Genomic DNA, 144,179 nt, shown 5'->3' with positions numbered 1-144,179 from the left:
TGCTGGCTATTCCTAATCACTCTCCTGTTGTTCTTGAGGTAGACGTAGAGTCCCTCAGGACTTGTTTCATAATTTTCCCAGGAACTGGGTTGAGTCTGACCATCTGGTCTTTCTCCAGATTCTCCTCTCTGCCTTTTTTTTTTAATTTTTTGAAGGCAGACTTCACATCAGGCATCGATCGACAGATCAAACACAGACCTGGTTGAAGCTGACGGATGTACAAAGCAGCCTTCAAGTACAATAAAAGCAGCAAGTGAAGATCCCTGTGCAGCAGGACAGCTACTGCAGAAGCCACCACACACGGCATCACGGCGAGCATTGCGCAGCCTGGAAAACACAGCCCAGCAAAGCCCCAAATTCTGCTTGTGGGGGACAACACAGGACAGTCATAGCTAATGGCTGCAATGAAAATTGCAGAACTTTTGCAGTTTGACCAGTAAATAATCCATGGTGTTACAGTCTGTTTTTGAAACAATTGAGAAAATCACTATATTGGGTTCCTCGGGTTGAAGAACAACGGTTAGTCCCCTGATGTTTTTCCATTTCTGCTGGTACTTGTTAGTCCCTTTAATTGCATGTGTATTGCAGAGCGAATGAGAGGCACAAATTTGGATATGAGAATCTGGTCCAGTTCAAGCTCTTCTGATGTGGCTGTTTCAACAAAGGCAGTATCAGGGCAGATGGAAAATATTGTGGTATTTCTGGAGGTACAAGGGAATTCTTTGTATTTCCTGAATGCAAACAGTATTTCTACTTGGTAATAGCTGTTCTGGAACTGATTGCCTTTCATTCATTGTCTTTTTATATCCCAGACACAGAAAACCTATATTTTTCAATTGATTTTGCATCTTTTCTTGATACAGCTATATACAGCACCCTAAAAGCTTTCACCTAACTGGGTAATTATATTTTGTTTTCAAGACAGAAATGTTTTAAATTTCCTGTAATATTAAATGGCTCCCAAAGACACATTGAATATTGACCAAAAGTGTGACCAGGGTATGATGGGCTACATGACTGTCAAAACAAAACTCCCAGAGCACAGAGCACCCCTAGGAAATTGGGCATCTCAGGATTCCTGACAGCAGGAGCTGAGAGTCGAGGCAGCATCTACCCTGCCTTGATTGCCCTCGGGCACCTTGCCACACTGACCTTGGCAGATAGCCACTCTGAACTGAATGCATATATTTGTCTTTTAAGATGAAGTTTTGTTAGCCTTTTATTCTCTGTGCAGATCCTAAAGTTATGAAAAAAACTGCTAAAAACTGTGGTTCCTCATCAGCAAGATGAGGAAAAATTCTTACCCTTTTGCAAAGCCTGAGGTGCTGATTCTCTCAGGACATGGTAGACCTGAGGGTGTCTTCAAAAACCTTAAAAAGCTATCTGATCCTGCCAACAGTGATCTGCAAAGCTATGAAGCCCTCTCTGCTTTTCAGGTTTCTGATGCAAGTGCCTTGCGTAATACCGCAGGCTTCCAGGTATGGGAACCATAGCCAGCCCATAAACCTGAGTGCATATCTTATCCACCTTGAGGCCAAAATAACCTGACCTTTAGATGATCTTCAGTGGATGATGAATAATGTATTGCATCTCCCAGAAGGCTGATTTCTGCCCCTACGATAACTGACAGTTTTCCTGGCATCAACCAGCCGTGCCAGCTTGTATATTTTGAAAAAATGTTCTGGGGTTATTGAGGGGGAAAACCTGTAAGGCAGAGGACAGACTGTTTCAAAAAGTCAAAAACTATTGCAACCACCAAATGGGAGTGACTTTTGGGGCATGGTGGCTGCAATGTTGGAATTCTCCTGAGCACAATAAAATCTATCAAAGAAGAAACATCAGGGCTGGAGAGAGACAGCAGAAACTGAGAGCTAGGAGAGAACTTCCAAGGAGTTAATTGGTGCTGCATTGGTGTTTGTGGGTAAGCAGATCTGTAAGTAAGGACATATATTTGTGAGATCACGTAGAAATTCCCAGAGGAGCTCTCTTTGCTGGCCAAGCCTGTGCCGACACACATACTACCTGCTATGAAAGATAATTATATGTCACTCATTACAGAAAAGGCATTACAGGATAAAAATCCAAGTCCTTTGGTTCAAAGAAATCTCCAGTACTGCTTCAGCCTATCTGCCTGTCATCTCCAGCTGTTTCTCACCGGGCTGGGGCTGTCCCCAGGAGCCATGGTGCCCCCAGGATCCACTGGGTCATGGCAAAAACATCTCCTCATGAAGGAACTCCCTACAGGTTGTGGACCAGAACCGCCCACATGCAAGAAAAGGCTTGTCTCCCTCTGCTCTCCCTTATCCTGGGGTTGCCATTAAAAAGGCCCAGAAACAGCAGCCTCATGTCATGAGTCACAGAAGTGACTTTTAATTCTCAGAGGGAATTTTTGAAGTGATTTAATGCTTAGAAGTTTACACCTGTTCGGGGATGGGTAAAACTCCCTGCTTTTGTGCTTTCAAAAATGTGCCATGCCAATTAGCTGCAGATGTGTTTGTAGGGTAAGAAGGATGCTACCAGAGTTTCCCCTGCTTTTCTTGGCTAGACCATTTCCTGGGAGCAGGCCCTGCAAAACATCTGAGCCCTCACTCTCATGAACGTTTTGGTGGCCAAAATGGGCTGCACTTCTTTCTGATGTGGTTTTTGGGCAGTGTGGCCCTTTGATGCTCTGTCTTGCTCCCCTTGCCATCCTTCTCAGTACTCACCAGTGCTTCACTGGGCTGGCTGCCTGTTTGCTGTAGCTGGATGCTTGCAGCAAGGTTGGGGTTGTTTTAAATGCTTTTAATAGTCATGTGGCCACTACTAAATAAAAATACACTTCTTAAACGAAAATATATATTCAGACACAGCACATGCCTTAGCTTGTGGGGAGCTGCTAAGTTTCAGGGAATCACATTTTCTGCCAGCATAACTTCACTGGAGTGAACGCAACACCTTCTCCTAAAAAAGCCTGTGTGCAGGGGGATTGCATCCATCGGCAGGATTGGAACTACTTGGAAATAAGAGCACAGACTTCTTTTATAACATAGTAAAAAGTGTGCTTCTGTATGACTTATTATATGTTCGTTATGTTCAAGTTGACACCACTTGCATTCCTTATGTGCTTTTCTCAATTACAATCTTAAACACTTGTATAATTTTAAGCACCTGGAGAGTTTGGCTGGCTTCGTTGGATGCTGCTTCTGATGCCAGGGTTATGCTGCAGTATATCCTACAGCCTCACCAGGTAAAACTACTGGTTTTGATTCAAGCATGTTTTGTCTGTTATTTCTCTTGAGGTTTTATCTTTTGAGGTGATTCTCTGGACTAAACATTGCTCCAAGGTCTTCTCCATGCTTTTGGAAGATAACATCCATCCTGTTGGGACTTGCTGTTTAAACCGTGTGGCAATGAAGGGCCATTTGACTCGCCAGCCTGCCTTAGGCCTGCTGTGATCCTTCAACAGCTTAGTTGACAAAGCAGGAGCTGTGGCTTCCAGGGTCTGTGCTGCTCTGCAGAGACACTGGATTCTTAACTGGAGGAAAGCAGGGATACGTGAGATGGGAATTCAGTGTCCTGGAACTGAGGGCAGTGGGCTGAAGAACCTCCGGAAATATGGCTCTGAGTATAGCCAGCCATTACAGGAGAAGGTTGCTGAATGTGGCTCCCCCTCTTCCTCTGACCAGTGGGTCGGTGCTCACCCCTCCCTGAGGTCAGGGTAGGCTCCCATTGCTCCCCTGCAGGCTGCATCCATCCACCTGGCTGAGCTCAGTCATGGACAAAGCTCACTCCTGGGGAGGGGTGAGGTGGACATGAAACCTTGCTCAGCCTTTCTTCAGCCAGAATCTCCTATCACAAGGAAAGATGACAAATTGTTTGTTAAATTATTTAAGATACTACTGACTGGTTATGAATTATTAAAGTGTTTATTACTTACCATTTGGATGGCAACTCAGAGCAGAAAATCACAAGCCTTTCAAGAAACCTGAGGCCAGACATAGCATGCCAGACATGCTGGGGACTCGGGGGTGAGCCGAGGTGGTGGGCGCAGCAGCATCTGGTGTGAGAAAAGGCACGGCTGGAGCCTGGAGCGTGCCACAGCCTGCACTGCTGCAGATGGCTTTGCCACTGGTGCTGCAGTCTCACAACCTCCTGCCACTCCTCCCAGTCCTATTTTTATTTCGTATTTGCATGATGGCAGTGCTGTACAATGTGCCATATAACTTAAAACAGAGACAGTCCTTGTCCCAGTGGTTTTCTCCCTATTACTGCAATTTTCTTATTAATGAAACTATCTTTAGGTAGGAGAGGACATCACTAAAGCAAGAATATGCTAGTTCTCATCAGCAAGTGTATATGTTTGTTTATGGTTTCGCTCTGTTAAAGATATTTGAAATTTTTTATACCGGCCTTTTTTCCCCCTCCTTTTCACCTCCCTCGCGTTTGGGTTTTTTTGCTTTCTGTTTTAATTTTCCCTTTTCTTGAAACTGTAACCATGTGCTGATCATTAGGACTTCTGTTCAATGCATACTTACCCTTTGTGGTCACCATTCACGAATCCGGAGGTTACTGATCAAAGAAAGAGTGTACCTTATCTTCCAATGTTATTTTGAGGAAGACAAAGCAAGGAGATAAGCATAGTTTGGACATGCAGCTCTGCTTAACAATACCTCCACATCAGAGTCAGGATTGGGCATGTGGTTAAAATACAACTAGTTGGAGCAAAAATTCTGCTACTGGGTTCTGACCACATAACATGGCTGCTAAAAAATGACATTACCCTTTGGGCTGAGTGAGATGAGTTTGATTTGCAGACATAGATATATCATGGCATCCAGAATCCACAGGGTAGCCAGAGATTGCTGGAATTCTCTGAAATTGTTTGTGAAAACAGTCAGCTGAATATGTTTGTCCTTGAAATGCACTGTTTCTTATTTAGTATCGTGTGTTCATTTTTCCTCCCTTGCAAACATTTCAGTCATTCAGCCCAGGAACTGATTAAACCACCCAGTAAACACAGTACAGATGTCAAAGTGAAAAATTCACAAGCTATTCATAACAAGCCATCTGCTGAAAATAATTTGTCTAAATTATTTGGGGAAAATTTACGAAGTAATGAAAATGCTCAGAGATATTTGGGAAGATTCTAATTACCAAAAATCAAGAGAAGGCCTAATGATATGTTTTGGATACAACTGAAATCTTTACAGCTCATTGCCGGATTTGGGATAATAAATGCTCTCTGGCCTGCCATGCTAAGTACTGTCTGCTCAGATTTGAAGCACATAAACCTGTTTCACATTCATGATTACCCTACAGGAACGTGCAGTTTGGGCATAGTCCGTGGTCTTACTTATATTCCTTGGACAATAAATGGCTGAAACTCTCACTCAGGCTATATTTGGACTATATTGGAAATCCAACCTTCAGAAACTCAAGCCATCCAAACAATAAAAAGAAAAGTCATACCAACCTTTGCAGACCTTGCTCAAGTGAAGGCATACCTAACCTTAAACAATTTTTCATGACTGTTTCTTTGGTTGTTCAAACTGCTTCTGTTGTGCATTATTCTGGTTTTCAGAGCTCCTGCTGAGTCCCGAAGATGGGCTCTTTCATCTGCCATTGGCTCCAGGAGCATCTCTTCTTTGCCTTTTTCCATTCTCTGCATTTCTTCTTTGCCTTAGTTTACACACCAGTGCTTTGACAGGCACCTGAGCTGGCTAAAGTGTTTTTTGTGTGTGAAATTTGGATTTGGGCCCCTGGGAGTTGTATTTGCTGGTAGATCAGAGATCTCACCTTTAAACCACAAGCAATTTCCTGAAGAAGGCTTAAAGTGAAATAAAAAAGAAGGGGAAAAGATTAGTATCTTCAGGGGACATTTTCCAGCACATCACTTAAATCCGCCTCCCCAGCCTACAGGCTGAGTAAAGGTTAATCCTACAGCATCTAAAATCCCATACAATCCACACTCCCTCAATGTACACATTTCCAGGAGGAATTCCTCTGACTGAGCATACTTGGCAGCCACACAGAAAAGTATCTCAGATCTTAATGGCCACAAGTCAGTGGATATCTAGGTCCATCAATCTTCAGTGGATATAAAAGTCACACTGGGACATAGATGCTGGGCACATGCGGGATGGGGGCTTTCTTTGTGAGGGAACCATGTGCACTAAGAAGAAAGACCTCTTCTAAAGCCCAGACCAAGAAGTAATTGTCAAAGCCTTCGCTCTGGGATTAATGAGACTAGGGTCAAACAGATAGGTAGGTACTTAATGAATTTTTCAGTAGATGTTACATCTGAAGTGTGTGTTTACTGAATTATTCCCATGTCCTGTTTCTTCTTTTCTTTGGAAACTGTCAGTATAAATATTCTAAACAGACTGAAAAGTATGTGAGTACAGCTGGTTGCTGAACTTCACCAGTGAACGCGGGGAAATTTGTTTTATGTTTGCAGTCAGAACTCGTTTTCCATTTTTAAGTGACTTCCAATATTGAACTCCCAATTAGGTACTTTTAAATAGAGATGAGCTAATGCATTGTCCAGCTGCTCTTGCCACTATCCTGTGTTCATCGATAGTTGCCCATCTGGTCTTTACCAGCTTAAAAATAAACATCCTCTAGTAAAATGAAAACATGCTCATTTAGAGTATTATCCTGATGCTACACAATTCAGTGTTTTCCATCTAAAAGTTCATTGCATTCTATAAAAAAAACATGAAAAAAACGCAGTAGCTTGTCTTACCAGAGGGACAAACTGAACTCATCGTATGAAAATATGCCATAAAATGTTGCTGCCAAATAAAGAGCTTCAAAACTGGCATTAGCTTTCTCTTTATCTTTTGCCTTTTATTAGTGTGGTCTAACACCCAGATCCACGAAGTTATTTGACTGTCAGACTCTCATTGATTACAACAGGAGTAAAGCTCCTAGGCGTATTATAAAAGTTTGGTCTGAGGGTCTCCAGCCTTACACTGCGCGTAACCCGTGAGCTTCGGCACATGGTTTCTCTTAGCCTGGCCAGCTTTGACTAGTGCCGTAGACTGCATTTCCGATGGGAAAACGATGGGAAAACGGGGACCACGGCTGCAGATCTTCGGGCAGAGCCTCCCGTACGTTTCCCCGGCGGTGGGGCTGGGTGAGCAGGTCAGCGACCTCAGAGAGCTCGGGCTTGTTCCGGAGGCAGAAACCAGAGACACGAACCGAAAGCACACCGTGTGGTCCCGGCGATGCTCCCGGGCGGCGCGGCGGTCTCGTCGGGAACATCTCCCTGCAGCGCCAGTGACCCCCGAGCGGAGGGGCCGCTTTTGTCCCCATCGCGGCGGGTTTGCCGGCCGAGGCGGGGGTGGCGGGGCCGGAGGGGGGTCCCAGCAGCGGCTGCCGGCAGCTCATCCCCCGGCCCCGGAGCTCGGCGGGGTTCGCGGGGCAAGAGCGGCACCCAGCGGCATCCAGAGCCCCGCGCCGCAGGCTGCGGGACAGCGCCGGGAGCACCGCGGGATGGTGGGGTTTGTGTGTGACCGGGGGCCTGCGAGAGAGGGGCACAAACTTCTTAGCAGGGCCTGTTGTGATAGGACAAGGGGTAATGGTTTTAAACAGAAAGAGGGCCGATTTAGATTGAATATAAGAAAGAAGTAAGTTTTTTGCGGGTGGTGAGACACTGGCACAGGTGGCCCAGAATGGTCGTGGATGCTCCATCCCAGGAAACATTCAGGGTCAGGTTGGACACGGCTCTGAACAACCTGATCTAGTTGAAGATGTCCCTGATCACTGCAGGGGGTGTTGGAACTAGATGATCTCAGAAGGTTCTTTCCATCCCAAACAATTCTGTGATAGTAGGTTTTTGTGATTCTATGATTCTATGACTCCCAGCCCTGGGAAGGCCCTGAAAACTGGCTGGGGTTTTTTTGTGTGGGTTTTTTGTGTGTGTTTTTTCTTTGTTTATTTGTTTGTTTTTAATAAAACACACACACACACACACACACGCACACACAGACTGGCAGAAGCCTGAGGAAGCCAGAGGGAAGGTCTGGGCTTGCTGCTGCTATGCTGAGGGCAGGGTGGGAAAGGGACCTACAGCCTTTGGGACCTTTCTCTTGCTGTTACAAATATCAGGGAGCATGGTTTCTCCACGCAATAGTTTTGTCCTGAGGGAATCCTCCCAAGAGGGAGCCAGTGGTGCTTCAGGGCTGGATTGCATGAGGCAAATCGCAGCTTTCACTGCCAAAGAGAGAAATGGAAGAGGAGATGAAAATCTGTCAGACTTAACTCCAATCCCAGTCAGTGGCATTTCAGTGGAATTGCTGTGGGTTGGGAGTACTGCACTTAAGAACAGATTTTTTTGGCAAAAATAATTTAATCCACTGCTTTAGAGTAAGAAACATCACACTCATCATGCCTAGCATGGTCTGCATGCTTGTGTGAACCAGCCCCAAAGACCACAGCAAGCACAGGTAGTGTCTGCAGTCATGGGAGCCCGTGGACCACCAAGCACAGCCAGGAGAGAGGAAAGTGAAGAGCTGGAGCCAGCCCCTCCCTCACCTTGCTCCTCTGGGTCTCATCCAGAAACAGTACCAGGCTCTGCCAAGTTTTGCTCCAGCTGAATTCCTAATGCAAGTGAATCTTAACTCTACCCCTGTCTAGGGTGTTGAACATTTCTGTCTTTGTAAGAAGAAACTGTTGATAAGGATGATCCAACTGTGGGTTTGGAAACATGATAAATAAATGGTGCTCAAATGGCTGCACTTCAGTTGAAGTGATGTTTGGTGGAAAACAAAATATTAAGAAAAAAACTGTATTCATTATTGCTTTTAATCTTTTTAGCAGTATTGCAGACTGGGCAGACAATCTACTTTTCTTGTGGTGTAAAAGAATCCTCCTAAATGAATAAAATATGGGATATGTCAGAGCTCAGCTTAAAAACTAGAAAAAAAGAGGAAAGAAAAAACCAGAAAGAACACAGGCAAGTCCCCGTCTCAGCTCTCATTGCCATCTGAGAATCCGTGGTTGGGATCCTATGAAAGAACAACCCCTGGTGGGACAAGAATTAAAATTAGAAGAAGAAGAAAAAAACCTGAAATACAAAGTGACCCACGAAACCTAGCCCAGAAAGAAGAAGGGCCACTAGAGGAAATGAAGTTAAGGATATGTTTGGAGGGAGTTTGTTTTCTCAAAGCCTTCCGTTTCACTGCAGCTGATTTAAAGCGAGGGTTGTGTTTCAGCAGCAGCAGTTGTAGGAGTGCAAGAGGGGATCCTGCTGCCTTGGCACACCCCACACAGAGTTGTTTCTGAGATTGGGCTCAGAAGCTGTCCATGGGACTAGACCTGGAGGAAAAGCTGCCTTTTCCCTCCAGGGGACCAAGTGATGCTGCAGAGGGGCATAAAAGGTGTCCCTCAGCCTGGCTGCAGACAAACATGTGAGTTTGTTGCCCAGCAGTTTTCTCCACTTGCAGAAATGGTCAGCAGTGATGCAGACCTGTGCCCACCAACACAGGGATTTGAGCAGTGCAAGAACTGAACCAGATTTTGTATGCTAAGGAACCAGTGCCATGCCATCAACCCTTTCACATGGTAAATGCCTATTTGCTTATTTTATTTACTTCTTTACCCCTAACAGGAGCACTTTTCATCTCATAGTGCTTCTCCAAATGGCCCACATATGTGCTGTTCTCCACCTTTGGGCATGGTCTGGATGCCCATCACAGACCTGCTCTCCTCGGGGCAATCCCCCTCCACCCAGTGAAGCCTTGCTCCTCAACATTCTCGTTAAGCACAAAACATTTCTATTCTGTCCCCACACTGAGAAATTCTATGGGGACCATGACATAAACAAATGACCCCTGGAGATTTTGTAGCTCTTTGCTGGGTCAGGAAGCGTGAATTGGTGGTCCTGCACTGGCAGGTGGATGAAGTTATGATGGTGCCCACTGCTCCAACTTTCCCAGTTGATGGCAGGAGCAACCACCTTTGTCTCCCACAGGCCCAGTTTCCAGCCCTCCTCAGGGGTGTCATGGGGGTCCATGATGTCCAGCGATGTCAGCTGGACGTTGTTGACACTGTTAGCCAAACACATTTCAAGGGATAGTTTAAATAATAGATAAATTATGGGTAAGTTTCTGCTTAGCAAAGATCTTTACACTGGAAATATTTGTACTAACCATGTCTGAAAATAGTGGTGTGGACAGGGAAAAATAAATTACGCTGTCAAAAGCCGAGCTGAGTAAATGCTGCAGCGGGGATGTTTCAAGTTCATTAGCTCTTTACAAAGCCATACTTATACTGATTCGAATAGAAAAATATCTCCAGTGAAAGGGTGCAAATCTGCCATCATGGTCCAGGGACTGGAGAGCCTGGTAGTCCCTTGCCGCAGTGCAGGTGCCTGGGTGCTGAGCTGCACTTCGGAACACAACGTCTAACTGCACGTCATGGCTCAGGACACTTTATTGCTTTCTGTCAACACCACAGCACCGAGCTGGGAAGTAATATGTGCTTCTAGTGATGTGATCCCTCAGACGGCATTTTAAATCAAACTTCTGTCTGTGGGGAGGCATGAAAGATCCCGTGACACCATTTTTATTTCAGGAAGAATAAAGGCATTCATCTCCGCAACATTGGATAGATTCACTGCCTTATCCCAGTGGGGCATCCTCACATAAACAGCTGAATTAAACTGCAGTCTGGAATAGTAGTCAGTGGTAGGAAACTCAGGGACTAATTTTGCTTCTTCACTGAAACTATCTGTGTTTTATCGCTCTGAAGGAGGGTGGCCAGCAGTTTGTGCTATGACTTCCAAATAACGGTACCATTTTTCGTTGGACTGCAGGGTCATTTTCTTTTGAATGCTGATGGCTGGTATTTACAGTTTCAAGCCCATTCGAGGCCAGGAGTGTGAGAAGAAAATCAAAAGCAAGTTCCAACCCCTATTTTCAAGGAATCTGGCTGGAGGTTGATTTGCAGTTTAAAATCTTTAAAATGCAGTTTTAGTTCTAAAAGAACAATGATTGCACCAAGACAGCCAAAAGACAAACGGTGATAACATTTTTAATACCAATGGGGACAGCTGATTTGAATTAAGGTTTTTCTCTCAAGGGGGAGACAGCAGCCCTTATAAGGGCTACGACTCTGCCATGGTGGAGCTTTTCATGACCATCCGTAGTCACAACCTTCCTGAATGCCATGTAAGCTTTGAAAACACTATCCCAGTTTTACAGATTTGGGACTATGGTCCAAGACTTGGCCTGGGACCACTCCCTGCTGAGAGCACTCAGCAATCCTGCAGTTGAGCCAGTACCGTAACTCGTGGGAATCACTCCCATGCCGTTCTTGCCTTCTTTGCCCTACACCAGTGTCCTCCAGGCTGGATGTCACCCCCTGCCCCTTGAGCTAATGAGAGCCCTTAGATGGATGTTCATGCACTGGTGAACACCAGCCCAGCCTTCATTTGAGTGAGGGCAGAAGAAACAGAAAGCTTCTGCAGTCTTTGGGCTGAATTCATTCTCCAAGCAGCAGAAAATAAGGAGAAAAAAAATCAGGGTGAGGGGTAGAAAGCAAAGTCAGTGCAGGATAGAGATATGTATACTCACCACAGTTTATGGTGTACTTAAATAACATAGCAAGGATTTTAAAAATTCAGTCTTGATTCTTTTATTTTAAAAGTAGGTAGCACTTGTGAATATACAGCTGGATGAGTTAATCATTTGGTGTTATTTTTAGCCCTTTTTTGTGCATTTTGAAAGTTGCTTCAGCCTCAGTAGGTCTAACAACCCAAGAGGCCAGGGAAATGCCTTTTCCTTGTATCTTTTCTCCTTTTTACATTTTGCATTGGTCTGATTTTTTGTGGGGTCAGTTTGTATTACTGTTGGTTTGGATCCGGGTGTGTGCATCACTGGATTGTAAAGATGCAAAGCTGCAAAGGCACAATTCACACAACATCACTGCTTTGTAAAGCATACATTTAAGAACCACTTTGAGTCTTTTCATCTCACCTTTTCACAGATTCAACAATTTTCTTTGTCATTGACAGCAACTGGGGATAAAATCACTATGTGAAATGCTTACAAAAGGACCTGCCTGCCCTTTGCAGAGTTTCCAATACAGCATCTGACTGCCAGCAAGTCGGACTACCTGGGTAAGGGGAGAACTCTGCTCCATGTAACCTCTTCTCCCTCCTCCCAAGCAACGCTACTGGAGAGACACAGAAGTTTAGCATCTCCCTCCTAGCACCACGGATATTTATACGACGTATTCCCTCTCCTTTTTTCCAGAAAGCCACATCCCTCTCTCCCCATGACTAGGAGCAGAAATCCAACCCTGGGGCATCCATCCTGCAGAAACTGCACCTTGCCAGAGACAAGTACTGCAGATGGCTGCAGCTGCTCAAGCCAACTGGGACGGCAGCCGCCGGCCCCCACACAGCAGCCCCGCGGCTCAGGTGTCCTCAGGAAGGAGAGAATTAGTGAGGACTTTAATGCTGGATTAGGCTGCCCCAGGTTTTCTCTTTTTCTCCTACCACCAGCTCAGCCCGTGGAAGCGGGTGGTCTCCGGTGTGGGTTACAGCCTGGGACTGCCCCTCGACGTGGCATGTCCTCTCCCTGACCCACAGCCCTGCTTCGTCCTGGGGTGTCCTGAGGGCACAGGGATGGGAGCTGCCAGAGTTACAACTTACAACTCACCCTGTCCTCTGCTGTGTAAAGCCTGCAGCTGAAATGGAGCATTTTGCAAAGGGCTTGTCTCCTCTCTGTCTTATTCAAAACCCATACACCAGAACATGGGTGGAGCCCCCTGCATAGACAAAATGTTCTCCCCTGTGTTTTAGGCATTCCCTTTCTCTACAAAACCTTAGGAATATTCCACCAAGCTGCAGAGAAATCTCTAGCCATCACAGCAGACTTTAATGGCCCTTAAGTCCTGGAGGACCGAGCAACCCAGTGCTGTGGCCTTGCTCACACTGCAGGGAGGAACTCACCATTCCCCCTGTGGTCAGAGCTGCAACCATTAATGTAACTACTGGGAAACTGGAGTTGACATGACTTGTTGAGTGGTAGTTGGTAAGCTTCCTGGCTGAATTTGGACAGCCTGCCGGGCTGCCCTTCCACAGCAGTCATGTGGAAAGCCGTGGAGAAATCAGGCTATTGCAATAACGCCATTTTTCTGAAAAGCCAGTTCTGTGGCTGAATGAGCTCATGTGGGTTCAGGACAAAAATCCCATAGTCATGCAACACAGAAATAAGAATTAAAAAAGATCTCATATGTGATTTTTCCCTGGGACTTAGAGATTTGCCAAAACCACTGTGTGCTGAAAACCAAGAGGAGATCACTTTGCATTTATCCAGTTTCTCATCTTTCCTTGAACATCTGCTACTCGTTGTTGCTAGAGGGAGGTTTAGGATGAGGATACACACCAGATTTGACCTACTGTCATAATTCTTGTACTTTCTGCTATGTAGTGTTCATTTTTTAACCCCAGTTGACTTTGAACAGCTCAGCCAGGCTCATCTGCCACTCTTCTTGGGAGCTGCTTTTTGCTTTCTGAGAATGCCCAGCTGAGTCGTTCTGATAGTTCATCAGTATTTCCCAAAGGGTAATTAAAAAGCTTTTGTTAAAATATGTCAGGTCTGTTTTGCTGGAGTGAACACATCTTGGAGGCAATAATTTGTTACAAATATTCCATATCAAAAAGCCAGAGCATGATGACCCTGCTTTGGCTCTCAATTCTAGCAGAGATGCCAGGTCCTGAGGAATTGTATCTCGAAAGAGCAGGTTCATCCACTGTTTTTTGGTCTCAGGTAACCAGTGCTGTCCTCTCATTGAGGGATTAGCAGCATAATTGACAAACCAGGAGGAATCCAACTGGTGACTGCTCTTTGTAGACACAACCTTGGAACACAAACCTCTGGCCCCAGGGATTTGCTTTTCATTTGCTGCTTTACAAGTGCAAACAGTTCAGTAGGGAAACTGCACTCAGGCTGATGGCTGCTGACCCTCCTCCTGCTCGAAGTGTGAGGCAGCAGGAGCCTGAAAATCATGGTTGTAATATATCAAGTGACTAAACTCCATCTGCCACAGCAAGAACCATGCTTCATGCTGCACCACTTGGCTGATGGTATATGAAGTTTCTCAAGCAGAGCTGAAGCAAAACTCACACTTTGTGAAGCTGGTGGAGCTTAAGAAGTTAATGCAAAAATGCCACAAGTAATCACTCTTTTTCACAAGAAATGTTTTGAAGTAAGCCCAATTAATCAACCATTTTACAAAATGCAGGTCAGGATGGTGCGGGTGCATTAAACCTGTGATCTCACAATATTACCTCACCTCCACTGGGTCATGTAGGATGTTTTGGAGATGGTGGCCCACGAACACCCTTTCAGACTGTGAGCAAGGGTACCTGCTGCCTGGAGACACTTTACAGGTTTGAAGATACCAATGGCCATGAATTTTCTTGTGCTCAACCAGGAGTTTCAAGAGCTGATGCAACACCTTATGTCTTCAGGTATTGGCATTTGGCACCACTGGCCAGGCTGACACAGTCTCCTACAAAAACTTTTTCATCAGTTTGCATGAGATTCCCATCTGGGACAAGGAAACTTTCTACTATAAGAACTGGGTTTTAATCTTGTTTGTTTGTTTGTTTGTTTAAGCAGCTCTTTGATTTATTTGCTCATCTAAAGTGTTTTTACGATCCTGAGGCAAATCCCACCTCAGATGACAGATCCTGGTATTGCAGATGAAGCAAATAACCAGTAAAATGACATGCACCAGGTTTCCCACACATCATTACAGAGGAAGCCATGTTTCCAGAATAGATTTACAATGTACAGAAGCAGAAAAATGCAGAAATAATGAACATTTTAAAGAAGAGAATGTGCCTGTTTATTTCTTCTGATGTAAAGAAAAAGCAATATTATTCTGAACGTGCTCTTTCAGAGTGATTTTCTAGTATTAACATTATGGATTTAAAAAAAGTATCCACTATATTGTTGATATATAAAATATTATATTTATATTGATCTATTGATCTATTGTATCAATGTAATAAAAGCATTTAGTTGAAAAGCAGAACAAATCAATCCCATGCCCATCAGCTACAAATTCAGTTCTAACTTGTCAGCTTCTACACTGTTTTTAATTCTTATTTTCTACTGCCTCTTCTAATACGAGATAATTTTTATGTACTTACTTTCATGATCAACTATGCAGCACTTCCTTCAGTTTTGCACAATGTCAGGAGAGGATGGAAGCAGTTGTGTAGGATGCAAAAGTGGAGCCAAGGTCTTGTTGAGGGTGAAATGGGTTTGTGTAGGGGGGTTGAGACCTGGCAGGAGCAAGTGAAAGGGGAAATTCGACAAGACCCCCGTGCATCCATCCAGGACATTAGCTGATGGCAGGACAGCTTGTGCAAAGTGTGTGCACAGAGCTACTTGTGGCTCCTGGAAAACACTAGTTTTTTGTGTGACCACCACCACCTCTCTCTGTGCCACGGTTAAATGGCTGGTGGCTGGGTGGACTGGTATAGAGACAACTGGCTTTGAAATCCTCCACTGTGCTTTATAAGGAAGGATCCCAGGGATGCAGGATGCAGGAGGAGGGTTGAGGTGCGGGCAAGCTAGAAGGAAGCACTGGGAAAAGGACAGTGAGAACTTTATAGGATAAAAGCAGGGGACAAGGACAAAGTGAGGGCACAGCAAAATGCTAAAGTGCTATATTTCAGGCAATTAGAATAATCATTCACATCTCAGAAATGCCACAGTTTTATTTAATATGTCATTATTTTTGGCCTTTTGCTCCCAGACCTGGAGAGGAGGGAGCAGCTGCAAGGCATCCCCAAAACTCCAGATACCCCCCTCTCCCCTCTGCAGAATAAATGTGTTATTGGAGCTTTGCTTGCAGCATTTGCACTTCACCAGCTCCTGCATCTGCAGGCACTGGCCAGGACATGAAGCAGATTTTGTCTGCCCCTGGGATGCTCTGAGCTGAAAGCACATAAGGATTGGTTTTGCTGCACTATCATATTTTTCTGCTGCAATAAAAATCAAACCATTGAGTAAAATGCTCCCAATAGGAAGCACGAAAATGTGCAAATGGAAAACACAGGAAAGGCTTTTGTTACTGTGATAGTCCTGTACATGCTGGTGAATGATGAAATATAGTGACTTCTGCAACATTCATAAATGCAGACTCCCAAGGCAGGCTGGCAGAGGCAGAGGATGGTCTATGGGACACTTTGGTTGAACACAGAGGGTGGCCTGTGTGATCCTCAGTGCACCAAAAGGAAAGAGAAGGCAAAGCATGAGTCCTGACTCATACCTGCACAGAGCACATACACACTAAAATATTCCCTAAAGTTTTCAGATGTTATTTGATCAGGGGAAAAGCAAAGGAGGATGGAAGGATTTCTCACCAGTTGGGAAAAGTGAGACCATAATTGCAAAGACATGAAGGCATCCTCTGCCTTCCCCGCTCCAGGTTCTGAGTTCCCAGCATGAAATGCGCTGCATCATTCTATTGTGATTTGAACAATCAGACAGAGGAGCACAGCCATGTGGGTTAGCCACGGAAAATCCACACTTGTGGGCTCATGAAAGGAAAACTCTGGGTGCCTCCCTGCACTCACTTGGTATGGAGTGGGGCCCGAGCACCCCAAAATCAATGTGGCTCTGGCAGGACCCCCAGTGGAGCAGGTTGGCCCCTTGAGGCAACTGCAGCAAGGAGCCAGGGATGGAGCCCTGGGCGCCCACCACTGCTTTTCTCCAGGCAAGGAAGGAGCCGAGTGCAGGCGGCAGGAAGGCGGACGAGGATGGATAAAAAGGAAGAACCCCCTGATCAGAGGCCACAGCTGATGGCCATGCCCAGGGTGTGCGCCCTGGCTGCCTCTGGTCCGGAAACGCCGTCGTGAGGCCCAGCGAGGGCGAGCTACGCGAGGAGAAAAGCAGCCCCAGAGCATGTCTAAGGTCATGACACTTGACCTTTTCATTTCTTTTCGTTTTTGAAACCTGATTACGTCTATTTTTAGGCCCGTGCTTGGGGAAGGAGGGGGGCAGGGGTGGCCTGACCCTGCCTGATGGCGCAGCTCCGCTGTATTCCCTACTCTGTGCCTGTGCCTGTTTGTACATTGCAGCAATGGCCCCATGTGTCCAAGCACACTTGGAATCACTGGGTGGGTTTGGTACCAGGGTGCTTTCACCACCCCAAATCTCCTGCAGAATGAGGTCCGCCCCATCTGGACGAGGAACATGTGCTACAGCTGGTTTGGACAGGAAGCCAAGCTCAGCAGTGAGCAGCTTCCAAGGGCATTCGCACTGGGGGGCCAGGGAAGACAAGGTTTGGTGCAAAGGAGAGTGGCTGCTTGTCCGTTCTGAATTGGGATAACCCTGTGGATGCTGTTGGTGAGTGATGGGTTACCAGGAAGGTGCAGGAGTGGAGGAGGGACTTGGGCATGTCAGAGGCAGAACAAAGAAATTACCAATTTTGAGAATGAGTATTGTAATCCAGTGTAGACTCCGGATTTTTCTATTTAAGACAGGCAAAATCACAGTTGAAGAAACAAGGAAAAGGGGATGAAATAATCATGGGTGATGATAGCAAAGCTGGCTCCCAATACTACAGTCCCTTCACCAAGCATAATGTCTATTTTATTTTACCATTTTAGGTTATCTGAGCAATAAGAAAATAACAAAAAAGCCCCATAACCTTCTGGGAGACTGTTTTGCCAGACAGATGCTGATTTTCTCCCACTCCAGCTACCCAACTTCCAGAAGTGCAGCGGGGGAAAGCCAGGAGCTGAGCAAAACCTGTAGTGTAGGAGGTGTCCCCAGATGGGGCTGGGCTCTCCCTCTCTCCCCAGGACCTGGTGAGTGGGTGTTACTTCACCCAGTGTAAGTTTTGCATCCTGCCTTTCCCACAGCTCCGGCCAAAAGCAAATTCATTCTCCCTCTTTCTCTCTGCCTCTCTCTCTCTCTTTCTCTCTCCCTCTCTCTCTTTTGTTTTAAAGCAAAGGTTATTCTGCCCATCCAAGGCCTGACTTCTTTCACATCACCCATGCAGCAGCATCTCACAAACACATTCAACAAAATAAAATATTGGGGGTCTCTATGCCAATATGATATTTACACATTATTTCATATACCAAACACACACACACGTGCACACACACACACACACACACACACACACACAGAGCGCTTTCTGCTTTGTGTTTTTTCTTTAAAAGGCCCAGGGTATGGTCAACCAATTCTCTTGGCTGCTTAGCAACAGGCAATTGAGCCTGCCTATCAATTCTCAGTTTATAATAACCTGAGGCAGACCTAGATTTTTGTTTTCCCTTGAGCTTTTGTCTTCCCTTCCCTCTATAATAAATACCAGAAATGTAGGGGCAGCATGTGTCAGAAATCCCCCAGTGGAATATCTTTCATCGTGCTGGCGGGGCTGCTTCTCTAGCAGGATAGAACTCTAGGTCCCACACACCCTACTCTCCTTTGTTAAAACATTTGAGAGATTCATTCTGCATTAGACCACACCTTGCAGTAGACTTATCTTTAAAGTAGATAAGTTAAAAATAGAAATTTTCTATTTTATATTAAAAAGAAGACCCAAAGAGTTCACCTCGACAGACAGACTGAATGCAACCCTGAAGACACCCTGAATGTCCTTGAATGTGCTATAAAAAAAGATAGAATATAATTAATTTTACTGGCTAATACATCACTAAACAGCACATCCTGCACTGCAACTCAAGGGGCTGGAGCTGAGGGGCCTGGCCATGCTCTTGGGGGGAAATGGCAGTGACAGCGCATGGAGAGGTTGGGAGCACAGTGCTGTGCCTTAGCGAGCACCAAGGAGCTGCTGCCTCCCGTTGGAGGAGGGCAGCGTGTGTCGATGATGAAGAGGTGGGTATTCAGCCCATCCTGAGAGGTGCTCAATGGGCAGTGGGCAGGGCACGGTGGGGTCTCTGTGGCCAGCTTTGCTGTAACAGCACGCTTCCTCTGAAACACTTCTGTTCTCCACTGCAGCACCATAGGGATGCTGCTTGCTGACCATTACTGCCCTTACCCTGGAAGGAAAAGCAACCTGTAAGGCCTGGAGATAAGGCAAACCTATGGAGATAAGAAGTGAGCAAATGGGAGAAGCCTGCTCACTCACCTCCGGCCCCAAGCAGCCTCATCCATAGAGCTTAGGGCAGCCTCAGGCTGGAATGGTCTTTTTAGATTGGAGCCCTCCGTACCAGGTTGACCACAATTCTCATAGTTATCCTGTATCAAATCTAAGCATTTCCATTATAAGAAGCATTTCCAGGAGACTGACATGTTTTTTACAAGCAGGTGAGCAGGAGTAGCCCGGCCACCCCACATGTCCTGGATCACTCTGGCAAGGGATTGGCATCCCTGGTGCTGGTCCACAGCCTCCAGACTCACCACACCTCTCCTGTTCACAGAGCGTGGTGCAAAGCTGCCACCTGCAGCCCTCCTGCCCACAGGTGTGCTGTGCTCCCCACCCTCCACTGTAGGTATGTCACAGGACCAAGTGCTGTTTCACCCCCAAGCTCATGACATGAAGGATGGTCAGAAACCACCAGCAAGGCCTTTGCTTTCTTGTTCTTTCTTTGCGGATCAGCGGGTTCTTGAAATGCTAGTTCATGCTGATTCCGGAGATGGCACAGATGATGGGGATGGAGAATCCAATAGCATGCATGTGTCTCCTCTCATAAGGACCAGACATTAGAACATTCCCCTTACAGCATGACAGGAGGTCATGCCGGGGAAGGAGAACAGGGGGTCCCCATGGTCCCAGCGCAGCCTGTCTGCTCACACCCCTTCACTCTGGGCTAGAGCCTGTGGGATTGTTCTGAGCTGCTGTTTCACATAATACCATCACTCATCTTTTGTTTGCTGGAAATTTAGCAGAGGATCCAGCTTTTTAAAAGCAGAGCATCTGGAAACGAAACATAGGCAGGGTATACATGGGGATGGGCATAGGTGTTCACCTAAGCAGAACTGAAGTTAATGGAAGCAGCATGTCAATGGGAATGCGAGTGGCCAGGACCTTTCTCCGAGAGGAATCCGACAGGAAAGCCACATTTCTGCACTGTGAAAATGCAGTCAGGTGACTGTCAAGGTTACCAACACCAGCACCTGCCTTCACAGAGCGAGTTTTCTGGTGTGAAGTTTGTGGTACAGTAATCTCTTCAGACCTTTTTTACAGAGGGAGGGAAAAGTCACATTGCTTTTGTTGAAAGTTCAGTTATAACTGTGCTGAAGAATGGACCAATCTATCTTTTCCCTGCATACCTTCTCCTATGCTCTGCCCTCCTATTAGGACAGTAAAATTACAGGCCAAAACAAGCTCTACCTTTCAAGAAAAGATGTTAAGGGAAATAAACATTTTTCACAAAATCTGTGCTTTTGATCTGTTCATAGCAGGAACTAAAAAAATCTACAGAGAAATTCAGGACACTTCATGCACTATTGTTCAAACAGTGATTTCTGGATGCAAAGGATCCAACAGGGATTACAGAAATATTGAACTCCATTGCAATCCTTCAGGAAAGGGGAAATATTTTAAAACACATCAGCTGTGGTGTAAATGTGAAATCACTGAAGCTACACAAGGGCTTGTCATCACAAAAGTGACAGCATTATAAGTGTACATTTAGGTTACAGCAACTCTGGTGCAATTCTCCAGGGGAAACTCACTTCTGCAACAGGTAATACATTTTTAAAAGTTTATTTATGGCTAAGAGTGTATGTTTAAGAAAACAGAAGAACAAAAAAGGAAACAAAATACTGGAACAAATATTAAGACAAGGTTACACTGTTTTAACACCCTGAATTCAACTCTCGCTTTCTGACATTTTCCCAGATACACCCTTCCTATAGACTCTTGTACATTTATGTAGCTGTACATCTGGTGCACAAGGTGGAATGAGACCCTTTCCCACAGTGAGGATACAGCACTGGCAGAATTTGAGGAAAACAGCTTTGCTTTAACAAAAAACAATCAGCAACAACTACAAAGCCCAAACCAGAATAACACTGAAGATAGAAGAAACTTAACTGGGAGTGCAAACTGCTGAGAAAATGGCTCCAGTGTACAAGAAAATTATCCATACTGACACTGTATGTGTTAAACTATTTATTATGCTCATGCATATGGTGATATACGAAAATTCTTGTTGGCAAAATGTCCATTCAAAATTAAATGTTGCTTTAGCCTCACTACCAAGATTTTTGTGGTACCAAGTCACATTTGTAATAAACTTTATTAAATAAGATAAAATATTACACAGTTCAAACAGAGAAATCCAACAGGGAATTCATGTCCATTTTTGTTAAACTAAGTAGCAGAGCTTTGTTGTTGGCATTAGAACAGCTCTGAGCTTTGCTGGAGATACGTTCTAGAAAATCTCCCTGTAGTTCCTAATGAATAATTGAAGACAATATATAACTGAGATGCTTGTTTGCAAGCTCCAGAGCTAGATCCTAGAGGACCATTATATTAACTTTTAATAACGTATGCTGTGGTTAAAGTTATAGGACACAAAATTTCACCCTAAATATGCTCATCCTATAAAGAATAATCCCAAGATTATACCCCGGCTAGCAGGAGGTGTACAATGACTAATAAAGCAGAAAGGGAAACATTAGCAAAGCTTACAGCTTCTCCAAGTTATTTTTCAGATATCCTCTATTTATGCCTCTTACCTACATATTCCATGACTCTAACAGTGCACCACGATGACAATGCTCAAATTCTCCAGTGCAGTTCTCCTTGTTTTCACAGTCCCCTTTCCACCCCCCAGAAGCTAGGAACTGAGCAAGTCTTTCAAGTGTGTGGGGTCTGGGCAAGATCCTACCCATTTTAATTATTTATCATATGTGATCAGTGAGGATGCAATTTCTGCTCATGCCTCAGGGTGATGCTGAAAATGTTTCACAAATTTTTTATCCAAGAAGAATTCAGCACAATAAGTTGTCTGCAAAATAAATTTGTAGAGAACGAAGTAATCATTAGGAAATCCAGCCCATTTAAGTGATTGCTAACTGCACCTAGGCTTCCATTAATCACCACGTAATTGTGTTTCACCTAATATTAACTCTGTCTTCAAGAAAGGCTGGTTTATCTTTGGAATAAATGAACATAATAAAAGAAGGGAACAATGAAGGAATGACAAAACCAGCATAAACTTTAAACTAAAAAAGAACAGAGGAGTTACCAAATATCCCATGGCATGGGTGACTCAGTATTTGTATAGAATCTCTGCAGTCTACCACTGAGATAAGCAGCATGTGAGAACATATTGGAATGCAGGCAGAGTACACTTTGTAATGCTGTGGTGGAGCATGAGGGTTTAAGACACAGTGTGACAGTATGTACCCAGTGAAGCTTTTATTTTGACAGAAGCAGAAAGCAGTTCTGGAAACCCTGGTTTGTAATTTCTTGGTAAACTTTGTCACTATTGCAGCCAAAGGTCCATGCTCACTCAATGTGGAGTAGCCTTTGCCCATTGGCACTAGTACTTGAAATGACAAACAGAGGAGAGGAAGGAGGAAGACAGATGTACTCAACACCCAATCCTTCCACACTCTCTTCTTAGCCACTTTCAAACACAAGACATTTAGAATAAACTTGCCTATGATTTGTACCTACCAAGTCCAACCCGACGAACTAAAATGCAGGACACACGTACTTAGTCAGAACAGCAGTTCTCTTCTTTGAAAGAAATTTCTAGTGCCAACCAGATATACAGATGTACCACACTCACTTTACAGGCTTATACAGCTTTACTTGGGTGAGGGAGTATTTTTTCACAAGAGATTTTGCAAATAAAGACATAATTAAATTTCTCTTCTAAGAGAGACCTGTGAGCTGAGAAGGTCTCTTAGGACTTCTTGAAGACATCTGAAGATACCTATAATTGCAGTAAGGTCTCTATGGTTTCAAAGGGCTGCTACCCAGCTAGGGATATGCTACTAAATTATAACTAGAAATCTCAGCTAGCACCTGCTCTTTAGATCTGCCATCAGTGCCAGTCATGATAAACTGCATTAGAAAGGAGGTGGACAAAAACCCTAATTGTCAAGCTGGAGCAATCCTAAACCTGATTGTTCCTTTTCCTCATTTTTAAACCGGAGCATAAATTGTAGGTGAAATGTGGTTCCTGCCAGAAGATTACAGTTTACAGGTTCTATACCCAGTAAAGATGGAAAGAATCGTACAGTAGCGAAGAAGATACATATATATATATATATAAATATATATAAACGTGTGTATATGTAATCATTTTTTTTAAAGTCCTGACTTCAGCCAGGAGGGGTTTAGACCTTCAGGGCCCTTTGTCCCACCCCCTTTTCACCATCTCAAAATGAAGACAGGGAATCTTGAGCTCCAGCAGAGATTTCTGGCTAAAACCAGAACACACATATACTCCTCAATTTACAGTACAACTTATTTTCCCTCCAAAGTCTGTCATGCCAGGACAACAAAGACCTGAGCAATGAAAAAACATTTGCAACTGTACAGAGTTTTAAATTCTGATTCATTAATTTGATTTTTCTTTTTTGAGGTAATACAGAGTGCAAGAGACCCAGGTATTCCAGGCATCATACAAATACTGATCAAGACAAGATTTCCTGTTGCTAAAACCTTTGTGAACTGGTTAGTCACATCTAGATTAACACTTTGTGACCTTTACAGAAAGGTCTTGCAAGCTCAAAGATTAAACAGAGAGGAATGTGCATCTGATCATGCAATACACTAACGGCCCTATGTTTAAATATCACCTGGCTAGAGGGATTGTCCATTTTGAAGACAGTGGCATCATCCTCCAAGAATCTTATTTGAAATGTGCAAAACCACAGCAGAAAATTGGCTCAAAGAACCATAAGGCTCAAAAAACTCTGTCAGCACTGCTACAAACCCCCAGGGAGCACTTTTATTTGTTTTGTGGTATGTTGGTTTGGGTTTTTTTCTCCTTTATTTTTTTGTTTGGTTGCTTTTTGTTCATTTGTTTTTGTTTTTAAGTGAGCAGGGCTACTCAAGACCACTCCACCGGAGAGGTTGCTGTGATAAGATGTCCTCCCCTGGGGCTGCATAGGCAGTCTTGATGAAGACAACAGTGACTCACCCTCCACAGGTCTGCTTCTCAGAGACAGTATCACCTTCTCACATCCCTGCTAGCAGGGTCAGCCCCAAATCATACAGTCTCTGAACAATGCCCTAGCTGCCAGTTGGTGAGAAAAATCAAAGTTAGATGTAGTGCTCCTTGTTAAGTACATTCTAGCAATTTTAATCAGCTGTAAAATTGAGGGATTTGCATTTATTCAATTTTTTTTAGCAATGTGTAGAAGTTACCACTCAGTCTCCATGGACTGTCTGAAATAAATGCGAGCTAAAAACAGCAGTTACCTATGACCTTGGATTATAACATATTCAAAAACTCAGTCTATGGCTGTGACCCAGTGACTCAATGAACTTGAAACATCCCACTAAAAAAAAAAAAAAATCTGAGAGTAAGTTCCCAGGAGCATGACAAACGGATGGGTAAAATAACGTGTGGGTTGGACAGAGCACTATCAAGGAAATGCCTTGATCTTGAACTGTGGCTGCCAGATCACAGAGCGGTCTTGAGGGAGGACATCAGGTTCTCATCCGAGCACTGCTTTTAGTAAATGGTCCCAGAATATCCCATTACAGAGAGAGGGTACACACACCAACCACAGGCATTAGCTGACTGCTCAACTATGTCCCTGCAACATATAAAAATCAAATGACAAAGCAGATGATGAAAGAGAAACAATCAAAAAGAAATTAAAGCTGACTGGTGTCTTAAGCTACAGTAAATTGCCTTGTATTCTCCTGTGCAGCTAGGTAGGGATGTTGGTACTAAATAAGAAGAAAATTAACCCTGCTCTTTTTATCTAACCTCAATGTTAAAACACCGTTTCATGTTGTCATTGCAGCCGTTATATTTGGCACAAACCTTGGCTGCTCCCACTTTTCTGAAATCTTATTCCCTGTTAAAATCAAAGAGAAGTTTAGAAGAGGTTAAGCAGCTCAATTTCAGGCATGTTGGGAGGGTCTGTTGTTAGCACAGTCCACAGCAGAGATGGGGTGAATTTAAGACCTGTGGTTTTTTTGGTAAACACGGTAGGAAAAGCAAAAGAGTTAAAAATCATTTAAACTTGCTATAATACAGAGTCAAAACAACAGCCAAAGGCTATGGAAACAGATCAGAGAAAAGACACTTTTAGAATATAAAAGTTGTCACGAAAATACTAAATTTCAGCTCTATTAAATAAAACATATTCTAAAGGGTTTTTGTTTTAAAGACATCGTTGAGATCATAATCAATCAGTCTGGCTACTTAGACACAGCGCCCATCGGAGCATTTAGCAAAAATGAAGCACTAAATTATTCAGCATTTAAGCAATCGTGTAAAGAATATGTAGCTGAAAAGGACAAACTGCAAAACAAGATTATTTTTCCATTCCTTCAGTATATACTGTAGTTTTACCTGGGCCTTCCAGAGAGATATCTAAACAATTTTTCCATGCACAGAATCGAGATCTCAGCTTTTAATCTTGTATTTTTAAGTCAAATTACTCTAGTATTTATATGCAACTGAAAAGGATGATCTTCCTGTCTAACTTCTTAAATTAATGTTTCCACTGTATTTACAGCTATGTTTTTTCCTTCTCAGTTAGGCTTTAAAAAACAATCAAACAAAAAACCCCAAACAACCAACCCTCTCTCCCTCCCTCAAAACAACAACAAAACAATCAATCAAACCCAAACCAAAATCAAACAAAAACCCCCAAACAACCCTGCCCTTCTCTATTACAAATCTGCATAACGTTAAGCTTATAAATATTAGGTTAGTCTCATCTTTGTATACATGTACTATACGCAGACAGTACATGCATATGTCCAAGGAGTCACAGAGATAACCTTCTTCAGAAAAATACTATATATTCTCAGAAAGACAGAAATTACTAAGTTCAAAAATTTCAGTTTCCTCAGAAAGATTTTTTTAGCTGTAACGTACAAAACTAGATGAGATTTACATTCTCCATGAAGAGTTCTGATGGATTTTAGATATGCTTTAAAAAATTAGCTCTAATCTTCTAGAAGACTTTCCCTTTTTAAGTCTTCCTCAAGATTCATTATCAAGATTTTGAATGTCTTACAAAACATGAATACAAGCCAATTAGTTCTGGAGACTGTATCACAGCAGCTAATAGCCACAAGAACAAGGACAAAATGGACCTTATTGCATGCAATTGCATGCAATTTTCATATACAGCTGTTAAAACCCAGAGAGGAGCCTGTAACACTGACATTCATACAGAACTGACACTGTAAAATGTTGTGCCAACACCTGACAAGATGGAAAATGCTGTTTGTCAGTGACTGCATCTCAAGGTCACAGTATTAAACAGCATCAAAATAACTTGTTAAGGTGATAAATTTTGTCTCAAGCCCCCACCTCTTTTATTGTAGCATTGAATCTGGCATTGAATTTCCTTCTGGCAGCTGCATGAAAATACTAAACCACTCTCATGGGCTGAATGACACGATCTGGGCATCAGGGTTTACTGACTCATGACAGATGACCAACACACATTTCAAGTCTTTGATCACTGGCAGAGTTTCTTACTTATCTTTCAAATCACAGAATGACTTTTTAAATCACAGAACATTCTCAGTTGGAAGGGACCCACAACGATCATCAAGTCCAACCCGTAAGTGAATGGCCCCTACGGGAATTAACCCACAACCTTGGCATTATTAGCACTGTGCTCTAACCCCTTAGCTAATCTCGGGCATGTTTGCTGCAAATTTCTAAACAGTAGATAACCTCAAATCTAAGCCAAACAATAATCAAGACATCAACTCTACCTAATTATATTAGGATTTGTTTTCAAAGAGGACACTTTTTGAAACTTAATGCCAAGCATGTTTTTAGTTGTTGGTCGCAAGCAGGAATATTGTACTGAAAAAAAACTGCAGTAGATGTTAGTATTCATTCAAATGCAGTTCTGTAATGAGGCGATAGCAAAGTCTGTTGAACAGAATTGGAGGCATTCTGCGCTGCTTAAAAACACAACAGTTTCAAATCATCACCCATTTCCACCCTGCCATTGTGACAAAAGATTTTCAGAGTTCTATTACCTCTTTTTTCTCCGCCATCATATTAACGTGTCAGAAAGGAAAATGTAACTCTGACAGATTTAACCCATATATTTACCTAAATGGATAATTGTTACTCTTGTGACAGTCGTCAAAATAAGTCAAACATGCCAAAATAAATACCTACAACATGTGCCTTAAATTTACTTCCCCCCCTGTTTTCCTAAGTATGTTAAATAGAGAGGCCTATATGGTTATAAAGGGAACTCAACCATTCTGCAGCAAAATGGACTTACAGAAAGTGCACTATAAAATAACACTGCTAAGTTCTAGACCTTGCATTGCTGAATTACTGACTTATGCTCAACTTTAATTCTTTTACTGCTCAACTTCTGAGCAGTTTTAGAGATTTTTATAATGTATCTCCTTCAGAACTCAGGAAAACTGAACCTAACAGAAGAACGAAAGCCCACCCCCCCATGGCACCTGAGCCAACCACCTTCCTGGTGGAAGAGTGGCAGGACTGGAGCCCTGGTTTATTGCACAAGAACCGAGACCCCGGCCCAGAGGTAACCATCAGGAGAGCAAGCTGCCACACTATCCTTGGAGTGCCGACACATTTTGCTACTTCCCCTTAGAAGGAATGGTGACAATCTGCAGGTGTATCCCAGACTAGAAGTGTGTAACAGCAACTACTTTCACTGCTTTTACACTTAAGCTCAGTCCCATTTTCCCTTGCCAACCCTTGCCTACACCAACCCCGTTCCAGGTCAGGGTCTCCATTGCCCCAGTTACTTACATGGAAACATCTCATGCTCTATTTCATTAAGGCTCTTTAGAGCTTATGTCTCCTCCTCCTCCAGCCAGTTCCAGTCATCTTTTCTGCACCGCAAAGAGGTGTAGTCACTGCTTTCTGTGACATTAGCGTCATTATCCTTCCAGGATTCCATCGGGCTCTCAGTTGCATCCACCCACCTTCCCTCAGACTTTTTATCATCTCCTCTACAATCAAACTGGACCACTGCTTATTGCCTCAAGATCTGTAAGGGGTCATTCAACTCAAGCAAGAAAAAACTCCACTACATTCACTTTTTATTGCCAATGACACCCTGCTTTCAAAGAGCTATTACAGGGAATATTGCTGGGCTACAACTGATAGGGCTGGCTCACTTGCTTAGCACAGGGGACATGGACAGGATCATCAATGATAGATGGAGCGAGGGAGGTAATGTGCAATGGAAGTTAACTACTTAGAAGAAACTATCAACTGACCTTCAAAACCTACACAAGGAATTGCCAGTAATATCCCTGAATTAAAGGCCTGAAAAAGTCACAGCTTCTGCCTCAATGTTTTAAAACACACATTTGAAATCACAGTGAGAATTTTTGTTTTAAGTTTGACAACATATCAAACAACTTGACACTGGGTCTTTTAACAGGAGAAAACAGAGAACCACAACAATTTCCCTGCTCAATACAAATAAAAAGACAAGGCAAGTAAGCATTTGACAATTCCTCTTTTTTTTTTTTTTGCCGGTTATGATGAATTAAAGTGCAGAAATGTTAAGCAGTTGGTGTTTCTCAAAAGATATTTTGTAAAGTAGTAATCCAAATACCAAAATGCATCTTGGCATGTATTACAATGAAAAAGTGTTGACATACATTCACACTTTAGTTCATGTTTTTTTTTCAAAGAATAAAGTACCAGTAAAGATCCATTTGCCGTACTGCAAACTCCTTGTTCTTATTGAGAAATACTTACTCTTGCAGACAGTCCCACACAAATCAATGCTTCCTTTCCTTAGATGTCACATTAAAGTACTCAGGTTTTAAGTGTTGTGAATGGGATTTGCAATCTGTTATAGTGTAAGTAAAGAGGATTGTCTGTATTTATGGAGCAAATGCTGGAAAACAAAGAGAGAATGACATCTGCTTTAAAGTAACTGCAGACAGTACAACTGGTGTATTTTGGAATTCTAAGGCAATACTGTTGGACCAGCATATGAAACTCTGCTGTAGAGACCCAGTTAATGTATTGTTTTCTTCGTCAAAGTAGAAATATTCTGTTGTTTTTCCCTTGCTTTTTTGTTTTTTTCCTAATTCAATAATAAGCAGCAGTATGAAATGCCAACGTTGCCAGAAGACAAATTATGTACTGAACTTCTGCATTCAGCGAATCCCTTAAGATAACATATAATGTCTGCTTTGAATAGCACACTCTTTAAGTTGATCTATCTGGCAACATTCATGTATATCAAAAATACACATGCACATTTTTGCAGACTCACAATTTAATGTATTTTCAGAATTCACTACAAAAATGCAGTTTCACAACTGTTAACGTACATTGAACTTCTACAGTAGTATAGATGATGTACAAATGTCTTTTTCAGAACTACTAATACTGTGCATTGTGCAAATTGTCTAGGACTCCACTCCTTCTTGAGCAGCAGCTGGAAGAAAATTTGTATGTTGAATACTGATATCAAAATACAGATTTAAATAATTTACTCTTAAAAACATTCATATTTATAACCTCTTACAGAAAATAAACAATTCATCTGATTATCAGATATGTCTCTCAGTTTTTCCAGTTCCAAGGTATACACAGGTCTCCATCCTGCAGCACAGAGTAGAAATGTGAAATGCAAAGGTGCATGCCTTGTAGGTATGGCAGCGATTCTTCCAGCAGCCGCTTACAACAATCTATCATCTGGGCACTGGAAACACTCGGCTCCTTATACAGCCGGTCCAAAGAGAATTTTTCAGTGGAAGTATCAATTAGCTCTTTTTCTGTAATCATCATCCTAGCAAATGAAGGCAACACACAGTGACAAAGTTAGAACTTAGCATCTTAAAAAAAACCCAAAAACCAAACCACCTTGAAGTAAGCATTTCAATATATACTGCATATATATTAAAATCGGAAATAATGAAATAAGTAGGTTATATGCATGTAAACAAAGGTATCAATTCATGTACAGTTGGTACAGCTGAGATTTTTGTGCAGGTTGATACCTGTGTCTACTCAGAGGTCAGACTGAACATTCTCCCATGACTATGGGCAAAAGCATGCCCAGGGAGTCACATTTGAAAGCCTGCTCCATGACATCTTTTTGCTCACTAAGTAACAGGGAAAAATATCAAAATAAAATCCTATAAAGCTCCATTTTTAATGTAAGGGATGCAAGTACTTAAATAATATTGAAAGTGTAAGTTTGAAGTATAAGATCATGTTCATAATTATTCTCATTTTCATAATTACACCAGTACTCTGTATGTCATCAAAAACAACAGTTGATAGGTACAGTCAATTGATGCACATTAAATGTGTTAGTGACTTCCTAAAAGCAGAATTATGTGGATCCACTTGGACCTTATGATCTTAAAGGTCAATTCTAAGAATATTGAATTCATAGCTTGCAGATGATTTTTTCCTTTCACCCCAGAGTGATAAGACACCATGGCAAACTCAAACTATTCAGAAATAAAGTTAATGTGTAGAGTTAATTAAGTCACTGGAGCCATGACTGATCAACTAATGCAGACAGTTCAGGCTTTCTAAACTAACTGACAAACAACTAGAAGTAATGATTCTGTAGTTGTCTCAATATTTTTAGTTTAGATTTTTTTTTGCTGCTGTCACATTGTAATTAACATTAATAGAAGTTGTTGCTTTTCTTATCCAATTAAAGGTATCTTCCTTTAAAAAAAACCCCACCTCCCCTTTGGAGAAGTAATTGTAAAAAAATTACGCAATTTTGTCTTGTAAGCAAAGATCTTTTATATCTGAATGAAGTTTCTACAAGGTGAAGGAGGGTATTTTCTAACAACTGTGTGTGTTCACTGAATGCTGTCATTCTTCACTTAGTAAAGCTGATGGTTAAAGTTCTATTTTATAAACAGAAGATTTTTTCCACCAGAAAAGTATGAATATGTTCTTCAAAGTTCTCCTCCTCCTCCAAATAAAAAACATGACATGCAAAGATTTTAATGAGCTAAATGTATCAAGTCACATGAACACTTACTCCTCCTTTCTTTTCAGATTCTCTCTTGCTTCCTGTGCTTTGGCAAAAATAAACCATTGAAGAGCTGCTGGATCGCAGACCGTTGGGATCATAAAGTGTCCAAATTCATGTAAGCTTGGTGCATATCTGTCACTTATGAAACATGATGGAAGTAAAGAACAAGGTATAATTTTTTAAATGCAAGTATTTCCATTAATTACTTTAAGCATGAATTCTGAAGATAAAAGAATATAAATTAATCACTATCAGAATAATTGGTAAAAAACTAATCAAGTTTGGTTCATGAGACTACAGAAACATAATACATAATTCTTTTTTAAAACTACATTTCAAAATCAACTGACAACAATACTTAAAAAATATGAACAGCAGCACGACAGCACAAAACTTTTGATTTACCCCAGCACAATACTGAAAAATAAAGACAGAACTTTGAGTCCAACTTGAATGAAATTAAGTAGGATTTTCTTCAGTCTGATTCCTTCTTAACCCACAAAATGCACTTAAAACCTTCAGAAACAAAGCGACTTTGACATAATGAAAATCCGAGATTATATTACTTTTCTTCTTAGTGAAAGCAATAATCAGGGTACAAAAAAAAAAACCCAAAAAAAGAGTAAAAGCTCTGAAAGAAATAAACCTTTCCTGCAAATACCTTACCTTTCCAGAATCATTTGCAAACCTCGCAGACTGCGAGGATGAAAAGGCAGTCTACTGTCACGTAATTTATTATAGAAAGAGTTCAGAGTCTCGTAGTACTCTTCTAGAGTCAACAAAGGTTGCAGTTCTTCAATATATATTACTTGTATGCCTCCCAGAAGTTCACTTATCCGATCTTCCAAGAACAGCAGCCTTTTTTGAAGCTTATAATAATTTGGCAGTCTCTCAAAAATCTGTGCACACACACAAAACACATCTCCTATGTCACAGAGCATAAAACTAATTTTAATAAATTAAAAAAATAACAAGAAACTATAAAAGAGACACTTAACAATACAAATATGGAACTCAAGGGGAAAAAAATAAAATCAAAGAATACCAAAATTGAGAAATATCAAATATATACATTTTGGGACTAAGATTGTAAGTATTTTTCATATTTATACTATAAAGGCACCACTATACATACAGAAATTAACAGTTCCAGGTAAAAAAATATATAATCTGAAGCCAAAATAAAACATTTATCACCACACTTACAACGGTAGAGCTATTCCTCATACAATAGTCACTACTACTCACCATCTACCCTGTTATTACATTATAATGTAGTTTTCCATACAAAAAAAAATGCTGCTGCTGGAACAAGTCAAGTGATTTCAGAACAACCTCTTTAGAAACCCAGGAGAGTAGCAGAATCAGAACAGCTTTTGGCACAACAAAATTTATTGGTTCAGAATTTGCATTTGTTATGGAGAAAAATGGCAAAACTCCTCTAAATATTGTACTTCTGATGAAGCATTCTAGAGACTGACTTGGACAATATCCTACTGCTTCCTTCTTCTAGTAATTAGTAACAAAAAGTAGTAGCACTTAGGACTATTTTCTAAAATGGGGTAGAATTGGACAATTATGTCCTCTAAAACCAAAGTGGCTAATCGACCTGATCAAGATTTTCACTTGATTTTTCTATGTAACATTTCACATGATCTTCAGTGCATTTTAAAATAAAAAGCCTTTGATTTCAGGTTCAAATTTATACCTCTCTTTTGTACCATCACTACAACTAACTACACACATTATCCCATCGGCATGGCATTTTGTGTAGATATATGACCTCCTCTGAAAAGTTAGGAAGACCTCCTTGGCAAAGTTAGAAAGAGCATTTATCTTTTCAAGGAAGATAAGAGTTTATTTTAGTATTCATCAGAACATGTAAGTTCTTAGTAAATCATTCACACTAACAAACCGCGGTTTGTTTTCTCTCTCAGTGAAACATATATAGGCGAAAATTCAACAACCAGAGAAAGAAGATTGAGTGTCAAGTTTTCATATTATTCACTGACTGGACTATAGAAATAGAATCTTCTCATATTCTAGCAGGGTGAAATTTCCTAGTATGAAATTCCACCAATTATCTCCTTTAGAAGTATTTTTTGATAGAACTATCAATAATATTTCAGCAACCAAGATTAAAGAAAAATTACTTAAGTGACATGTTGATATCACTACCAATTTAATTTTTGGTTCTTTGCATATAATACTTTATCATTTAGAATGCCAGAAAGCTTATCAACTGAACGTTACACAAGCAGCAGCAGAGCTGGCATAGTCACTAAAGATAAATTTCTGCAACATCCACATTAGCTGCCTAAAAGAACAAAATGGACTGATGGGGTTGGTTAGTAGTCATTGGCTGAAATCATCAGTTCACAACTCCCTTTAAATTTCATATTTATGAAAAATCTGAATAAAATTCATTAGTTCTTCACGGAAATGAGCTCTTTATGGATCACTAAATATTCTGCCAGTGCTTGCTGCACAGACCGGAACGGTGCATAACAAATTAGTTTTCTTTGTATCTAATCAGGAGTAGTACTGACTTGTTAATGAAAGCAGCAGTAAACATCTGACAAAGACTGTTGTTAGTAACAGCACACAGAGGATTAAATTTAGAATGCAGTGTACACAGTGATGCTAAACATAATAGCTAAGTGTTTGCTTTAAATTACTCATCAGTTATCTGCACCTATTAATATTTTTGTTATAGTTTAAAAAAGGATGTCATAACAAAAGGCATTATCATTTACTTTGAAATCCTCTTACTTTGGTCCAGTGATGGTGAACATCCATGGTCCCCAGCATTATGTGACCTGCTGCACTCATACCCGAGCGGTCTGTAAACACCACTGTGCGCCCTAGAGATTGAACAAAGCTCTTTATTAATTTGAGTTACTGCAATAATTCTCACAGTGTATTTCTGCAGCACAAATGCACATGAGTAGATGCTTTTGTTATTCTCAAAGTTTGAGAGAGACTCTTGAAAAGTCTAGTTTCACAATTTTTTTCCATACAAACCTGACTTAGCATTTGCCTTCTCCCTGTTTGAACTTGATAGTTTTTTAGGTACTTGGATTTTTTTCTTATGACTACTTTTAAAATAAGAGAAAATCTCAGCAGACAGCATATTTAAAGAATCTGTACAAACAACGCATACAGTAGGAAACACGTTATATGTTTAAAGTATACATAAGTAAGGTAAATGTTGGTCAAAGAACTATTAACACAGCCATTCAACACCATTTTCACAGAACTCTCTGCAACATGCAAGCTGTAATAATTTTCATTTCACATTAGGTTTTCACTCCTTTTTTAAAGAAAAAATAGAGACAACATAAAAGGATAATTCCGTGTGTATTTTTAGGGTGATAAATCAATTTTGAGTCTGAGTATGGTTTTTTAAGTGAAGTACAAAGATCCTTAAGAATTCTTTAGGGTAAGAGCACAGGCAACTAACTATTTATCAAAATAAGCTTCCACAAAAGTCTTCAGTGTGATGTATTAACCTACAAGACAAGGCTTAAAGAGAAGCTCTTTGTCTCAGCAATCAGTTTTCCAAAATCCCAAAGAAAGAGCAGCACTGACTTTAAGGTATCTAGTCCATTCTTGTACCCTAAGGCAAGATCAACAGTACCTGTATAATTACTGACAGGTATTTGTGTATTATTACAGATTTTCAAAGATGAAGACTACAACTGGTTCACAAGACAGACTTTTTTAGCACTTTAAATCCTTAGCGTGCTTAGGAAGAGAAACTAATTTGAAACCTGATACAATTTAAAACTACTACTTATTGTCCTACCCACTGTCTTTTGACAAAGGATTAGGTGCACCCTCAAATGAAAGCATCTCAAAACTGACTATCTGCAGACAGGCATAAAATGTGGAATTACAATTAGAGGAAACAGCTACTGCCACAGGTCAAACAACTGTATGAGAGGAATGGTAGGTCAGGTTTACAGAATATTTTAGTTTTTCTTGAGAAAATAAAGACTTTAATATAGTTATTTTATGGAACGCACATGAGAAGAGAAAACAAATACAATTTTAAAGGTATTCTTGTAAGTCCTCCTTATACTGACTCTTTAGAGAGCTCCTCACATTTTTGTCTTGAATCTACCATGGGTAACAGTCTATTGCTACCTCCGCCCTTTCAGAGGTTCAGACTAGATTTTTGACCTTCATTGTTAATATTAAGTCTGGTACCTTCAACTCACTCTGCATTTATTAAGAAGTAAACTAGAAGCTGCGTGTAGCGAATACACTGTAAGGCAAGACCACCTTAAAAAATACCCAGTAGCTTAAAAGTTCTCACCAGCTTTTCAGTAAGCCTGACAAGTTTGTTTTTGCAGTTACGAAAGGTATTTATGAAAAGAACAAAAGCTCTGTTGTCACAGAAGACCCATGCTCATCTCTAGATAAATTCTATATTAGGATATATGAAACCAGCAACAGAAATACCTTTAACATTCTTTAATACTTCAGGTCGCTGTTGGACTAAGCGAGCTAGACTGTGCAGCTGGCTACAGCGGTGAGCAATACCCCAGCTTCTCTGCCACCTAAATAAAAATACAATTGAAAGCATTTAATTCTCAATATCATAAAAAAAAAAAATCACAGAAGTTGAGATGCAGCCTTATAAAACAAATAAAATAGCACTTCAACAGTAATAAAAGCAAGTGCTACTGAAAAGCTGTCCATGTCATATGTTATTTGAACAATTAAAAAGCCTAAATAAATTTCACAGTGTTTCTTAAAGTGAGGCCAAAAAAACCAAAGAAAACCAATGACAGATATAAGAAAATCAAATACAAAATCTGGTAGACAGAACAGAACTTGTAAATTTCTCCCCCAATTAGAAGGGGGTTAGCAAGAAAACAGTGACAGACAACTCCGTATTTGGCTCAGTCATGGAGCATGCAGTTTATTTGTACACTGTGTAATGTTCGTCCAGAGGAGCAAATACAGTATCTAAGGTTGTTTTTTCTTTTTTCCGACTTCCTAGCCCAAAACATTACTATAATTCCAGTGGAAAGTTGCTATGTATTATCTCTATTTTAAGTGGAGTAATTTTTGTTAAACGATACAGGAGCCAGGTGTTACCTGGGTGACTTTAATATACGCAGTTTTGACATCTTTTCCATCACAGACAGATCAGATTTCTAACTAAATTGCAAAAACATTTAAATTGTGAAGTTGTCCCAGTGTATTGAAAAAATACACCCTTTCACAGAGTTGATATAAAACTCTCAAAGTAGGAAATAACTATTCCCTTATTGTACTGGGTCTGTCTGGAATTGAGTTAATTTTCTTCACAGTGCCCATCTTTTGCATTTTTATTAAAACAGTGATCATAACACACCAATATTTTGTGCAGTGCTGGCACAGTGTCCAGGTCTTCACTTCTTCTTCCCTATCTGCCCCCCAGCATCAGCAAGTAGGCGGGGGTGGGCAAGATGCTGAGAGGGGACAAAATCATGACAGGTGACTCCAACTAACCAAAGGGTTATTCCAGACCATATGTTGTGTTCAGCAATAAATGCACAGGGAACAGAGAAGGAAGGGGGGGATCCTCGTGATTACGGTGTTTGTCTTCTCAAGCAAGCATTACACATACTGAGGCCCTGCCTCCCATAATGGGTTAAACACCTGCCTCTGACAGGGGAACAGTTAATTCATTCCTCCTTTTGCTTTGCTTGAACTCACAGCTTTGCTTCACTATTAAAACTTCTACTTTAATCCACAGATTTTCTTGGTTTTACTCTTCCTTTTCTCTTTCTCCCATCCCACTCTGGGTGTATCAAGTGGCTGTGTGGGGACTTAGCTGCTGGCTGGGGTCAACCCAGATTATCTCATTTGGGGAAATTTAACTAGCAAAACCTCACTCTTTGGGATGCAGGAAATGGCACTAAGCCACAGCACTTGTGAGGCAATTTAATCTAATCCAAGTAATTCAAACAACTACTTACTGTTACCTAGCAATATCACTTTGCTTTCAGTAGCACCAGACGGGAATGTAAAAAGGTGGCATGTCTTCAGCTGTCCTAAACTTATACATGGAATAAAGCCAATGACCCAGTTATTTTTCAGACCTCTGTGAACACTGGCAATATCACAAGTAACAGTTCCCTATTAAGATACTGGTTTGTCAGATTTCCAACACGCACATTCTTTTCTGAATTACAACAATATATAACTCATGGAAGGTGAATAACTCTGCATGGAACACAATAGTTTTAGTGAATTTTAAAAGCATAAACTGTAAGAAAATTAGATATAAGCAATGAATAAAATCAAATGCACATGTTTAACACTGAAGACTGTTTCAGAATCTTAAAAACCCTCACCACAGCACAGTTGCAGAGGATTAGAAATTGTGTTCAAAAAAACTGGCTTCAGCTTAAAAGAAGCCAGGGCCTTTTACAGGGTGAAAGGACAAAAGCATGATTTCAGAGGCTCCAACTCTCTCTTTCCTTTTTTTAAAAACAGAACTTAACAGACTGGCCTGTGAAATAATCCCCCAAAGTTAATTTTTCCATTGGTGAATGCCTTCACTGCCATTTTCCCATACCGAATATCACACTTCAGAACATTCTCAGTCAAAGGCACAAAATTTAAAAAGGGATCGCAAATTATTTTCTGAAAATATTCTGAAGAATCAAGATCTCCAACTGTACTCTGCCCTTCTAAGGAAACATAGCTCCTACTCTGGAGAGTGGGAAACAAAGCACTAGAAGGAACATTTTTATTAAACATTCACACAATATGTACAATGTGCAAAGTTGCATCTCACTGCCAGTCTAGTTATCTTTGTAGATATTAACCTGAATTCAGGAAGAGCAATTTTAACCAGCAAAACACCACCCAAACTAACACATGCACAGGTTCTATTTCTAGTTACGTGTTTGCCTTGACCGGAGCCTACATTTTTAGTTACAAATACGAGATCTCTTGGAGCAGATTTTAACAGGAAACTTTTGTCCCAAAAGAATTCTTCTACAAAAAATATTCAATGCAGTAACACTTTTTCATATATGAAATATAGCTTTTTTGCCGAGTCTTTAAAGCTCATGGCGTAGAATTAGGCAACACTTCCTTGCTTTGATTGTCTTAATCCAAATCCAACTGATTTAATTTATTACCTGATATCTGAGAGCTGGAGTTCATTACAAAGTTCAAATTTTAAACGTTCTAGTTCTTTTCTAAGCGGCAAACTCTTTTTCAGCTTTTTTACTGCACTTGCTCCATTATCATCTAGCCAGGATCTGAAAGAGGAGGAAAAATGCTCAACAGTAGAAGCATGCTGCTGTATTACCTTTCATGCAAACAGTACAGGTAACTGAATTCTTACTGCTAACATAAAGGTTTTATTTCAAATTACCAGGTGAAGGGATTTTTTAAAAATAGAGGATAGAGACTGAAATTGCTGAATGCTTCACCTGAAGATATCTACAAAGTAAAACCTGGTACTTAATGTCTTTGAAGGGGACTAGGGAATCTAACTGAACCAAAAGACACTGACAGTGTAAACTGTAAGACTCAGAGGTATGAAAGGGGTAGAGAAGCAGATTAGTGTGATTTCAAGGGGCAGCTTCAGAACGTTGTGTTTTAATGAAAGAAACTTCCACGTATCTGCCTTTAAAAAAAAAAGCCACGACAAAGCCCAATGGAAAACCCAACCAAAGTGATCATAGTAGATTACCAAATACAAGAGGTGGTACTAGAGGGCTAGGTTAGGTAACTTCTACAGAGCTGACATGAACATAGATTAAATGAGTCAAAGTATAATCACAATAATTACAACCAGACAAACATGCCTCATTAAGTACATCTAAAATTTCAATAAATAGATAATTCTATTTATAGGGAAAAGTTACTCCTTAAGAGATTTAGCCTTTGTTCATAGCATAAACTGATTTTCATACTCTTATTTTTACAAACAAATACTTCCATTCCCATATTGTATTCTGAGCAAAAAACTTCAAACTCAAGTAAAAAGAGAGGCCTAATTCCAAATGGATAGTTATTCAAAGGAGATTGTTAATACCTAACTATTTGTGGCATTTCTTGTATATGTGTAAAACTAAGTAAAAATATTCTCTAGTATGTTAAACCTCAGTTAAGTGTTTTACAATTGCATATGTTAAAGCAGCTTTATTTGTGAAGTGGTATGCAGGACAAGGGGGTATGCTTTGCTCTGAAGAACCTTCCAGCACAGTCCTGCATTCATTTCAAATGACACAAAGTTACAAGAAGTTTTTCAAGGCCACAAAACGTGTATCTGTCCCAAAAAGAGCACCAATTTCTAATACACAACATGCTACATTAAATGCAAGTTCAGTATTTATAGCTGCATCAATTCAAATATTAAGGTTGGCATGATGAACAACAAATGAGGAGCACAACACTAAGATACCTGGCAAATTAAAACCTTTTAACCTTAGTTTTCATGTATTATCTCTCACTCCCACCAGAACGTGATAACGAAAGGGTAACAATAAAGTTAGGAGCCATATAGTTTTGTGTTACAGAAGTACTGTAAGAGGTAAGGAGCTATTTGGAGCAAGTGGACCCTCTGTCTCCTTCTAAACTGCCACCAATATTCCACAAATCTGAAAAGCTAAATCAACCAAAACTGGATTGACCAAACATGACTGCTGGGCAAAGACACAAGAATGCTAGCTGGCACTAGTTATCCCAGGAGCTCATTAGAACTCTCTTTAATTATAAAAAGCATGACAAAATTACATGTTCAACAATAAAGTTTTGTATTGTTCAGAATGCTTATTGCCTGCCTTTAAAGAACTTGGCACTAAAATAAGACCAATTTAGGCTACAAAATTTCCGTTCAGTGAAAGCATTACATACATTAAAGTTGTTTCCACTCTCTGGGCTTGTTCTAGTTCCTCCTCAGGATCCTTGAATCCAGTAAACGAATAATAAGTCTTATCCCATTTGATAGGTCTGTTCACTGTGCTTTTTGCTTCCTTGTGTGGCTGAGAGTTCACATTCAAACTCTGAATATGCTCTGTAGATAAACTGCAGGAGTTGAGAATATCTAATACTGTGCTCAGGAGATCCCTAGTACGTAACGTAAAACTGACTGCTCGAAACCCTGTAAAATACAAGTATTATTTAATTAAAATTTATTAAAATGCATTCACATTTCTCTCCTCTTACATGAGAAACCAAACAAGGCACGGATAGTTGGAAATTATTATGATACTGTTATTTCAGTACTCACTGCAAAATTTACGTGCAGTTTAACTATGTCTCATCACAGCTACTGGGCCAAACTGCCCTGTTAGAAAGCAAGCTTTTGACTCAGGAGCAGAAGACAGCTTCCACTTCAAATGTTACATTAAGCAGACTGAACATAACACTATTTTCTTGAAAAACAGTATGATTTTATTTTCTAGGACCTGGCACTAGGGTCTCTCACAATTTGCTCAAGTTTTTTAACTGTCAGGATATAGAACGTAAAACTCATCTGTTAGCTAAGGCATATTGGTACACCAGAGACAAATATGCAGACTAAAATTAATCATAAACAATATTCCAAATTTGGCAATATTTTTTGTAGTCTCAAAGATAAGAGACAATGTGGTAAATTGAAGCTTCAGATATTATACAGCTTCTGCTTTACAGAATAAGTTCCTATTGATCCTACAAATACCCTGACATTGTGTACTGAGGATAAGGACCCAACTGTTGTTCCAGTTAAACATGACAATGGTATTAAAAGCAGAAAAATTATCATTTACATCCACCTATGTTTTTTACTTTCTCATACTGTAACTTGACCTCAACTCTGTAATGTCTCATTCTTTCAATGCTTTTTAAAGCTTAGTTTAATTACTTGGGATGGTCCCAGCTGTCTGCTCTAATACATATTTTCATGGTTTGACTGGATTTTATTCAGCTGAGAAGTCTTTATGACTGCACAAGGCTAAGTAATGGTCGGAAAGAATTTAAATACAGGAAGATACATTCTGCACGATATAAAAGCACCTGAAGCACTGAAGGATTCTTGAACATTAGAAGAGTTTGGTTCTGTTTCTCTTACATAAAAAGTAAGCTGAGTTGGCTTCAAGGAACGAAATCCTGGTTTCTGTAGGTTCTCCAAGTAGCCATTTAACCTCTTCAGAGAGTTTTCATTTACTTCCTATTTAAAAACAAAACCAAACAAAAAACCATTACAGATGATGAATTTGGTAATTTTTCATTTAAACCTTTTTTAATCTTACAGGCAGAATTAGTTCTTACAAAATGCCAGTTGCTCTTAGCAAGTAGTGATACAGTTTATATTCTTAGCATTAATAATTATCTTGCATGAATAAATCTGTATGATGTGCATACTTGTACATTCCAAAACCTAGTTTTAAGGCTTTCAACCTTAAAGAAATATACTGATTCAAATATAATGCACAGCATTTCAAAATGATAAAGTAGTATGTATTCTAAATTAGTCTGGAAGGATTCAGTATTTTGTTTAGAACAATTAGAAAATATGAGTAATAAATAATGGATGTTTAAGGGCCCTATCCTTGCTAAAAATAAAGGAAGTGCATCTTTTTGTTCCATGGTAACAACCACATTAAATTCTAACACTATGTTTGTGTCTCTGAGAGCAGGAAAACTAGAAAATTTCCATCCTTGATACATGAAATATTTACAGAGAAAGCATACTAAAAGATTTTTACCCTCTCTTTGGGATGCTGACCAAAGAAATCTGGATGTACAGCAAAATAGAAAGGTCTGAGAGCATTGATGGCATCAGCTCCTGACAAAGTTCTTGCCTGAAGAACACACTGTAGCAATATCTTGTCCAGACATAACCTAATAAAGTAATAAAATATTTATGTATGATGCAACCAATCAAGTGACAAAACAAATTACATTAGAATGTGACAGAATTGAGTAAATGTTCACAATTGCAAGTATAATAATTTAAAACTGATATCAGAAGTCTGAGTTCTAGATTTTTCTTTCCCCTTAGGATTCACAAAGCTGTATTTCAACAGAGCCAATCCAACAGGTTCTAGAGATGGTGGATGCTAATGGCTGATTAAAGACATGTAAATAAGTACAGTAACTTTTCCCTCTACTTTCTCAAAGAAAAATTCCCCAATCAAGAAGTTCAAATTACAGATATTGGCTTTAGTGGTATTTTTTGTAGGTATTCCTGATGCTTCTCTTAAAAGCCAGTCCTTATATATTTTAGAACCTCCACGTTAAAAGCCAAACCTAGCATCTTTCAAGTAGTGCCAAAAGAATATTAGATTTTACACAGGAATAATAATCATAATTCAGTCAAAAAAAGTTCTACATTAGTTTCTGAGTTTCCCATACTTGTGTCCATTACAAAAAAAAAAAAAAAATCTACTTTCTTAAACATCCTTTCATAGAAAATATCAAGTTAAAAGACAGTATTTATTTGCCTTTTAATTTTCACTGAATTAGAAGAAACAAGGACTAAAAGAAATTTCAGTGGTAGGAAACGAAGATTTATTCACCTAAGATTAGAAGGAAAAATTAAGTTGAAGAAGTTCTACGAAGCTCAGAAAGCACAAATTATTGAATACCTCCAATTATGCAGAAATTAAACAACAGTTCTATAACAAGCACACTTGTGTAACAGAGGACTGAAATGGAAAGAAAAATGAGTTCTGCATTAAAGACCACCAAAATTTCCTGCCATAGCTCAGAGGTGATATTCAGGTTTAGCAAACTAATTACCAAGAGACAGTATATATAAAAGTAACAAGAAAATGTGAATCAGTAAATATTCAATAATAGGTTTCTCCTTCAGCTGATTTTACAAGCTAACACATTCAACAGGCCATTTTCTGCAATTAATGTTTATTTTCGTTTGCAACTCAGAAGGGCAGGGACTCTGCTCTGTTAGGCAGCAGAATGTTTAACTCCTCACAGTATCATTCAAACTGCAAACCCTAAATATGTGGCAGACTGGAGGCAAAGCTGCTTCCAATTCACATAAAACTAATAACTTTATTAATAATAGTTAGCAGGACTGTTTCACAGCTATTTGTTCAGCATCCTAGACCAAATAATTATCCTGGACACAGAAACATGTGAGACTTTCCTGCCTGCTGTCATTAATTAAAAAAAAAAAAAAATCCCCCAAATCCCCAAATTTGTGCTCGGGCAATAAGCAGAATTTTTCATTTTGGCTACTGGTAAATGACAACAGTTGAGTTGTCAAGCAAATGCAGTGACCTTCACTTTACCTTTTTTCTATCAACTTTTCCAGCTCTTCAGTTAGATACATAAAAGCAGTTCAGACTAATGTTTTCTGCCTAAGAGGTGAGGAAATATTTAATTAGTAGGTCTGAAAAGTCAGCTTGCTGAAAACAGAAGTTTTTGTAGAAAAGTGGGACAGAAAATCTACGATGCAAGAGGACTGATGAAATTTCAAATCCGTTATCACTAACAATTTTCACGTGTGTGAATTAAGTGGAAGAATTAAAAAAAAAAAAGTATTACTGGCAAACACTTCTACCTTCTTCCTGACTACATCTCAGAAGCTCTAAGACTAGTCATCACTATAGCCCATGATCCTACTCAAAACAGCAGGAGATGGTGAAGTATCACATATCGTGTTTTTATGAAGAGTGAAAGCTCTCAATGACAATGCCACAGCTGCTCAGTGATGCAGGAAAAATATTTCTACTAGATCTGGCAAGAAAGGAAGCAAAGCACACTGGTGGTCCTATGTTCTGGGTATGGTAACACCAAAATAATTGTCTTGCCGAGAAAAAAAAATTGCAGTTGTTTTTTTTTATCAAATGGACACAGAACAGTAAAAGGAAAAAAATTTCTTTCAGCAAAGGAAAGAAAGTAAATTAACCAGTTTTCTATCTGAAAGCAGTTTTGAGTAACAGCTATGCAAAAAAATTTACATCCTCCTAGACCTTGCCAGGAGGAAGAAGAGCTCAGTTCCCTGTTCACCTTATTTATACACCATTTGCCACATCCACTCTCAAGCTACACTGCATGATGTTTCCAGTAGTTCAGGTAAAAAGTTCCAACACAGCTGGAAATTATTAATCATACTTCCAGGTTTATTTATCATAAAGTTCCATCTGCTATTCTAAAAGAAAAATGGCCAAGTATGGCTAACTTTAGTTCCCTTGTTTTGTATCTAAACAACACTGTCATGCTAGTAGGAAGGCTCAGGATTCCAGCCAGAAGTCTATTTTGAACTTGCTTAAAGGAGAAATGCTCAAAGGCCAAAATTAGTCTGTGTGACAGAAGGAAGAATTCATTCAGTGAAGGTGAAAGACAGAACTCTGAGGCATCTTTCAACTGAAGTGACAAAATAAGTGAATTAAAATGGATTTAGAGAGATAAAACGCAAGAAAGATGCTTATGGCTTCACTCACAAGGAACAAGGATTGTTCCAAGAGGTTCATTTAGATCTGAAGAGCAGAGAAAGGCTTCGTATTAAAATCAAGGTCATAACCACTTTGAGGACAGTGTCTCCACTTCATGAAAGATATGAAACACAATCTGTACTACAACACTTTACGCAATCACACTCTAGGGCTGATTTAATTTATTGATTAAATAATTCCCTCCAGCTTTCTTTTTTTCACATCTCTCTGAAGTTTAACTTTTTGGCTTTTAGTTTTGGCACTGAAAAGCTTGGCTAAATTAAGCTCATAGTTATAGACATATTCACACATTTTGAAACACTGAGCTTTAATAACTCAATAGTGCAGTAACATGTTGGACATCATATTCATATCTGGACTACCTCGTCTCAAAATTCAGCTATTTTAAAACCCTTGTTTTGTTGAGAGCCTTTTTATTGTCTCACTCGAGGACAGGCATATGGCTTTTGGGGATTTTCAGCTGTGGATGCTCTGCTGAAAGCTTCAAGCTGTAAAGATGAGAATGTCAAAGAAATGAGCACTGATCAAAAATACCAAACCAGTTTCACATATATGCAAATCATATACAAAAACATATATACATATATATATACTAAAGGTAAATTAAGTCAGCAACATGCCATACCTTCTCACGGTTCTCAAGCAGCAAAACATTTCAGCAACTCAATAGTCAAGCCAAATTTCAGCCATCCACTAACTCACTTTAAAAAAAGGAAAAAAAAATCCTGTTTAGTAACAAACAGGGATATTTTCCCCTGCCACTTATCAGTACATTCTCTAAATCGTAAGTGGTAACTTTCAAAGTCACAACAGTAATACAAAATTGAGCAACCACACATAAAATCTAAAGGTTTGTGTAAGAATGTTTTCAGTTTCCTCTACTAACAGCGAGTCTTGCCAACATTAAGAGTTGTTACCGTATTTTGCTTTGAGGATGAATATTTAAAGGTATTCCAGTTAGGAAAAAAAACCACCCTAAAAATTACCTATGGACAATGTTTCCTGCTCTTCCTGATGTTCAGGTTTTGTTCTGAAAAAAAGCAAAAAACCAGAGGCTTTCTTTAAGCACTAACACATACCAGTTCATGGAATTCCATGTAAATTTTACTAAGTCCGAAACTCTCAAACAAATGATAATAATTTAAAATGTACACGCCAACTATTTTATGGAAGCATAATGTAAATACAAAGGCAAAGACACTGTCTTACAATAGTGCCTTGAAATCTTTTATCAGAAGTTTGCTGGCATTCATAAAAACGAATTAGCAATTTTTACCAGTAACTTCTGCACTATGCAACTGTAGGTTGAGAGTCTTCCAGCAGTAGACAAAACACTGGGCATGTCACAGTGCAAACATGCACCTAATCATTAGGGATTATGAGGGAAGCTCCCTATTGGCAATGTTTTCTTGTATGTTTTCACGCACTCTTTTTTGAAAAACATACTTTTGTTTGCACTTTTCGAAATAACATGCTTGCTAAGTGTGATGTTTTCAAGCTGAGATAAGCAGTTATCAGAGAAACACCGTCCATGTTCCAATACAGCGTGATAGTTCCTATGACTCCCTTGCAAAACACTTTTAGTTTTAAAACTTACTAATAAAAATATACTTAACCAAGAGGTTGTTTTACTAGAAGCAGATAGTGGGAGAAAGAAACATGCTGGGCTAAAATAACCCCAGATTACTCAATATTTTTTGTCTTCTGACTTTCAGCTAGGTGGGCAAGACTGTAATAATGTCATTTTTAGTGTCCGTGACAACAGTCCTAATCATAAACTAAGTTAAATACATTAATAAGCTCTCTGGTAATAAAAGTTTTCTCCTTCTGTAATTTTAGCTTCAGGCATTCGGGCAGAGGATGGAAAAAACCATCTCAATCCGCGGTGACGCTTTATATAACCAGACAAAAGCATCATTGTTTCTTGCTTCAAATGCTGCTTGGAAATTGGTACACCGCTTAGTCAAAAAACAAAAGCTCCTGGTCTTGACCAAGTTTCACCTGCACCCCACCTCAAAGGCACTCACACTTGCTAACACAGAACAAAATATTAACTACGTACAGTCACTTAGCAAAACCCTTCGGCAACACGGCGCTGCACATCGCTGCTATCTCACCTCGGGCCGAGGGTGTTTATTTCGGGTGCTCACCTATACCCCGGGCAGCACTGAGGAAAAAGACTGAAAATAAACAAGATGATAGCGGCTCAGAAAATAAGCTCGGGCCAACCTGACTCACTCGCTGCTTGAAAGGAAACAGTGGCCCGGCCACAGAGACAGTTTCAGCTACTGAAAACAGAGCCCTGGTAGAATTCACCTTAAGATTCACTAAAGAAAAGGTGCTCCCAGCAGACGGCAGAACCGACAGCCCCCGGCTCGCGGGCCTTTCGCACCCTCAGCAACAAGGCACGGAGAAGGGACCACTGATCCCGGGCCGAGCCCGAGCGGGCAGAGCCGAACCGAGCCGGAACGAACCGAGTCCGGCCAAAGCGAGCTCGCGCCGGGGAGAGCCGAACCGAGCCGAGCCGAGCCCGGTCAAGCCGAGCCCGACCCGAGCGGACCCGAGCCCGGCGGAGCCGATCCGAGCGACGCCGATCCGGCCCGATCCGACCCCCGGTGCCGCCGGCCGGGCCCGCGCGTGCCCAGGCGCACGTACGGCCCGCGCGTGCCGGCGCACGGGCTCGCTCCGGCCCCGGCCCGCACCCCCCGCCCCGCCAGCGGGGACGGGGCCACGGACCCGGCCCGGTTTCAAAGCATACGCTCCCCCTCCCGCACCCACCCACCGCCCGGGCTCGGCCTCGCACCATCCTCCGGCCGCCGTCGCCGCTGTCCGAGCGGGCCTCTCGAGCAGGAGGGCGGTGAGGTCGCGCTGCCTTCCCCGATCCCCTCCTCTCCTGCCCTCCCCTCGAGGAGAGGCGCGGTGAGACCCCCGGCCCAGCCCCGCTTACCGCCGCGACCGGACGGCGCCCACCGGGGCTCGGCCCCATCGCCCCCGCCGACGGCCCCGCAGGGGGCGGGGCCGGGGATTCCCGCCGCGGGGCGGGGCCGAGAAGTGGGCAGGGCCATCCGGCAGTGGGCGTGGCCACAGCAGTGGGCGGTGCCGCCCCGGGGCGGGCATTGCTTCCCCTCCCGGGCCCCGCTCCGCGCAAGCGCACGCGGAGGCCCCGCTCTCCGGGGCTGCTGTGGGAAGCAGCCCTTCCCATTCCAGCGGGTCCTGCCTCGGGCCGTACACCTGTGCCCGCAGTAGTTCGTCAGGGACGCGGAAGGAAAAACCCTCGCCACAAGAGAGAGTAATTAGGCATTGGAATGGGCTGCCCAGAGAGGTGGTGGATTCACCATCCCTGGAGATTTTTAAACGCAGATTGGACGTGGCACTGAGTGCCGTGATCTAGTAAATGGACTGGATTTGGACCAAGGGGTGGACTCGATGATCTCGGAGGTCTTTTCCAACCCAATCGATTCTATGACTCTATGATAAGAAATGTCTGCCGTTCTGCAGAGGGGATGGGAGTGGTTTATCCAAATGCCTGCGCACGCCTCACGTTGCCTTTCTGCAGAAAGAGAACACCAAGTGGGCAAAGAACCAGCCGTGAGCTCTGCCGTCCCGATGGGAACGCAAGAGCGGTTTTCCTGCAGTTACACAGAGTCAGGTTGGAAAAGACCTCTGAGATCATCGAGTCCAACCTATGACCTACCATGTCAACTAGACCATGGCACAAAGTGCCACGTCCAGTCTTTCCTTAAACACCTCCAGGGACAGTGACTCCACCACCTCCCTGGGCAGCCCATCCCAATATCTAATCACCCTTTCTGTTAAGAAATTCTTCCTAATGTCCAACCTAAACCTCCTCTGGCGCAGCTTAAGACTATGTCTATGTTACTAATGCTCGATGTACACATACATTTACACATCTATTTTTCTTCCAAGATAGCTGCTGTCAAAATGCAGCTGATACAGGGACATGGAACCTCAGAGCAAAAATGCCTGTTGCTGACAGAGTTAGAAAACAAAGGGATATTAACTGCTAGGGACTGGAGTTATTTGCATGCAATGTATTGCATTTATAGGCAGGAAAGGTTAAAAAGAGGACTGACAAGGTTTAGGGACTAACTGTAGTTCAGTGAAGCTTTTAATCAAGTTAACACTCTCACAGCCCTTTGGGGATTTTCTTAATTTCCATAACATGCAGCATGTTTTTTGCTTCACAACAGAAGCCAATCAGTTATGTAAGCAAATTGGTTGCATAATTATGCAGATGAAAAAATAAATTTAATTGATTCAACAGAAAACCATGCTGCTCATTTCACCTGGGATTTCTTTTAACTTCTTGAGGAATAAAATAAATTGGGAGACGTCATCAGCAAGCGGGCCTGCCAGACAGCAGCTCCATTGCATAGGGTACGTATTCCCAAAGAGAGGCCTCCTCCCCCTGCCCTAGCACAGGAATTAATTCCTGCTTTTTAGTTAAGTCTCAGCACTTAATGTGTGATAGGAGTAGTGCTGTGGCTTTATCTGGTTGTGTTATTCCCTATCTGTACCCAGGACACATCCCACTGGCTCAGCAAGCAGCACAGATTTCCAAATTGAAAGTTTGTTTCATACCAGATAAAATTATTGTCTGAAAAAGTCTGTATTTTGACCACTTGTCCCCTAACAGAACGAGAATTTTAAGCATTCTTTTTGCTTAATTCTAAGTTGCTACAAGTGGCAATGGAGCTGTTTTCTCCTTACTCCTTTGTTTGTTTCGGTCCTGGATCTGCAGGTCAAAAAGGAGCATCAGTTTCTTGGAGAAACAGTTCCATCAGAGGCAATGGTACAGAACTCAGACCAATCATGTCAGCATTAATTTTTGATACTACTCATCATCCTAGCAATTTTAGAAAAAGTTATGCAGAAGGAGCTAAGACTGAAAAATGTAGACCTGGGATCTGCGAAAAAAAAAAACTCCCAAAAAACCCAAACCCATGATGATGCAAGATGCATCTGGAGAATGTGAAAGGACAAGAGAAGTGGTCATTGCTTTTAATGTGGCCGTATTTTACTAAGATGAGGAATATGGCATTAAGATTTTAGTAATTAAAGTTCTATTACTATACCAGGGACATTTTATTTTTCCTCAAGTGAAACTCTCACTGACATCCATTTGAATTCTTCAGTAAACTGAGCACAGCCTGTAACCCTGGCTGTAGCCTCATCTCAAGTCTACAGTTACAACTGGAAGCTGGCCATCTCCACAGCTGGGAGCTTCAGCCCAATTTATTCATGAGCATTTGCTACACTATGTGCTCTGGTGTGGTTAAAAACTGCACAGTCTGACTGATTTTACACTTTCTTAACCTCCCCATGCAGCATATCATACTCCAGATTCTTGTAGTAGCTACAAGATATTGAACTGTCCACATCTACTTTGCTGTTTCCCCATCTTCCCACATACCTAAGAATGTTAATTACAGGGATCTGAATAGGGATCTGAATAGAATTAAATAATTTAATGACAATACAGACACTCAGATATCTTGAATATTTTATATAAAGAATAAAAAACCATTTATTAACATCTTAACAACTTCTCCAAAGGGACCCCCCCCAATTGCTCTTTATAAAACACAGTGTCAAGCTCCTATTTCCAGCTTTTCACCTCCGTCCCCCATGTGGGTTCAGAAACTCTCAAAACTATCAATGCTTTGAAATAAAACTGTGGTAAGCCTTTCAAACCCCATTATTCTGTTTTAGTTACAAGAAACTGTCCATACCTAACAAAAGCAATCTTTCCAAGAGCATACCATGTAATCAGTGAAAACTGAAAAATATTTTCACAGAGGCAATTTCTCATGCATCTAACAACATTCCAAAGGAGCGCAGCGTTGTCTACACCAAGCTACCAAGCACAACATAGGAAAGTTTTTATTTGCACATTTTTCTGTCTCTCTCTGCAAAAAGGTACACATACATTTTATTTCCTGTATGAAAAACTTTATCAAATTAGTTGCTTAAAGTCAAACACAGAAGTTCTTTCAGCTTAACTTACATCTGGGAAAAAGCAAAAATATGGATATTGTCAATATATTGAGTGGCTGGCTCTGCAAAACTGCATTGTCTCTATTGTACTTAACTTTACTCTTCAGAACATTTTTCCATCTTTCCAGGCTTGTTTCCATTCCACACTGGAGTTTTGTCTTGTTTGGCCCATGGAATTTCTGTTACCAAAATACCGAGAATGTCACTCAAGAAACCTTTCTGTCCTTTTGATACACATCAAAATGGCCAGAATTGTATTGTATTTCATGTAGACCTAGACAGTACAAAAATGTGAAACACAGGACTTAACAGCAAAGTTTTTTAAATTGCCTACTTGTTTGTCACATGTGTGTATATATATATTTCCCATGTACATATATATTTCTCATGTATATATATACACACATACATATATATCTACAGGGAGAAACACTATATTGCCAGAAAGACCAGAAGACCCAGCTGTAACAAAAGTTCTGAGCAATGATATGGGGAGCTTGCATTGCTTGTTAATATAAAACATGACAGAGACTACATCCTATCACAGCTGAAGATGATACTCAGGAGATGAAGCCAAAACATTGCAAAAATTTTACACAGTTCCAAGTTAAACCTGAAGGTCAATGATTAACCTCTGTCTGAAAAAAAAAGCAACATTTGTTTTTTTTTTTTCTGGGGATGATCTAAGTGAAAACTCAAGGTTGCTTACAGTGGAAAAAATTCTGCTGTCTCTAGAACATCCCAAGATTTGAAGCCATACAGATTACAAAGAGAATTTTGTCCTTCTGCATCTCTCAAACACAGTATTAGCCACATCCGGTACTGCTTACAGAAATGTGGGATTTAGCTGAGGGTCAGATAGCCCCTTAATTTCCCAGGGAAATTAAGCTACAAAGGATATTACAAAAAGTAATTATCAAAAATTACTTAGTTTCTCACTACCAGTTTTAGTTCGTTGAAACCTTCCAAAATTGCTCTTGTCACTAATGCTGGAGTGGCTGCAAGATCAGTTTAGATCCCTCACTGGAAACCTGGTCACTTCTTACCCAGTCTTTCAGCTCCTGGGAAGCAAATGCGATTGGATTTGACCAGGTAGATGGCCTTACAAATGGCAGAGCCATCTCGGTGAATACCAAGGGGTGGAACCCAAAGTTTGTTTGAACTAGTGCCAACTGTACTTCAAGAAATTTTGAGGTAAGGGGCTTTTAAAGAAATGCCATCTGATTGTTATTACTGAATCCACCATTTTTTAGAGGGAAGGCAGATGAGATCCTCACAGAAGAATGAAAACACAAGAGCCTCTATCTTTGCATTTTTTTCTGTACATGTGGCACAGGAGGAAAGTAGTGATCTTGGCTGTCACTGCAGTCAATCCTCTCCTCCAGTAGCAACTCCCAGACAGACTGGATGAGCAGTGGTATTGAAGAAGGTCAGAACCTGGCCCTGAAGAGGGTCAGGAATCTAAGAACTGATAATCAGATTCATGACATCAGATTAATGGCATGAACCTTAAGACGAGAGTGGCAACCTCCCCCAGAGAGAAGAACCACCAACACCCCTTCAAAACCCTCCACAACCATCCAGGAATAAGATCATGGTGGCTTTCATAATTCAGAGGTACTCTGTGGCTCAAACTGCCAAAAAAGGACACCTGCAGTAATGCTCCTGGAACTGGGAAGAGACTTATGGTGCCCCATAGGAGGGAAAGATTTTTCAAACATTCAGGTCTTATGCCACCATCTTGATCTCCCTTACGATGGAACAGCCTTAAAAACACGTGAATTTCTCTACCCAAAAGAGCAGAACTGTTCAGAACAAAAAGCTTTGGAAGGGATGGAGTGCAGGACGAAAAGAGCTGTACTACTGGCATGTTTGTGAAGGTTGGTACTGGAGATCTAAACTAACACTACACAAAGTGGGGAGCTCAGGCAACTATCAGCTTTGACAGAGGTCCCACTGATTTGCCACAAGAGCATGAAATGTGTGTCTCTTCTTACTCAGCCTGCAGATCAGTAGATGGAAGTGTGACTTGAGCAATTCATGCTCCGAATTTGATTCAGAATTTGCAGGTGGGAAAAAAGAAATACTGAAGAACCAGGAATGGTGGTATAAGCTTGCTAGAAGCCTCCATCTCATCATGCATTTGGCAGAAACTAAAAAATGGGCAAACCCACCTTCCTTCTAAGAGCATAACCAAGGGAGAAAGCAAGTTTTCCTTTTCAGTGGAAGTACCCATATATACAAATGTGAAGCTACACACGAGCTATTATCAAGATACAACTAACCCTTCATCTGTGAGCAACATGTGTCTGTGAAGAAAGGTGTCCTAAGTCAGGCATATCTCAAGTGATTTTGAAGTTATTTTCATCTCAGTGCTTTTTATTGGGATCTTGCAGTAAGGAAATTAACATCTAAGGTGCACACAGATGGGTCAACATCCTCACAAGTTACTGTGAGGAAGACAAAAGGAAACATATTACTTCTACAGACTATGAAGCAATGTGGAAAATACCTCACACAAGAACAGTAGATGCACTCAATCAGTGCACTTACCTATACTTATACTACACTTACACTTTCACCTGCTGGGAGAAACAAGTCAGTACTAGATTCTCTGTAAAAAAGGAGAATGTAGGTTCTGAGGCTGTAGCTTCCTCAATATCTAATGATGTCATTACAGAACATTTATATAAGTCAGTGTGACATTTATATACTTAGGGAAAAAATTACTCTTTTTGTGCTACTATCTGCATTATCATCAATATCAGTATTTAAAAACACAACTTGAGTTTGAAACATTGCTGTCAATCTGTAAGGCACAGTCTGAACACAGTGGGAACTGCCTTTATTACTCTGTATTATTTTGAAGAATGATTGCTTTAACCATTAAAAAACAAAAGTCTTAACTATTTAATGACTACCGAAACAGCCAGACCTCCTCAGCCCATTTCATATTCTCCTGAAGCCATTTTAGAGCAGATGAAAGCTCCAGGCTGTAAACCTCTTCCATATTAACATTCATTGTCATATGCTTAAGAAGAAGCTTTGGATCAGATAAACGAGCTGCTAGAATCAGTCTCTCCACTGCCATTTGATAGACACTGTTATCCTGAACTGTCTGATCTTCACATCTGTAAGAGAATTTTCACAAATACAAAATTAGGTACCATACAGGCCTTGTGTTGCTTGCCTGACACTCTACTGGCAGCAAGATTACAGAAATATTAAAATAAATCCACGTATTCACTTCACTGATAATACATTATGTTAATTTCTAGACAGATTTTAGATTATTATTCTGAAGAATTAAAAAGTTAGAAAAAGTATATTTTTAATATATTTTACAGTAATGAAATGTAGTAGGCTTTAATGCCAGTACAAAGTAGCTTTGCAATATTCACAATTCATGAAAAAATATTTGTCTCTGGGCTGGAAAATTCAATAAAGAAATGCAAACCAAAAAGGTTTAATCATTTTTGGCATGTAATCACTTTTGGAACAAGGCTGTGCCTAAGTTACATGCCTGTATTTTTTTTCAAGAGCAGAACTTACTCTTTAAGAAAACAAGCAGAGGTACAATAGCATACATATGAAAACAAGAGATAAAAACCTCCTCATTTATCAAAGGAACAAAATTAAGAGGTGTATTCCTTGGGAAGGATACAGAGGAAGGAAGACAAAATACTGAAGTTTTGGAGATGCACTTGTTCATAGTTCTTAACAAATGTAGCTTTTCTATGCAGTTACATTTTGATGCTGAGCCAGTCAGTCTCAGAGAAAAGTGGGTCTTGAAAAATAAAATTACAGGTATAACCTAGTGACAATGGTTGGTGGTTTACAGACAAATGGAAAAAAAAGCAACAAAACACATTTCTAATCTGGATGTATTAAGACTCACAGGAAGTGGGAAAAGAAAACACTAATAAATTTAATATTGAGCTATCCCTCATAAAGAAAATTAAATAAAATGGCTTCATGCACTTTCCAAAAAACAGCCAAGAAATGTTAAGAGTTGTTTTTTGAAAGAATTAACATTTTGACTGTGCCCTTCTACTCCAGTACTTAACCACAACACAACAATCTATATAGCAAGGTATCAAGTCATCCCATTTTTGAATATACAGTACATTCTTAGTGTGGTAGACACCTTCAGTTAGGAAACACAAGTCACTATCACTCTGGAACAACTACTTTTCTGCTATACACGTGTAGAAATTATAATGATAAAAAAAACCCCAATTCCGAAACAAAGATTAAAAACAAGTTTAAAACCAAGCATCCTTTTTCCTAGACAGTGGAAAATAAGATCTCTTGTTAATTACCTCATAACATGAACAATGAAAATGGTACATTGATATGACAACAAACCTTTTCAGTATTATTTGCAGAGTCTGACTAGTAGTCACTGGACTTTGAATATAACTGGCATTTGAAACAAGAAATATTTCAATGGCCAATAGCATCTCAACTTCAGACAGGTAAGATGGAATCCTCAAAAGTTTGTGGTATGAATTTCCCTGCAGCTGTGGGTAGCAACCCAATGATAAAGCATCTGAGAATAAATGCAGAAACATGAGGAATTAGGACCACCAGTACTTAACATAGATCTGTTTTCTTCTGTGTGTGACTAAATGTGGAAAAAACCCAAACCCTTAATAGATTTTACTATTTCACCGATGAAGTGGCCTGATTTGAGAACTTAGCAAATAGTATTCACATATAATATTCACTGTTGTAAAATGTTATTTTTTTCCATGAGTATTATCAGCTATGATTAAAAAGCTCTGACAGAATTCTGGAGACACCAAGTGTGTAATAACACAAGTACAACTTAGGGTAGGTCAGACAGAAGCTCTATTAATCATGATCAAAGTGAGAGAACATTTGAACAGCATCTCCTGCTTTTTTCCCCTAACTTCTGTTAAGTGATCCCAGCAACCCAACCTACATATACAGCATTTTAGGGGGAAAAAAAAAGAAAGATGAGGAAAACCTATCATTTTAAGGTTAAAAAAGAACAAGAGGGATGGACTCAAAGTAGACTGCTAACCACCACAATTCTAAGACAGAATGAAACAGTAAATAATGTGACAATGTGGAGTGACAACTCTTGGTGGACCCCAGCAGAGTGGCACACCCAGTACCATCTTAGCTCAGAAATGGGGAGTTGAAAACAATTTCTGACTATTAGCTTTTAGTTGAAAGGCATTTTCTTATAGTTAGGATAAACTTCTTAGCCAGACTTCTCAAATCTTACATATTAATAATTTTAGCACCACAGCTCTAAACAGATGTATAAGGAAATATAATTTGCCTAGATGAAAAAGTGAAGATGATGCAATTTTCAATCATTTCAAGGGTTCACATTTCTGAAAATCTGAAACTGAATATAAAAAATTAATTTTATCAAAATTACATTTACTTCATGCCAGGTAGTATGCGATGATTCTTATTTTCAACTATTTCCTAATAAATACTTTGGTTACAAATAAATTCCTGAGAGTGACACAGAAAGTACTGTTTTTCTCTTACCCATTTCTTCCCAACATACTGAGATGTTATAAGCATGTTATCCAAAGACTGTAAGGGAAGGACATTGTTTAAGAAGCCACTTACTTTTGTAATATGTCCTAGCTTTAGACCACAAAGAACTTCTTCCCAAAGCTGTGATTAATCTTCTAAGTAAAATAAAATCAATAGCAATTTTTTTTGAAAGCATGAAGTCTACTGCAGAAGATGAGACCCCAAGGCTCTTGTTCTCAAAACAGGCATTTATCAGCTTGTTAAAAAGGCAGCTGTACTGAGAAACATCTACAATATCTGAAATGAAATGAAGAATATTAGCTACTGAAGTCAAATGCAAATCTAATTGAAGAATCACTTCCCAATCAGTATCTAAATGAGGACTCTTGCTTCTATCAGCAAAATGGAACATGGGATAACATGAATGCTTTTTTCATCAGAAGTCTTTTCATACACTAGTTCATTTATATTGTGAAAGAGAAGTGTTAAGGTCCAAGTAACAATTTGCTGCCCAAACCAAGAGGATCAGATAAAAATACATTCACTTGCTCAAGCTTATAAATACAATCTTTACCTGATCTCTCGGGCTTAAAACTCCCACCAGTAAAAATCACCTTTGTGCTTCCAGTTCTGCTTCGACTCTGAACTGTCCCTTTCCTGGCAGGACTGAGCAGCCTTGTTTGTATCCACCTCATGCCTCAAAGAACTAGATCCTTTCAGTATTCTCTAAGTAGATGGTCTTCCAACCAACCTCTCCTAACATTCCTAAAAGCACACACTGGCAACAGACTGAGACCTACACAGAGGAATCAGCTGAGGTTTCCTCAGTGGAGCTTAAGTAACTATGCATCTCATTTTGAAGTACGTGTCCAGAATCTGCAAGATGAATTGAGCCCAAAAGAGCACTTAGTTCTTAGCATGGTATGTAAAAGATGTCTAGGTTAGCTGGCTCAGTTATAGGAAAAAAAAAGCCCTAAGGCATTCATCTGAAATTAGGATAAAATTAATCATGCCAATTATATCCCTATTTGATTTCATTGTATAGACTCTGTATGATCCTTAAAAATTTAATGGGTCTTTCCTGTTGCCCTGTGTAATTGAGTCAATTGGAGAAAGAGGACAGGTGTATAAACACTGTGTGTGTGAGAGTGCGCGTGTGTGGCAAGAGCTGCAGAGTAAAATACGAATTTAAACTAACACAACACTCTGGAAAAAAACCCAGGCTTGTCTAAAACCATCTTACTTCTTCAACAAATTTTAGCTGGAAAACAGAAAGAAGAGCACAGAATCATCTTTTAAATTTTTAAGTCTTAACACAGTACCTTTTTCTTTACTTACCAGAATGTTTTTGCAAACCCGGGAGGTTCTGCAGAACTTCAAAAGCCTGCCTGTACAAACTCTTACTCAAGTATTTGTGCACTAGGGTATGTAACAGATTGAGTCGATTGAGGATGTCCATTTTATCACAAGGCCACAATGGTGCATCTGTGGTCCACTCTGACTCTGTGGCAAACAACAGTGCAGTGTTATTTCTGTGAACTGAAACTGCTGGGCACTGAGATTTTTGGCCATTAAGAATATACTGTAAACTGTAACATAACATAAATTTCAGATCTGCACAGAAAATGCAGTTCTAGTTATTAATAATTCATTCCTTATGACAAATGCTCTTCTGGTGGATTCTCTGAACCTTTATATTGTAAAATATTGTTAAACATCACAAAAGTAAAATGGACTGTCAGTGGCATGTATAAATTTGTAAATATCTATATACATCTGTAAAACTGAGTAGCAAATTTTAGATCCTAATATTAATTTAGAGAACACATTCTATTCTCTTTATACTTCTGAGTTTCTTCTCCTTTCAGCAGATCAGAATTCCAAAAAGCCGGAAATAATATGTTATTTAACTGCAGAAATATGGTTCTATTCTAAAGTAATTATATTAAATGGGGATACTGATAGGCATAAAGAAACACTGTATTGACCCAAGCCTGAAATTTTTTGACACTGAATGTCCCCTGGCTCAAAGGAAATCTACATGGAGCAGGGTCATTTTCCAAGCTGCACTCCTCCCTCATTACAGCAGACTTTTGTGTAGAACAGTGTGGATACCAGACTACTGCAAAAACTTTTATGAAAAATATTATGTATGATATTATTTCTTATACATATCAACACTACTACTAACCAGTAAGATGGATCACATTTGCTTTTGTTGTCCCAGTATTATTAACTTTATTTAGTAACATAGAGCGGCTTGTATCTTTTATCTGAAATTTGTCATAGAAGGGAATGGTTCAAATTTAAGTCAAAAGCTTACCTCTCAATACCCTTGTCGCTCCATCCAAACTTCCACAATTAAGGAAGATTTCTGCAGCTTTATTAACAATCTGACATCTTGATGCTGACCTCCCTGAACCTATAAGTCCTTTCATGAGCGTAAAAGGTATCTGTAGCTCGTGCAGTTTATCCAAAACCTTCCTTCCCTAGTGTAAGAGGGAGAAGGGAAACAGGGAAGGTCAGAGAAAGCAGTGGTATCAGTGAACAAGGAGTGTATTTACACAAAATACAGCAGATTTAATTTAGTGGTATAGATTTATAGGCATCAGTTCATCTCCCCTGACTCATCTCCAAACTGAGTCAGGGGAGAAAACTTCTAAAGCAAAACTTCTAAAGAAGGGTTAAGTTTTTTTTTTACTATTTAGGCAAAAAACCTTGACCAACCCCTCACTGAAGAGTTCCCAGCACACTATTCCCCACTATTTCTATTATATAATGTCCCTATACAGTATTTTTAATATACTTTGTAATTAATTTCTATCTGCTTAGTTAATTTTTTTATTTTTGATTCCATTCAGCACTACATAATCTGCAAAATTCTAAAAAGATCATACAGGGATCTTTCTTTTTGCAGTAGAGCTATAATTGTTAAATTGAAATCATTGCTCCAACATAAGCAAAAGCAAACACTGATAGTTGTATGCAGCAGGACAATAAACTGGAAAAAGTTGGGCCTATCTGGTCAACAGTGTAACAACCAACAACTTGGATAACTGCCAAGATTCCAGGCTGATATTCAGACTGGTTTCCTAGAGAAGCTTCATCTTAACTTTTTCGTTGTCCTTTTCAGTCAAAACCAGAAGAAAGGTAGCAGTCTCAAAGATAATTAAGATCTGACCAATCTAAAATAGGTGATGATCAAGTCAAGGTGGGATATCACAATAATGTTCCCAGCAAGGCAAGGCCAGGCAGAATTTAGTACTTGCCCTGTAGGGCCACACTTTGCTAGTCAAGCAACATGGACCAAGCTCCAAACTAGATGTGTTTCAGCTCTTGTTTAGTGGGTGCATCAATGAGGAAGCAGCTTATTAAAAATTGTGGTTTTGTGTGAGCATGCATTGTGGTGGCAGAATAAGGGTCATGAAGGTAGAGGGAGAGGGAAGTTTAGGAGAATAGAGAAGCTGACAGAAAATGAAACTCACTTGTAAGAAGCTCATGATTTGAAAATGCTTTATGCATATGTACATACATACTGCAGACTGGCATGTGCTCAAAATTGGAGACTTTCAAAGCCCTACAGGTATCTGCAATTGTTTATCTCAGCAAAACCCATAGAAATACTAGAAGTATCTCTGCAGTTAGCATTTAAAGTGTGAAGAACCCATTCAACTGTAGATGTATGCAGGGGAAATTTACATACCAGAAAGACTCAGATGAGAGCAAATTAGAAACTTGAAAATCTAAGTGCAAACCAGAGACAAAATATAAAATTTAGGAGGAACTGCATCTATTCTATCCTTCTGGCAAAAGGAGGGGCCACTGAGAAGTCTTCTTTATAGGAAGACGGAAAGCATGCAGCTATAAGCAGAGAAATGATCTATAAAGGAAGGGCACTCAAAATCCAGTTGTGGAATGAGATCCTTAATTGGACTAGAACCTCTGACCAATTCTCTGAAATATTAAAAAGCTGGGAAAAAATAAACCATAGCAAAGTCCTGCAAGATAGGAAACAGATGAAATAGAAAGTGAGTGAAATAACTGGCAAAGGAGCATTAATGTTACAGGATTCTCTACAAGTACATATCCAGAAAGCAGTCTAGTGTTGTTTGAAGAGCCACTTCCATGGAAGACGTATTCACGTTTCAAATCTGCATGTTTTTTCAAAGTACATCTGTTTTATCAACCTTCCTTGCCTCCTACAAAGAACATTCTCTTCAGGACCAAGGAGCATAAATATTTCCCCTTGAGAGCCACCAATCATCAAAGCTACGCAATAAAGGGGTTTGATGTTCATGAAAGAAAAGCGAGCTGAAAAGCATATCTAGAGTTTCAGATAGTCCAGCATATTCATAAAATGGCACAGGGCATGTCCTAAAGCACAGTATCAAGTAGATACCAGCCTCTAACCACAGGATTAGGGATTTATCTGGTACATATAATGAAGTGAAACTGGTTGGAGAATGGTAGGAATGATAGATCCCTGAAGCAGAGATCAATTTGGGACCTGCTAGTTCTGATAAAAATCATTCAGAGCAGAGCCTCATTCACATTCCCATATGGTCAGCACAGGTTGTCTATAAGGCTATTTGAAGATCTTGGTCAGCAGTCCATTGAAAAGTGGGTTTGATACCTAATGCAACATTTTCAAAGAAATCACGATCTTTTGCTCTAGACATGAAAAAAATCACAGTATTGAAAGAAGCATCTACTTTTAGTAACTCATGTTGTACAAGAAAAACACTACACATGCTTTTGACAACTTGCACCTCTGAAATCAGGACATGAAGATGAATCTCCTTGGAATATTAGGGATTATGCAATCCAAATATCAGGATCACCCTTAAGAAGTATCTGTAAAACAGCTAAAATGTATGAATGCGTATGAACACTATATGCTGAAGAAGACAGCCAAATCCCAAGCCAAACTAAACTCTTCAATGGGCATGTGAGCCCTACCACTCCTCAATGCCAAAAATTTATATCACCTCTTCTATGGTTAGGACTATCTTAACTGTTCTAACTGCTAAGTTTTGTGGAACAAAAATGCCTAAAAATGTTCTAGCGCAGTATTACGTAAGTGCTAATGCAAAGAGCCTCTCTCCTTCCCTTTACTCTTAAACAGTACCACACTGTGCTGTAGCTTGACAGGGACCTGCTAAATTCAACTCAACAAGCTGATGCTGAAAAATTAATGATTCATCAGAACAGGTGTACTGCTTCTAGACTAATCACCTCTATCAAATATCTCCTGGGACCTGGCTTAACCATTAGCAGAAAAGACAATTTAATTCCTTGAGGTGAACCAAAATGGGTTCCTTGATGATAATTCACAAAAAAACCCAACCCAAAACTTCAAGAGACAAAGGGAAGAAGACAACGAGAGCATTTCCTTTTGTTCATAACAATTCATGCTGGAAATCATCTTGTATGGGATGAGGAACATCCCAGTACAGCATAATTATTAGCTGAAAGGATCAGGCCCAAGTTCAGAATTTGATCACTGAACAAAATACACTCCAAAATCGCTGGTGGTTTATATTATTTCTTATGCTGTCACTTGTCATGTTGCATTGTGTAGGAGATTCTGTCTGGTATACACTGCTTCCTTCCAGGAAGAAAAAGATGAATTTAACACTGAAGTAGATATTGCTACACTGAAATTATGACCAATACTGCATGAGGCCTAAGGAGCGTAAAACATCCAGTCAGAAGTCCAGTCTCTTAGTCCTGGCCCTTTATAATATTTGACAGCAAAGAAAGCATTGTAAAGGGTATTTCTTTGGAATGTCCAAGTTTTGCAAGATTCACAGAATTTAGAAATTTATATTCTACCAAAGAAAAGCACTTCCAGCGGAGTTCTGAGGAACAAGCAGTTCACCAAGAGCAGCAGCAGCCTTGCTACGCTGCTTTTCTGTCTTTCTGGCCTTACCCATGCTATTTGAGGGCAGATGCAGAAGCACCAGTGCAGGAAATTGCCGAAACTTCTCTAAATATCACTTGAGTTGTGAGGTCTCAAAACGCATTATTGCCAGACAGAAGAAACACACATTTCCAGGAAACAATCCCATCAGCACCTCACCCCAGAATATCAGGAAGACTGGTCTCCTAATTCAGATTCAACCTCAGCTCAGAAAAATCACAAGCTGAACCTGAACAATCAAATTCCTAGGTCGCAAGACAAAGTTATGATGGGCTCCACAGAAGCCCACTGCTCAGAAAGGCACAGTGAAATGCTTTGATCCAGCTGGACAATTAAGAAGTATTAAGATGGCGAGGAGGCAGGTGGAGCCATTCAACTAGAGAAACACAATTTAACATCTAGAAGAGAAATTACTACTTCTTTTTCTTCACGTCAGGTTCCCATAGTCCAAGTATACCTTCGTCCACTGCAGTACTTCATGATAAGAATACATTACACTTATTCCAGTCCTCCCAATGAAAAGTCTGTCTGCTTCATTAGGTTGTGAATTTTTCATTACTGGAAAGAAAATGAAAAGCATTTTTTAAAAAATTTTACATGTAAATGCAGTTTAAAAGAAATTAAATGCTTGAAAAACACAGTTGTGAAAATATCAAATCCGTTTTCTGAAATATTTACCATTAAAAGTAGTAACTCCTTAAGTCCTAACACTGGAAGTAGGGTAAGTAACTATAGTTTATTCAGACAGTATTTCATAGTAGTCTAAGTCATCTATAAAATAATTGGACATATAATGGCATAATTTAGCAACATCATTATTTGTAAAGTAAACTTTACATTTTCTGGCAACATGAAGAAATTTTGGTAATTGCAGAACTGAGTAATTACAAGTTTTTCCAAATGTATTGTACCACCTCTTTGGTCTCAACCCATTCAGGTGTGGGAATATTTTTTGTACCATTAGAAAATAAAAATAAATATTTTAAAATGTAGTGTTTATTTATCTTGTATTTGCAATTTCTATTTTTGTATATGCTTTCTAATGCATTTAATATATTAGCGCAGTAGTACATAAAAAATTGGGGGTGAGTGTTCAAAAATCTTTTACTGATGGAGGTGCCTATCAGTTTGGAGACCACTGCTCTAGGGAAGGCAGACTAAGTTCCAAGCTCTGCCAAAATATTCTCTCTGTGTCACAACTGGAAGCTGTGACAGCCATTTAGTAATACAGAAGTCTGTGGTCAGAAAGGTCATGTCACATATCTGGAATAAGTATTCATCATGTTTTAGTAGTTAATACAGGATGAAAAAGATCTGAGTTGTCCCTTATAAACACTTAAATATCCCACTGACACTTCACTGAGCCTCAGTAATTTGTGAGCTTATCAGGAAGAATGACACAGATATGCAAATGAAGGGGCATACGGAGGAAAGAGGCAACTAGAAGGTGTTTTGCGGACCCAGCACTTGGAGAAACTCTTGGTTCTTTTAGAGAATACTTCTAAAAATCCAAATTACTAAGGAAAAGCTATAAATTATGTATATTATGTAACCCTGTTCAAGGTGTTTTAAAATACACGACTATATATATATATTGACAAATCTAAAGTTTATTTACGTTATTAATAGTGTGACACTTCACATGACAATACTTAAATACATTTGCCTTTGTCCTGAGTATAGGCCATTCTTATTAAAAGACCACAAATTTTGGGTTCTCTTCTTGATTTCACAAAGATCAAGTGTTCCTCCTTCAGAATTTTCTTTTGACTTTAAGTGTAAGCTCTGTGGATTTTAATTCTAGTAGAAAATGGCTTCTACTGAACATTACAGCTGATTGCATTTGCAACTCAAGAAATTCTGAACACTGTAACATAAAATTAACTAATAATCATAAAACTACACAAAATAATTTTTTATCTCTTTTAAAACTCTACAAAGAAAAGGGATGAACAAAAAGCATTTATTGTATCTTAATTTTACCTGCATCAGCAAAATCACAGAAAGGAACTTCTGGTCTGTCTGACTCAGAATCTTTGGTTAGTATTTCAGCAATAGATAAAAATAATTTCTGAAAATCCTCAAAACATTCACATCCAGTTCTTGCATTAAGATACAAAGTTCCCAGCTTGGTCCAATCCCTTTTTTCCTTACAATGCTGTGAAGAGGGCAAGGGATAAAGATAAGCAAACCTGCTTCCAGAACACCAAACAGAAAATGTATTGAAATTTGAGAGGTACACCTGGGATAGACTAAAGCAGAAAAAAGATAGAGATGAAATGGTACTGGCAAGAACCTTCATGTTCATATGGCACAGTTTCATGTTGCCTAACTTGCATGGACTACTAATTACTTCTGTCCCTCAAGAAATAAAATTTCTTTTTTCATGTAATACCCCAACTGAGGAAGCTCATAACTTATGCATCTTATTTAAGAACTGGCATTCATCCAGTATTTACTGTCCTTTTTTTTTTGACATGATGCACACCGGATTTATGGTTATTTTCTATATGAGTCAGTCGTTTGCTTGTCAGATCACTTGGTAACTTTGGTGTTGAAGGAGTAAAAGAAGGTTCTTCCCTTCTTATATTTCGGTGTCTGGATTTGAGCACTGTGTGTGATAATATGTAAACCATAATTGAGCATAATAAGTAATCTGACCTTGAATATGAAACACACAAGTGTCCAACTAAAGAATGTTTTTACAGTATTTTCTTATTCTTTAAAATTCCTGTTTAATGTTGTCAAATGCAGCCTTTTACAATTGTGTGTTTTTATACTGGATGTGAATTCTATCTGCTAAATAATATAAATAAATTTTTGGTGAGGAATGATGCACCACTACCAACTACAAGCATAACAAACGTAAGGCATAGGAAATAACTGCTTAAAGTTATAAAATCTTTAAATCAGATGCAAAACCAAGATGCAAACTACAAGTATGTAAATTAAAATACTGACATCACAGAAAAGCCAAAGACAGTATTCCCTTGCATGTGAAGCCTTCCCAAACGTGGCTTTACATAAAAGCATTTGATCATAAGCTCAATATACTCAATAATAAAGCCCACTAATTTAGAAAGGTGTAGAAATTGCTATTTCTTGTACGTTTCAAAGGCATAGTTTAAGTATTCCAACAAATCTGAAGAATGCACATACTGTACCTGAATTTCATCTGCTGCTAAGTTGAAATCAAAAAGCCAGTTCTTTTCAAAATGGTGTCTTTCTCTAAATCTTCCATATGAAAAAAATATTAATACTTAATTTTAACACACCCTATTGAACTAAATTATGCACTAGCAGAAGAGAAACAACAAAAGACCATATATGAACAATAAATTGATCTGATTTTTGATTCTGTTTACTTCACATTACGCAAACTGCACACTGAAAACACTCATTTACAATCTTGCCACGGGAAGACAGTAAATGTATTAAACAAATAATTGAGCAGAGCTAGTTTTACAGAATATATTCCCTTGTCTCAGTTGAAGTGTAACTGAAAAGGTACAAATAAGACTTGCAAATCCAGTAAGTAAACACAGTACTGACAACTGCAAGTCACCTTCAAATACCTAGGAGCGAAACACTTTATTCTGATGCCACCACTGAAAGGATGGATACATCTACTCAGTGCAATGGTACCACGTAGAGGCGCATAACCTACACAGGGCACGTGCTAACACAAGTAACTGAAGTAGCACAGGTGCTCAGTCTTCATAGATACAGACCATTTCTCACCTTCAGCTGAACTCACATACATACTGAGGCAACCTGGAAGAAGTCATTACTTTGTGAATCAGATTCCCGATACAAAAAGTGATTAAAATGACCTCCAGCATTTGTGGTAAATTGCATAGGTAAAAAACAGAGATCCATGGCTGAAAGTACTCTATGGGAAAAGTATGCAAAAGCAGAAAATAATTTCTACAGTTCTTTCAGTTGGAACAGTGGTGGCTTGTTTTCAGATAGTAGATGCTGCATATTTGGTCTCCTCTAAGAATCAAAGGTATGTTTATGAATCACAAATTTAGTTTCTCAGTTTGCATGTGTGTATACGATGCAGATGATACAAAAAAGAAGAAGGATCACAATCTCGTTCAAGTGATGCACAGGTATCAACAGTTTTGGAACAGATTTGACATTTTGCCCAGCATAATCCAGCAGTACTTAAAAATGATCCTCCTCCCTAGCAGTGTTGGCACAAGTGTTTATCTAATCACACCATAAAGGAAACTAGAAAAGTACTTCAGATTGTAACTAATCCTCGTATTGTCTAGAAGGGTTATTTTTTGCAGAAGTACTGTTTGCTTATGTGGGCATAAATGTTACATTAAACCATGATGTTTTGAATTGGACTAGTTATATAAGCACAGCAGGGAGCAGATTGTACAATGACGGTTGATATGGAAAAAAAACAATAATCAGAATCTAAGTTTTGACTTAACATTCCTTGATCTTAGAAGCACAGTAGATTGACACCACTTTAAATACAATTAGGCATGATATGACAGTATTTTAACTCAAAGCATCTTTTAAAGATTTTACATAAATTTATAAAAATAGAATCTAAAACAGGAACTAGACAGATATAATTAGAAAAACAGTTCCTTAAAGACATACCTGGATTTTATGTTCAAAACAACACTTATTTCCCAACTAGAAACTTGCAATTGGTGAAGTAACTTAACAATATAGTCAAAATGGTCTAACTCAAGGAACATACCAGCATCAACGAGCTGTAATATCAAAAAAAAGTAAGAAAAGTAAGCATACAAAAAATTGTGTTCACTTAACGCATTTTCAGAGGTAAGTGGCAAACAACATTGGGAAAAACATGTCACAGTGAATCTTACTCAAAAAAGAATGGATTAAATAAAAACCCGTACAACCAATTCAGCTACTCACAATTAACACTTTTAATATTATTTCAGTACAATTTTTTTAAAGTAATGTGTTTGAGTTTTAAAACAGGGAAAGTATTTCAGAAATTCCAACAAGCAGCAGTAGTACAAACTCATACCTTACGAAAGGTACGGATTAATGTAGGCACAGCATCTTTTAAATTCAAAGAAGCCACTTGCTCAAAAACTTTCAGAAGAACATCTGTAGTTGGCTAATTTAAACAAAAAAAAAAAGCACTATCAGTTTTGCAATTCTGTTCAGTAACGAAGCTTAGAGATTTTATAATGGGAACTTTTGAACTGCTCCCCTCACCCAAGATTTGAGCACCAGAGTAAAGCCAAACTTATTAATACAAATGGCATAATACTCAAACTTGGAGTGTGGAGAAACTACGGAACAAAGATTTAAAAATATTCCAAAGTCACCTACCAGTGTCTTGATTTCCATGGTTACATTCAATATCCAAAATACCTCCTGCAACAAACAGTTCTTGAGCAGAGAAACAAGAAGATCATTCAACACTTGAGAAGTAAAATCCACACCAGGAACAACTCCTCTGTAATACCGCACAAATATTTGGACTGAAAAAGCAATTAAATTAATTTCACTTTGGGGTAACTGATGCTAACTATTTAAGCAAGTTATTTCCTTACATTTTAAATGCAGTGTAACAACCCTTAATTATCCAAGATATTATGGGACAGGGATATGGAGAAAAATGTGTGAAAGGATCCAGTTTGAATACAGTGTTAACCTTACTAGACCCAGACTGACTATCCTGAAATACCTCATATAATTGAACTGAACACTGTAAGCCCTGTAGATTTCAAGAAAGCTTAGCTGATTTGGTGCAGCACAAGAAGAATGCACAAAATCAGGTCAGATTTAGTATGTGCATCAAGGTAGTAAGGCCTTTCCAGATATGAAGCTCTAGAAAGTGAAGTGCAGTGTTATGGTGGATGGTTTTACAACCTGTTGCATAGCTAGCTTTCCTTGACAGACACGTACCATAGCTTGCTGGTACACAGTGTTACCCACATTAGAACACCCAATATTTTAACATGGGAACAATACAGCACAGGGTGCAACTGAGTCCTCCGTTCACATTCTGCTACACCCCGAGAAGCTCTCAAAAACTTAAGACTGCTCAAGACAGGTACAAAAGGAATCACTGTCCAGAGTGAAAAAAACCCAAATCAAAACAAAGTCCTTTCTGACTGAACTCAAAAGCTCAGATGGATCTGCATCAATTGCAGTTCTTAAAATGGGTTAATCATAATTGCCTGCATATATGGTAATGTGTAAGGACTAAACTAAAGCCGTTTGGGTGCAGTAGCAATACTTCAAGAGCTTCATTCTAAAGGTTTTGGGTTTGTGATGTTTGGCCAGGGTGTTCAAAAGCACCTTAACAAAATTTGAGTTCTGTTAGACATCCCCCCTGCCCCAGTCATGCATTTCTACTCTCAAATCTAGTTACAGTCAGGCTAGGTTCACTTTCTGTGGAAGTAAGTTTCTAACAACCTCCTGAGATAACTGTGTATTTAAATTTCTAGCCTGACTGGGAAATTTAAACACGACAATGCAGGGATTGAACATATTCATTTGAAATAGGAACTTCTTATTCACTGTTGAAGTGGTAACCATTTCTCTCTCGACAACCTGTTTTATTTGCTTTAAATAAGCTAAGTATCAAAGATACATCAACAGCTACTACTATACCATACCTGCACGTTTTAGGAGGCCTGGTTCTTTGATTTTAATGTATGTCCTAAGAATTGCCATGCAAATCTAGGAACAAAAAAAAAAAAAGGCAAAAAACCCTATAATGAAATGTTACCTCAGTTTATGCCAAACAAAAGAACTACCCACAAACATGACTTCCATTATGAAATGAGCTTTACACTGAAAATGCAGTTACTTCAAGATTACTGTTAATGTGGCAGACTGTAAACAAACAGAAAAAGGGAAGCAGAAAGGTTAAAGTGAAACGTGGTAAGAAAAATTACATGGAACGTACCAAGTAAGAAGTCAAAAAATCATCCAGATATGAAGACTGTAACACTGATTATCACAAAGAATCACTTATAAGGACACAGAACAAAAAACTCACTAACTTCATTTAATGAACCATTTCACCCCACACCCACTTAATTAAGAAAAAAAAAAGTCCACATGAGTTATTGGGTATTGGAACATTCTGTCAGCTTTGTGATACTTACACATTTTGCTCTACCTCTGCAGATGTAGAAAAAAAGACTACCGTGTTTAAATCTTAGAATTCCAAGTTAGGGAAAAACCCCACCCACCCTTTCAGATATCCTCTGTCACTTCTGGAACATTACAGTCTTTCTGCACAACAATGTAAATAGGTCATATTTAATACTATTTTGTGAAATAATGAAAAATCAAGAGACGGGGAATGCCCTAAATTAGTAGTCATGTTATTAAAAAATTGAGTCAGGTTTATTTTTACACGCAACTTAAAAATTACAGAGGATCCCCTCATGGAGTTTGTTACACAGCAAATGAACTATCATCAAAGCTAAAGACACTGGCTTGTGGCCAAGACATCTTTCTTTTTTTAAAACCATTAACCTGTTCAGATCATCAAACCCAAGAACATGAAAACTGTACGTCTAAGTATGTTAAATATAAATCTTACTGTTTTTACTTTGAAGCAGTATCATAATGTTATTGAACTATAGTCCAAGATACACCTTTCAGAAAATCATGTCATCATTAATATATGTGAAGTGTGACTTGACAGTGGGTTAACTCATTTAATCCAAATCTATAATCCCAGGTGGCTCAGGGCATTTCCAAAACAAACTTTCATAAGTGCTTATAGTACGGAAATTAGTTTCCTTTCTTTTGGAAGCTGTTTTTCTCCTTCCTTGGACTGACTCCCAAAAAAAGCCAAGATTGCATCTGGAGCTCTGACTGTTCCAAGTATTAGTGAAATTGCCTGGAAAACCCACTTGTTGTAGTATTTAATCATGGGACATGTGATATTACATTAGTAAAAGAAACTAAATGTGTTATTCCTTTACAGCTTCTAGAAGGCTTCAGTTGATTTAGCTGTTTCAATTTTAAAACTGCACATACAGACCATGTAAAAATCTGGGAATCTCTAAATTTTGAGTTAACTGTTAATATTTTGAACAAAGGTACATGAAAGAGATGATTCCTATTTTCAAAAGGTAGTATAAATCCCACTCTTCTGTCATCTGTCAGTTGATTCCATGACTTGTTCAACATGACAATTTAATAAAAACTATAATAAAAGACTGTGTATCTTATACAAGCAACCAGCTGTCCAGTAAAACACGGTCCTACCACAATAACACAGAGGTGCTTATTCAGAAGAACAAACACAGGAATGTATGAAATCCTTCAGCATCTTCCAGCCAGTGTACACTCTGATGTTTAATAAGGGAGAAAACCTCATGCTGCAGCCTTTTGCTCAGTGAGATCAAAACCATGATCCTTTTTACAGGCGATTCTCTTTGTGAACCCTGTGTAATCTTTAGGACGCACAGTCCCTACTAAATGTGGCTGAAACCAATCAACAAGCTCAAAAGTCATTTAACGGCTGTTAGAGACAGTAACAGAAGGACAGTGTAAAGTCTAATTTCTTTAAAAATCCAGATTAAAAAAACTAAACCAAACCCCCACCACAACAGAAGTATATACTCAAGGCCCCAAAGCTGCAAGACAACACTAATGAAGACAGAAATCCTGCTATTTTATATGCTGTTTGCTTCCAGTTAGAGGTTCATATGATCAAAGAAAAAGCAAGTACGAAGCCACAAAAAGTAATAATTTCTTTAGTGGATACAAGTCAAAATAAATGAGTAAGGTGCACAAAGCTAAAATAAAATGAGAGAGAAAAATACAGCTTCCATAAAGACATGTTTTCAAACCACTTATTTAACCATGCCATTATTATCTGTGCTACACTCTGAAGTGCCTTTTGAGCAAAACAATTTACTGTATTATGCCCACTGTCTCTTGCCCTTTCACTGTGCACCACTGAGAAGAGTCCAGCTTCATCTTCTTTATCCTCTCTCCATCAGACACTGATACATATTGTTAAGATCTGCCCTCCCTTCAAATACTTCAGGGAGTATTTAAAACACAGTCTTAATATAAGTTTTGTTTACTTAGCCTAGTACACTGTTTGAAATTAAAGGCATCTTAAAAAAAAAAACCAAACCCAAAACCAGTAACTTGTACAACTTGCTGAGCAAAAGAGTATGCTGATTTTCAAACCATATGATGTTTTTATAAATTAAATCATTGCTGTGTTGTGTGATCAATCATGGCTATAAAGTGTTAAATACTAGGAAGTTATGTCTTAAAGCATCAACCATTTACCTAATGAAAAGGAAAGAATATCCATTATGGGGAAAGGTACTTCTCTTCAAAAACTCCAGTAACAATCATCACTGGAAACAAAGCATTAAGCAAGTGGACTACCAGTCTGCACAGCAGTTCCTGGAGAGATGTATTTCTCCTGTATATGACTGGATGACTTTTTTACTTTACCTGTTTTCCACTGATGTACTTTGGTGCCACCATGAGGTGCTAGGCCTATTATCGTTTGGAAATGGACAGGTCTATAAATATAAATAAATATAAACCAAACAAAACTCAAAGTATACTTTCAGACTACCAGTAAAGTTTGGCTAGGTTTGGTGGGCAAAACAGTAAAATTGTGCTGGACTGCTGCACCACTAGTAAAATTAAATGGAATGGATTTTTACTAGTTTGGGGCAAATAATTCTTTTAGGTGGCTGTATATAATGAAGCATTACAAACCACATTAATTCATATAAACTAGCTGAAAATTACTAATATTCACTACAGCCTGCCGAAGATACTTCACAATTGAGGAAAAGGGAAAATGTCCCATACAAAACTACTCTCAAATTATCTTACTATCTTTAAGATGTAATATAAATTTTCAAAGGGTTTACAAAGCATTAGCAGAAAGTAAAGCAGCTTTTCCAGACATAGAAAGGAATAGAGAAAACATCAAGAAAAATAAAACTGAATTACACTGATGTATTTTAAAAATTCTGATGCAGAAGATGGATAAGCTTCTTTAGATGTTACTTTTTTTTTAGTAATTATGTCTAACAGGTTCAATACAAGTTATTTTTTACATTTTGATTCTGAAATGTCTTACTGACACTAACGATGAAACTGCACTCATACCAAGAAGATGGCAGATAAGAAATATATCTTGTAATGTCTGATGAGGACAAGTTTAGGCATTTTTCTTTGTTTATCTGTTTTGACATTTTTGTTTGCTTCCAAGTGACTTACAAAATCACCTGAGTCTTGGTTTCATACAGCCAATTCCAAAATCTTATTACATGACTGCACAATTAGCTTGCCTTGCACAGTTCTTGGACGTATTACAGACTCACAATGTCTCTGTTAAAAGGTTTGAAAACATATCTACTTTGCCCATCACTGGAAAACTATTTTTGCTTGCAAATATTATGTGAATTGTTGCTCCATTTAAAGAGATTACAGCATCTTTAAACAAACATGCCCATACTCCAAAAAACATGCAGGAAGTCATATACCATGGATAGCTTTTGACAATACATACAAAGTCTCTGCAAAGGTTTGCTGAAAGTCTCTGATGCTCAGGATAGAAATGTCTCAGAATCTGTGCAATCTACTACTCTATATCTGCACAGCCTAGTTCTTGCTCTTTTGCTGATGACTGTTCTCTTTAAAAGTCTGCTAGCTCAAAATTGCACCATGCTTTAAAAAAATAACTTAAGAGACCTTGAGAGAAAGGTTTTCTGGACATTTTTTTCATCCATCAATCTCTGAAGTTTATTCCCTTTCCATATATAAATAAAGGAGATTATGTTTTGCATTTAGAGTGTTCACACAACCTGTTCCTAACTTCAACAAAACTTGTTACCTTTTCATCCCCTTGCTCGGGGACATGGGAGAACCGACATCTTGCTCTTGTACACCCACGTGAAGTCATGAAATAGTATCTGCAGTATTTACGGGGCAAGTCAAGTGCATCGAGGATCTGTTGGACTGAATGAGAAGCCTGAAATAAAATAAAATTGCAACAAGCTGAAGAGAACAAACAAGTAGTACTTTTTGAAAGCAAACATGCTCTTTTTTTCTGAGAATTTCAAAATAACTACAAATTATAAAGAAAAGCAAAAAATGTGGGATCTATAATAAAACCTCTGAAACAATCCTCATGTCTATATTGTCCTTGCAGCATTTCAAAGGGGACAAAGATCAATCTTGTCATGTCGTGTTAATGTTTAACACAAAAAAAGCCTGTCCTGAAGACCACAGACAGGGACAGTGTAAGAATTGCTAAATGAGATGGCCAATGAGTAGAGGGGAGGAAGAAAGAGAAAGGTGACAAGCTCCTGCATGGCTCTGAGTAGCAGTCTGAGAATTCTGGGGCATCAATTTCCTTTACCCTTTTTCAGTGCCCAGCATGATGGATAACGCAGGCTGTCTTAAACATGTGAAACCTTGTCTGCTTTTCAGTTCTATAAAAAATGATAAAGTAATAAGCATTTTTAAATTTTGCTTAAGCTGGAAGTAATATCAAGAAATTGAAGAGTTGTCCCATCATCACTGATTTTGTTCTCAGAAACTGTATTTACTCAGTGACAATATCTTTAAGGTGTAGAAACATAAACTCACATAGATTCATAATTTCTGACTCCATATATGGAGAACTGTCTGAATATTCATAAGAAATTTAGTGCCAAAGGATCAGAAATCAAAGATTTAATAACTCACAGTTGCATTTTTCTCCATCTTCCATGGCTCAAAATCTCTAAAATTCTTCAATGTCTGTAAAGGACTTTTTCCTGATGGTTTGTAAACTAAAAATTAGGATGAGGGCAATAAATGGATCACATAATAAAAAAGAATCATACTGAAACCACTCCAATTTATCATATTTTCCTTTATATCTATAGTTCCTTCAAGTCACTGCAATGATTAATGGAAATTTGATTAATACAGTCTAAAGCCAGTAATTTAAGTTACAGTTTTCTTAATTATCCCAGAAGTGAGACTTTACACAAACTTCAAGAGTAAGCACATTTAGTTTAAAAACTTCACTGCTTTATCCAAGGTTCCTAGTCTCTAACTTATAGAGATAAGAAATGGAATAAAAATATCCAGAAGTTTAAATTTCAAAAGGAAAAATAACCCACCCACTTTATCAGTAATCTTTGTGTTCCAACATCACTAGCCATAAATTTAAACTGTTTTTTTCAGAATTGAAAGAAAACCTTTCATATTCTTATGTTTTAAGCAGAGCAGCAGCAAACTTAAGCCCAATGCAAATTACTGGTTTCTTTACCATGAAACTTAGTTTTATAACTTTAATTATTATTGAATAACAGATTTCTTTCTTTGAAAAATGAATAATGTTAATGGAAGATAAAAGTTCAAATTTTCAACTCCATATCTAAAGAGAAATAAGAGCTTTTGAAAGCCTTGCTTTCTAGGGTTCCCATCTAGCCCCTCCAAAGGAATGGCTGTTCAAAAGACAGGGTGCTTAGCCCTTTCTGACAAACTATAGTTACTAAAGAGCATGAAATAATAAATGTTCTACTAGAGACTTGCACTAGGTACATGGTTCTTATTCTGCATGTCTTTCTACACAGATAGGGCTATCCCAGGATAGGAAGGAGAAACCTAAGGTTGAATAATTAAATATTTAATGTTACATACTGTCACAGTTGCAAAACTTTGTGCAGTGATGGAGGGCAATTTGATAAATTCAGGATGGATACAGCTAGTGATAAGAAAGACCAAGAAAACAGCCAACCACTAGCTGCAGAAAAACAGCACTAGGAACTTGATCTCAGAAGTCTTTCCTACAGATTCTTGCCATCCCCAAAGCATAGAGTTTCTGATCGGGTCCCTTCTAGAGTTTGTATTCTCCTTGCTGACTGTAGGTCACACTTGTAGGGAAGATGGTACTAAAGTGAAATAGTCAACTCTGCCTGCACAGTTCTGGGAATAAATGGCTGTTTTGCCCTGTCCTAGCACAGAACTCTTGCTTTGGCAACTGTTTTGAATGATTTTAAGACAGAAGATTTAGAAGAACTCTTCTGAAGATGTATACATTTTAAGGCCAAAGACACGAGCAGTTTCAAACAACTGGAGTCGAAGAAGTATTATTTCACAGTTTCTTTTTATAGCATGTTTCTTTGCACTTCCTGAAAATATTGTTAAACGACATGACGATAAAATCGTTCTACAAGCTCAGACTAGCATCAGAATTTGAAACTAAGCAAGAATCTCTGTCACTGATCTAAATTCAGAAAATCCATGTTTATAAATATCTATATTAATCAATAATTCTAAAAACATTGATTCCCAAAGCAGCTGTTGCAAAGGAACAGAATACAGTACCTATCCATAAGTAATCAATTCCTGGTTTTCTCTATCTTGTACGCCAAATAAACCATGCATTTATGTAAAGCTAAATGTCAGATTTGTTATGTGCAGTGACTACAGTTCCATTACATTATGATTTCCCTGGTGGCAGAGATGCTGAAGAGGTATCTGTCCCAGGTGTGCAATACACTGAACATGAAAGTGCTATTTATTAAATCTACATAATTTCCTTGATCCAGCCTAGCACATGCCTCACAAACATTTGAATTGGCATAAACAACAAAATTATGACCTTCAGCAAAGTGGGTAAATCACTTTAGCAAGTTTAGTTAACAACAACCAACCAAGAAGACCTGCAGTCATGTTCTCTGACCAGAGAAAAACAAGTTACCTGCTGATGACATGGCTCAAACATAACGCATCAAACTACTAAGAACGCAGGCACTGCTGTACTATTAAAGTATCTGACAACCATAAATACCAAGATAGAATGACTGCTATTTGGCCCTACCAAATAGAATTCTGCTAAAAACCAAACCAAAACCCCTCACTAACCTATCATATGAGAGCTTGCAGCTTTGCTTTTATATATGCAATCTAAAATTCCAACCAACACCTTCAGGAAATGAAGACTATCCGTAAGATTTTATAAGTAAATAAAGCACATGAAAAAATAAATTCTGGAGGGTACAACAATACAGCACACAATACCATTTGTCCAGGATTTCAACACTGTAGCTTCACTGAAGATATTTACTTTCGGGTCATTCAGTGGTGATCCTGATAGCAATTCACAGTTCACAAGATCTTTGTATTTACAGTCACTGTTGAGTATTAAAAAAAAATTTTAAAAATTCTTTAAGTAAACAGGTGCTTCTCTCATATACTGCATGCCTAAAAAGACAGATTAAGTATATAAAACATGAGAATTTCTTCCACAATTTATACAACACTTCGAAATTTGCTGTAAATTTAAAAAGCCAGCAGTCCCAGCAACTTGACTTTCATTACTCACATTGCCTGGTCCGATATGATTATCATCTTAGCTCATATTGTTCTGTCCTGAAGCATAACCATATGAAACTCAATAAATAAGTAGAAAAGGCACCCATGTACCACTTTTTTTTTTTTTTCCCCCCACTATGCTGACAGGAAGACTGAGATGATTTTTGTCATCTCTGAAGAAGCTGTTTACCATAGTCTGTTATGTAATATCTGCCAAAGAAGTAAACCACAAAGCTTTTCAAATTACATTTGAAGAGCCGACTGTTTTCTTTTCTAAAACCTGATTTTACTGGGCAGAAGATTTAGGTGATTTCAAAGGGAACTCCAATACAGGATTGTTCTGCCTTTAACTATCCCAAATACGTTCATTCCAGATAATTTAACTGCTAAAATGTGACACTTTCAAAAATAATCAAAAATATTGTTAGCCAAATACTTGGTATTCTCTTTCTTATTTGGAATCAAAACCACAGGAAAAAAAATCATCCCCTTTCATGAGTTCTTCCTCCCCTCCCCCTTTCAATTAAGAATCCTGGTCCAGTACAAAGGACATTTCACTCTGCTTGCCTCTCTATAGAGACAGAAGCAGAGTTGCTATCCCCTATGAGGGGCACATTCTAGCTATTTACACAGCCAAGATAATTTGAATTGTTCCTAAAGTGCAGGCTGTTTTTAATAAATTTGAAATGAAAATGCTGTGGCAGAGAAGACGAAATTCCATCTAATAAACCCAAATTTTTCAGGATCAGTCTTTATTTTTAAATGCATTGGGTTGGTTTCCAGAGGAAAAAAAAAATCTGCAGATTTAGTTACTCAGAAATTTCAAGTTACCATGTAAATTTTTTTTTATACTTCCTTGTGATGCCAGCCTCAGGTCTGACAACAGGATTTTCATAGTAACTTACCTTCAGGATAACAATCTCAGGTCTCTTTTTAATCTAGACATGAAACTACACACAATTTTGCCATGGATTGTAAACTATATAGCTCTGCAATCAATTTATTTTTTTAAGTAACAGCATCACTAGAAGTAAAGTTTGCTAAGTAAGAACAGCAACTCTGTTTTCTTCTACATGAAACTCTGCAATGGTAACATTTTTGAGTAAAACTAGAGAAAACAGTTTGACTCCAAATGAAGGCTCTTTAACCACACAGAGTGCTGCATTTCAACTAAAGTAGTGAAGTAATGCAGAATCACTTGCACAAACATATTTTAATCAGCATAATCTTCTTATTCTATAGCATAAAGAAGGTAAATTCAAACAATATTTTACCAGGAGGAGGAGTTTGGAGCTCTCTAGTGGATTAATGAAAACATGCAGTATTCTCCACTAACAGACTTCTTTATGGCACACCTCACACCTCTCACAGATTGTGACTGGTGTTGGAAAAAAAACAATACTCTCTATGTCACCTAAGGTTTCTTGATTATTTTGAAAATTACTCTGTGTCCTGGTTCTGGTCAGGACAGGGTTAACTTTTACAGTAGAAAAACTGTATTAAATACTGATGGTGTTTTGGTAAAAACATCATGTTTTGTTTGTACAGTAACTAGGGAACACCACAGGTTACATGAAGGACATTATATATACCTTTTTTCAGCTTCACTCTTTTTTTCTTGTTTAACATCAGGCACTCCATCTGCAAACTTGAACTGAAGATATTTAAAAGTTATTTTCAGGTACAGCCAAGCACTACTAAGCCTGTTATGCTTTACTCTACAGACTTAAAACTGTTAGTGATTATTGAAAGGTGTGATAATATAGCCTTGACTGTAGAAACTGTAATTTGGATTGTAGGGTTACTCTTACAACACGTTTTAAAATGGATATATTGCCATTATGCTCTTGATCTTTAAAATGGTGACTGCTAACTGGAAAAAAAGCAATGTGACCATCTTGACTTCTCTGCTCCCACTGATAATCCCAGAAATTTTTAGGCCTACTGCCCAATTTTAACTGCGCCTGACAGATGCGTAGAAACCCCCAAAAGACTTCATCATGAAACCCACTTCATCAAGTTTGATGAAATTTAAAGCTGTACCAGGGAGGAATTTAAGGCTTTTGCTCAGCTATATACCATGTTGTATAGTTAAAAAATCCCCAATGATATGGAGAAAATAGACAGCGCCAAATATATTTGGGGGTAAGAATTTGAATGGACTAATACAGAACAAAGTCATGGAATCCTGGCTTTGTTTTGTTCATTACTCATGGAAGTAACTGGAACTTCACAATCTATCACAAATTTATGACAGCCAAAGAATTAGACATAGATGCACTCTCATCAGATTTCCAAACTTCATTTTAGCAGTTCCCCAAATGTTTATAGCACTTTCTCCACGGTTAGTCTTCGTCCTTCTCACAGGATTATCAATTGGAAAAGCCATCAAAAAAGCAAAATACAAAAATCACCCCAAATGGTAGAGTACTTGCAACAAGTGTTCTGCCATTGCATTCCCTGCCCAAGTCGGCACAGTTAGTTTTCTGTCCACATACAGAACAGCAGGACACTGGTTTTATAAAGACAACACTATGAAGCAGCCCAGCTGGGACTGACCTGGCAATATTGCAACAAGTACTACACCTTCAGCAAACTGTACTATCTGACAGACCCTTTTAGATTCTCTAAGAGATCAAGGAACAAAGTGGTGCTGTTAACTCTGTGAATCAGATGTTAGCAGCCCAAATTCCATTCACTGAAGGAAATGTTTCTATTCTTCTAAATAATGATTTTGAAAAGGAGATCAATTCTCTTCTGTTTGATTAACTGATTACTTATCAATTTTTAACCATGTGAATTTTAACTTACCCAGTATAAACCATTATCCACTCTTGAAGCAGTGGAAAACAGTAAATGCTATCAGCAGCTGTGTCTGAGTGGCAGAGAGATGTAAATTCCAATCCCTTATTAAAGAAGTAAACACTATAAAACTTCAGCAAGTATTAAAAGACTTAGACTTATTATTTAGAAGAAAGAGGACAGAGACAGTAGAAAGGTCAGATAAAGTCAGTAAGCATGAAAATGTCTTAACATTCCCTTCTGAACTGCCAGGAAGTCAGTATGTTAATATAATGGCCCCTTTGCCCATGTAATGAGGCACAGAAGGATCGTCCTTGGAAGCATAATGGCTGTGCAGCTCCCCAGCTTTCCAACACCATGCCATCCTTTACAGATTATGTGGTGAGAAGCATTTAACAGCAACTTTTAAAACTAGATATGTCATGTAAAATGTCACATGCACAGTAGTACTCTTAGGTGTTCACTGGAACAGTAATTTTCATACTGTTGGTGGTACAGCATTAACAACTGATATAACAATATCCTGTTTCATTTCAAATGTGAACATGAATTATTAGTAACAACAAAAAAATAAAGCACAAATTACATTGTCAATGGCACAGAAATCTATGAAATGCTAATATTCTTTTTATTACAGGAAATTAAGAATTTTGTCGATAAAACAACATTAGTAATTGAAATTACCCAATTATGTGGACTGCAATTTCTTAAACTATTTAAGGAGAGAAAACATAATTTCTCAGTACCTTTTCATTCACATCAAAACTCTTCAAAAGTTCATCCAGTTCACTTGGTCGCCCATCTTTAAGAAAGTCCTCAGTAACATCTCCCAAAGGACTGCTTCCTCTGGAGGAGTTGTGCGTTTTAAAATCTTCAGCTAAAAATGCATAAACACATTGCTTTATGTGTTTCCCATGCTAAATACTACAAAGTCTGACATTTACGAACTCCTAGGACTTCCTAAATGTGAAGTTTATAAGGAAAAATAGTTCACGTTTAAGACAGGAACCATTTCAAATAAATATTAAGCTGAATCTGCAATTAAAATTCTATCCAGGCTCTATGTACTATAATGGTCCCTGTAGAACAGTACAACAGGTTTATTTATAGAATATTGAATTCAGTATTTTAGAAATAAATTCAGTTAAGCTTTTTTATTAAAACCCAGCCAAAGATATGTGTGGTAACTTGCTATGCAAAAAGACTTAGCCTTTGCTAGAAAAGGGCATAAATTAAACGTAATGATACGATGCTCTGAGAAACTCCAAATTCCTGTAATACAGTAAACTCAGTAAGAATTCAGTGTCAGGAAATTTCAGCACCTTTTGCAGATGCCACAGGAAATTAATAAAACACCTGACTGCAACTTCCTGAAGCAGCTGTTTATGTACAACAGCAGAGTTCTGCATCGAAAAGAAATTCACATGAATTAAATTCCAACTGCACTGCATTGTCCAGATGCAGGAAGAAAGAATCAGATTAATACTGGAAAGGCTTTTGTCTTATAGTGACTGATCTCTGTATGATCACCAGTACAAGACACATCTGGTAAAAGACAACGTACATAAGATTTCCACTTACAAGGTAAAGAGGATTGATGTCATCCTGAGTACTTTAATGGTAGTATTTTTTTCCCTGCTTAGATGGTGAAGCCACTGAAGCATGCAGCCATGACCTCACTAAGTAACACATGACACCAGAACAGTAACTTATTTTATTTACAAAGCAGTAAATAATTTTATTTACTAAATAAAATAATGCTAAATAATGCATAAATAGTCAGTAATTACCAAACCCAAGCAATTTTTTTTGTTCTGTGAGGATCTTTTTTAAAAGTCATATATTAAACATTAAGTGCATATTCATCTAAGAGTGTGATGTGATCCTAAGTTTCTCAGATCTGGGAAGGACTTACTGAAACCTTTTTCTTTATTTTAAGCACCACAAAAAGAATTAAAGACTCTAAGCCTCAAACTTCACCAGTACACGAAGTTAAACAACAAAGAAAATGCAGAAGTTACTAAGCGTACAGGACTTGCTCCCAGGTTTGGTTTCAGTCATCTCAGTATTGCAGATGCATGGCTTTTTACATCACCACAGGCCTAACTGTACACTTCCTCCTCAGGGAATTTCTGTCTGTTTTTTAGCATCTGAGCTCTTAAAACCTCATTACCTTTTATTTTGCCTTCTAATCCCTGAAGCCTGAAACCTTCCCTCCCCCAGATAGTCACCAGCCCCTCCTTTCTCTCCAGGAGACTAGATCTGCCCAAACCACTCCTTCTAGATGAACATAAATCATTGACGTGGAAAACTAGCACAAGAGGTACTGTCACAGACATCTTGCAAGCCTGCAGCGAAATCAACACATAATGTCAGAATGTCACATTAACAGTAAGTTGACAAACTGATACCAGAAAGGGAAATACTGTGAACTTTCAAAACCAGTCTCAGCACTCTGTGTGTTCTCCACTAGGCCAAAAACGCGCTTCTGTTCAAAGTCAAAATCCTGTTCCTCCAGCCTATCTAATATATAGATATAATATATCAGATATAATTGAAAAGTAGGTCTGGTATGTAAGCTGTAGAAAACAAAACAAATCACATTCATATGCTGCCTAGCTGGACTGTTATGCTTTAAATAGGAAGAAAAAAAACCCCCATTAAGTCAGAATTAACCTTCTCTCATTAAAAAAAAAAGCATCCTTTAACAACACAACAGCGTCTCAGAAGAATGAGCAAAGCATCCACAAAAAGACCAAAAGGACAACCTGGAAAAAAAAATGATTACAAAATTTTGTGTGCTGATGAACACAAGAGAACAGCCAACTCTAAAGGTGAGCCAGACTCCAAAGCAGTATCACAGTACTCAGTGTCCTACTATAATCTCAACTACCAGAATTCCTAAAGTATCAGAGAGATGTCAAGAAAAGCTCATTAACAAAAAAACCCAACCAAACAAAAAACCCCAACCCCCAGTACTACCAACAGACAGGTATTACAGAGAAGTAGATCCCTATATTACTCAGGTTTGTACCATTTCGAAAGACATCAATTTTAGACACATTAGGACACAAACTGCCATTACAATAAAAAGATATTACAGGAACTGACAAGTCTAGGTTTTGCCACAAAACATCTTTGAGGTTACTTTCACGTTCTGATTACGTATGAAAAAATTTCCTATGACTCTCACCTTTTAGCACCAAATCACAGGAATTTTCAGTATCATTTGATATTCCAAATTCTTGCTTGCATCTGTTTTGAACAAAAAGAGTATTTAAGATTTCCATCTTGAACAAAAACAAAATTAATGTACCACTTACATTAAGGTTCTCAGTTCTCTCTGTCCATAGTTTTAGCTATGGATAGAATCCTTACATACAACACACAAAGCACATAAATACAAAGTAAGACTGTTCTTAACTTTTGGCTTTCTTATGTCCACCCCTACAGGTATACGCCTTTACATGTTAAGTAAAACCAAGACATTTCAAATCCCCAAATTTTCAGTAAAAGCTCATTATCTCATTTAATTAATAAAATTAGGAAATTATGGAAATACTGTGCTAATGAGCCAATTAATGAGTTTCTAAAAAATGAGATTTATAGCATTTTTATATTTGAGACCAGAGTAAATTTATATTCAAGAACATGCTAACTGAATCAAACAATTCAGGACATACACACACAGAGCCTTTGCTGAACCTTCCTGAATAAAGACAGGATCTGTTTGTTCTACTTAAACCTACTTTTTCACAGATACCAGTTCTGGGCATATGCACAAGTATAATTACAGTAGTTCAGAAATTTTAAGTCGGAAATGTGCAGCAACAGCCAAATCAAACCAGAACAAGACTTACCTGAATTTTGGACCTCAATCACTGTTCTGACCAGCTTTTGAAGGACAAGTGCTCTCGAAACTGGTGTTTTGACAAGCTGTTAAATCTCAGATTTTTGTTGTTGGAAGAACACTACAAACTAAGACACCAGTTGTTTCCTTTACATTGCTGTTAAACTCACAAGTAACACTCAACACATTTTTAAAAAGCTTTTTAACAACCCAGCTATACTTTTCAGCATAAGTTGCTTCTAGCAGAAACACAGTTCTTGCTGGTCTGTACCAATGCCAGGCTAAAATACCAGTACATAAAAAGTAACGTACTAAAGTCCATTCCCATGCATACATGTACTAAATAGCTTTAGCAAAGATCTAGATTCTTTCTGTGATCATGCTCTTATTAAACTGAAGGTAAATCGTAACAGAAGCCATGTATTGATAACAGCTAAAGGAAATACTCAGCTTGCATTAATCTTCTATCTAAAATCACCTAGATGACATTCATCTAGAAGCAAACAGCTAACATTACCCAAATGTTAAACAAAACCTGTATATAAACTAATATTTATACAAGTTAGAGATGCTTTAGAATAGCAGAGTTCTGACTCCTCGTTCTACCTGAACAGACTGGTGTTAGAAACTAATACTGCAACAAAGCAAAACTGAGGATGCATAAAATAAGAAGCCAAACAAGAAAACACAGACAGTAGTCTAGACCATATCTAAAGAAAAAAATAAGAACACGAACAGAGTCAGTATTTTAAAATATGTAGTATGATGTGAGTGTAATTCTAACAGCATAATCGCTTTTTTTTTTAGTTGGCCAAACAAAGTTGAAGTGCCAGTTGTATTTGGTGAAAGTCAACAAAATAAACTCCCAGTATGAACTGGCCATGATCTGGTATTATCTGGGGATACCATAGTTTTATCAGTTAGTTTATGATAAGGTCTACTGCCTTATTTTAATGTTCTTAAATTCAATTCATTAATATGTTCCTGACTGTTACCAACAATGACTAGTCATCATCTAATGATCTTTGCATCAAATTATGGAAGGCAAAAACAAAAATAAGAGAATTTTGCCTGCCTGTTTCTTTAGCAAATTAAGGGGAAATTCTAAGAAACAAGAACCATGTATTTTTATTTTCCTTGGCTAATGGTGAACAAATTCACAAGGATATCAGAAGAAAGCTGAAATTATGACTTCAAACAAGTTCATTTTTCATCTATCTAATGATCTCTAATGTTGCTCTAAGTCAATGTAATAACTAATTAAAGGAAGTATTTGCCCTTCCCTACAAAGTAAATTGCAAACCATATTATCATAAACAATACATGAGCGTAAAGGGCTCAGAAGTTCTGGTCCTCCAGTCTGTGCAACAACTGTCTGAACAGTCAGTTGGAACCCACCTCCGGACAGACATTATTACCCTAGGTAATAATGCAAAATGTACAAATACAGCAAATACTAATTCTGATATACAAAGATATCATAGACACTGTACCCAAAATGAATACTCATTCTAATAAATTTACTATGACACAGCCTAGCTGCTTCTCAAGAAAGTTGGACGTTGCTACTACAGACTTGTCCTGTTCTCCAGAGGCTTGTTTTGGCAGAAATTTTATTCTTTTATCATCTGAAAGTTTTATATTCTTATGTCCAAAACGCTGTTCATCACCACAAAAAAGATTTCTTTCCGCTTTTGCACACGGGAGTAGGAAAGCAGAGAGTAAAAAAAAAAAAAAAAAACAAAACAGAATGTATTTATAAGGTGGTTGGTACAACACCGAAAATAATTAAAACATTACACAAAATACAGATAACATAAAGCCACCCAGAAAGAGCACACAAAGAAAATTAAAACACCCATCCCAATAAGAAAACTAATTTTCAGAGGAAAAGCTTGTTTTATTTTCTATCTAGACTTTGCGTTTTCCTTTGTAAGATGAAAAATTCAATCTTAAAACTCTTCCACTGAACACAAGTATCAAACCTTAGAGAGAAAACAGACTAGACAGTCGATGAGTTCATCTACTCCACGAAGAACTACTACCTCGTTTACAAAAGTCTGTTTCTACTTTAAACTTCTCTTCCTCTTTCAGTGACTTTTACTATCATCTCAAAACCCAGAAAAACATTAATACCTAATGATTTACACCGGGAACTTGTTGAATAAAGATGCAGGATCATAAACATCTGTAACACTTTAGCCAAGTTATGCATTTGAAAACTATTCACATGTCTGGGGATAGGAGAAAAATACTGAAGGAGAATGGCAGAATGGAATACTACTGTAGGGACAACCATTTACTCTTACAGATCCAGCAAAAAAATAAGCTATCTAGAAAGTAATAACATTTCTAAGTATTATACCACTTTACAAATAAGAAAAATGCCCCCAAAAATCTGCTATCTCAAATCAGGTCATATTAAGAATATTACTTCCAATTATCTTTGTTTATATTTTCATATTTTACTTCACTTGGTCTAAATCAGTCCTTTAGGACTATGTTTTACTTCAATCCAGTTTATCCAAGCTCTTATGAAGAACAAATTAATTTATCTGCATTCAGAATACTGACATAGCTTAATCAAATTTGACACTTAGAAGCAACCCAGAAATTATTCTTTAAAGAAGCCTGACCACTACAACCAAAGTATATTGATATGAGAAAAAAGTACTTAGGAGTATTGTAAGAAAAAAAGAATTATATGCATACCCAGAACTATTCTCAACCAAATGTCTCTTTTCTGAGGTAATGGGAGACTCAGGCTTTGTGTCTTTAATGCAGATATTAGTACAGGACGCTTTCACTGGACAATTCTCACATGCAAGGGCTAGCTCCTCTTCATTACTGGTTCCAAAAAGATCAGGGTCATCCTGAATCACATCAATGACAAGAATATCTTGCTTGTAAGCTTCAAGAATATCTGGTGAATTTTGACTTTTATGTTGTGAAAGAATCTCTTTTGATTTGCCATCATCATTTATTTGCAATCCAACAGGGTGGTCAACTGAATTCCAAGAACGATCAGGAAAACTAGGTTTCAGCACACATTCAGAACTGGAGAAATCAGGCACAGATGACTCTGGTTGTCCATCAAGAAGAGGATGTCGATATGCAGAAAAACTTTCGGGGAGCACAAATATCCCATTTGAGAAGTTTTCAGAGCCATTGTGCTGAAAGTCCTTACTGTCAATCTCATATGCTGTTTTCTTTACAGAAGCTGTAGATGTAGCATCACTCATGACAGGAAAAGGGTGCTGCTCAGAATTTACCAGCACAGTCTCTTCACCTGTCTTCTGTCTTCTTGAAACACCAGTGCTTTCAAGTTCAAGTGGACTACAGGTTTTTCTTTCAAATGGATGGACAGATTTCAATTTCCTGGATTCAGGTTTGTTTCTACATAAAGGAATTCTGAATTTTCTCAGGTTTTCAGGGTTTAACCCTTTAATTAGCTGTAAATCAGAAAATGTCTGGTTCGCTACTGACACTTTAGAGCTGAAGTTTATTCTATTTGTGTCACCTGTAGATGTACCTTTCTGGACTGTCACAGACAGGTTTCTTTTTGTTACATCTTTTTCATTTCTATCTTTTTGTTTTGTTGTACCCTTCTGGACTGTCATAGACAGGTTTTCAGTTGTTACATCTCCTTCACTTTTATTTTTTTGTTTTGTTGTACCCTTCTGGACTGTCATAGACAGGTTTTCAGTTGTTACATCTCCTTCACTTTTATTTTTTTGTTTTGTTATACCCTTCTTGACTGTCACAGACAAGTTTCTATTTGTTACATCTCTGTCATTTTTATCTTTTTGTTTGGTTGTAAAATTCCAGGTTCCTTTAACTTCTTGCACATCATCATGGTTAAAAGCCAAACTGCTTCTATCTGCATTAACTGATGATTCCCCATTTTCATTACTCATTCTCGAAGTCTTGTAAATATCTACAGAAGAGGATTCTGGTGTTTCAAGTGAAGTCTGACATTCAGTATTTGGATTAATTCTTTTATGTGCAGATTCTTTTGTAATTTCTGTCGATGACACAGGCAAATCCAGCTGTCTCAAACTCCCAGTCACAGCACTACCTCCTACAGCTTTAACACTGCTTTTATCAGAGGAATCCTCAAAGGCAGCTTTTAAAAGTCGTTTTCCTTCTGAGATGGACCCATGATTTTTATAAACCCATTCAGAAGTCCTGGCACAAGATTCAACAGGCCAAACTTTTTTACCAGTCATGGGTACTGCTCTTTGACAGGTAAACTGCTGAAATTCCTTATTCACATTGTTCAGTTTTCCCCCTGTCTTGCTTTTGTGACAGTCACAAGTATCATGGACCTGAGCTAGCGCTCTCAGGGTACCTGAGGCAGCTGACTGATGTGCCACAGTGCTTGAATTTTCTCCTTTTGCTATTACAGAGAGCTCAGATCTCTTCTTAACAGCATTTTCAAGTGCAGGTACTTTGGTACTCTTCGTTCTCCAGGCTGATATATTTTGTGCTTCATGAGTATTTCTTCCCTTATGAAGATTTAATTCATGATCACGTGAATCTGACAGAGTATGATTTCGTCCTGAAACTGCAAAGGAGCTTGATACTGCCACTGCTGCTTCTGCTTGTAACTCACACTTACTGCATTCATTAGCCATGCCTGTGAAAGTATTCTGCACTTCTGATTTCTCTGTGATTTTCATCTTTTTTCTAGGCTTCCTACCAATATTCCACTTTTTTTCCCTTAAACGCTTATTGCTTTCACTCAGACAACACGAAAGACGGCCTCCTCCATTTTCATTTTTTTCTTCATTAGATGATAAACCACCTTTTACAGGTGACATCTCATTTAGCATTCTACTATTGCTGCAAATTGTATCACTCACTTCTACAGTACCATGGGCTACACGGAAGAATCCATTTAATTTATAACTGCTGGTAGTTCCACTAGTTGAAAGCTTCACTAATGTATTGATGTAACTACAGTCTTCTAATCTCACATATGGGTTCTTTTCTGTTGCACAGAGCAAGCCACTACAATGTTTAAGGGCATTTCTGCAATGTTCAGCATCACATTTTACAGATGTGTTCACTTTTTCAGCTGCAGTCAAACTTTGCAAGTGCTTGATTTGACCATTTCTGGGTTTTCTTTTCTTAGGCTGACTTACTTTATACCGCACACCAGACTTTTTTGTTACAGCATGGCATTGAAAGCTCTTGCTTTGAGTCCCACCTAAAGCAGCAACCATAGGAGATTCAGAGTAGTGAGATCCCGTTTCCTTAGAATCTTCTCGTCTGTTTTGCTCCATCCTTACACTCTTCACAGCCAGTGAAGTACCGCAATCTTGCTCAATTGCTTTCAACTGCTCCTCTGCTGATTAAAAAAGCACAGAAAACACTAAAAGACTACCCTATTGCAATATTTTATGAACAACAAGAAAACCAAACCCCAGCATTCAAGGCCACTAAGAACATGACACTGGATAAGCCTAAGATATTTCTGTAAATGTATTTTTTTAAAATGAACACTACCAGCAGATTTAAAGTCTTATTTTAAGAAACAAATGCAAAGATTAACAAAACCTTAAGGCAGCATAAGGACACTGCAAGTTGTAAATTTGTTATACATTCCACAGAGGTGGAAACCAAATTAGAGCAAGTCTGGCATGAAAATGCAGATGCTGTTTGCACACCCAGCCTTAAAATCTTTTGTTTACACAGTAGATTCTCTGTAATAGGAAAGCTTATTCAGAAGAATATACTTCAGATACAGAGTCCAACCAAATGCATTAATTACACAGAACAAGATCCAGCAAAACTACAGGACTTCCATTTTTATAGACTACTACTTTTTATTTCAAATACAGATTATGCAAAAACCAGTACATCTGAAAATTTAGACTAAAAAATGTACTCAAGAACACGCTAGTAGGTTTTTTTAGATCTTAGGTTTCAAAGATACAATTTTGATCTCAGTTTTTCAGAATATGGTTTCTAGATAAAACATTTATTAATAATCTACTGTAAATATTTGTCATTTGAATGTACCCACATTGAAAGTAAGAAGAATGTCTTTTAGACAATCATTGTGAAAAATAAAGAAACCTTTAAAAATCCCCCTTCAAAATGGTTCCAGTTTGATACAACAGTCACTTAAAACATGAAAGTACAATCATTGTTTCTACATCTTTTAGGATTTTAGAGAATAGCAATTAAAAAGCAAAAAGTTTTGGAAAAAAACTCCAGCATCCTGTAAAGGTAGGCACTGAAACAAGACAGCATGATACATATTCAAAAATAAATGGACAATATACAGATGAATGAAGAATTGACTTATTTTGGCTTTGCTGAAACTACTGCCTCCTTTCCTGCTTGTGCCTGACCTTCTCTGAAGGAATGGGCAGACTGCTTTTAAGAGAAGCAAATTCCAGTACTCCTTACCCAGGGCCTGTTGCTGCCAATATTCCTTCTCTCTCCCCCCCTCACCCTTCCTCCCTCCTGATACCCCCCCAAAAGGTAACTGGTCTCCTCTCCTTTATGTTAAAGGCTGCTTCTCCTTCAAGAAAAGCCTTTCCTCTTTCTAAAAATCTGTTTTCTTCCAAGACTTCTATTCACAGCACTTTAAAGCACACTCCAGCTCTTACCTCTACACTTCTTTAACTAAGTTAACAGCCAGTTTTTAAAGGTCATACTGCAGCACTAGTCCCTTGTTCTGGGAGCCCAAATTCTGCAGCTGTACTTCTACAGTGGGGCTCTCCAAGTGCTTACCATTTTCCCCTGGGCTGTGTGCTCTTTTCTGAGGGACTGAGCTCTGCCACTCTTCTTTCATGCAGCGCTTGTATGTCTTTCGTCTGGTTGGTGGTTGTTCTTGTCCATCTACGCCCTGTACCAGTGCATTTCTATCCCTTTTCCTCATATTCACAGGTCCTTTCCTGGACTCTGGACACTGTGCATGCAGTTCTAGCAAAACAGAACTACCTTTCTTTCTGGGACTGTATAGTTTTGGTTTCATCAATGACATCCTGCCTTTCTTGCTCAAGCATTTCTTTTCTTTCTCCTGCGTCCCTAGTTGTCTTGATCCAACTAAAGGACACCCATTCAACTTCTCTGGTATATCAATCTCTTCCTGATGTTTTGTTTCAGTCATGGCTTCCCGACCCCCCAAATTCTCCCTAAAATCAGGGATTTGCCTGTTCTGCATCATCACTGAGTCAGTGCATTTCATTTCAGTACTCCATGTGACCTCTCTGGGTCGCAGCCCTTCCGGAAGACAGGAAATGCCATGTCTCTCTGCACTCTCAATTTCTTCCTCTGAGGATGGAATTTGTAGTTTTATATCCATACAGCCGTATTTGCCGTCTTTTTCTGAACTCCTTGAATCCTCTTGGAAAACTGAGAGGTCCACGTGGTCTGAGCAATGTTCTTTCCTCTCAGTCCCTTCTGAGAACTTATTCTGCAAAGTAGTTCCTGAGAAAAACAGCTGTCGACTTTGCCCTGTCCCTCTCCTTACAGTCTCTTCACAGCCTACTGCTGCACCCGCACCTGCTGCCTGTCGGTCTTCACACTCGGCTGTGTCTGAAATTGGCGGAGCTACACCGCTGCCGCTTCTGGCAGCCCTCCTGTGCTGTATCTCCCTGTTTTTTCTACCTGGGAATTCCCGGCCTTGCTCCTCCTGCACGGGCAAAAGAGGAGCAAACTGCCCAAAGGAAACGCTGGCGAGCCTGGCAGCTTGGACGCAGGTAGGTAAGGGCTGCTCTGGTTTTCTCTTCCGCGCCAGGCGAGGACTCCGGTTCATTACGAGCTTTCTCCCTGGCTCACACCCTGCACCCTGGCAGCCGGGGCCGGCGCCTTCCGAGCCAAACGGCCCCACCTCGCTGGCCGATACCATTTTCCCCGACCTCAACCGCGGCATCTCGGGGGGGCAAAGACAGCAGCATAACCCAAAAAACCCACTCGCAGGTGCACCCCAGTGAAAGCCCGGCACCTGCGGCGGGCACAGGCCCACCTCGTAGGGGAGCACAACCCCTCTCAGGCCTCACGGGTCACCCGAGGGGGCCCTGGCTGACAGAAAAGCCAGGCCGCTCAGGAAAAGCTCACGGCCACAGGCGAGCCCCTCCCGGCAGCCCCCCACCCCCAGCCCGCAACCACCCCTCACAAAGCAGGGCGGTGGAGGAAGCAGCCCCGCGCCTCCCCAGACTCAAGGCAGCCGCAGACCGCAGCCACCCGCGACACCCTCTCACCCTCTACCCTCGTCCACCGATCCGTTTCTCGACGCCTCCTCCAAGCGCCGCCTGCCCGCCCGCAGGGCCGAGATGCCGCCGCGGCGGGTAATGGCAGTAGCGGCGTAAGGGCGAGGCGGCGGGGCGAGGCGCGGAGCCCTACAGAACCTGACAGAAGCCCCGTCCCCGCAGCGCTCGCCCTCCCGCCGAGTCAGCAGTGCCGCCCTCACGCCTAACCCCCACCGCCGGGGCGGGGCTCAGCACGGGGGTGGCAAGAGCGGCTCCTCTGCACCGCGGGGATTTGGTGTCGGCAACGCCGGGCCGGGCGGCGGTGCTGTGGTTTGGGTACACCGCCGTAGTGCTGCTCCCGTGTTGCCCGAACCTGGTGCGAAGCTGCCGGCCCCGGCCGCAGCCGTGGCTCATGGGGCGCCCAAGGTAACGGGGTTCTGTGTGGAGCTGCCGCACCGTGCAGTTCCAAACGCCCGGCTCGCCCCGAGGGGAGAGCCGCGTAGGAAAATACCCAGGCTTGCCCGTTCCTTCAGGTGTTCCGTCCACCTCAGTGAAGCAGCATTACCTGCCTCATGCACAACGCTTCAGGAGCCCTCCAACTCTCCAACACTGAGGGGTCATGCACTTGTTCCACGGAATCACAGAATGGGTCAGGTTGGAAGGGACCACAGCGGGTCATCTGGTCCAACCTGCCTGCTCAAGCAGCATTGTGTTCCTTAATATCGCCATTGGGATTGCTCTCTGGGCAATCTCAGTGCACCCGCACAGTAAAGAAATTCTTCTTCATATTCAAGTGGAACTTCTGTGCATCAGTTTCTGCGAGTTGCTTCTTGTCCTATTGCTTGGCACCTCTTCTTTAGATACTTACAAACACTGATGAAGTGCCCTCTCTGAAGGCTGAAGAGGCGCAGCTCCCTCAGCCGTTCCCACTAAGACGCGTGCTCCGGTCTCTTAATCATCTTTGTAGCTGCTGGACCTGCTTCAGAAACTCCGTGTGTCTCTTGTACTGAGGACACCAACTTTGTATTTAAAATAACACAGATTCTCAGGGCTAGTGCTACAGAAAATATCACTCAAACAGATTATATAGTCAGAAAACAATAAAAGTCAATGTTTGGGCTTTGAGTGGGGTGATAGTTTCAACACAGGTGGAGAACACTAAAATTTCGGGACCATCCACCATGTGATAACGTAAACATATAGAAGTTAATTTACAAAACCAATGTTGTACAAAGATTCAATCTAAGCAGCAGGTGCTATGAAAATCACAAGTTATTAAACTTAATGGCAAAATTGCACATGGTTGGTAAATGACCGTGTCCTGCAAGCAGTCCCTTTCTGTTCACAGGTGTTCTCTGAGGGATCAAGTGCCTTATTCAAATTCATTTCGCTCTGGCTTAGTGCTTTCTGGTGTTCACATCTAATGCATCCTCATTTGAGACCTGTGCATGGAAATAAGGTGCTCTGTGTCACAGCTTTCTGGAAGTGCAGTACAATGGATGTAAAACAGTAGTTGAAAGGGCATATTTTACTAATTGGCATTGGCTCGCTCTGTGACTTCAGCCCATGTAACTTTATCTCTGCTTCTCCATCTAGAGGTAGAGATAATATATCTCAGTACAGATAAAGACAGAGAACACTGGATTTTTGGTAAAAGCTCTTCATAGGTGAAGAAAGAACAGACAGGCTGGGAAATTGTTAACTTTCGTTTGCTTACCATCTTCTTAGGTTGCATGTACGTACTTAAGTACAACAAATAAGTCAGTGAGTGGTTAACTAAAGCTAATCAAAGCAGAAAATACAGATGTCTTAGTTTCTCCATTGGCTCTGTATTGTGCTTCAGGTCCTTGGGGCAGAAAGGACCCAATAAAAGGGGCTTAACAGCATTTATCATTGTCAGTGTTCTGCAAGGCCAATATTACAAATGACATTCAGCTCTGACAAAACTTAACCCTTTAACCTTCTCCAGTGTGTAACAGAATCTTTTAAGCTTGATGGCGAGATGAGGAAGAAAAAGATATGCTGAAAAGCAGTAGTAAAGAAAATCTGGAAGAGTGGCATATAAATTATCTTACTGCTCTCCAGTATAATTTTTAAGAGTTTAATATTTATTCAGTTATTTACAATGATGAGAACTCTACTCAAACTAGATTTTCATAAAATGAATAAAAATTTACTTGAAATGAATAGTAATTAAAGACATTCTTCATTAAAATCCTTTGGAAAAAGGGCTAGAGCTTCAGAAAGGACACTTTGAAGCAGCTGTGGATTATGTTAAAAAACAGATTGTATTCAGTTTACAATACGGCTAAAAAGAGGTAGTATAAACATTGTCTTGCAAAGTGGATCAATTTAACCATCTTTTAAAAATACTTGAAAGAAGAGAGATTTTTAATATGTAGACATTTAAAGAAATTCTGTGTCAAGTGTTTATTAAAACTCTAGGTTATTAAAGTGGAAATAACTTTAAAAAATAAACAGCTTAAGGAGGAAAAATGAGTTATTTTCACATTCCAACAACATTTGAATTAATAATACTACAAGGAAATGTTTAAACTTTATTTTTAAATTATATATTGTTTAGAAATAAAGATAAAAGCTTGTTTCTCTTGAGTTTTGTAGTCCTGTATGTCAACATCTAAATGCCATATCTAGGTTTTAGAACTGATTCAACTTTTGCTAATCTATTGCTTAGTTTCAGTGATTTCTTGTTCATCATAGACACTTAAAGACAGTAATAGAAAGATGAAGTACTGAGTGTCTGAAAGTAAAAAGGGAATCCTAGTACCTAAAACATTTTTTGCCCAGAATAACCAGTACACTCAGAGGTGCCTGGCAATTTCCAAGCAGGCAAAAGGAACTTGTGTGACTACATTTATATGAAGTCCATAAAATTATTATTTTTTTCTCAGAGGAGTGTGTGCACTTAACTCCTGAACCAATATAATTTACATTGCTACTGTGGAGAAACTGAGGCTGCAGATCCAGAAATGATACATTTGAGTAATCTTCCAGAAGTTTTCAAAAGATTGAAATTTATAAACATATAATCCAGCTACATAGGTGAGCAAATCATGTAATTTTTTTGTTGGGCTCTATTTTACACTTTGCTAATATACTCACCTAGCAATAGGAATTCAGTTGTCTTTTTTAGCTAGGGAACTGGAAAGAATTAACTTGAAAATGAACTGGGATTTTTTTGTGAGGCAATGTGAAAAGTGTCCCCCTGGACCACTTATTTTTATACTGCTTGCATCTTCATGCTTGACTGAGGGATAGATTTGTTATCTCTAGCAAACCTTGGTGAAAAGAGTTTGGCTGTGCTATAATAACTGAGACTGAGCTCTGAAGAATATTCCTGATCTGTTACATTCTTAAAACACACCAAATTAAGCTCTTAAGTGATACAACTAAATTGGAAAAGGAAAAAGCTTTAGTCTAGCGTATTTAAGAACCTATCTTTTTTTAACCTCAAGCATTTATTTATTAACAGTTCTGAGCTATTGGGTTTGCAAAGGTAGAATCCAAAGATAGTAAACATTGATATGATTTTTAAATAACTTCTTTATCCTCTGCTTTCCGTTCAAATGCACGAGTGTTTTGGAAATAGGTGTATTGCTAATCTGTTAAAGTAAGAAGTGTTTTTTTTTCTCAAGCCATTCATGTATATCCTTCTAAAACTGCCTTGGGTTTTCACTCTGAGGACTTAAGGCAGGAACCACCTTTGACGCGGCATCTAATGAGAATTGTGCAAACTACCCGTGTTGGGCTTGAGGTACAACGTGCATGTTTGATTCCTGTTCTCGGTAGCTCACCTGTGTAGGTGTTGATCCAGTTTATACTGACAGCTGTCTGCTTGTCTGCCCTGACATGATGAGCTCTGCTGGACAAGGGCCAGTACGGTGCTCAGAGCAGAGGTACCTCGGTGGAAATACGTGATCTGTTTTGTGAAACAGCTGAGTGATTATGCTGCATGGCATCATGATGGTAGACTAGATTCACCTGAATCCAGTGAGTAGCTGGATATCTCAACCTTTGTTTTGGTGTCTGTTTTTATTATAGAGCTGTACAGGGCAGATTAAAGTAACTTCTTTTCCACCAGTTTAAAATGAGTCAGTGGAGGAAAAAGGACAGCTGCTGTATTTCATAATGAACCATCTGGCATTTCTTGATAGATCCTCTGATTCCTAATTTACTACTGAATTGTGGCAGCAAGAAAATCAAAATTATTGATTGTATGGAATCAATTTCCACTGGCAATTGTTGTGCTCCTTCGGTTTCTGTCAAAGGATAGTCATAGGAGGGATAAGGACCTCTCACACTGAGCTTTACAAGGCTTGAAAGTCATCTATACCACTTGCCTTTTTTTTGGTAATCATGCTGCTTGACATTTATTCTGGAAGACTGACTTTCCACATAATCACATCTGATCTGAACCTTACAGAAAGTGGCACTAATCAGTTTTAAGGTTCCACAAGGCAGCTCCTGTGTAAGGTTTGTATTCTGTTTTGTTCCTTTTCATTCATGGCTCTTTTTAAAACTTCCACTGCTAGAAGTTTAAGAAATAAACTAACTAGCTAGCTGGAATTAGAGATTCAAAAAATACAAATGCAGGAGAGAGATGCAGTAGAGGATTAACTAGTCAAATAGAGGACTACGTTTTCAGTCTGAATTTATTTTAAAATTCTCTAAATAAAACATATGTTTGCTTTAACTAGATAATACATAACCATGTACCTACCACTAAATCTGCCTTTAGAATCAACTTCTTTTGGTGGCTGGATGAAAAAGATGTGGGACTTAGAGCAAGTATGTGACACCCCCATCTTTCTGCCAAAAAAGGTTATGAAGTGTGATTTCTAGATCAGAAAGTTAAAAAAAGAAAGGGAAAAAGGAAATGAAAGTTGAGTTAATCTAGAAAAGGCATAGAATTAGTAATGGTAGGGGTGCAGTAAGGTGTAGATAGAATGCAGTAAACCAGTAGATAATCAGTGAAAACATTGCTAGAAAACAGAACAATAAAATGGCTTCAGAAAATCACTCTTAAAAAAAGAAAGGAGTGATGAAGACTAAACAGTAATAGGAAACTTTTCTGTGATTCAGACTGACTGAAGAAACAGTGGGGGATCATCTTCAGCAGTGCTCCTAGGTAAAGAGAGCCTGAACTTTGAATGGTGACAGTGATCAATCGCAAACTGGAACCCAAATCTGAGTCCTAATTAATCTTGCTGTTGGGCATTGAACAGTGACTGGCTCGTAGGTTCAATTTCTTGTGCTATGGTCATCCATTAAGGCCTTCCATCTCTCTCTGCTTAGTAGTGCCAGGGTGGCTGACAAGTATAGAGCCTCAGAATAACTTGCTCTGTCTTTTCTTCGTTGAGTGTTTCATCCATAAGCATCAGATCACATCCCTTAATATGTTATATAGTTTGTATATGTAGTTTTGAACCTGAAGAGTGTATTTACAGTTCCTCTGTGTTTTTTAGAGCTCCAGATCTCTAGGAAATATCTGTTGCTTACTTTTTTTTTTTGAGACTGTGTTACTCTTTAGCAGTGAAAGTACCTTTTAGAGTTGATGAAACGTAATTGTTTCAGCCATGCTGACTGTATCGCACAATGCACTGACTATAAAGCTTCCCCTAACCAAAGCAGTGCACAACCCTTTTAAAATGTCTGCTTTCTTTAACACTGAACATTTTCCCACCAGCATATCCAGGATAATCTGTGGGAATAGTTGCATGAAAGCTGACATTATTGGCTCATGTGTGCAACATCTTGCTGTGTAGGAAAGAGGAGATGAGAACAGAGATTTACTTACTTTTGCATTCATCTTCTTACTTTTTCATTTGTAATTAGTTTTGCTATTTGAAAACAGCAGAAAACTATCTTCAGATAAACCAGGGACATACTAGGTGCTTTAGTGAGGGTTGGAGGTAAAATTCATTGATGCTAAGTCAAAGCAAGGCACCCATTTAGCAGGGAGTTGCATTCAGCATACATTATTGGGTTAATATTGACATCACTTGCGTATCTTCATACTTTGATGGGCTGAGTGTCTGGGTCATAACCTCCAAGTGGTATCTTAGCTATTTGCATTCTGTGTATGAGAAGACAGGTTTATTTGAAATCTAAATACTCCCTGTCTATATGCCCTGCTGCTTAGCCAGCATTTGGGGACAGATAATTTCTTTTTCATCTCTTCACCTAGATAAATATTTTTCTAATCAGCATGAGGATTGTTGATGTGTTTGTGTTGCCCCAGGTTCCATACTGTGTTAACTGCAAGAGTGTCCACTCCAGCTTGGCTGTCATTTGGTGGGTCAAACTGAGCACGTAAGTAATTATGGAAAGTGTTATTTCTGGAGTAATTTTCCCACAAACAACAACTCCGTGACTGAGGAGAGCTGATCAGAATGCAGAATGCCTCAGCACCTGTTGGTGTAGACAAATATGTAATTACTGAAGAAATTAGATGTTTCACTGTTAAAGGAGGAATTATTTGCTGGACTGCCCTTCAGCCTTGTCACTTTCTAGAACAATTCCTTTGACACCAAATAGGGAAAACATCCTTTAATAATGTAACACCACAGCTCTGAAACCTCATTATAAGTCATGATTCTACTGTAGTTTTTTTGCATAATATCAAATAATAATAATATTAGTAGTATTACATTGGTAGAATTCTAAAGTGAGTAGTTATATTCCTGATCCCCAGGTCACTCAGCTGACAACAACTGAATGAGCCATCTCAAGAAGATGAGATGACGTGGCAAAGACATGAAGACATGAACACGAACACTTTCCAAGCAGAGACTGTACATAGATGGTTTAAAGACTTTTATTCATTATGATAATTGAAACTGTACTTTCACTTCTTATTTGGCATGTTGCTCAACATGAGAATTGGTGTGCTCTGCATTAATCATATTGTGATGATCAGGTGAGAAGTGAGGTTATGTATTCACACAGCACAGGGTACAGAAATTTAGAGTAGATCTTCTCTGATGTTACAGTATCTATGCAGAAGTACATTCCTTGCAGCTCAGGGGTCTCTCTTTCAAATGCTTACTCACCTGTAATAAGGCTGGCCATAAGTGATAATTCTCAGTTAATAACAATGTTGTTGTCACTGTTCCACAGATAAGTCAGAACAGCAAGGCAGTCTGTTCCCTTTTTGGCTGCAGTGATTGTGTTGCATTCACTTTTTGTGTGTCTGCATACATATGTCATTCATTCCTTCCTGACCTCTGAGTAGGCATTGGGCAATTTTGTCTAAATTTGACTGTGGTGGGACAGGGACCACAGAGCTATTAAGTTCCTGCATATTTCATGGAGATGGACATCCATATAGATGGAAAATCATCCATGGAAAGAAAGGTTCACCCTTTATTAAACATGAGAGAATCCACAGAAATGAGACATGTCAGATATCTGGTCTTGTCCTACTGCTTACACAGCTTCTGATTATAAGATCTTGAACAAAGTTCCAGGCAGGACTGGGTGTCAGGGAACATCTTGCTTTGGAGAAGACCTGCTGGAGGGGAGAGAGCTTACACTTGCTGACAGAGCTTTATGACTAGAAGTGCCTAAATATTCCTGAGGGTTTCCTAAAGTCGAGGTACACAGGCTAGTAGTTGTAAAGCAGTATTAATCCCTAGGTGGAATAATGTTTCCATACGTGGTGCATATGAATGATTTTTCAGGAGTGTTCCAACAAATGAGCCTCTTCCTTGGTCCATGTGAATTTACAGAAAAATCATTTATATATATAGTTAGTGCTGTGTAATGAAATTATAAATAAATGTAAACTATATTTATTTACATTAAAAGTATATAAGTTGCTCTTGTATATATGCAAATAGTTATTTATCTTTGCACCTTGTGTTTGAGTTTCTTATTCTGTTTTGAACCTTGAAAACAGACAGGTAATAATTTGTATTCGTTTTGTATGCTCAACAGTCTGAAAAGAGACAAGTGAAATCAGTCAGTTGCCTTATGTGGGCTAAGAATGATGCCTTCAGGGATTCAAGGTGATTGGGGCTAGGCACATGCTGAACTGAAACCTTTTCCTCTGCCGCAGGATACACTTGATACCTTGTCTTTTCTCCACCATCCCATAACATTTACACATTTATGTTTGTCACATAAATCTGCATTGTGGTCTTCCTGAGGGCTGTTAGCTTTTTGTTCCTGGCCACTGAGGAAATTAAAAGTTATAACCAAAGACAAATAATTATTTCTAATCAGGAATCTGTTTGGATATTTTTAACTAACATCTTTCCTTTGGTGTGGTTACAGGCTTCTGTGAATAAAATATGTTCCCTTACTCTACAGGTGGTATCTGTTAAAACAGAAAGATAAACAAACACATTGCTGCCTCATTAAAAAAGTCAAGAACTATGTGCAGCATTTAATTTTGTTGCTGTTTTTCAGAGACCTGTTTTCCGATACCCTCATGCTCCTATTCTCTTTCCCCAAATAAATATTTTGTGTGGAGTGGGATGGGAAGGAGGTTATTATAAGGGGTTCAGAGGCTGCATTGAGTCCTTACATTCACTTTGGAATTTGTTGGTGCACTGGATGTACTGCACTGCTGGGAGGCCACACATGGAGTTGAGTAGAGCTCTGCAATGGATTTTCTTGATATAGCTTAACTCCAGAGAACGAGCAATGAGTCCTGTACTGATCTCTTAGTAAAAAACCCTTGCACCCCAGTGGTACCCCTTTTGTCCCCAGCAGTCTTGAGCAGGGAATGCTAGGCAGAGACTGTCAGTTTTGGTTGGATTCAACTGGATGTTATTAGCAGGACAAAAACCAACACAAGTGTTGCTAAAATATAAAAATTATGCAGGACCCTCTGGCACCTGGTTCTGGCAGGCACAGCCATCCAGTACTGGGCTGGGGGCTTGCTAGGAAGCTCTGCTCTCAGTTCTGCAGAGCACTGGCCTCGGGCTTTGAAGCCTTAGGTGATGTTTTATCCAACCCTTTGTTTTGAATGGGTGATGTAAGGATTGAAAGATGGCCTGAAAGCTGTTAGAAATCAATGGCCAGGTAACCATTTCCCTGACATCTATGTCTTTTATGTGTGAGTGGATGCTAAGGGCATACCCCAATGTGAATGAGAACAACAAATCCCTCCATGCCAGAACCAGTATGCTGGAACACTCTCCTTGGATTTTGTATCTGTTGTTCTCTTTCAGGGTGACAGCAAACTTCACTGACCAGCAAGTGCTGGCTCCATGAGCTGGAGTTTGTGCTCTGCCATCACAGTCAGACTTCACACATGTACAAGCCCCTGCATTTTGGGAGAAGGAAAAGAAACAGGAGAAGCAGGAGACTGTGGAAAGAGAAATCCTGGCATGCTCTGTGAGGAGACTGCCATTTCTGTTCCTTCTGCTTGCTGTTCCACCGTGCACGAAAGCTTCAAGCTATATAATATGAATTAGTACATAGCCTATAAAAAGGCTATAGTATATAGTCTCTTTTTGCTATAAAAACCAAACTAAACCAACACGCCTCATTAGTCAAGTGGAGATTGAGAGGTACTGTTCTGAAAAGGAATTATATACGCTGCAATAGTATTCACTAAACATTTTTATTATCCCCTCCCAGATAACTTCTCATATCATCCTTTCGGGAAGACTCACCGTTTAAATTGCAGGCTTTTGGGTCAGGGACCATTATTTTCAGTGCCTTTGGTTCCCAGAGTGAGACATCAGCTGATGGAGCCTGGAAGTTGCCACTGTGCCCTGTACACCTGAGATAACAGCAGTAACATTTGCAGGGGCAACTAAACAAAGAATTTTATCATACATGGCCTTTAAATATTGACTAATTGATTTAGCGCTTGAAAAATATTTGGGGCTTGTGGATTTGTCTACTTAAACTGTAAATAGCTGCTGCTAGCAGTCTCCAGCTGGATTCAGGAACACTGCTGGTCTCAGTGACCTTCCCTCCTGTTCATTTTTTGTTGCTAAAAGTAGTTGGAAAAAAGAATTAATCAGGACTGTCATTCAGAATATTCAAATTACAGTAATCCCTGTGTTCAAATGTATCTTTTGTGAAATAAAACCATTTTTATGAGAAGGAAACTAAATTATGTTGAATTAAAATGCCAGAGGTTGTTACAGCTGGGTATTTATATAGATTCATATGCTCAATTTTCCTTGCTATTTTATGAAATTCTCATGATAGGAATTGTTTTTCCAGAATCATAAAATGTTTTAGGAGAAATATAGGTTGTGGATTTTTCAGGAATGAATGGCTGCCTTGCTTGCAAATTCCATCGTGGAGCAAATCACACGTCAGTGTAGTGAATTTGCAAAGCTGTAGCCAGATAGTGATGAAAACCTAGTAATACTTTGATACACTGATAAACAGGAAGCATTTCTCTGAAAAACATAATGGATGGCCCTTTCTTGATTGTTAATCTATGGTGATATTCTTAGGGAATAGAAAGTTAGTTCTTGCTGAAAGTCTGAACACACAAGCAGACTTGTCTGTACAATAGGAGTGGAAGAGTTTCTTTAAGAAACTAGATGAATTGGCTCTCCAATTGGCTCTCCTAAGTGCATCTGGTCTCTAACTGTGATATATTCTGTCATCTTTAATCACTTTACAGCATGTATAACTGGTTGGCTGATACCAAATAATGCCTACCACTCCACTGGGAATTCCTGGGCGTTTTTGCTGTATCTTTTACTCAGTGTAAAGTTTATACCTTAAGATAATATAATGTAGTTCAACTCACTCTAAGGTATATCATACTAAGGGATCCTTAGTTTTCAAAGGTTGTGTTTTCCTTTTGAAGGAGATCGAAGAATTTAGGTTTTGCCAAAAATGCCTCACCCCAAACCCATGAAACCTTCACTGAATAGAGTATTTCTTTCTGTAAGCAACAAGTTTGGACATTTTTCAGTAATGTCTTTCTGGTCCTGCCTGTGCCACATAATGGAATGGGGTGAGAAGATCCCAGAGGAAGGACAAATGGAGGTATTTCCTGCAGCAGCAGCAGTATAGTTGTCTCAGTGTGTTGCCCTAACCAGAAGGGCCTAACCAGCCCTTCTGAGGTTGCAGAAATTGTGTCCTGGAGTACCCTTCCAGGGTAGAATCTTTCTGATTTCCACCAAAGGTTCAGACCCCTCCAATGGATGTTTTTCTGAGCAGAAAAAAAAATCTGAGAGAAAAATGAAAAAAAAAGCCTGCCAAAATTTTCCAGGTGGCTCTTGTTGTTAATGTGGGGAGGGTGCATGGTGTTTTTCATAGCTAATAAAGATGTTGATGTGCTACTTTATAAAGAAGCTTAGTTTTGACTGTGGAAATGTGACTAATTCTTCCACAGATTTAACACTGACACAACAACACAGCTAGTGCTATTCTCACTAGCTTAGATCTCTCACCTAGCAGCACCTTCTGCTAAATTAATCCTTGCCTTTTCTGTCTTACTTTTGGATGTCTGAAACTAGTCTCCTTGGAAGGGTTGAACACCAAAAAACATTGCTCAGTCCAAGGGGCCCTGCCTCAGGTTCCTGGCTTCATTTTAGCATCATTGACCTGTACCACTCTCTTGAAAATGTCTGCCCATGAAGTTAACCCGTGGACATGAGAGACCACTGTGTTGAAATGACTTCTTGAATAGGACCTTAAAATGCAAACTTTCTGTGTGCTGTATTGTGCTTTATGCCAAGTCCTCCAAACTGCCAATTGCTCAGTTAGCAGTCTGATTAGCTTGTGGTGGTTAATCATGTCATCTTTGCTGAAAAAAAGGGCATAAAAGCAGAGGGCTGGAAATTTTCTGGGTGTCATGTGTTTAGGAGGACAGGTGGTGACAAACGCTGGTGCTGGAAAGATTTATCCAAAGTGTGTGTGTTCCCAGCAGATGGTGCTGCGCTGGTGGCCATGAGCGAGGGATGTGTCCAGGACTGACAGCTCCTCATCCAGGTACCAGCCCTTCTCCAGCACTCTGTGAGATGCAACTTGAGATGCAACATTTATTGAGGGAAGGGGATCCCGAGGACACTGGAAATTGCCATCATGCAATGTGGAAGGAGCCTGTTTACACATGTGCATAGGTGCTGCACAGTCTGAATTTCCCCTTATGGTGTTTTGTTGTATTTGTGTTAATCTTTTAGTTAATTTGCACTATGAGCTTTGTATTGTATTCCCTCAAGGTTTGCATAATTTGTATAAATATACAGCGTACTTCTGGGGCTAGAAAGGATGCACACTCTCATTTCGTTAGTCCTCTTAGATGAGCCAGGGCAGTGCTCCTATTTCATTCTTGATTAAAGAATTATAAAGCCTTTTGGTAAAGAAAGAAAAAAAAATCTTCAGCTCACTTCATACTCTGCCATTTTGGAGTGATTTGTGGATGTGAAAAGCACTTAGCAGTAAAGTAAGCAAAACTGCAATTTTCATATTTGTTTTATAAAAATCACATATGAGCACTGTACTCAGAAATCGGCACTAAAAAATGTGAGTTTTCATTAAGCTCTGGCTTGTGTTTCTTGAACAGGAAGACAATGGCAACAGCCAGAAATTATTTGATGTCCTTTTACAATATGACCAGTTGCCTGTGTCCCATGTAGTGCCTAATAGGGGGCCAAGGTTCCTGTGCAGTGGGGAAGGGACCCCATGGCTGATAGGACCACCCCTAGAAATAGTAACTTTTTAATATTAAATTCTTCTCACAGAATTTGTCTAATAGTCTGAGCAGACAAACTTTTTAGGGCAGCTTTCATATCACTGGCGTCTTTTATGCCTCGACTTGATGATCCTTGTAAGTCCCTTCTAACTCAGAATATTCTGTGAAATCTAAACATATTTTCATAGTGTTTAAATGCTGTGTTGTAAGTATGGGGGAGGAACAAAAAGTTTACGCAAAATGCTGTGGATTACCCTGTGCTTTGAAATACCACCTGATTTTTAAAGACCTTATTACAAAGATCATAGTAACAATATATTAAAACCCCTAGTGTTATTTAGTAATAATTTTTTAACCCTGGAGTCAAAAGACCTGGTTATCAATGTGGAATGTAATCAAGTAGAATGAGCATATAAGAAATCTTCATAAGCAACAAAACAAAGCAGCTCAGTGTTGTTTCCCTTGCAAGGCCATGGCCTTTTCCTCATGTTGACTGCACAGATATAGCAAAGCTTGCAGTATTTTCTTCCTTGCCTTTTGTGATTATCACTAAGCAACTGGCCCCTCACTGTTTCTGTGCTCAGAACCGGTTTAGAGAGATTTGCATAATTTCAAACTTTTTCTCTTTTAAAAACTGTATCACAAATTAATGGACTAAAAGGAAAGTGCCTTGAATGAGTGACATTTCTTTGTTGAAGAATTAGAAAATACATTATCTTCTCTAGCCCTCTGTGGAGGGAACATGAAAAGTGTCTCTGCCGCCTCCACAGCATCCTACTGCTGTTGATATTTTGCAGGTTTGGAGAAGGTGAATTTTAAGGGTGCCTACAAGGAATGTACTGTATGTATAGGCTTGCATATGTGTCCCACTTCAGTAGCTGAGTAAATCGTATGTTGTCAGTGCAATTCAGATGGTTTGCTACATTGCAGCACAAGATATTTCTATGCAGAGATCCAATTTATATAACCTGTTTCCCCGAAAGATGAAATTTACTGCAAAAAAATGTGTCTGTACTACTTCTTGTAAGTCTCTTCCTGGGAGTAGGGAGTTCTCTTTAATCACAGAGGTTGAACTGGACTGGAACGTAGAATCATAGAATTTAGAGTGTTAAGGTGTTGGAATGGGCCTTAAAGATCATCTAGTCCCAGCCCTTCCCGCCATAATCAATAAACCTTTCTGTCCCAATCCAACATCTGTGTTGGAGACATGTTAGCTATGGAAGAAATGATTTTTAGAGGAATGTCTAGATTTTCTTTCTAAACACTGGGCATAAAAATGAGTGCAACAAGAAGAGTGTGTCCTACACTAGCTCTATTCCATGCTCACAGAATCTGCTTAAAAAGAATGGTAGCTTTTTACAGGGATTCTAAGCTCTTAAAAACTGCATCACAGATTGTTCAGGATATCATCTGAGTAAAGCCTTTTGTTAGCCTCAATTTAGTATCAACAAAGAGAGATAAGAGAAAAGGATGTCCTGGAGATTTTCCTAGTGCGGACTTCATCCCTTTTCATTCCACCATGAAATGAAGAGACATCCCTGAAGGTACCACACATTTCTGATATAGGAAGCACTGAAATGCTTTGTATAAAGCTGCAAGATGCAAAAAATGATGTGCAACCCTGTCATCGTGAAACAGCATATATGTCATGTTTATAGAGTGGCTGTTGCTGACGAGTTCCCTGGTTAGTTCCTGGGTGAAGCTGACCACCTGCAGTGTCAAATATCTTCAGGTAATAAAGGAAAATCAAGTGACTCTCAGCTCCTCCTTTTTTTGTGCTTTAATCCATTTCTGAATGTTATGGAAATATGGATTGCTGTGTAGCAAAAGTCTGTATTTTTAATTCAAGTTTTAATTCCATAAATGATCACGATCTTCAGTTCATCCTTATAGCAGACTTTCATTAACAAGTAGTAGGAAATTATCTGAGAAACTTCATTGCTTGATACAGATGATTATGGCAAGCTAATTGCCAGTTCAAAATTTCCCTCCTATGATTAAAGTTTTAGAGAGCCTGATGACACAGTTATGGGACACTGCTTTTCTTTGAGATTAGTTGTCTTTTATTAAAGACTAGTTTTACAGCTTCTGGCATTGGATGTTTCATTTGAAGAAACCTCATTTTTTCGAAGCAGATAAAAGCCATTCTGCTCTCTCAATTGAAATTGTGTGGAAGGGGACCATACTGTCTTGTGAAGATGGTATGAAAAATCCCATTTCTAGACTACTGGTATAATAGGAAATGCCATTCCCACACTCCACAGAAACGGCAGGGAAAGCGTGGTCCTGACCCAGACAATCAAAACTTTAATTGTAAGGCTAATTCTGATTTATTGCGGACTTCAGTGTAATTTTTTTTTCACTGGCACACACTCAGAAGAGCTAGGTCTCTCCCCTTTCCCTCATGCCATTCCCTGTGCATGGCATGAGCCATGAACTAAGGTAGCTGCGCTCATGCCTGGAGTCTCAAAACTTCCCCTTACAGCAGCGCAGCAAGCTACCATTTATTTTTAATTGCTCCCCACCGTGTAGGCCAATTAAGGATGAAGCCAGCAGGGCAAGGATCACTGGCAAAGCCTTTGAAGGGAGCAGACCCAGCATTTGCTTCGCCGGAAGGCTGCCATTCACACATTTGTGCAAGAATGCAAACAATTGGGCTCACTCAGTGGGATCGAGTGCTATCTAGTTCAGTCTGAACCACTTTCTAGTGCAGATGGCAGTGAGAATGGCAGCACCACTGAATATTATCCCCGGGGTTAGAAACTTTCCAAATGAGATTTCCATTCCTGACCCTCCCCATTTCAGCAGGAAACACCTGCTAAAGCAGCTTTAGGAAATGCCTCTCATTAGCAGCTTCTGTTTGAGCTCAGGTTTTCCTAGCCATTGGAATTTAGCAGGTTTAAGAACTCGATCTTTTGATAATAGGAAATAGAAAATATTAGAGGATAGTGGGTACAGCCTCCATTTTTGGTTCATGTATCCTGGTACCTTGATTATTCCTTTAAAATCCTCTTTTGGCACATTTATTTTTCCTAGCTTTTGAACCTCCCAGAAAAGAGAGTTGCCAGGTATCCTAAATAGCTTCGTAATTTCCAGGAAAGGTATGAGTCTGCAAATTTGGTCATGAGTGTTGTGAGCAGTCTGTGCTTTCCTGCTTCTGTGGAAGAGACCTAGCATTCATGTCCAGTTTCACACAGAACTGTGAAATATCAGTGTGCACAAACCCAAAAAGCATTGAGGAAAAGTAGGAAACCAAAATGGGGGAAACTCAGTTTTATCCTGGGAAAAGTTTCCGGGAGGGTTTGCTGTTCCTTGTGGTGGGCTTTTACAGGCTGTCGGCTGTGGCTTGCACATTGGCAAAGTTGTGTCTGCTCTGTGTTAGGGACACACAGATGCTGGGCTCGAGAGGGGTTTGGTGTCTCTTCATGTTTGAACGTACATTGCGCAGGTAGATTTTAGTCAAAATAAGCCCAAGTTCTGGCTTTGTTCTTCTGTTCATTGCACCTGCTGGTGTCTCCATGAGCCTTAGGAAAGCCTCCCAGTTATCCACTGGTTGGGATGGTGGAAGCAGTGGGTGCAGCCAGTCTGTCTGGCTGATGGCACTGACCTCCCCTGCTGTTTGTCAGCACATCTCAGGGATGCCAATTCTACAGTTCCCAACCTTTAAAAAAATATTTAATTTATAAATCTCTCTGGGTTTTGTACTGGAGAGGAAGACCCTATATGAGACCTCTTAGATTATTAACAACTAGCCTTTTAAGAATCACTTAAAATTCTGGCCACAGTCCATATATATGCACAGGGGGCTTTTCTAGACAAAGATAGCCTTCAAAGTACTCATTAAACCTCTTACCTGGGCAGTTGCTTAGTCTATCTGGGGAAGCCCTGTATGACTAAAAGGGCTGATGTCAGGTTTTAAATGCTATTCTTCATACAGCAGCAATGGAAAACGATGCAGCTAAATTGAGACTGCAATTCCATCACGACTAGGCAGGTTTCATTTTACATGTATGCCATGTAGCCTGATTTTGCACATTATAGAAAACAGCCATTCCCTGGCTTGTCTGTAGGTTGGATTTTCCCCACAGAAACTTCTGCAGACACTGTAAGGCAGAAGGCCAGTGTGGCTTGGGTTATTCCCAGGTGCTTCCCACCTCCCCAGGTACTTGCAGCACATCTCCCTCCTCTGCTCTCTGAGCTTCTCCCACTGCGAGTGAAGCCACTGCAGCCCAGCCAGCAGAAAAGAGGAGGAATTTCCTGACACATGCCGAGCCCCAGGAGCATCATCTCCCTGAGCTGCTGGGCTCTCACTGACCAGGCTTTGCACAGAAACATTGATACTGCAGATGAGAGGACTGGCATGCCTCTAGGACTAAAAAAGAAATGGAACTACTGGGCTTACTTTTGTTCTGGTCCTGGTTTATCTCTCCCTGTGTGACTGCTTTTAAGATTTCCCTGCATGTAGACTTCTGGGGATGCTGTAGCTTTCTGTGCCACATGAAGTCATTGTGAGGATCAGTTACTGACGGCTGTTAGAGCAAGTCATTAACATATTAACATTGCTAAGGGCATTTTTGTTGTATTTACAGTAAATGTATTTCAGCAGTAATGTAAAATTTAAATTAAATTTCATCTTTCTTGACAACAAGAAAAGCACTTATTTTACAAATTGTTCACCTCTCTGACAGGTGTAACTTTGTCCTAATTTTTAAAAAGCTAATAATTATATACAAAATGTGTATAAAGCAAATTGCTTCATTTGTAGGGTTTTTTTTCCTTTAGATACCTGTAACATTGCTATATTATAAACATGGAAATTCTCAGTCTTTTCCAGAAAGAAATTCAGCTTCTTAAAACTGTATAAATAATAACTGAAAGAAGACGTATTTGTGCTCTCCTGATAATGGAGTAATATGGTGCCTGTGTACATATTAATCTGGCATTCAGTGATTGTAGAGCATGGTGATCTAACAGTCTTCAGACTTCAGAGCCTGCATTCAGCAGTACATGCAGAATTGTTTTCAACATGGTAGAGAATTGTAGTGAAGGAAGAGACAAAGCTGTTCAGTGTTAGACAAAGGGTTTATCATTCTGATTGTCAGTAGTGTATGTTTTGTAAGTTAGGATATGACTGAGTGTCTATTTATATGGCTGTTATAGAAATATATGTGTGTGTATGTTTGGAATGGGATTTTTCAAAAGCAAGCTGGATGTGCACTCCTCTATGTAGTTAATCATTTCACTATGGTGCTTATATCATGCAAGCTCAACAATTGTGTTACAAAACCCCCGATATTATGATTGTTTGTCTTGTTTTCCCTGTGATTGATAAGTTCTTGGTTCCATCAATACATCAAGACCACATTTATATACTAGAACAGGAGCCTGTCATTTCTGAGGAAAACAAAAACATTAGATAAAAGTAAACTGCTAACTTATATTCATGAGCACCTATCAGCATTTAATAAGATGGCATCCAGTTCAGACCAAAAGCCATATCCTGCCTTGTATTGACTATGTTATCTCAGTCTGGGGATTTGACTTGTATTTGCTTCCCATGTTTTTGGAGTCAGAAAGTCTTTGAAAGAAAACTTTCATTCTGATTTCTTACTGAGATGATAATCACATTTCAATCAACAGGGAGTAGCTGGGTCTGCAGTTGCTGCAGTAGTTCTGGGTATTTTTGTGCCTGTGGTCTGGAAAGTGCTCCATTGCTTCTCCAGAGCCTGAATATGTGTTAAAGCAGCTGAAATGGAAAGACAGAGAGTCAGCCTACCATGACTGTCCATGCTGCTAAAACAGCATGTAGAGAACATAGCAGGTGTTGGAGGCATTAGGTATTGCACCCATAATGTCTGAGTCAGCGCTTGCTGGGGAGGGAGGATGGTCACGGGAGTACAGGCAGGGATCGGCAGGGAGAGAGGATGACCACGCCGCAGGAAAGCAAGTACAGATGGAAAGAACAATCAAATTTCGGAAACAAGTGATGGGAAGAAAAGGAGGCTTTGGCTGAAGTCGTGAGCTGAGACCCCAGGACCTGGGGTTGGTATTTGCTTTAGCTTGGACTACCTGTGTCATAGTGGGTAAAACAACTGCAGGGTTTCTGTCTTTCAGTCATCCATGTGCACCTGAGAAGCAGCAGAGTACCTGCATGCAATGCCAAATGGATGAGAAGCTACATGTAGCTGCAAATACAAGATGAGTTGCCCCTCAAGACTTAAGGTGATCATAATGTGGGAGGGCTTCTGGTCAACAAGCTCCAAACACCTTAACAGAATTCTTTGTTTAGATACTTCCCTGGGAATTTCCTTATCAGGGTTCTGGCCAGTTCAAGCCTCTACCCCTTGTTTCAGGAGGTGTCTGTTGTTTTCAAAACAGAGGTTTGTCCTGTCTGGGCACAAATATTTACCTTTCAGCTTTCATCTGATTTCATCTACCATTCAAGAAATGTATGTTTTCTTTTGCTAGAGGGATTGATTTTCTTTTCCCTGAAGACACCAATCACAGGATCAAATGTGTTCCTGAATCCATGCTTGGGTTAGGAAGCTGCAAAACCACCAGTGCAAGGGAGTATGAACCTAAACCTGTGTTGGCTCAAAAAACCAGAAACAGTCTCCCACCTCTCTTTTAAATCCATAGTGAGGGAAAGGAGCATAACACTGGAATTAATGCATCTCAGCAAGTATCTGGAATAGCACAAATGAGGATGTATGTTTCAGATAGGAACTGGGCATCTAAATCTCCAGTTTGTTTGAGATTTTTCATGGTCATACTGAGCAGCAGTCATACAGGGGATGGTCAGTGGTATGCCATAAGAACAGTCCTATAAGACTTTTTTTTATCTGTGTATTTCAAATCCCCACTTCTATCACATAAACTAAAATTAGAAATGTCCTTTCAAAAATCATTATGCCCAAAATGTTAGCAAAAATTACTTTTGCTAACATTGGTGCATTTTATTCTCCTGGTGCAGCCCAGCATCTATCTTATTAGCCCAAATTTGCATTTGATGTAACTGCATGCCATGGATTTTGTCACCAATTATCATTCTTTTCCAGGGAGGATGTTTGTGATTTGGGCTGAAATATGCTAATTACTGAAAACCATCGACACGTGAAGAACTCAGTATTTCAGCGTATTCCCCACACCAGCAAGAGCAGTGAATGTGAAATACCACCTGTCAAGCACTTGCAGCAGATAGGGTGTACTTTCTGCAGTGTCCTGTGGAGTACAAGAGGTACGGGAAATGAAACTGCTGGAGGATGCGATGCTGTTGCTTGTCTTTGCGATCTGTACGAGGAGCAGCCTGGCAACGTGGTGTGGCAGGAATTCCTCAACTGAGTAGGAAAGGCAGCACCACAGCAAGCTGCTGAGCTTGGTAATGCTTCCCGTACCAAAAGGGGAAAAAGTTTGCAGGGGGATTTTTCGTTTCTTTAAAAATCCATACTTGCAAACCAGCAATTTCCACACAAGAATAACACTGAGGATTATTTTGACAGTGCTCTAAAAAGATTGCAAGAGAAGGGGATTGCTGATTTTTCAGAGCAATGCAAAGTTGTTGCTGCCTATTCATTTCATTCATCCTAAATACCCAGTCGCAGTTTAATTCCTAGATGTAGTGTATGCCCTTTCGTGTATAATCAGCCTAATTTGTCTTCAGCTGCAAGCAAGTGAACCAAGATTCATTTAGTTAAGCAAGCTAAGCAAAAAACATTCTTTGCTCACAGATGGGTAAGCCAGCCGATATCTTAAGATAAATGAAAGGAATTTTGTTTTCTTTTCTTAGCTACTGTAAGGACTCCTATGGGTGGAAGAATGACAAAACAAATTTTGTCCTCCGTGTTTTTAATTAGTTAAACAGGGAAAGACTAATAGATCTCATCCTGGAATCTGGAATCCTAATTTGCAATATTGGATGTTGTTTTGACTTCAACTGGCACTTTTAACAAATAGACTTTTCACTAGAGGTTTTCAGAAAGACCGCATGTAATATTAGATGAGAGGTACTTAATTAATGTAGGAAAGCGCCAACAAACTATCAGCCAGCACCAACTTGTCTTGGATTTGAAATAAAAGGTATTTGGTCTGTGCTGCCTGCCTAGCAATTACCATTAAATGTGTGTGGATTTAGGCCAATTCTTAATGAAAAAGGGCCAGCTCACAATAAATGTCACCCATGTTGTCTTGAGTTACGGTGATAGCATGGTGAATGAATAACACAAAATGCAAACATCAATTTAGCTGACCCCAGGGCAACCAGTGGGAGGCAGAGATCGACTGTGACACCCCTTATCCCTGTGCCCTGTCTAAGGGCACGAGCCAATAGCCAAATCTGCCCATCACACCTCTCTCCCAGAGACCAAAAAGATTTGCAAAATAATTGCAGTAGGACATCACAATGTACACAGTGTACACAGAGGAAAGTGCTGAGAATTGAAACCCTTTTAATCCCAACAATCAATTTGAATATAAGCAGGACTTGCTACTAAGAGAACTGTACAACCATTTTTCAGCTGTATCCTTCCTTCTGACTGAATGCAGATGAAAGCAGATGGGGAGGGGAGAAAAGTGTACCTTTCCAGGCTCTGTAGAAAAAAGGTCCTCACTCTACACCATTTGTGGCAAATGAATTCAAGTGGGACAGACTTTTGTCCAGGAAGAATGCTCTTGTAACTTTATTACTCCATAGCTATATACAGACTCTCTACCGACCCTGGGTCTGAGCTCTCCAGCCAGCAAGATGTTTACTTATCTCCCCATATACCACACACACCCATGTGACTGCTTCCAGCCACAGAGAACAACCATGCTTCAAGCAGCTTTGACCTCGTGATTCTTTTCACAAACACACTAATCTTAGTTCCGGCTATCTTAGGACCACAATATTTTTGCTTCAGTATTTTCTTCTTCTTCTTTTATCATCCAAGTGGCTGGTAGGCTCTGGCATTTTCTTGGTAGAGGAACAAAGTTCAGGACAAGTTGGAAGTGTCTCAGCCCTGCATCTCAATGTCGCATCCTCACAGGGTCAGAGAATAAGTGAACATGAACAACTCTTGCTGCTCATCTCTATCTTTCCAGGAGAAATTCCAGAAGGTGCAAGAGCAAGGGAGGACAAGTCCTGTTCTGCCCCCTGGCACAGAGGGGACAGTGAGCCCCTTTAACTAGGAGTGCAGGGGAAGGAGGCACAGTTTGCTCTACACCTGATGGAGAAGTAAACTGCAGTGAAGAGGTTAGTTTAGGAAGGAGGAGGCTAGATCTCCCCAAGACTATAGAGGGAACCCAAATATTGTGAAAACTGCAGAAATCCTGCCCTTGGTGAAAGGATTGTCTTTGTTAGAGAGCAGGCTGATTGCCTTGGGACTGGTAAGAAGCTAGGGAGCTGGATCCCTCTTTTCTGTCTTCCACTCCTTGTGATCATGAACTGACACCATGGGGGTTCACTCCCTAATTTCTCACCCATATGCACCCAGTGGGCAGCAGGGAGCAGGCTGGCAGCTCTCATGAGCTTCAACAGACAGCAGAGTTAAAAATCTGCTAATTCCCCAGCCCAAGGTCTTATGTCATCATCATTACCTTCCTTTTCTTTTTGAACACTTTGCAGATGATAGCTTAAGGTAAGGATTTTCTCTGCCACTGTTCTACTATCTTTCCCCTGTCCTCACCTGCTCTTGGCCAGTCTCTACAATAGACACTACAAGAGACACTTTTTGCACGTTCATATGTATTTTCCTAATTCCAGCACTGTGCAAAATGGATTTAAGCCCTGCTTGGGGCCAGGTCTCTGCATGTCCTGCTGGCGGATAGAGCCTCTTCTCCATTTCAAGCTCCTTAAGGTCTTTCAGCTCCTCTTGGACCACCTGAAAGCCAAAGTGTGCCCTGTGTATTGCTCCCTCTGGCAAACAACGGCTCGTCCTGAAGCAGGTCAAGGTAATTACTTGGAAAATAAATTCTTTTTAGAGAACTTGTTATTTCTTAAGGTTAGACAGGTACAGCAGTCAAATGGGAATTATCCTCATAATCTTCAGATCAGAAGTGTGGAATATGCACACTTATCGGAGAAGGTATGATTATGTTTTGCACTGGCTACTCATCAGTGTAATCACAGCTTTAGTCTCACAGCCTCAGCTTTTCTGTGGTAGTTGCTCTCAGCAAGCCTTTCTCTTCCAAACCAGCTTCAGATGCACTGAGGGAGCAACCTTTGGTACCCACCTGCAGCCCTGGTTGCCTCCCATTAATCCCCTCTGGCCCCCTGCCATTTGGATGAGCAAACTATTGTTCTTCTTGTTATTATCTTCCCTCCCCCCCCCAAAAAAAGCAATCAAACTTGTAATAAATCGAATTACTTTTTCGGCTACCTGGTTGTTTGTGTAATTGAAGGAAGTGGTTAATTTTTGAGCACAGTGGGTTATTCACAGCATTAAAATTAGTTTTGCTTTTGTTAGACCAGAGATCCATTTGTCGCTAACACAGTTGAGGCACAAGCCAGAATTTAGAGGAGAGATGAAAAATTCATTGATTGACCAAAACCTTCTGTGCCACTGAACACCGTGCAGTGATCTAACTAGCGGTGAAACAAATAACTTATCACAGCATTGGGCATTGGAATTACGTGCACGTAATGGGAAATTCTCTTTTTTTTTTTTTTTGTTCACAAAAGGACTTGATCACATGCCATTATTCAGAGAGTAGCTGAAATCTCTGCAGGCCTTTGCTCTGTAATCCAAAAAGCTCTTTGCTTTTTACTGTCGTAGGCTTTGGCAGCTACAAGAAAATGCAAAATGATGGCTGTGCTTGTATCGATTATCATCCTAATTCTGCTCTCAGTGAAGTCCATCACAAACCTGCCACAGCCTCCCATGGGACTGAGTGCAGGCTGTGTATAATTGCAGTTACTTTAATACAAATTTACTTACTTGACACTTGAAATTCTGCATTCTTGCTGCAGTTATGCTGTGAGCAGCATTAAATTAACTGTCTCCCAGAAACAGGCTGAGGCTGCTCATGCTCACCTATCCTCCTGTTTTCTGAGGGAGGAGTGACAGCCCCTTTCCCTATAGCAGGTGCTCTACCAGAGCAGGGCTTTTTCTGCTTCCCTTGGTCACCTGTGGGATTCCTCCGATGTACTATGTCTTTGTGATGGATGTGCTGCCCACTGGCAATTGCTCATTTTGATGCTCTGCATGACGTCTCTGCTTCACGTCTGGCTCCTTATCTGCTTATTTATTTTATGACCTCTCTACCCATTCTGATCTTCAGTCACTCCAAAGTCTCTTTGCTGCCTACTTCTCCTGCTTGGTTTGCTCAGTTAGCGGCCCTGCATCTGGTTTTTGGGTCACAGGGAATGAACAGGGTCTGGTTGAATGCCTCCTTCTTCAGGTGGGGAACAAGGTGACATCTTTGAACAGTTTTAAAGCTGTTCAGTGCCTTTTATCAGTTCTTTGCATTGTCCAAACGTGGTATAGCCATTTAGCTTTGCCAATAGAGCATCCTCAGTGATATCTTTAATTCAGTCTGCACAAGAGGGGGTCACGAGGCTGTGGCTTTTTCCAGAGTCTATTTAAGGTTTGTAGGTTGGGCAGAGAAACAGAAATTCAGCAGTTTCTACCATCTCTTTAAGAGGTACGGTGTAAACCTGCGCAGCCCTGATGCCGTGTTGCACTGGGGAAGATTCACCTGCTCCCAGCTGCTCTGTAAGTGTGTGCCTGGAGCAAGGCCCCTTGATAATAACCCTTGAATTACCTGCTTCTGCTGCAAGCCTGGCAAGGTCAGGACTTTGATTTAACCTCATATTAGACCCTAGGTGCCTCCATGCGCCTGCTTTTTGCATATAAGAATCAGCAACCTATGCAACTTAAAAACTGGCCGTTCCTTCTGCCTGCAGTTCACCAGCAGCCTGTCAGTGTGACATCCAGGTTCTGCAGAGAGCTGCTGAAGGGGGAAGCAGAGCAATGTTTCACAGCTGACTTAGTTTGCCTTTCAGAGAAATCTCTCTATCCTAAAAAGAACTGTAATACCTCAAAACATCGTTTGCAAATGTTAATATGGAGAATACCCAGTGGGTACAGGCTTCCAGGTAAGCTTTTAGAAAATATCTGTCCCAAAAGTGGAGAAGTCTCAGATTTGTGTTTTAATACCGGTCTTCCCTATTCCACTTACGACCTGTTGCAAATAAATAAATACCTTAAAGATCTCCAGCTTGTCCTGGTGCCATCAGGGATACAGTTCATTTTCTTCTTAGTTCTTGATACAGTGCTGTGTTTGGAATTCAGTATGAAAATAATGTTAATAATACACTGCTGTTTTGTCTGTTGCTGAGTAGTGCTTTTTCTAAGTCAATGACTTTTCAGTTTTCTATGCTCTGCCAGTGAGGAGGTACACAAGAAACTGGGAGGGAGCATAGCTGGGACAGCTGATCCAAACTGGCCAAAGGGGTATTCCATACCATAGAATGTCATGTTCAGTATATGAACAGAGGGGAGTTGTCCAGAATGTGCCAATCTGGGCTTGGGGAGAGACCGGGCATCTGTCCGTCAGTGGGTGGTGAGCAATTATAGTGTGCATCACTTGATTTTCCTGGGGTTTCTTTTTCTTGTGTTTTCTTTTTTTGTCCTTTCATTACAATAATAGTAACAACAACAATATATTATTATTATTATCATCATCATGAGCAGCAGCAGCATTATGATAATATTTTACTTTTTTCTATTATTTCAATTATTACTATCTCAACCCATGAGTTTTTACTTTTTTCCAATTCACCTCCCCATCCCGCTGGGATGGGGGACATGAGTGAGCAGCTGTGTGGTGCTTGGTTGCCATCTCGGGTTAAACTACAACACAGCTAAATATCAGAAAGTTATGCCTAGCCCTGCAAAATCTTAGGGACTCCATGACTGCTTAGGGGGAGGACTGTGCAAGCTCAGCTGTGACCTTGTGATGGGCCTCTGGTTCCCTGGGTCAAGTTCATACTCCACAGGCTTGGTAGATGTAATCAAAGATGAAGACAGTTCATATGGCTGATATTTTTATGGTCCAGATGAAATAGTGTGGGAAGGGCCTGGCCACTGGCTGCCTGCACTAAGGAATGAGGTGAGTGTTTGGGGCCCCATGGGCTTATATGAGCCCTGCTATTCAGTTCCCGTTCAGCTGAGATGTCTACAAGCTTGCAGTTGAGCACTGTAGATGCTTCTGTGTTGGTTCAAGAAGCAGCATGTTTTATTCCTTTTTTTAAGTGGCCTACAAAACTCATTTTACCTGACAACTGCACATAGACAAGAAATTTATTTTAGGCAACAAACTCTCAGCTGCAAGTTTTCCCCCCTCCCAAAGCAGTGTACTTGAGGACCAGTGTCCCAGCCCTCTCCTTCCCAAAGCTCAGGCACCAATTTGCCCACAGAGGCTGAGGCTGGAGACACCGCTGATCATCTGTTGAGGATGGAGAGACTTTTTCTGGTTGAGACTTTTGAGTTTTGTTCAGCTGACAAACAGGAATTATTGGAAACTCATCTGCATTGCAAGTGTGCATTAAAATGCATGAGGCGTGTAAGGCTGGAGCTGGTGGAAGAAAAATGTGTGCAATTTGTGGAAACTGTGGATTGTTATGACTCCTGAATTGGCATATTTATATGCTTCATTGTTCTTAGATTTGGGATTTTCTGTTTGTCAAATGTAGTGTGTGTGACATACATACCATGACAGACTTTTTGTCGCTTTTCTTTCACAGGAGACCTTTCAGTGAAATCAAGGCCACAGCATAACCTTCACTAATGGGCAGTGGGCTAGACGACCCAAGAGAAATCCCATCCAGCCTGAATCATTCTTTTTCAGGAATACAGTTGCCAAGCTAAGATATTTCTTGACAATTCATCACACTACAAATAACAGTTGGGGAATGAATACAAATCCTGTATGATATATCCAGCGGAGACAGTATTTTTAATCCTCCTTTCTCAGTTGTCTAAAGGCAGTAAAATGTAAGGCAAGATTAAGACCTGTTATGCACAGGATCAAAAGATGTTTTTTGAGGCATAACAATGAGGTGTTTTTTGATTTGGGCATCCCAAATGTTTTCCAGCAGAGGTGTCTTGGAAATTTAATATAAGCAGACATGTACTGAGTAACAGACAACCTCGTTTATCTCAGTTCTCTTTTGCAGGACAGTTGGAGGAGCTTTATAGGTCCTGAAAAAGCTTCAGACTCTTGCAGGTAGAAAAATCATTGATGTTGAGAGAACAGATTTTAAACTCTTAACCACTTTTTGTATGCTGCTGTATGGGATCGAGAAGTCATAATATGCCATAGCATGTAAAATGTTATGTCACTGATTATATAAATTGTATTTCTTCTGGTCTTGCAAATATACCAGTGAAAGTTATGAGACTGTACCACAAGTTGGATATTGCCACATAAAGATGATAGATATTGCTTTTCCGTTAGATGTATTCCTCTCAGGGTACAGATTTCCTGGATAAGGTCCTTTTCATCCTCAGAATGGTGCAGGGCAGCCTTACCATTACCCCCATGGGCTCACCACTGTTCAAATGTACCTGTTGCAAGTCACCTGGGTCACTGTCATGACTCAAACCATGTGGTTGTAAGGTGGGTTACAGTGCATATCTCTAGTGCCAGGCAGAGAATGAGCTTATTGGCAGCATGAGTGAAGTGTCAATGGAAAAGAAAAAAGAAATTTAGTATCTCGTAGTTCTTATTGTACAGGCAGCAGGACCAGCTGCCAAAGAAAAGATTGGTTGACCACTGCTGGTGTTGTCTAATGCTGGCCTTGGACTTCAGTAGCCAGGAATAAGGCAGGTGTGTGGGAGTTGTGGATGGATGGGGAGAAGAAGGAGCCAGGGAAGTTCCTTTTGTTCAGAGCTGCTCTGAGTGAGAGGCCATAAAACTGGCATCCTGTGGCATGACAGAGGGGGTGACAGAAACACCCTAATTCTCGTGAGGGGTAGTACAAAGGGAAGTTGTACTGCTTCAGGTGAGAACAAGCTATCCCTGAAAAACACAGGGAAAAATTCAGTGTATTTTTAATGTTTGTGTGGCACTTCTAAGCTAGAAATTGTTATGAGTGCTAAATATTATGTTCCCTAATGTGTAAAACGGTGACTAATACTATTACATTCTGTCATACAAGAGCCCTTGGGATGCAAATTCAAAGAGGCACAGTAAATAACTGTAAAAGAAAAAAAAAGGAAAGAAGGAGAACAGAACCCCATTTCCCATTTCAGCGGGAATGTGCTGATTGACAGCAGACTTACAGAGACAATTCTCCTCTCTGCTTGGGCTGCAGAGCCCAGACCCCATTCAGGGAGAAGGAGGTAGCAAGAAAAAGGGTCTGGCTGGCTGCTGCCTCACAGAGGAGCTGTGGACGGGCACTGCCCGACATCAGGTATCCTCTGTCTGTGCAGGACCCATGGTTACGGACCTGACTCTTTTCCCTTCATCTATTTCAAAGCAGTGAACATAAGCAGCCATGCTGCCTGAGCCATGCTCTTCCGAACTGTTAAAGCAAAGCTCTCAGTGGGTTTTTGAGAGCCCATCAGCAGCTTTTTCTACAATAGCTCTGCTTCAAAACTTTTTGCTGCCACCCACTCTCCTGACTCCTGCTGGACACCGTCAGTTCCCTGCAGTCAGGGATACAGCCTTCCTTCCTCCTACGCTGTGCCTGCATTCATTTTTTTCCCTGAGATTTTATATTGTTTGTGTGTGCTGTTGTCAAATGAAATCTCTACAGGCTGAGGGAAGAGTGGCTGGAAAGCTGCCCAGTGGAAAAGGACCTGGGGGTGCTGATTGACAGCCAGCTGAACATGAGCCAGCAGTGTGCCCAGGTGCCCAAGAAGGCCAATGGCATCTTGGCTTGTATCAGGAATAGTGTGACCAGCAGGACTAGGGCAGTGATTGTCTCTCTGTACTCGGCACTGGTGAGGCCGCACCTTGAGTGCTGTGTTCAGTTCTGGGTCCCTCTCTACAGGAAAGACACTGAGGTGCTGGAGCATGTCCAGAAGGGCAACAAAGCTGGTGAAGGGTCTGGAGCACAAGTCCTATGAGGAGCGGCTGAGGGAGCTGGGGTTGTTTAGCCTGGAGAAGAGGAGGCTCAGGGGAGACTTTATTGCTCTCTATGACTACCTGAAAGGAGGTTGTATCAAGGTGCCTCTTATTCCCAGGCAACTAGCAACAGGGCAAGGAGAAATGGCCTCAAAGTGCTCCAGGGGAGAATCAAGTTGGATATCAGCAAAAATTTCTTCACTGAAAGAGTGACTAAGCAATGGAATGGGCTGCCCAGAAAGTGGTGGAGTCACCATCCCTGGTGGTGTTCAAGAAACAGCTGGATGTGCACTTTGTGCTATGGTTTAGTTTACATGCCAGTGTTTGGTCAAAGGTTGGACTCGATGATCTTGGAGGTCTTTTCCAACCCTAATGATTCCATAAATCTATGACTCATTTGTAATCAGTAATGGGAGGTTTCAGGATCTGTGCCTGGCCAGATTGCTCACTGCATAGAGATGACTGCCTTGGTGGCCAGGGAGGGGGGAATGGTGGTGGATACCATAATAGCCCACAGTACCCTTGTAGCCAAACTGGTGAGATGTGGTTAGGGGGTTGTTTCTGGGGCTAGTACAGCTCAATCTTTCTACCAGTGAGCTGGTCAAGGGGACAGAGCACACCCATCACAAGTTCCTGATGGCACTCTGGCAGGTGTCAAACCTTACAAGCTCTGCTGCAGGCATGGTCTCGACTCAGTCTGCTTTAATGCCCTGGGCCATTGGTGATGCCTGGCCAAAGCCCAGACAGGTCACACCCATGCACATCCCTGCAGGTCCTGCTGGTTGCTGCTGCTGGCTCTGCAGAGGGGCAGGATGCTGGAAGGCAACGTGAAGTGGGAAAACCCAACCCAGAAAGAGAATAAAAAAGCCATGAGATTGTTTCCCTAAACCCAGATATAATAATCGGAGCTTGATGAAATGTGCTGGGTGAGTGCATTTTGCATGCGGCTGTTTCTAGGGGAGTCAGTTTTTCGTTTTGCTTTTAATTAGCCAGTCTTAAATTAGCAGCATCTACTGTTGATATTCCTCCTTGAACAGATAGAACACTTTCAATCAGGAGGCTTATTAATATGCAAAAATGTGATTTGTTTTGATTTCAGTCTGGAAGGTTTTCCCCCCCTCAATTTTCCATTTCAGTATCTTCTGTTCTAAATGAAGGTGAAATTGTTGTGTTGTGGCCATGTAAGAGAGCTTGGGTTATCTGGGGAAAAGAGGAAAGACTTTCAGAAGATGGGAGTTTCAGAAACTCCCGTCTGGGTTGGTATTTGTTCTGCTGTACGTTACTACGCTGAAACAACACCCTGCCGTGGGGATAACAGAAGACTCACCCAGGCTGCTGTGCTCCCTCACAGGGAGTTAATTAAAATTAACACCATACAATTTTTTTGCTTCCCCAAGGCACTGGGACTGTTCTCAGCTATCTCCTCCCCTCTCAACCTACAGTTCTGGATGTGAGGAAGGTGTAAGTTTTTTTACTCCATAATTCCTGAATCTCTTCACCAGTATGTTTGCATCACTATATTCATGCTGCAGATGACTGATGCCGACCCGCTCATAGAAAGATGATCCCAGCAAACCTCATACATGGTGGAGGGTCTCGTCGGCTCACTAAGAATGTCAGGTCCAAGGTCCATTTCCTTGCTATGGAGTTTTTGGGCTGATGTGGCAGCAAACTTAATTTGTTTACTTCTCTGATCTGGAAGTCTTCAGAGAGGTGCAGACATCAAGACTGAAACCAGGCCAAAATGGCGAAGCAGGTGGCTCAGAGGCAGTTTTGGACTGTGGAGCATCAGAGGTCTCCTCCCCACCTTGCAATGGGGCGATGGAGCTTTGTCAGCCTCTCCGTAGGCACTGTCCCTGTCTGTGGCACACCATTTAAAGACCAAGGGGTCTTTAAATCCATTTCTGTGAGACACCAAGATGGGGATGGTCAGGGCTTTTTGTTATTACTTGTGTGAGTGTTTGTAAGACCCTGCTGTGGGTCATAACCCTGCTGTGTTGTGTGCAATGCATATACAGAGAAAGCCGGGTAAATGCTGAAAGCAAATCTGAAAGGGGACAAATTTCTTGGCCTTTTAAGCCCCCTTGGCACAGCAGGAGTGATAGGAGAAGAGAGACATGCCTGCCCACTCTGCTCCCTTGTGAAGGAGACTCGAGGCACCCAGATCCTTGCCCTGGCACTGCAGGGAAAGGCCAGTGTGGGCAAAAGTTTTTGCTCTGCCCCACTTAATGCTTATTTTTGTCAGAAAAATGTCATTTAGAAATTGTTTGGATTTTTATTTCCCTCTGAGAAAATCCCAGTTTGTCACTGTTAATCTGGATTATATTCAGTAACAGTGTCTGACTTTTTGTATTAAATTATTTCCGATATGGATTTTTTCTTCGATGAACATATGGGGAAATTTTTTTTTTTTTGTTGATCAAATGTAACTATGAGAGTTGGTGGACTCCAGTCATGTGCTTAAATTCAGAGAGACTCGATTCTTCAGATGTAGGTTAAACTGATTTGTCTTGATATTGAACCAAGCAGATTGTGAAAAGCAGTGATTTACACAGTGCAGATCATCTGGTCTGGCACTATTTGCCTTAGGCTGGTTGTGTAATTACAAGTGTTGAGTGAGAAAATGTTACCTGATGTTCGTACCACCTCCCCAGGCAGGTACACCTTCCAGGTGGAGATGTGGGGATACAAACTCCAGGGGAGAAAAGAGGTTACTCCATAATAGAGTCAAAAGAGGACCTTAACGTGGGGTAAAGTCCCTGTGCTCCCCAAGCAAGAGGTAATGCCTTCATATGGGGACCTGCCTGCAAGGCCATGAGCAGGGCAGAGAAACAGCCACTGAAATGGGGTTTTGAGTAACCTGGAGATAGGACTGATGGGGCGGACTGATGGACAGAGGCTGCGGGTCCAGTGAGTGGAAAGCGTCATGGGGGAGAAGTGTCTGCTGTCAAGGAAAAGTAAACCAGAAATCCCTCCTGCTTCTGCAGTGGTGAGCGTGCAGGCATGGAATTCCGTCTGACTCAAGGGAATTGAAGCCCTGTGTGTTCCTGGAAATTAAAACAAAAACTGGCTTCGCTGATGTTTCCTGAAATGCATTTTCATGTCATTGAATCTGTCTTAACAGCAGCCCCAAAGCATCCAAGATTTCATTTTCATCTAGTAGTGATCAAAAGCAACATCAGCAAGGAATAAATAGACAACGCCATGCTGCAGGGATATTAATTCACATGACAAGGCAGTGGAGTTTGCTTTATTAAAAAAGAAAGCTCATGTGAGGGTTTTCTTGGTCACTGAGTATTTCAGTCACTATAAACATCTGTATTTTGCAATGTGGTATTTTTTCTGGGTCTTGTCTTTGAGGGCATAAGTCTTCAGCTCCTGTGAATGAAGCTGCAGCCCTGGTGAAGGTGTCTGAATTTGTGGCATTCCTGGGACACAGGCAGCCAAGGACAGGGGCTTGCTCATCCTGGCAGGGATGGGGAGACTTTGGTGAATGTCTCCTGTTTCCCCAGCACAAACATAACCGTTTTGTTTATAAAGGAAAAACCCCCACCCCAATCAGGTGGGCTTTCACAGGGGTTAAAACAAGCCAACTCCACCCAAAGCTACCCAGGACCGAGCCACCTGTGCAGTCCAGAGTGTGTAAATCTCACGGTGGCTGCCCTGGCCCTGGGGCATGCATGACCTCCCACTGCAGGCAGCTGCCTGCACGCTCACCACTGCAGAGGGGGGATGGATTTCTGGGTTACTTTTCCCTGTCAGCAGACACTTCTCCCCCATGACAGGATGAGTGATGCTGTGCTCTCCGCATGTGCTGTGGGAGCAGTCACTAGCTCTGTTTCCCTTACCTTGTCATTAAGCAGCAAAGACATTGCCATTTTGAATTCGAGGCTTGAAGACAGTATGATTTTAATTCTAGTGATAAAACTAGAAGGGCTTTTGCAGCAACCCAGCTGCCAGAATGTAATTTGATACTTTTGGGTTTAGACTAGGGAAAAGTGGGAAGAGATTAAAAACCATTCCTGGAGGAAAAGAGCTGCTGTTTCTCACCAGAGACTTGTCACTTGTCGCAGTTGACATGGGAGATGGTGCCATTGTGTGATGGGTCTCTCTGGAGGTCCCCACAGTCGAACAACAACAGAAGTTTATTTGAAACAATAAAATAGTAAATGAGATATTTTGAAATCTGGTGAAGGGAGAGGTTATGGAGTGCAGGAATACTTTCCCTGACAACACCCTGTGGATGTGCAGCGGTTCCCAGGGCATGTGGGGATTTTTACTCTCTGTCTTCTGCAAAGTATCTCCAGAGTTGGGTATGTGCTGGCCCATGTGGCTGTTCCTATGGAAACCATTATTTTAAAAAAATTAAAAATAGTCACATAAACCCCCTAAAAAAGGCGAAAGCCTTTTGCCATTTGGCAAGGAATAGGGCTGTAGGGTGTATGGGGAGAGCAGCTTCTTTTCCAGAAGACTGTCCTGCTCTTTATCAGCTGAGGAAAGTGGGCACCTACTTGTGTTTCAGCCATCAGGGAATCTTTGGGGAGGGGAGCAATGTGGTGGGTGGTCATCACTACCCCCCTCCTGCAGACATGCCTCAGCAGGGCAAGATAAAACCAGCACAAAGTGCTGCCTCTTCAGACCTCCACCATATCTGATGTATGCAGCAATGAAATTCAGCTGGAGCTTTGGAAACGAAATGCAATTTGCAGAGTTAGCAGCTGCTTCAGTCCACGGCAGCTATTCACATAGAGAAGCTGCTGGCTTTCCCAGAGGGCCCAGGGACATGTGCTACCACAGCTACCCATCCCAAATGGCAGGGAGACCAGGGAGAAAGAGTTCAGGGCATGACATCCCTATGCAATGGAAGGAATTAAGGTTTGTTCATCTTAATAACCAATTCACTAAAGGCATGTGGGGGGCAATGTATTTGGGTGTTGAATTTTTGACATATGTCAGAATTCTCTAAAACTGGGCTTTTCTTCCCAAACTGCCAAAATTTTTAGCTGAATTGTGGAGATGCCATGCACTCAAAATATTATTATAGACTTCAGGTCTCTTCCCAGTTTTGCTTTTTCTGTGCTGTCCCAGACCAGGAATGAACCAGCCTATCCCAAGCCCCTGCCCCAGACTCTGCAGACAGAGCAGTAGCAGGGACAAAGCTGCAGTGGCACAGCTGTGGGCACCTGGTCCCAGCCACCCACCTGGCACCTAGACCATGTCCCTAGGAGTAGAGGAGATTTCCTGGCATGAAGTGGGTATCAGAGTGCAGCTGGCTGGGTTGCTTTCCACATCTTTTTCAAAATGGTCTCTGTGGCAGCAAGAGCTGTGTGCATTAAGCTTGCACGCGTGGGCAGCGCTTTCCTGATAATGCATGGCTGGAGAGCTAGGTCTAATCAAATGCAATGTAGAAACTCATTTACTGAGGCAGTGGTAGTTAGTCTTCTTAAAGAAGAGAGGCAACTGTTTATCAAAAAGTATCATAATTTTTGGAATTTCCCATATACATAAAAACAAGGAGTATGACACAGCAGTCTGTTGCTTTGGCTTTTAAGCAAGGAGAATCTCCCTAGAGGATAGGTTATAAAACTTCTCTGAGTAGTTTATGTGATCTTCAGAGACTGCTTGCTCACTTCTGTTGTTTACGTTAACCTTTGAGTCAAAATTATTTAGGCCTACTTTGTGATTTTTATGCTCTTTGTGGTGTCACTTTGCTGCACAACAGGGATGTTTCAGCCCCTTTTACGTGCGCATTTGAGGCCTGACTATATACTGGGAGGACTCTTCATTTTTCTAAAAATATCTCATATACCTCTCTAATGTACTGTATTTAAAATAGTATCTGTGAACAAGCCTCTTTTCTTCCTCCTTAGTGTCACCTCTTGCTCACTGTGTTAAGGAGCCGGAAGACTGTTTCTTTATTTGCTCCCTCCTGTTGTGAAGCTTTTATAGGACTGAAAAAACCTGACTCAGGTTTGTGGGTACCAAAATTCAGCCCCACCTACTGTTCGCTTTGCAACGCTGCCTGAAATATCATTTTAATTTCACATTAGTTGTTTGCCAAAGAGAAAGCCCAATTAAAGAGACAAAGAGGATATCTGTTAATGGCACTTTTCACGAGGAACGCCACAGTAACAAAGCAGCTTGCATGTGAACACTTAGAGAGTGAGAGATGCTGAGCCCTACCGTGCCTGTCAGCTTGGTTTTTGCAGGCAGGGGAAAAAGAGAACAAAATTTACAAGGATGCTATTCTCTGAAGTGGTACATGAGCTGCTGGCAAGCCTGGGAAAGAAACAAAAAACCCATTCAAAACAATTGAAGAACAGCGTGGATGCGCTGAGAAAATAAAACCATCAGGTTTGTATTTTAAAAGGTTCAAGGGTGAAATCAAATATTATTTGCTTAAATATAAAATACGGGGGAATAACAACCCGTAAAACAAAATATCACAAGAGACTACAGCCCAGCATTTCCGTTTTTTCCCCCATTGCTGTGCACAGTGTTTTCTTAAGGTTATAAAAACCCTATAAACAATTCTAATGGAGTATTTTTCGGGGGTAAACTTCCTTTTTTTTACAATACTAAGCAAGTAGGAGAAAGGATCTGGAAAGCACCAGAAAACTCTCCAGGTGTACCCACAGACTGAAAGGGCCTGTTGTTTTGGGGGCTGTCCAGAAACCTGGTGAGCACCTATTTTTTCATCTCAGCAGCCAGAACTAGAGTTGACACGAAGACCAACTGTAGGTGCTTATTTAAGAATAACACTCACACAAATCTAAAGCTCATATTGAACTATTTATTTTGTGCATTCACCTTTCGCTGCAGCGTGTGCCAGCTGCTGAAGGGAGCAAACAGAAATTCCTTCCATCACCTGAAGCTGACAGTTGGCTATTCAACCTGCAATCCACCTCATGAGATGACACGATCAGGCTTCTTAATGACAAGAAGAAGTGCTTGATTTTCAGTAGCAGTGCTACATTATAGCATGCATTAATTTGCTAGGAAATCACTTTAGAAGAGCATAAAGTGTGATGCATTTAAGTTATAGTACAATAAATGCCCCAAAGATACCTCTGAAGTGTGATGTTCCCATGAAATTCTTTCACAAAGGGAGCTAAAAATGGCCTGTCTCCACCCACATATCATACTTGAAGAATTATGGAGATAGTCTATCAGGTCACCTGGCAGTAGATATTAAGCTATTTCAAATGTTATGTGCATTTACCAACAGAAACTGAATAGGTCAAAGAGGTTTCTGGCTCACAATAAAAGATGAAATGATTTAGTTCCATATATGAATAGCTGCTCATATATCAGTGTGTGTGTGCAAGGGTTATCGGGACTATTTCCTTGATGCCTCCTGTTTCGAAAGAATTATGTGTATTACCCCATGAAACAAACTCTGAAGTAAAAAGTTTCAAGATTTAAAACAAGGTTATAACAATGAGATTACCATACAGACCACATGGTTTGTGTTAGCAGTGAACAAGTTTAATAAAACAGACTTCTTGCATGTTGGATTCACAAATTCATATTTCTCCTTGCCATAGTGCCTGAAGTAGAAACATGGTCTTGCTTTTCCTCTCATCAATGACAAAAAGCCAGTGCTAGCCTGCATCAACAGTTTGCCCTCCCCTCATGTACGAGTGAGCCTCCCATACACCTCTTACATTGTTCATGGTATTGCTTGTCGACTTTTTGCTAAGAGAGGAAGGGTTACTTCTGTAGGAAGTCCATCTGAACTGCAGGATGAGTCCAATGTAACGTTGTCTCCTTTCATTTGCATTTCCAGGCCCATACTATTTCTGGTCTTGTGCATATCCTGACTCTTGTCTATCTCCCTGCCAGCAATCATACATCCAGGAAGAGATTTAAATCATTTTTACTGCCATCTTCAATCAGATGAGTTCTATGTTACCTGAATGTTACCAAATGCAGTTTGCTCTCTGCATTTCTCCACTCTTTGCTTTAGACATATCTAGTGGTTTATATCATACAAGAGAACAGCCAGCCACACCTGAGAGCATATAGTCATTTTGAGGGGTGAGAGGAAGGGAAAACTCACCAAAGAAAACCCCATTCTGAGCCCAAGAGCAGATGACTGCTTTCTGAGATCAAAACTGAACAGCATTTCAGTTTGACTTAAGGGGTTGTATACGGCCATCAGCTTTGTGCCAACCTCCATGAACATGACCCGGTTTTGGATGGAAAGCAGTCTTCTGTAATTCACTCCCCTCAAACTAACATCGCACCGGTGTTGTGGTACAAAGGAGGAGGCAGAGGAGAGCCTGATTTCAGATCTGAAATGCGTGGTGCATGTTACAGGGCCACTCGGTTTGAGCGTGCTTCACTGTCCCTCTACACCCAGTAATTTAGGAGGCACTGATTAAGCAATATTTTCTCTATTTTGAGGACAGCAATTGTTTGTACCACTTCTGGATGACCCCACCATTTATTTTTTCATTCATCACAACACACCTAGGGCTGTTTTAGTATCAACATCAAGGAGCCCGACTTCTTTCCTAGTATGTAGACATCTTTTACAGAGAATATGCAATCAGGTGTTGAGATAGGGAAGGGATCAGAACAAGTCACAGGCACGGACCACAGATGCAACTGTTAGGGAGAACCACACACGGAGCATGCAGAGGCTTCTTTTTTTACTGTTTGCCACAGCTTAATAAAAGTTACCTGTTCCTTAACATTCATACGGCATGCGAAGGGGCAGGGACCATGTTGCTGACAGTGCTGCCCTGTGCCTGCTGAAGCACTGCTCTGCACTGCCCAGCGAGGCAGGGTCTCGGGGCCAGACCCACAGAGATATTTAGGGGCCTAACTTCTATTTCAGACTTCAGTGGGAGGCTGGTGCCTAAATAGGAGTTGAGCACCTGATTACCTTTGCAGGTCTGGGCTTGGGTGGAGGCAGCCAGGAGGTGCTCCACATCCCCTGCCTGCCCACAGGAACTGAGGCTCCTCTCCAGCTGGCGGTCGAACTGCGGTGTGGTGCAACCCTGGTGTTGTGAAGTAGCCGTTCTCCGACTGGTGACGGCCTGATTCACAACACCAGCTGCTGCACAGCACCTGCGGGGACCCCTGGCCGGGCTCCACACTGCTGGGCTCCTCTTTGCTCTGTCCTTCTCCTCTGTGGTCTGTCTCCCACACCACTGCGTGCTGGAAAGCAAAGTGACAGGGTTAGGTCCATTGATCCCACAAGTTACATACCTATGCCTGTTTAAAATACAAATGTGTGAAGTGTTTATGTCTCCATGGAAGAAAAACTGGCAAACTTGCTCAGCACTCAAGATCTAAGGCTTCACAGAGGTGTCTGCTGCAGTGTGATGTCGGAAATGTGTACAGCTTCACTTCTGCAACTCATTCCCTGTGCTCATCTCATGAGGGCTGGAGGCTGGCAGGCGGGGGAAGCAACCTAGAAACTCAGCCAAGCCCTCAGAGACATGGGAGAAACAGGCTGCTTTTGCACAGATCCCAGGACGTTGTCAAAAGGAGAGCAGTGCCCCAGGGACTGCTTGGCTTCCCGAGCACACCGTGGCTATGAACTCTCATGCCTGCACCTTGTCCATTCTGCTGAGGTGGGTGAGACACCAGCACATGTGCGATCCACTCCTAGAAGCTGCCCAGCACGCTGGCACTTGGGAATGTGCCACTCCACAAAGCCCTGCTGCAAACCACAAATGAACCAGTCTGCCAGCCCTTTATTCCCCTCCAAGGCACCCATCCCTCAGGAGCTCTCAGAAGCTGAGGGACCCAATCTGCTGCTGACCAGGAAAACTGATCTTCTTTTAAAATCACAAGGGGAGTTATAGATTCTGGGACTCAAGGGAAAAAGAAATCTCCCTTGCCAGTGCAGGACTGACACTGGTAAGCATGACAACCATCACAGCCTGCACACAGCTTGTCTCTCAGGGAGCCCTCTCTCAAGAGCTCAGGGTTACAATGCTGCAGCACTACAGGAATGGCCTTGGGGAGGGCACGGGTCCAGGTGGTCTTGCAGCTTTTCAAGCAGACAAAGAAAGGTGGACACAGACACGTGCTTCTTCCTGATTCTCCTCAAAATGCTGCACCAGTGGTGCAATGAATTTGTCATGGATCATTCTTAAGGGGTTACCAACAACTCCTTAAAGGTCTAATTCATCTAGGCACATGTGAAAAATAAGTAAGTAATAAATTTGATCTTGTGTGTTACCTTCCTCAGCAACCAAAACCCAAAAGGCAGCAGAGTTTCTGTGAATCAGTTCAGGACTATCCCTGGAAAGAGGACTCATTGCAGAAGTCCTTAAGCAAACTGGATAGAAAGAAAGCAATATGCAGCCTAGCACACCTCCCAGGAGAAAGTGCTGGTTTTTAATAGTTCTCCTGAATTAGACTGGATTTGAAGGCAAAATTTCTGGCCCTGCTGACAAAGGAAGCGTCTCCCCCCATCCATGCCCACTGCCCAATTTAATCCAAGGGAAGCTTCATGCCTTGTCTTTCCCCTGCAGAGAAGGGAAACATGGTCATGTATAGTTCTAGGGCAGAAAAGCAAATAGCATATGCACTAACAGAAAATATTCCAGAGACAGGTTATGCAATTTAGTTGCTGTAGAAAACGGAACTAAATTTCTGGACAACTTCGCACATGTGCACACTTGTAAGGTCTCAGTCATGCTGTACTAACAGAGCTTTTATTTAAAGAGCAGTTTCTGGAATTTTAACATATCGAAGAAAAAAAAATTATATTTTATGTGTAAGTATTATTCAGCCTTCAATCCTGAAAGGAAGAACGTGAAAGCTGAACTTGTGTTGTGGCTGGTGCTGATCAACGGTGACACGCTAATGTCAGATGAAGGTGAATTGTCTCCCCTGAGCAGATCTTTCACCGTGTGCGGTGGCACTGAGCACACTTGATGAAGCACATTGTGTCACACACAGAGTAGTGCCAAATACTTTTTGTACATTCTCTGTTCCCTGGGAACACTGAAGTCTGCCACTAGTACTGTGGGTGGGAACAGAAAAACAAATGATATGAGCCTTTTTCAAGGTTGTTGAAATCCTTCTGAATTCTTTCATGCAATCTGCGCTGAAATATATCAGACTACTTAAAAAGACCAGGCTACTGTATATGCATTTCTTGTTGCCTGGAAGAAGCAAATTGAAAATTGTTTTCAAGTAAAAACCAGTATTATATGTTATATAAGTGAGAAATGAACACTTAATCCACTCTCTCTCCCCTTAACACACCAGACATGGAGGCTGGTTTTCTGCTTCTTTACCCCCTATGTCAAATACTCCAATATAGTCTTAGTGTATGTGTGAACTTTTTTAATTTTAATATTCTCCCATTTTTACTTAATATGATTTTATTTAATCATCTACTGGCAATAGCTTTCATGTTCTTTGATGCTACATGGTTTGAAAGCTTTTTTACGATTTCAGCTAGGTTGCACATGGGTAACTGTAGAATCTCCCAAACAGCTAAGTAACAAGCAGTAAGGTAATGGCATGGTCTAGAAGCCCTGAGGAAAACCACCAAACCCAAATATTTACTTTAGGGTAACACTAGTGCATTATGAAAAGAAAGTCATCTCTTATAAATAGGAAAATAAATATCTCAGTTTTGGGGGAAAAAATTCCACCAACACACACCCAGTAATACAGATAATCCTTCCTAGGATTAGTATTTTTGTGTGTATATATATATATACATATATATATATATGTATATTTAGAAACAGGGAAGAGTAATGAGAAGCCATGCCAACAAGCTGGGGTTTGTATGCTAAGTTCCAGGCAGTGAGCAGGACTTGGGTGCGGGGTGAGCTCTAGACCTAGGACGTCAACTGCAACCCCACCCCGCAAGGTTATTACTGCCCTTAATATCCCATGCAAATAGATTTTCTTGCTTTGGTCACAGCAGTCTATTAATTCAGTCCTCTTGTCTAGTACATCTTTATCCTCTGCAGGTTAATCCTGCCAAATTCCCCTGCTGTAGTACATGTCACACAGCATATAATATCCAACAATGCAATTTTGCTAATCCTGTTTTATCAGCTTTGTTGCCCTGTCTGGTCAATCCAATAGCGAAAAACCGCACATAAGGTTTTTGCCAAGATCTCCCTCTCTTCTGCCCCTCTCCTCCCACTTTTGTATGGTTTCAATTAAATAGTTAGAGAGCAGAACATAGCATTTGGATATCCGCCAATGTCCTTCAGAACCAGAATGTCAAGGCACTTAATTATATAGGTCTCCCAATTCTTTCAGGCGCCCCACCTACCCAGTCGGCTGAATTTACTAAATGCAAGTGTAAAAAATCAGCTCAAATCCCTTTTTAAAACACTCCCCATGCATTAAGGACTTGAAGATGGCTGAATAGCGACATATTTATCGCCCATTATCTTACTAAAAGATTAAACAAATGAGTAAAGACTGTCTCATTAACAGTTCTTTGTTGTCTTGTTTACTGTTTAGTGGACTCATTAACATTAATTATTAGAAGAGGAACATCAATTATTGCAATAACCTTTGTCAAGCCAAGCAAACTGACTGCTAAACAGCAAACGAATCCACGTTTACCAGGCAGGATTTGCATGGACAGAAAGAAGAAAAAGAAAAGACCCCATAAAATCCTCAACATCACTCTGAAGCAGAAGAGATCCAGTGTCGCTTGTTAAGCCTGGCATCAGCAGCACGTTCTGCTCAAGACCTCTAGACAGAGAATAAAAGGGTGAGTAAATTCTGAGCTTAACTCCACAAGACTTGCTTACCCAGCTCTAAGTGGCGAGATGTGAACAAAGGGATTCCTACTTCCTCTGGTGCTCGCCAGGCTGTATTTATTACACTAATTATTTTAACGCAGGGAACAGCCCTTTCTCTCCCCCGTCATCAGTGCAGTGCATATGCTTGTATAAATATAACGTGGACTGCAGCATCGATTTCAGGATTCTCCATCAACACACTGCTAGAGCTGACTGCTTCGCTGCCTCAGGTGAAGGGCATTCTTAGAGTTACAAGATATTATGGCTCGGGCTTTCCTCTCCTCTTCCTCCCTTTCCTCTCCCTCTGATTTCTTTTTCCTTTTTAGAAAACCAATCCCAGGTGGAGATCTCCTCTGCCTGAGCAGAGATTCAATGTTGTACCAGTATTTTAAACGCACCATATATTTCAGCAGCTCTGGCAGGAGTTAAATACCAGCAGTAGCACATCCATTATTTAAAACACTGTGAGGAAGAAAGCTGAGTCACTAAGCTGAATCTGTCACCTCTGACACTGTTTCTCAGCTTAAATAGAAGTGCTAGTCTGTGGCCAAGAACGAAATGAACCTTTTCAGAAGGACCAAATCCAGCGATTGTAAGATTATATTTATATACAAACAGAAACAAGGGCAGCTAAGCGCTGCGGTTTTTGCAGATGCTTCTGCAGTTACACGCAGCGAATGAATATGCAGACAGCTCCTTACACCAGCTAGGTTTTAAAGAACAAACCCTTGCAATTTCTGAACAGCTGCCCTGTGACGGCCTCCCTGTGCTTGGCCTCACCAAGATCCTTCCTCCTCACCCCCTGGCCCACCCATGTGGTTCACCAACACCTTCCCCTTGCTGCCCCTTGTAGTATGTGGACTGTGTCTGGATCTCCCCACTGATTAAAATGTGAAACAATTAAGCTGTGTGCTAAATGAGCGACTCTGGTCTTACAGCCTCCTAGCCAGAGAAAGAGGTCCACAGAGATGGTGTGGCCTGTTACCTCGGCATGAATTTGTGCTGACAGGACAGTCCATCCGTCTTCACATCTTTGGACAGCTGTGCTTACCTAGCAGAATGTAAACATCTCTGAACTTTGCTTACTGGATAAAAGGAAGCATTAGTTTCCTATTGCATTTCCTCCTACAAGATCAATCATACACACAGGCCAGACACAGCATCCCTATGTTTGTAATTAATCTCGTAAAGGAAGAACATCTCCCCTCAATCGATTGCTATATTTGTATGCAGCCTTCCTGCAAGGGAGGGAGTAGAAGAAAATAAAAGCCAGTAGCAGAATAATAATCAGCTGATTTCTTAATAAATGCTGGTATGTGCTGTATATGCACAGCAAGACACTTTTTCAGGTCAGATGATTCTCTATTGGAAAAATCACCTTGTAATCGATGTTGATCATTAACATTGGGGATTGCAGCATTGCGTTTAGATGTCCTGACAGCGGGACTGTTTTATCACGACAAAGTGGTGTTTTCACCAAAACAATACATGTGTGCTTCAAAATAATCTTCCAGATGCTTTACTGTCTCTTGTTAAGTGTTTTCGATTGCAGACAACCAAACTGAACACCACATGGTCTGTACACTTGCAAGTTTGCCCATAGGAGACTCCTTCCCACCAACACATCTGGTCACAAAGGACATTTCCTTCACACTTGCCTTGCTGTGTGTATGGGAATATTTAAAATCCAGACTAAGAAAATATTTATTAAAAAAACCACTAAACAACAAAACCCCCACACCACGATCCACTAGGTCATCTACTAGTTCATCTACAATTAATGAAGATTAATTTCTTGTCCTCTCAGAGAAAGAAGTATGTGCTCTTCTGAGGCCGACTAACACTCCAACTAGTGGGCAGAGGGAATCAACACAGAGTGCTTAAAAAAACAAAAAAGGGAAAGCAAGCGCTGTTCAGCAGTTGCAAGGACTCAGACTTGCCTCTTGCTACTGTTTTAGATCTGTCTGTTTCATTGCACAAAGTGCACTGAGCTCACTGACATTTACATTGGGCCAGCATATTCTTTATAATGAGAAAATAAATAGTCTCGGAGACATGTTCAGATGAAATGTACACTTCTGATAGGCACCATACTAGTCTAGGGTGTCACTGCCCATTTTGATTTAAAGGAATAATATGAAGATTTGCTTGCTGAATGCAATATTGAGACAAGTCAGAGCCTTCCCCCCATTAAGCAAACATCAGCAGGACAGGGCTACTATCATTCATGACAGAGCTCACTCCACAGTACTTCACACAACCTGCTTTACAGGCTTAGAGATTACAGTCTAATGCTTATATGATCAAATATTCGGAAATATTGAACTGGATATGTCTGAGAGGAGAAAAAAAATCTGTATATTTTAGGAAACTGATCTCCAACAATAGAGAAAAGCACCAGTGTATAGAAAATGTAGGTGTGGTATTATCTACCTGATTACCAACACTACAGCCTCATCTGCACGGCCTGTGCAGACCTGGAAGCATCTTTCTGCCCACCAGCATCCCATCATTGCATCAAGTAACAGTGTGGTCTTTGCTCTGCTGTGGTACAGCCTCTTTTGGGACAGAGGCTTATCATTTTTATTTTGTACTGCTCCTTTTTAATTTAAACTTCTTTTATCTCTAGAAAAATGAAAGCTTTGCCACAAACGAAAAAGGATCTCAAATATCCACAAAATACTTAAGTGTACAATTTTCTTTCAGTGGACTCAAATAATGCAGTCTTCGCTTAGAGATATATATGTGATTTCCATGAAGAATTGGATGCCAACACATCCATTTTAGAAACTCTTTATCAGAAAATACATCTACATGATAACAAGCCTGGCTTTCATCTGGGAAATCTATGGCCCATTACCAGATTGCCTGTTAACTGTTTATAGGAATTACCAGCAAAACCAAGTTACAAATCATTGGCTTGAATCCTTCCACCTCTTTCACCTCCTTCCTGCATGACAGAGGCACAGCCCCTTGACCAGTGGTGCTGGCACCTAACCCTAAATGATGGACACTTCAGGAAGATATTTGGGTGACCGGTGCCTTGACTCTTCCTCCCTCCTGGCTGCAGAAAAGGGCATCTTGCCGCACCACCAGTCTGGAGATTTCCACAGGTATGAGGTGTGCAGAGGCTCAGACACTTGTGTCACTCTTACAATGCCTCTTCTCTGCCCCCCCTTTATCATGAAAGTCCTGAATGAAAAGTCTAAAGATGCTGTTTGCAAACACTGATCACTAAAACTAAGGCACTGTTTAAATATTTAGTGTTTGATAAGGTACAAAGAAGATACAGTCTGGTCACAACCCACTGGCAATACAAAATACAAACATGGTACATATTTGACTAAAGGACAAATGGTAAGCCCAGGGCTGGGTACTGAGTGTTAACCTATGCTTTCTCTTTGTGTCTGTTTAACAGGGAACTTCAGACACTTGGCTGACTTGCAAGTTTTGATGCCTCGCCAGTTGCCTTGAGGCTGCAAATCTTAGAAGATGAGATTTTCCTGTGGCGTTTGACTTTTCTGCCTGAAGCCCAGAGAGCTCAGAAGCAGACAGAACACAGGTGACAGTAACACATTACAAATCATAATTCACTGCACGTTCTATGTAGAGTGCAAAAGGAAGGGAATTTTCCTATTCCTGTTTCCTCTGTATCCATGTGACCATCACTGTCCTTTGTCCCTACATGTACTGCTCTTAAGCCTGGAAGACCAGTAAATGCAAACCATTCTTCAGGCTGCAATTACTTTCTTAGTCTTGATGGCTGAGGTGAGGATCCTTCTCATGTCTCTTCCTTACTGAAATTGAAGACTACTATTAATGCTAGTTCCTTCCTCCTGCCACAGCCAAATGTCACAGGTACCTTCAGCTCTTGCCCACTGTACCTGTGATGGCCAAGTCATAGTCTGGGGATAGGGAGAGCTCATATAACATGACAGCCAGGTTAGCAGAAGGTCTAATAAAGCTGTTGGAATTTGAGATTTTCATCAGTGTTGTGGCATGGTGACTTTCCTAAGGGAACACTGCTACAGTCTTCAGTGAATGGGAACGATATTCAGCATTTGGGACAGGACCTTAGAGATCAGCAAGCATCTTGTCAGTCAGGATGGAGATGCACAGTTGATTTCAGTGGGCAATGTCTGTACAATGTATCATTTCTCCAACATATATGCCCCAAAAGACATAAATGAGAAATTCAGGTCTATGAACCTATACAAATACAGTCTTTTCAGCAAAGGGGGTTAGACATGGTCGAGCCTTACATGGATGAAAGCATTGATGTGTGTACAGCATGCACTTTTCATTAAATTACACTGAAATCAGAAATACCAGAAAAGTTGACCAGGGGTCTGACAGTGCTCCTCCTTAGGAAAAAAAAGACCCCAAACTCCTTCATATTCTATCTGCTGTTTGTTATGCTTCTTTCACAACTAGCTACCCTTCTCTTGCCAGACCTACAGAGGTTGGAGACACACATTTCTCAAAGCCGGCAGGAAGACAATAACAATTAACAGAATTATTCAGTTCTGTTGAAGCCAGATAAAAACCATGATCTGCATAAGAATTCAAAATTATATCCCTAATGAAATGTGGGTTCTGGCCCCAGCTATTTTTTCCTAAAAAAAACCCCAAAACAAACAACCAAACAAAACCAACCAACCAAAAAAACCCTCCCAAACCAAAAAACAAAACAGCAAAAGCCAAACCAACCCAAAGCAACTCTTAAGGATAAGCATGCAAGAGCTTCCCTTTCCTTTGCGGAGATCACACCACAACCTATGTTAGTGCAAGCCAGCTGCACAAAGCCATCCCCTCTTTTGTTATCAAACCAGTGAAAAAACACGAATCAAAGTGGAAATACTTCAGAGATTTCCTACTAAAACTACAAACTTGACAGAGAATCACAAATGGTCAGTTGTACCACAATCGCGAAGTCACAGTCCTAAATCCAGCTGGTCTCCTTTGTCACAACAGGATGCGTCTGTCTAGCAGTAGTCACTGAAAGAATGAAGTAATCTAGGATCTGGAAGATAACACATTGGAAGGAGGCACATTTGAGGATTTCAGCTTCATTAATAGCAATGGATTTTATTATCCTCTGCCTGCAGTTTTGCTCTTAGTTCTTTTCTGATTTTCTCTTTATTAATGAACAAAATATAATCAGGAAAACTAAGCATAAGAGAGTTTAATTAAGCATTTTTGGGGGGGAAAAAACCCCAAACAAATCAAACCAACAAACCCACAACAAAAAAAGCAAGACCATCATGTATTTGGGATTCTTACAATATTCACGTCTCTATGGGGGTGTGTGTTATTATGGCACTTATTTGCTTAACACAAACAAGCATAAGTAGCTGAAGATGAGAACCTGTACCTAAAGACGTGGCTGACAAAACATACTCACATGTGCAAATAGGATGTTTGGAAATAAAGCCAAATTCGGGTTATTTGCACAAATAAGGTGGGTTTTTTTCCCGTCTCCAGCAGAGCTGACAATAAAAGTACCCCTGTCATCATCACAGCCTCCTGCAATGTTAACATTAAATTCTTCTGAGTGTGCATGTGTGCAGGCAGCTTTTGTTAGCGTTTGTCTACAAAATTATAATAGGTGTCTTTCCTTGTGCACTGGCTTGTGTGACAGTGGTTTAAAAGACAAAACCAAGCCCTGTCTTTAATATAGTGTTATCAGAGGCATCTCCCTTGGGGAGGTGTTATGGCCATCTAGCAGACACCTACATGAGATATGTGCTTCTTTGGAGAGATATTGCTACAAAGCGTTTGATAGAAAGAATGGATGCTTAGCTAATAGATGCGCATAATTACTAATCTGCGATGCTCCTTAATGGGAGATTTTGACAGGCAGTTTTGAGAGGTATCATAAAGACGTGCAATAGTACTGCTGAGTTTGTGACTCATTCCCCTGGAATCCTCCAAGCTTAACTTTTATTAGCCATAATTTTTTTTCTAGTTTTCCACCCTTAATGAATATTTGGAGATCCCAGCCCATCGCTGCCCTCCCCTCCTGAAGAAGCATGTTAGAACAGAAATGTGCATCCAGATTACCCTCATCCCATGCTCTGGGCACGAGCGCTGCGACACAACTGAGCAGAGACGGTTCTAGCGGAGGGGAACGCTGTTCCTGTTGTGAGAGAGGGTAATGAAAAGAGGCCACTACAGAAATGGAGTTGCCTGTGTGGAAAAAGCAGTTCCTACTTAAGGTGGAAAATTTAGGGTGAGACAGGGTGTTCACACGGCCATACATCCTGGGAGGCCAATCACCCTAACTCAGACTGAAAGTATGGGAGACCATATTTTGCTCTCAGTATTGGAGCTGCAAAACCGTACATACCAGTTGAGTGTTATGGAAAAGGCTTGAAACTCAGAAGCAAGTGACTGGCTGTATTTCCCTGAGTCTTTCCTCTGCATCCCTGCATGCCAGCACAGCTGAGGGCAAGATTTCCGATTCTTGCTATTCCTGTCCTGGAGAAGCAGGGTGGCCTGATTCATCGCTCAGCTGGTTTTGCTCCTGTGATTTCAGGGGATGGCCTAGATGTGCTGCAAGGAATTAACCCCTTGCTCTCCCTCTGGCACATACCATTTTGTTGTGAAGTGTAATATCGAAAGAAACCACTACAAAAACATGTCTTGCTTTGAGTGAGAATGATTGGCACAAAGCACAAAAAGCCCAAGCCCCACTTGCAGACTGTTTTGAGTATTTTAAAGCAACATACATTTGGCTTTTGTACCTGTCCTTCCTTTGAATTTCCATCGTACCTGGACACCCTTGCAGGAGGTGATTGTTTTTGCTAAAATCCCTCATTTTCCATCCCAACATCCAAGTACAACAAGACTTTGAACAAGCAACCCAGAAGCTCCCATATTAACAGAGCAAAATGTGACTCTGAAAAAGCTCGTGAGATCACATGTGTGACAGGTTAATGTGGACTATTTTTGAAGGTGAAATGGAGGCGTTGAGATCCAAGGGCAGCAAGTGGCATGCTCCCAACCGCAGTTCATGATGAAAAAGGCCACTGAGTGTCTGCCGCATTTTGGAAGCCCTGTCATGCATTGCAAACATATTTTGAAAGGTTTTATAAACAAATGCAAAAGAGGTTATTAAATTCATCATTCTGTGTGCAGAAGGCATGAAAAAATTGTTGTGAATCGCGTAAGTAAACAGAAGTCTAACTCAAATAATAAAATGACATAAATAATACAAGAATGATGACTAGATTGCTGTATTTTGAGTGAATTTGAGGCAGATGTGAAACAGGTGGTAATTATTTGCTACAGAGTAACTGCAATTTACTTGAATTAACTGCATAATACATTTTGGCCAGAAATCCTTGTATTAACGCAATGTTTTCTGAACTTCTTTAGGGAAAAAAATTAGTAGCATATATAGTTGCATTTCACCACGGCGCATGTATTTTTTTTATCCTCAATAAAATGCAAACATTCAAGCAGATCTCCAAGGTCAAGCAAGCTGCCAGGGCAGCAAAGACCGGAAGCTCCAGGCAGAAAATGAACATTAACCCCATGCAAGAGTTAGTGTTCCCTTCCTGCTGATTTCACCCCAAACACCACCAAGGAGGACCACACTACGTCTCCTGCTGCTGTGCTCAGAAATTTCACTCCGGGCAGCTCGGTGGACCATGTGATGGACTTGCAGGGTAACTCCTGGGGCTCTATTTCACAGTCACGGACATACCTACTGCATCTCTCTTGGTTTCAGGCAGGTAAACTAATTACAGTGATGTTCCAGTGGAAACTTCCTCTTGGATTTGGCACGCTATTCGTTCAGCACACAATGATGAAAAATCTTAATTTCCTTCAGACAATCTCATCAGCTGTATTAATAAATTAAAATGCCAAAAATAAGAATAGCAGTGCCTGGAACTCCACCGGGGAAAAAAAAAAAAGAAAAAAAAAAAGAAAAAAGCACTAAGCAAAAAGTATTAAAACTACTGTGCAAGGCATGTATTTGCTATATTTAGCTTTCTACCCTATAGGATGATAATATTAAAGTGGAAGGGAAAAATGTGCTGAATCACTACATCTAAAAAAAAAGTATTCTTCTTCAAGCAAAATGTACCAGCCATGTAACACTGAATCTGAGTGCTTTCTGCCCTACATTAAAATACTTACTGAACTGAAAGAGATTAAGGAAAACCTGAGACCTTCCCAAAAGCATGGTTCAGAGGAGCGGGGAATTAAATCGGAATTCACGTACTCGGAAGTTGGTATTCAAATTGTTTTGTGAAAGGAGCGTTCTATCTATTTTGATAGCCCAACGCACCATGACCACTTCAGAATGCAGGCATTGCACGAACATCGGATCCCCTACCGCCCACCTTATTCAGGAATAAGGGCAAGAGAGCCAACTTCAGCGATGCTATTCATAAAAATAGTCTTGCAAATCCTTCATCCAGTGGCGATGCTGATAAAATTGGGGGGGGGGGAAAATCCAGATCCTCGCTGTAATTTGCAAAAGTCTGGTATATGACACTTGTCAAACTCATGGGCAATGTGCACAAACAAGCCTCTAAAAATGCAGAGAAATGCTAAATTTATGAAGACGTATTCTAAAATAGGAGTCATATTTTGTCAGCTAAATAATAATTTTACAGAAACTGAGCATATCAGGTTCCTACCTTGCTTGAATAAGCGATGCTATGGTACCATATGGCAATTTCCACCAATGGTGGCAATAATATCTTTTTATAAAAATAATATCCTTCTTCCTCTCAACAAGTTCTACAGATGAGTATAGAAAAAAACACCACACTTGAATTAAACAGATGCTTATGACATTCCTCCTGGCAATATAATGTGATTTATTGAGTTATACTGCAGTCTTCAGCTTTTTAACCAGATTAAGGCTGAAAAAGAAGCCAGCAACTAAAACATTTTTCCCTTTTTATTTTTATTATATTTAGTTATGTTATATTTTTAGTTAAATAAACTTGTGGAAGAGTACAGAAGCTACAAGACCTAATGGCCCGGATACGTAATTAATCAGATTTGAAAAGCAAGGACCATTTATCTACATAAAACAAATAGAATCTATTCTATTAAGATAACCCATTCAAATCACAAACCTGACTGCTGCTAGTGAGAATATTTTGCTTGGCAAAGGTCCTAAAGGTTCTAAAATTATGTATGCTATTTTTATTTCCTCCTTGGATTGGATTAGTTACTAAGCAACTGAAGTGTTCAGTTCTCTTGGTTAACAGACATACTGTATTTCATGAAATTGGTTACTGTATAGGACCTAAGTGCCAGTGAAGAAAAGACAGAATTGTGTTTTTTGGAGGCTATTTGCTTTCGAATGGTTTTGTACAATCAGCTGTCCCAGCTTACATTTTAAAAGCACATAATTACTATCTGGGTTTCAAGTTTTTTCAAAGTTTTATCTCTAGGTTATATTTTTACAAAAACAGGAATCTCTAAGTCAGTGTCTTAATTGACAGGGGAATTTGATCACTTTTTATTTCCTAAGGAACTGGAGGTATATCATCAGTGTGATGCTTGCTTTTTGGTGCATTAAACAGAAATAGGACACAGTTTAATAATATTTAAAAAAAAAAAGAAAAGGTAAAAAGCAGCTCAGGGAAGATAAAGACGATACCCTGAAATAGCTCTCACTCCTTCATCGTAAGAGTGGACAAGAATTGTGGTGTAAAGGCAGAATACTGGCAATATCCTTTAAAGCACATTCAAAGGTCCTGTCTTTAGTTGCTATAACTTCTAACTACATATGCTCTTTGTATGGTTGTAGTAGAGAGGAAACAGTCCTTCAGGCCTCTCCGGGCTGTGAAGCCTGCTGGTTACTGATGGCGAAGGCCTGTGAAAGCTCCAGTGTGCACCAAGCTGTTCAGTTTCACGAAGTATCTTACAAGATCCCCGTGAACAGCGTAAAAGGTGGAGTTGATGTGGTTTGATGGTTGATACCCTTGGCTTGGGTGTTTCTTGGTAAGTTCAGGCTTTGTCAGCTCAACCTAACCTACTGCCTTTACAAACTCACTCCTGTTTGATGATGCTATTTCCAACATCCCCACTTCTGGTTTGTTTTGTGGTTTTAAATTTTGTTTGTTCATTTATTTTAACCCCAGATGAAACCTCTGGCATGTAGGAGGAGTGAAATATTCACTTTACATAAAGTTACTCTAAAACAGTCCTTGGGAGAACGTGTACCACCACACAAACCCTGGTACATTTTCTGGAATAAAAGACGGCGCCTAGACAAGTTAGGCTCCTCCCTCTCTGAGCCAGCTGACTGCCACTTTTCTGCACCGGTGGTGTGGTGTGGCTATGGTTCACAAAGGTGCTCAGACACTCCTCAGGTAGGCAGAGCCCATGGATGCTCCTAGGCCGGACGTGAAGAGCACACACTCATGTAACCAGCTGCCACATCAAACACCTTCCCTGCTCTTGTGCAGCTAGGTCAGGTGAGTGGCCTGCCTTTGCAGCCTCCAAGAAGAAAAAAACCCTGTTAAAGCTGGCAAAGCATTTGCTTATGATGCAGCAACTACTTAACTTAGTTGTGGTGCAGTGAGGAAAAGCCAAGCTCATGCAAAGGGGTTGCCAAGCAGGGCTTTTCTCCCCTCTGCAAATCCCTAGGAAATACCCAGCAAGCAGAGGGACAAAGAGAGATGCTGGAGTGTGTATCAGCCCCACAGCTGCCTATGCCATCCGTTTGTTCTGGGCAATGTGTTTAAGCTCATACCCATAAATAGACTCTACTGGATGATGATAGAAGTAATTGGAAATGCTTAAAGCAGCTACTCCATAAATCATTTGCATTCACTGGGTTCCACCTGGGCCCTCACTGTACTCTCCTTCCTCTGCTTGGCTTGACAGGCAGAGCACAAAATGGGTCACTTTCTGCTCTCTTGAATATTTTATCACTAAAAAGGGAAAAGCGAAAGGTCAGTGTTCAAAGGGATTCCTTGTCCATATCTCTGTGCAACTTCAGCAATTTGGGTAATCTCAGGACCAGACCTTTCAAGATGCACACAAGACCTCTGGCAAAATCACTGCCCCAATATCACAGTGCTTTCTCCTATGTGGCTCCTTGCTGCCTCGAGGTTAATATGCACACACAAAAAAAATCTACTTGTAGGTACTGAAGCTGACCCACAGCATGTAGCACACTATTCTGGAAACTAGTTCAGGCAATTCAGGGCCTTCTTTCAACCATGGTCTGTTCTTTAGGCATCACTCTTCTACAAGGTTTAAAACAACACTTTTTAAAAGTGTTTTTTTTTTTAAGAAGAGCCATTAGTGATGCCTATGTAGGTACCACTGCACTGCAAGACAAAAAAATGAGTCTACCTTCCTGCAGCACATCTGCACTCAAACTTGCTCACTTAAGGACCCACAACCTCTGCACAGACAAAGGTCATTACCTGAAATCTGACAAATGAGCTATTTCATAATGAAAGGGAAGCGAAAAAAATCCATAGCTGTGATGCCTCCCACCTCTGTTCTCTAGCCAGCTGCAGGGAGAGTGAAATTTCTATCCCTTCTGTGGTCCAG

General features: G+C 40.3%; 2 protein-coding genes and 1 long non-coding RNA gene across 14 annotated transcripts; 1 reads left to right on the top strand and 2 right to left on the bottom strand.

Annotated features, from left to right (window-relative positions):
• Positions 1-29,369: 29,369 nt before the first annotated feature.
• TCAIM (T cell activation inhibitor, mitochondrial) lies at positions 29,370-47,576 on the bottom strand. 8 transcript variants are annotated; one of them, XM_064672214.1, is made up of 14 exons: positions 47,490-47,569; positions 46,605-46,722; positions 45,529-45,572; positions 45,168-45,243; positions 43,376-43,444; positions 41,828-41,963; positions 41,136-41,289; positions 39,993-40,239; positions 38,267-38,389; positions 35,586-35,683; positions 33,891-33,982; positions 31,785-32,017; positions 31,125-31,256; positions 29,370-29,903 (listed from the first exon to the last, which is right to left on the bottom strand). In XM_064672214.1, the coding sequence occupies exons 5-14, from the start codon at positions 43,414-43,416 to the stop codon at positions 29,678-29,680; spliced, it is 1,482 nt and encodes a 493-aa protein (XP_064528284.1). In that variant the 5' UTR covers positions 43,417-43,444; positions 45,168-45,243; positions 45,529-45,572; positions 46,605-46,722; positions 47,490-47,569; the 3' UTR covers positions 29,370-29,677. The 8 variants fall into 8 exon arrangements, with proteins under 8 accessions (XP_064528284.1, XP_064528290.1, XP_064528298.1 ...); XM_064672220.1 differs by lacking the exon at positions 47,490-47,569 and adding an exon at positions 46,859-47,055; XM_064672228.1 differs by lacking the exon at positions 46,605-46,722 and having other exon boundaries at positions 47,490-47,576.
• Positions 47,577-50,597: 3,021 nt separating this feature from the next.
• TOPAZ1 (testis and ovary specific TOPAZ 1) lies at positions 50,598-91,345 on the bottom strand. Of its 5 annotated transcripts, none has more exons than XM_064672199.1 (20): positions 89,737-91,345; positions 85,702-88,342; positions 82,333-82,394; positions 79,886-80,016; positions 77,930-77,991; positions 76,044-76,156; positions 73,716-73,801; positions 72,859-72,996; positions 68,636-68,699; positions 67,341-67,492; positions 67,030-67,122; positions 66,630-66,745; positions 65,171-65,240; positions 63,990-64,164; positions 62,464-62,564; positions 58,407-58,572; positions 57,422-57,586; positions 56,177-56,380; positions 54,929-55,112; positions 50,598-50,834 (listed from the first exon to the last, which is right to left on the bottom strand). In XM_064672199.1, exons 1-20 carry the CDS (start codon positions 90,878-90,880, stop codon positions 50,825-50,827), a joined length of 5,877 nt encoding a protein of 1,958 aa, XP_064528269.1. In that variant the 5' UTR covers positions 90,881-91,345; the 3' UTR covers positions 50,598-50,824. The 5 variants fall into 5 exon arrangements, 4 of the variants coding, with proteins under 4 accessions (XP_064528269.1, XP_064528250.1, XP_064528262.1 ...); XM_064672180.1 differs by lacking the exon at positions 50,598-50,834 and adding an exon at positions 53,385-53,691; XM_064672192.1 differs by lacking the exon at positions 50,598-50,834 and adding an exon at positions 53,385-53,691 and having other exon boundaries at positions 73,716-73,786.
• On the top strand, positions 90,605-136,372 carry LOC135422780 (uncharacterized). Its single transcript, XR_010434588.1, has 6 exons — positions 90,605-90,711; positions 100,397-100,562; positions 103,075-103,267; positions 110,898-111,076; positions 132,352-132,607; positions 136,057-136,372. It is a non-coding gene; the product is annotated as an uncharacterized LOC135422780 (long non-coding RNA).
• Positions 136,373-144,179: the final 7,807 nt, after the last annotated feature.

Source organism: Pseudopipra pipra, chromosome 1 (assembly GCF_036250125.1).
Source record: "Pseudopipra pipra isolate bDixPip1 chromosome 1, bDixPip1.hap1, whole genome shotgun sequence".
Classification (NCBI taxonomy): Eukaryota; Metazoa; Chordata; class Aves; order Passeriformes; family Pipridae; genus Pseudopipra; species Pseudopipra pipra.
Note: the sequence above shows the minus strand (reverse complement) of the source record. Positions and strands in the feature narration are given on the sequence as shown.

Bases quoted from the DNA above. Each gene is read 5' to 3' on its own strand.
- TCAIM (XM_064672228.1), bottom strand. From the start codon at position 43,416: ATGTATCTAACTGAAGAGCTGGAAAAGTTGATAGAAAAAAG. The intron at 38,390-39,992 runs GTATGTAATGCT...CTCCTCTTTCAG, and splicing joins AGAGTGGAAACAACTTTAAT to ATCCTGGCTAGATGATAATG. The intron at 29,904-31,124 runs GTAAGTGTTCAT...TTCATTTGCTAG, and splicing joins AATCTGAAAAGAAAGGAGGA to GATGATGATTACAGAAAAAG.
- TOPAZ1 (XM_064672180.1), bottom strand. From the start codon at position 90,880: ATGCCGCGGTTGAGGTCGGGGAAAATGGTATCGGCCAGCGAGGTGGGG. The intron at 76,157-77,929 runs GTATATATAATG...AATACTCAACAG, and splicing joins AAGAGTGAAGCTGAAAAAAG to TGACTGTAAATACAAAGATC. The intron at 67,493-68,635 runs GTATGGTATAGT...TTGCTTTTTCAG, and splicing joins AGGCCTCCTAAAACGTGCAG to TCCAAATATTTGTGCGGTAT.